Raw genomic sequence first — 144,179 nt, forward strand, 5'->3', positions numbered from 1 at the left:
CACCCAGCGCCTAAATACTAGGCCTCAAATTTATATCCCGCTAAATCTGTCGTTACCGCTGTCCTGTTGTGGATGGGCAAGTTATTTAGTGTCCGTCAAAGCACATTTTTTGTTCTGGGTTGAAATACAATTCCCAATTTAGCAATTTCATAATTTAGTGGTTTCTGCTATATCAGAGCTATTTGAAATCTATCCCTAAAAGGGTATATAATATTCAAGGTGCACATAGGGTCATTCAGAATAACTTCACACACACGCTACTGTGCATTTCCAAGTCTAATTCTGTCACTAAATCCATACCGGTCACCCAGCGCCTAAATACTAGGCCTCAAATTTATATCCCGCTAAATCTGTCGTTACCGCTGTCCTGTTGTGGATGGGCAAGTTATTTAGTGTCCGTCAAAGCACATTTTTTGTTCTGGGTTGAAATACAATTCCCAATTTAGCAATTTCATAATTTAGTGGTTTCTGCTATATCAGAGCTATTTGAAATCTATCCCTAAAAGGGTATATAATATTCAAGGTGCACATAGGGTCATTCAGAATAACTTCACACACACGCTACTGTGCATTTCCAAGTCTAATTCTGTCACTAAATCCATACCGGTCACCCAGCGCCTAAATACTAGGCCTCAAATTTATATCCCGCTAAATCTGTCGTTACCGCTGTCCTGTTGTGGATGGGCAAGTTATTTAGTGTCCGTCAAAGCACATTTTTTGTTCTGGGTTGAAATACAATTCCCAATTTAGCAATTTCATAATTTAGTGGTTTCTGCTATATCAGAGCTATTTGAAATCTATCCCTAAAAGGGTATATAATATTCAAGGTGCACATAGGGTCATTCAGAATAACTTCACACACACGCTACTGTGCATTTCCAAGTCTAATTCTGTCACTAAATCCATACCGGTCACCCAGCGCCTAAATACTAGGCCTCAAATTTATATCCCGCTAAATCTGTCGTTACCGCTGTCCTGTTGTGGATGGGCAAGTTATTTAGTGTCCGTCAAAGCACATTTTTTGTTCTGGGTTGAAATACAATTCCCAATTTAGCAATTTCATAATTTAGTGGTTTCTGCTATATCAGAGCTATTTGAAATCTATCCCTAAAAGGGTATATAATATTCAAGGTGCACATAGGGTCATTCAGAATAACTTCACACACACGCTACTGTGCATTTCCAAGTCTAATTCTGTCACTAAATCCATACCGGTCACCCAGCGCCTAAATACTAGGCCTCAAATTTATATCCCGCTAAATCTGTCGTTACCGCTGTCCTGTTGTGGATGGGCAAGTTATTTAGTGTCCGTCAAAGCACATTTTTTGTTCTGGGTTGAAATACAATTCCCAATTTAGCAATTTCATAATTTAGTGGTTTCTGCTATATCAGAGCTATTTGAAATCTATCCCTAAAAGGGTATATAATATTCAAGGTGCACATAGGGTCATTCAGAATAACTTCACACACACGCTACTGTGCATTTCCAAGTCTAATTCTGTCACTAAATCCATACCGGTCACCCAGCGCCTAAATACTAGGCCTCAAATTTATATCCCGCTAAATCTGTCGTTACCGCTGTCCTGTTGTGGATGGGCAAGTTATTTAGTGTCCGTCAAAGCACATTTTTTGTTCTGGGTTGAAATACAATTCCCAATTTAGCAATTTCATAATTTAGTGGTTTCTGCTATATCAGAGCTATTTGAAATCTATCCCTAAAAGGGTATATAATATTCAAGGTGCACATAGGGTCATTCAGAATAACTTCACACACACGCTACTGTGCATTTCCAAGTCTAATTCTGTCACTAAATCCATACCGGTCACCCAGCGCCTAAATACTAGGCCTCAAATTTATATCCCGCTAAATCTGTCGTTACCGCTGTCCTGTTGTGGATGGGCAAGTTATTTAGTGTCCGTCAAAGCACATTTTTTGTTCTGGGTTGAAATACAATTCCCAATTTAGCAATTTCATAATTTAGTGGTTTCTGCTATATCAGAGCTATTTGAAATCTATCCCTAAAAGGGTATATAATATTCAAGGTGCACATAGGGTCATTCAGAATAACTTCACACACACGCTACTGTGCATTTCCAAGTCTAATTCTGTCACTAAATCCATACCGGTCACCCAGCGCCTAAATACTAGGCCTCAAATTTATATCCCGCTAAATCTGTCGTTACCGCTGTCCTGTTGTGGATGGGCAAGTTATTTAGTGTCCGTCAAAGCACATTTTTTGTTCTGGGTTGAAATACAATTCCCAATTTAGCAATTTCATAATTTAGTGGTTTCTGCTATATCAGAGCTATTTGAAATCTATCCCTAAAAGGGTATATAATATTCAAGGTGCACATAGGGTCATTCAGAATAACTTCACACACACGCTACTGTGCATTTCCAAGTCTAATTCTGTCACTAAATCCATACCGGTCACCCAGCGCCTAAATACTAGGCCTCAAATTTATATCCCGCTAAATCTGTCGTTACCGCTGTCCTGTTGTGGATGGGCAAGTTATTTAGTGTCCGTCAAAGCACATTTTTTGTTCTGGGTTGAAATACAATTCCCAATTTAGCAATTTCATAATTTAGTGGTTTCTGCTATATCAGAGCTATTTGAAATCTATCCCTAAAAGGGTATATAATATTCAAGGTGCACATAGGGTCATTCAGAATAACTTCACACACACGCTACTGTGCATTTCCAAGTCTAATTCTGTCACTAAATCCATACCGGTCACCCAGCGCCTAAATACTAGGCCTCAAATTTATATCCCGCTAAATCTGTCGTTACCGCTGTCCTGTTGTGGATGGGCAAGTTATTTAGTGTCCGTCAAAGCACATTTTTTGTTCTGGGTTGAAATACAATTCCCAATTTAGCAATTTCATAATTTAGTGGTTTCTGCTATATCAGAGCTATTTGAAATCTATCCCTAAAAGGGTATATAATATTCAAGGTGCACATAGGGTCATTCAGAATAACTTCACACACACGCTACTGTGCATTTCCAAGTCTAATTCTGTCACTAAATCCATACCGGTCACCCAGCGCCTAAATACTAGGCCTCAAATTTATATCCCGCTAAATCTGTCGTTACCGCTGTCCTGTTGTGGATGGGCAAGTTATTTAGTGTCCGTCAAAGCACATTTTTTGTTCTGGGTTGAAATACAATTCCCAATTTAGCAATTTCATAATTTAGTGGTTTCTGCTATATCAGAGCTATTTGAAATCTATCCCTAAAAGGGTATATAATATTCAAGGTGCACATAGGGTCATTCAGAATAACTTCACACACACGCTACTGTGCATTTCCAAGTCTAATTCTGTCACTAAATCCATACCGGTCACCCAGCGCCTAAATACTAGGCCTCAAATTTATATCCCGCTAAATCTGTCGTTACCGCTGTCCTGTTGTGGATGGGCAAGTTATTTAGTGTCCGTCAAAGCACATTTTTTGTTCTGGGTTGAAATACAATTCCCAATTTAGCAATTTCATAATTTAGTGGTTTCTGCTATATCAGAGCTATTTGAAATCTATCCCTAAAAGGGTATATAATATTCAAGGTGCACATAGGGTCATTCAGAATAACTTCACACACACGCTACTGTGCATTTCCAAGTCTAATTCTGTCACTAAATCCATACCGGTCACCCAGCGCCTAAATACTAGGCCTCAAATTTATATCCCGCTAAATCTGTCGTTACCGCTGTCCTGTTGTGGCTGGGCAAGTTATTTAGTGTCCGTCAAAGCACATTTTTTGTTCTGGGTTGAAATACAATTCCCAATTTAGCAATTTCATAATTTAGTGGTTTCTGCTATATCAGAGCTATTTGAAATCTATCCCTAAAAGGGTATATAATATTCAAGGTGCACATAGGGTCATTCAGAATAACTTCACACACACGCTACTGTGCATTTCCAAGTCTAATTCTGTCACTAAATCCATACCGGTCACCCAGCGCCTAAATACTAGGCCTCAAATTTATATCCCGCTAAATCTGTCGTTACCGCTGTCCTGTTGTGGCTGGGCAAGTTATTTAGTGTCCGTCAAAGCACATTTTTTGTTCTGGGTTGAAATACAATTCCCAATTTAGCAATTTCATAATTTAGTGGTTTCTGCTATATCAGAGCTATTTGAAATCTATCCCTAAAAGGGTATATAATATTCAAGGTGCACATAGGGTCATTCAGAATAACTTCACACACACGCTACTGTGCATTTCCAAGTCTAATTCTGTCACTAAATCCATACCGGTCACCCAGCGCCTAAATACTAGGCCTCAAATTTATATCCCGCTAAATCTGTCGTTACCGCTGTCCTGTTGTGGATGGGCAAGTTATTTAGTGTCCGTCAAAGCACATTTTTTGTTCTGGGTTGAAATACAATTCCCAATTTAGCAATTTCATAATTTAGTGGTTTCTGCTATATCAGAGCTATTTGAAATCTATCCCTAAAAGGGTATATAATATTCAAGGTGCACATAGGGTCATTCAGAATAACTTCACACACACGCTACTGTGCATTTCCAAGTCTAATTCTGTCACTAAATCCATACCGGTCACCCAGCGCCTAAATACTAGGCCTCAAATTTATATCCCGCTAAATCTGTCGTTACCGCTGTCCTGTTGTGGATGGGCAAGTTATTTAGTGTCCGTCAAAGCACATTTTTTGTTCTGGGTTGAAATACAATTCCCAATTTAGCAATTTCATAATTTAGTGGTTTCTGCTATATCAGAGCTATTTGAAATCTATCCCTAAAAGGGTATATAATATTCAAGGTGCACATAGGGTCATTCAGAATAACTTCACACACACGCTACTGTGCATTTCCAAGTCTAATTCTGTCACTAAATCCATACCGGTCACCCAGCGCCTAAATACTAGGCCTCAAATTTATATCCCGCTAAATCTGTCGTTACCGCTGTCCTGTTGTGGATGGGCAAGTTATTTAGTGTCCGTCAAAGCACATTTTTTGTTCTGGGTTGAAATACAATTCCCAATTTAGCAATTTCATAATTTAGTGGTTTCTGCTATATCAGAGCTATTTGAAATCTATCCCTAAAAGGGTATATAATATTCAAGGTGCACATAGGGTCATTCAGAATAACTTCACACACACGCTACTGTGCATTTCCAAGTCTAATTCTGTCACTAAATCCATACCGGTCACCCAGCGCCTAAATACTAGGCCTCAAATTTATATCCCGCTAAATCTGTCGTTACCGCTGTCCTGTTGTGGATGGGCAAGTTATTTAGTGTCCGTCAAAGCACATTTTTTGTTCTGGGTTGAAATACAATTCCCAATTTAGCAATTTCATAATTTAGTGGTTTCTGCTATATCAGAGCTATTTGAAATCTATCCCTAAAAGGGTATATAATATTCAAGGTGCACATAGGGTCATTCAGAATAACTTCACACACACGCTACTGTGCATTTCCAAGTCTAATTCTGTCACTAAATCCATACCGGTCACCCAGCGCCTAAATACTAGGCCTCAAATTTATATCCCGCTAAATCTGTCGTTACCGCTGTCCTGTTGTGGCTGGGCAAGTTATTTAGTGTCCGTCAAAGCACATTTTTTGTTCTGGGTTGAAATACAATTCCCAATTTAGCAATTTCATAATTTAGTGGTTTCTGCTATATCAGAGCTATTTGAAATCTATCCCTAAAAGGGTATATAATATTCAAGGTGCACATAGGGTCATTCAGAATAACTTCACACACACGCTACTGTGCATTTCCAAGTCTAATTCTGTCACTAAATCCATACCGGTCACCCAGCGCCTAAATACTAGGCCTCAAATTTATATCCCGCTAAATCTGTCGTTACCGCTGTCCTGTTGTGGATGGGCAAGTTATTTAGTGTCCGTCAAAGCACATTTTTTGTTCTGGGTTGAAATACAATTCCCAATTTAGCAATTTCATAATTTAGTGGTTTCTGCTATATCAGAGCTATTTGAAATCTATCCCTAAAAGGGTATATAATATTCAAGGTGCACATAGGGTCATTCAGAATAACTTCACACACACGCTACTGTGCATTTCCAAGTCTAATTCTGTCACTAAATCCATACCGGTCACCCAGCGCCTAAATACTAGGCCTCAAATTTATATCCCGCTAAATCTGTCGTTACCGCTGTCCTGTTGTGGATGGGCAAGTTATTTAGTGTCCGTCAAAGCACATTTTTTGTTCTGGGTTGAAATACAATTCCCAATTTAGCAATTTCATAATTTAGTGGTTTCTGCTATATCAGAGCTATTTGAAATCTATCCCTAAAAGGGTATATAATATTCAAGGTGCACATAGGGTCATTCAGAATAACTTCACACACACGCTACTGTGCATTTCCAAGTCTAATTCTGTCACTAAATCCATACCGGTCACCCAGCGCCTAAATACTAGGCCTCAAATTTATATCCCGCTAAATCTGTCGTTACCGCTGTCCTGTTGTGGATGGGCAAGTTATTTAGTGTCCGTCAAAGCACATTTTTTGTTCTGGGTTGAAATACAATTCCCAATTTAGCAATTTCATAATTTAGTGGTTTCTGCTATATCAGAGCTATTTGAAATCTATCCCTAAAAGGGTATATAATATTCAAGGTGCACATAGGGTCATTCAGAATAACTTCACACACACGCTACTGTGCATTTCCAAGTCTAATTCTGTCACTAAATCCATACCGGTCACCCAGCGCCTAAATACTAGGCCTCAAATTTATATCCCGCTAAATCTGTCGTTACCGCTGTCCTGTTGTGGCTGGGCAAGTTATTTAGTGTCCGTCAAAGCACATTTTTTGTTCTGGGTTGAAATACAATTCCCAATTTAGCAATTTCATAATTTAGTGGTTTCTGCTATATCAGAGCTATTTGAAATCTATCCCTAAAAGGGTATATAATATTCAAGGTGCACATAGGGTCATTCAGAATAACTTCACACACACGCTACTGTGCATTTCCAAGTCTAATTCTGTCACTAAATCCATACCGGTCACCCAGCGCCTAAATACTAGGCCTCAAATTTATATCCCGCTAAATCTGTCGTTACCGCTGTCCTGTTGTGGATGGGCAAGTTATTTAGTGTCCGTCAAAGCACATTTTTTGTTCTGGGTTGAAATACAATTCCCAATTTAGCAATTTCATAATTTAGTGGTTTCTGCTATATCAGAGCTATTTGAAATCTATCCCTAAAAGGGTATATAATATTCAAGGTGCACATAGGGTCATTCAGAATAACTTCACACACACGCTACTGTGCATTTCCAAGTCTAATTCTGTCACTAAATCCATACCGGTCACCCAGCGCCTAAATACTAGGCCTCAAATTTATATCCCGCTAAATCTGTCGTTACCGCTGTCCTGTTGTGGCTGGGCAAGTTATTTAGTGTCCGTCAAAGCACATTTTTTGTTCTGGGTTGAAATACAATTCCCAATTTAGCAATTTCATAATTTAGTGGTTTCTGCTATATCAGAGCTATTTGAAATCTATCCCTAAAAGGGTATATAATATTCAAGGTGCACATAGGGTCATTCAGAATAACTTCACACACACGCTACTGTGCATTTCCAAGTCTAATTCTGTCACTAAATCCATACCGGTCACCCAGCGCCTAAATACTAGGCCTCAAATTTATATCCCGCTAAATCTGTCGTTACCGCTGTCCTGTTGTGGATGGGCAAGTTATTTAGTGTCCGTCAAAGCACATTTTTTGTTCTGGGTTGAAATACAATTCCCAATTTAGCAATTTCATAATTTAGTGGTTTCTGCTATATCAGAGCTATTTGAAATCTATCCCTAAAAGGGTATATAATATTCAAGGTGCACATAGGGTCATTCAGAATAACTTCACACACACGCTACTGTGCATTTCCAAGTCTAATTCTGTCACTAAATCCATACCGGTCACCCAGCGCCTAAATACTAGGCCTCAAATTTATATCCCGCTAAATCTGTCGTTACCGCTGTCCTGTTGTGGCTGGGCAAGTTATTTAGTGTCCGTCAAAGCACATTTTTTGTTCTGGGTTGAAATACAATTCCCAATTTAGCAATTTCATAATTTAGTGGTTTCTGCTATATCAGAGCTATTTGAAATCTATCCCTAAAAGGGTATATAATATTCAAGGTGCACATAGGGTCATTCAGAATAACTTCACACACACGCTACTGTGCATTTCCAAGTCTAATTCTGTCACTAAATCCATACCGGTCACCCAGCGCCTAAATACTAGGCCTCAAATTTATATCCCGCTAAATCTGTCGTTACCGCTGTCCTGTTGTGGATGGGCAAGTTATTTAGTGTCCGTCAAAGCACATTTTTTGTTCTGGGTTGAAATACAATTCCCAATTTAGCAATTTCATAATTTAGTGGTTTCTGCTATATCAGAGCTATTTGAAATCTATCCCTAAAAGGGTATATAATATTCAAGGTGCACATAGGGTCATTCAGAATAACTTCACACACACGCTACTGTGCATTTCCAAGTCTAATTCTGTCACTAAATCCATACCGGTCACCCAGCGCCTAAATACTAGGCCTCAAATTTATATCCCGCTAAATCTGTCGTTACCGCTGTCCTGTTGTGGATGGGCAAGTTATTTAGTGTCCGTCAAAGCACATTTTTTGTTCTGGGTTGAAATACAATTCCCAATTTAGCAATTTCATAATTTAGTGGTTTCTGCTATATCAGAGCTATTTGAAATCTATCCCTAAAAGGGTATATAATATTCAAGGTGCACATAGGGTCATTCAGAATAACTTCACACACACGCTACTGTGCATTTCCAAGTCTAATTCTGTCACTAAATCCATACCGGTCACCCAGCGCCTAAATACTAGGCCTCAAATTTATATCCCGCTAAATCTGTCGTTACCGCTGTCCTGTTGTGGATGGGCAAGTTATTTAGTGTCCGTCAAAGCACATTTTTTGTTCTGGGTTGAAATACAATTCCCAATTTAGCAATTTCATAATTTAGTGGTTTCTGCTATATCAGAGCTATTTGAAATCTATCCCTAAAAGGGTATATAATATTCAAGGTGCACATAGGGTCATTCAGAATAACTTCACACACACGCTACTGTGCATTTCCAAGTCTAATTCTGTCACTAAATCCATACCGGTCACCCAGCGCCTAAATACTAGGCCTCAAATTTATATCCCGCTAAATCTGTCGTTACCGCTGTCCTGTTGTGGATGGGCAAGTTATTTAGTGTCCGTCAAAGCACATTTTTTGTTCTGGGTTGAAATACAATTCCCAATTTAGCAATTTCATAATTTAGTGGTTTCTGCTATATCAGAGCTATTTGAAATCTATCCCTAAAAGGGTATATAATATTCAAGGTGCACATAGGGTCATTCAGAATAACTTCACACACACGCTACTGTGCATTTCCAAGTCTAATTCTGTCACTAAATCCATACCGGTCACCCAGCGCCTAAATACTAGGCCTCAAATTTATATCCCGCTAAATCTGTCGTTACCGCTGTCCTGTTGTGGATGGGCAAGTTATTTAGTGTCCGTCAAAGCACATTTTTTGTTCTGGGTTGAAATACAATTCCCAATTTAGCAATTTCATAATTTAGTGGTTTCTGCTATATCAGAGCTATTTGAAATCTATCCCTAAAAGGGTATATAATATTCAAGGTGCACATAGGGTCATTCAGAATAACTTCACACACACGCTACTGTGCATTTCCAAGTCTAATTCTGTCACTAAATCCATACCGGTCACCCAGCGCCTAAATACTAGGCCTCAAATTTATATCCCGCTAAATCTGTCGTTACCGCTGTCCTGTTGTGGATGGGCAAGTTATTTAGTGTCCGTCAAAGCACATTTTTTGTTCTGGGTTGAAATACAATTCCCAATTTAGCAATTTCATAATTTAGTGGTTTCTGCTATATCAGAGCTATTTGAAATCTATCCCTAAAAGGGTATATAATATTCAAGGTGCACATAGGGTCATTCAGAATAACTTCACACACACGCTACTGTGCATTTCCAAGTCTAATTCTGTCACTAAATCCATACCGGTCACCCAGCGCCTAAATACTAGGCCTCAAATTTATATCCCGCTAAATCTGTCGTTACCGCTGTCCTGTTGTGGATGGGCAAGTTATTTAGTGTCCGTCAAAGCACATTTTTTGTTCTGGGTTGAAATACAATTCCCAATTTAGCAATTTCATAATTTAGTGGTTTCTGCTATATCAGAGCTATTTGAAATCTATCCCTAAAAGGGTATATAATATTCAAGGTGCACATAGGGTCATTCAGAATAACTTCACACACACGCTACTGTGCATTTCCAAGTCTAATTCTGTCACTAAATCCATACCGGTCACCCAGCGCCTAAATACTAGGCCTCAAATTTATATCCCGCCTAAATCTGTCGTTACCGCTGTCCTGTTGTGGATGGGCAAGTTATTTAGTGTCCGTCAAAGCACATTTTTTGTTCTGGGTTGAAATACAATTCCCAATTTAGCAATTTCATAATTTAGTGGTTTCTGCTATATCAGAGCTATTTGAAATCTATCCCTAAAAGGGTATATAATATTCAAGGTGCACATAGGGTCATTCAGAATAACTTCACACACACGCTACTGTGCATTTCCAAGTCTAATTCTGTCACTAAATCCATACCGGTCACCCAGCGCCTAAATACTAGGCCTCAAATTTATATCCCGCTAAATCTGTCGTTACCGCTGTCCTGTTGTGGATGGGCAAGTTATTTAGTGTCCGTCAAAGCACATTTTTTGTTCTGGGTTGAAATACAATTCCCAATTTAGCAATTTCATAATTTAGTGGTTTCTGCTATATCAGAGCTATTTGAAATCTATCCCTAAAAGGGTATATAATATTCAAGGTGCACATAGGGTCATTCAGAATAACTTCACACACACGCTACTGTGCATTTCCAAGTCTAATTCTGTCACTAAATCCATACCGGTCACCCAGCGCCTAAATACTAGGCCTCAAATTTATATCCCGCTAAATCTGTCGTTACCGCTGTCCTGTTGTGGATGGGCAAGTTATTTAGTGTCCGTCAAAGCACATTTTTTGTTCTGGGTTGAAATACAATTCCCAATTTAGCAATTTCATAATTTAGTGGTTTCTGCTATATCAGAGCTATTTGAAATCTATCCCTAAAAGGGTATATAATATTCAAGGTGCACATAGGGTCATTCAGAATAACTTCACACACACGCTACTGTGCATTTCCAAGTCTAATTCTGTCACTAAATCCATACCGGTCACCCAGCGCCTAAATACTAGGCCTCAAATTTATATCCCGCTAAATCTGTCGTTACCGCTGTCCTGTTGTGGATGGGCAAGTTATTTAGTGTCCGTCAAAGCACATTTTTTGTTCTGGGTTGAAATACAATTCCCAATTTAGCAATTTCATAATTTAGTGGTTTCTGCTATATCAGAGCTATTTGAAATCTATCCCTAAAAGGGTATATAATATTCAAGGTGCACATAGGGTCATTCAGAATAACTTCACACACACGCTACTGTGCATTTCCAAGTCTAATTCTGTCACTAAATCCATACCGGTCACCCAGCGCCTAAATACTAGGCCTCAAATTTATATCCCGCTAAATCTGTCGTTACCGCTGTCCTGTTGTGGATGGGCAAGTTATTTAGTGTCCGTCAAAGCACATTTTTTGTTCTGGGTTGAAATACAATTCCCAATTTAGCAATTTCATAATTTAGTGGTTTCTGCTATATCAGAGCTATTTGAAATCTATCCCTAAAAGGGTATATAATATTCAAGGTGCACATAGGGTCATTCAGAATAACTTCACACACACGCTACTGTGCATTTCCAAGTCTAATTCTGTCACTAAATCCATACCGGTCACCCAGCGCCTAAATACTAGGCCTCAAATTTATATCCCGCTAAATCTGTCGTTACCGCTGTCCTGTTGTGGATGGGCAAGTTATTTAGTGTCCGTCAAAGCACATTTTTTGTTCTGGGTTGAAATACAATTCCCAATTTAGCAATTTCATAATTTAGTGGTTTCTGCTATATCAGAGCTATTTGAAATCTATCCCTAAAAGGGTATATAATATTCAAGGTGCACATAGGGTCATTCAGAATAACTTCACACACACGCTACTGTGCATTTCCAAGTCTAATTCTGTCACTAAATCCATACCGGTCACCCAGCGCCTAAATACTAGGCCTCAAATTTATATCCCGCTAAATCTGTCGTTACCGCTGTCCTGTTGTGGATGGGCAAGTTATTTAGTGTCCGTCAAAGCACATTTTTTGTTCTGGGTTGAAATACAATTCCCAATTTAGCAATTTCATAATTTAGTGGTTTCTGCTATATCAGAGCTATTTGAAATCTATCCCTAAAAGGGTATATAATATTCAAGGTGCACATAGGGTCATTCAGAATAACTTCACACACACGCTACTGTGCATTTCCAAGTCTAATTCTGTCACTAAATCCATACCGGTCACCCAGCGCCTAAATACTAGGCCTCAAATTTATATCCCGCCTAAATCTGTCGTTACCGCTGTCCTGTTGTGGATGGGCAAGTTATTTAGTGTCCGTCAAAGCACATTTTTTGTTCTGGGTTGAAATACAATTCCCAATTTAGCAATTTCATAATTTAGTGGTTTCTGCTATATCAGAGCTATTTGAAATCTATCCCTAAAAGGGTATATAATATTCAAGGTGCACATAGGGTCATTCAGAATAACTTCACACACACGCTACTGTGCATTTCCAAGTCTAATTCTGTCACTAAATCCATACCGGTCACCCAGCGCCTAAATACTAGGCCTCAAATTTATATCCCGCCTAAATCTGTCGTTACCGCTGTCCTGTTGTGGATGGGCAAGTTATTTAGTGTCCGTCAAAGCACATTTTTTGTTCTGGGTTGAAATACAATTCCCAATTTAGCAATTTCATAATTTAGTGGTTTCTGCTATATCAGAGCTATTTGAAATCTATCCCTAAAAGGGTATATAATATTCAAGGTGCACATAGGGTCATTCAGAATAACTTCACACACACGCTACTGTGCATTTCCAAGTCTAATTCTGTCACTAAATCCATACCGGTCACCCAGCGCCTAAATACTAGGCCTCAAATTTATATCCCGCCAAATCTGTCGTTACCGCTGTCCTGTTGTGGATGGGCAAGTTATTTAGTGTCCGTCAAAGCACATTTTTTGTTCTGGGTTGAAATACAATTCCCAATTTAGCAATTTCATAATTTAGTGGTTTCTGCTATATCAGAGCTATTTGAAATCTATCCCTAAAAGGGTATATAATATTCAAGGTGCACATAGGGTCATTCAGAATAACTTCACACACGCTACTGTGCATTTCCAAGTCTAATTCTGTCACTAAATCCATACCGGTCACCCAGCGCCTAAATACTAGGCCTCAAATTTATATCCCGCCAAATCTGTCGTTACCGCTGTCCTGTTGTGGATGGGCAAGTTATTTAGTGTCCGTCAAAGCACATTTTTTGTTCTGGGTTGAAATACAATTCCCAATTTAGCAATTTCATAATTTAGTGGTTTCTGCTATATCAGAGCTATTTGAAATCTATCCCTAAAAGGGTATATAATATTCAAGGTGCACATAGGGTCATTCAGAATAACTTCACACACACGCTACTGTGCATTTCCAAGTCTAATTCTGTCACTAAATCCATACCGGTCACCCAGCGCCTAAATACTAGGCCTCAAATTTATATCCCGCCAAATCTGTCGTTACCGCTGTCCTGTTGTGGATGGGCAAGTTATTTAGTGTCCGTCAAAGCACATTTTTTGTTCTGGGTTGAAATACAATTCCCAATTTAGCAATTTCATAATTTAGTGGTTTCTGCTATATCAGAGCTATTTGAAATCTATCCCTAAAAGGGTATATAATATTCAAGGTGCACATAGGGTCATTCAGAATAACTTCACACACACGCTACTGTGCATTTCCAAGTCTAATTCTGTCACTAAATCCATACCGGTCACCCAGCGCCTAAATACTAGGCCTCAAATTTATATCCCGCTGAATTTGAATACAATACATTGGGCCAAATAATATTTTTGTTGTTGTGGTGAACCATAACAATGAGGAAAACATCTAGTAAGGGACGCGGACGTGGACATGGTCGTGGTGGTGTTAGTGGACCCTCTGGTGCTGGGAGAGGACGTGGCCGTTCTGCCACATCCACACGTCCTAGTGTACCAACTACCTCAGGTCCCAGTAGCCGCCAGAATTAACAGCGATATATGGTGGGGCCCAATGCCGTTCTAAGGATGGTAAGGCCTGAGCAGGTACAGGCATTAGTCAATTGGGTGGCCGACAGTGGATCCAGCACGTTCACATTATCTCCCACCCAGTCTTCTGCAGAAAGCGCACAGATGGCGCCTGAAAACCAACCCCATCAGTCTGTCACATCACCCCCATGCATACCAGGGAAACTGTCTCAGCCTCAAGTTATGCAGCAGTCTCTTATGCTGTTTGAAGACTCCGCTGGCAGGGTTTCCCAAGGGCATCCACCTAGCCCTTCCCCAGCGGTGAAAGACATAGAATGCACTGACGCACAACCACTTATGTTTCCTGATGATGAGGACATGGGAATACCACCTCAGCATGTCTCTGATGATGACGAAACACAGGTGCCAACTGCTGCGTCTTTCTGCAGTGTGCAGACTGAACAGGAGGTCAGGGATCAAGACTGGGTGGAAGACGATGCAGGGGACGATGAGGTCCTAGACCCCACATGGAATGAAGGTCGTGCCACTGACTTTCACAGTTCGGAGGAAGAGGCAGTGGTGAGACCGAGCCAACAGCGTAGCAAAAGAGGGAGCAGTGGGCAAAAGCAGAACACCCGCCGCCAAGAGACTCCGCCTGCTACTGACCGCCGCCATCTGGGACCGAGCACCCCAAAGGCAGCTTCAAGGAGTTCCCTGGCATGGCACTTCTTCAAACAATGTGCTGACGACAAGACCCGAGTGGTTTGCACGCTGTGCCATCAGAGCCTGAAGCGAGGCATTAACGTTCTGAACCTGAGCACAACCTGCATGACCAGGCACCTGCATGCAAAGCATGAACTGCAGTGGAGTAAACACCTTAAAACCAAGGAAGTCACTCAGGCTCCCCCTGCTACCTCTTCTGCTGCTGCCGCCTCGGCCTCTTCCTCTGCCTCTGGAGGAACGTTGGCACCTGCCGCCCAGCAAACAGGGGATGTACCACCAACACCACCACCACCTCCGTCACCAAGCGTCTCAACCATGTCACACGGCAGCGTTCAGCTCTCCATCTCACAAACATTTGAGAGAAAGCGTAAATTCCCACCTAGCCACCCTCGATCCCTGGCCCTGAATGCCAGCATTTCTAAACTACTGGCCTATGAAATGCTGTCATTTAGGCTGGTGGACACAGACAGCTTCAAACAGCTCATGTCGCTTGCTGTCCCACAGTATGTTGTTCCCAGCCGCCACTACTTCTCCAAGAGAGCCGTGCCTTCCCTGCACAACCAAGTATCCGATAAAATCAAGTGTGCACTGCGCAACGCCATCTGTAGCAAGGTCCACCTAACCACAGATACGTGGACCAGTAAGCACGGCCAGGGACGCTATATCTCCCTAACTGCACACTGGGTAAATGTAGTGGCAGCTGGGCCCCAGGCGGAGAGCTGTTTAGCGCACGTCCTTCCGCCGCCAAGGATCGCAGGGCAACATTCTTTGCCTCCTGTTGCCACCTCCTCCTTCTCGGCTTCCTCCTCCTCTTCTTCCACCTGCTCATCCAGTCAGCCACACACCTTCACCACCAACTTCAGCACAGCCCGGGGTAAACGTCAGCAGGCCATTCTGAAACTCATATGTTTGGGGGACAGGCCCCACACCGCACAGGAGTTGTGGTGGGGTATAGAACAACAGACCGACGAGTGGTTGCTGCCGGTGAGCCTCAAGCCCGGCCTAGTGGTGTGTGATAATGGGCGAAATCTCGTTGCAGCTCTGGGACTAGCCAATTTGACGCACATCCCTTGCTTGGCGCATGTGCTGAATTTGGTGGTGCAGAAGTTCATTCACAACTACCCCGACATGTCAGAGCTGCTGCATAAAGTGTGGGCCGTCTGTTCGCGCTTCCGGCGTTCACATCCTGCTGCTGCTCGCCTGTCTGCGCTACAGCGTAACTTCGGCCTTCCCGCTCACCGCCTCATATGCGACGTGCCCACCAGGTGGAACTCCACCTTGCACATGCTGGACAGACTGTGCGAGCAGCAGCAGGCCATAGTGGAGTTTCAGCTGCAGCACGCACGGGTCAGTCGCACTACAGAACAGCACCACTTCACCACCAATGACTGGGCCTCCATGCGAGAACTGTGTGCCCTGTTGCGCTGTTTCGAGTACTCCACCAACATGGCCAGTGGCGATGACGCCGTTATCAGCGTTACAATACCACTTCTATGTCTCCTTGAGAAAACACTTAGGGCGATGATGGAAGAGGAGGTGGCCCAGGAGGAGGAGGTGGCCCAGGAGGAGGAGGAGGAGGAAGAGGGGTCATTTTTAGCACTTTCAGGCCAGTCTCTTCGAAGTGACTCAGAGGGAGGTTTTTGGCAACAGCAGAGGCCAGGTACAAATGTGGCCAGACAGGGCCCACTACTGGAGGACGAGGAGGACGAGGATGAGGTGGAGGAGGATGAGGATGAAGCATGGTCACAGCGGGGTGGCACCCAACGCAGCTCGGGTCCATCACTGGTGCATGGCTGGGGGGAAAGGCAGGACAATGACGATACGCCTCCCACAGAGGACAGCTTGTCCTTACCCCTGGGCAGCCTGGCACACATGAGCGACTACATGCTGCAGTGCCTGCGCAACGACAGCAGAATTGCCCACATTTTAACCTTAACCTTACTTCCTGCACTGGAGCGTGATAGGAAGATGCGCGAGTACAAGCGCACGTTGGTAGACGCGCTACTGAGAGCATTCCCAAATGTCACAGGGGAACAAGTGGAAGCCCAAGGCCAAGGCAGAGGAGGAGCAAGAGGTCGCCAAGGCAGCTGTGTCACGGCCAGCTCCTCTGAGGGCAGGGTTAGCATGGCAGAGATGTGGAAAACTTTTGTCAACACTATATTACCATTTACATGCTGCTGCTGTCTGTCCTGATGAGTTTGGCCAAGCTATGTGTAGGCCTTATACTACCCCATTGCCATTTACATGCTGTTGCTGTCTCTCCTGATTATTTTGGCTGATATGTGTAGGTTTTATACTACCCCATTACCATTTACATGCTGCTGCTGCTGTATGTCCTGATGAGTTTGGCCGAGATATGTGTACACCTTATACTACCCCGTTACCATTTACATGCTGCTGCTGCTGTCTGTCCTGATGAGTTTGGCCAAGCTATGTGCAGGCCTTATACTACCCTGTTACCATTCATATGTTGTTGCTGTCTGTCCTGATGATTTTGGCCAAGATATGTATAGGCTTTATACTACCCCTTTACCATTTACACGGTTCTGCTGCTGCTGTCTGTCCTGATGAGTTTGGCCAAGCTATGTGTAGGCTTTATACTACCACATTACCATTTACATGCTGCTGCTGTCGGTTCTGATGATTTTGGCTGAGCTATGTGTAGGCCTTATACTACCCCCTTACTATTTACATGCTGCTGCTGCTGCTGTATGTCCTGATGAGTTTGGCCAAGCTATGTGTAGGCCTTATACTACCCTGTTACCATTTACATGCTGCTGCTGTCTGTCCTGATGAGTTTGGCCGAGCTATGTGTAGACCTTATACTACTACGTTACCATTTACATGCTGCTGCTGTCTGTCCTGATGATTTTGGACCAGCTATGTGTAGGCCTTATACTACACCGTTACCATTTACCTGCTGCTGCTACTGTCTGTCCTGATACTGATGAGTTTGATGCTGGACTAAAGGGGCCTTACTGCAACCTTATCGTTCAAAATTACACAAAAACAAAACAATATTAAAAAATGGAAGCACATGTTACATCAGAAATTTTTATTTTATTTACAAACATGCCTCTATGGCAACTTTTTTAGTTGGTCATGAAGTTACAACAACTCCTGCATCCGTTTGAGGTGCAGCGCCTCCATCTTCCGCATCTGCTTGCACATACGCCTCCGTATCTCGTGCATGCCGGCTTCATGCTCCTGCTGTATCTGCCTCATTCAATTTTTAAGTAATCAGTAGGGATGAGCGAACTCGAACTGTATAGTTCGGGTTCGTACCGAATTTTGGGGTGTCCGTGACACGGACCCGAACCCGGACATTTTCGTAAAAGTCCGGGTTAGGGTTCGGTGTTCGTCGCTTTCTTCGCGCTTTTGTGACGCTTTCTTGGCGCTTTTTGAAAGGCTGCAAAGCAGCCAATCAACAAGCGTCATACTACTTGCCCCAAGAGGCCATCACAGCCATGCCTACTATTGGCATGGCTGTGATTGGCCAGAGCACCATGTGACCCAGCCTCTATTTAAGCTGGAGTCACATAGCGCCGCCCGTCACTCTGCTCTGATTAGCGTAGGGAGAGGTTGCGGCTGCGACAGTAGGGCGAGATTAGGCAGATTAACTCCTCCAAAGGACTTGATTAACTGATCGATCTGCAGCTGTGGATCATTGAGCTGCTGATCCTCAATTGCTCACTGTTTTTAGGCTGCCCAGACCGTTTGTCAGTCACATTTTTCTGGGGTGATCGGCGGCCATTTTGTGTCTTGTGGTGCGCCAGCACAAGCTGCGACCAAGTGCATTTAACCCTCAATGGTGTGGTTGTTTTTTGGCTAAAGCCTACATCAGGGTGAAGCTGTCACACCAAGTGCATTTAACCCTCAGTAGTGTGGTTGGTCAAGCTATCACACCAAGTGCATTTAACCAGCAATAGTCTGTTCATTTTTTGGCCATATACTAAATCAGGGGCAAGCTGCGCCCGTCACCAAGTGCATTTAACCCTCAGTAGTGTGGTTGGTCAAGCTGTGACACCAAGTGCATTTAACCAGCAATAGTCTGTTCATTTTTTGGCCATATACTACATCAGGGGCAAGCTGCGCCCATCACCAAGTGCATTTAACCAGCAATAGTGTGGTTATTTTTTGGCCATATCCCAGTCTAATTCTGTCACTAAATCCATACCGGTCACCCAGCGCCTAAATACTAGGCCTCAAATTTATATCCCGCTAAATCTCTCGTTACCGCTGTCCTGTTGTGGCTGGGAAAGTTATTTAGTGTCCGTCAAAGCACATTTTTTGTTCTGGGTTGAAATACAATTCCCAATTTAGCAATTAAAAAATTTAGTGGTTTCTGCTGTATCAGATCTATTTGAAATCTATCCCTAAAAGGGTATATAATATTCAAGGTGCACATAGGGTCATTCAGAATAACTTCACACACCCGCTACTGTGCATTTCCAAGTCTAATTCTGTCACTAAACCCATACCTGTCACCCAGCGCCTAAATACTAGGCCTCAAATTTATATCCAGCTAAATCTGTCCTTAGTGCTGTAGCTGGGCGAGTTATTTAGTGTCCGTTCAAGCACATTTCTTGTTCTGGGTTGAAATACAATTCCCAATTTAGCAATTTCATAACTTAGTGGTTTCTGCTATATCAGAGCTATTTGAAATCTATCCCTAAAAGGGTATATAATATTCAAGGTGCACATTGGGTCATTCAGAATAACTTCACACACACCCGCTACTGTGTATTTCCAAGTCTAATTCTGTCACTAAACCCATACCTGTCACCCAGCGCCTAAATACTAGGCCTCAAATTTATATCCTGCTAAATCTCTCGTTAGTGCTGTAGCTGGGCGAGTTATTTAGTGTCCGTTCAAGCACATTTCTTGTTCTGGGTTGAAATACAATTCCCAATTTAGCAATTTCATAATTTAGTGGTTTCTGCTATATCAGAGCTATTTGAAATCTATCCCTAAAAGGGTAGATCATATTGAAGGTGCACATAGGGACATTCAGAATAACTTCACACACACCCGCTACTGTGTATTTCCAAGTCTAATTCTGTCACTAAACCCATACCTGTCACCCAGCGCCTAAATACTAGGCCTCAAATTTATATCCAGCTAAATCTGTCCTTAGTGCTGTAGCTGGGCGAGTTATTTAGTGTCCGTTCAAGCACATTTCTTGTTCTGGGTTGAAATACAATTCCCAATTTAGCAATTTCATAATTTAGTGGTTTCTGCTATATCAGAGCTATTTGAAATCTATCCCTAAAAGGGTATATAATATTCAAGGTGCACATTGGGTCATTCAGAATAACTTCACACACACCCGCTACTGTGTATTTCCAAGTCTAATTCTGTCACTAAACCCATACCTGTCACCCAGCGCCTAAATACTAGGCCTCAAATTTATATCCTGCTAAATCTCTCGTTAGTGCTGTAGCTGGGCGAGTTATTTAGTGTCCGTTCAAGCACATTTCTTGTTCTGGGTTGAAATACAATTCCCAATTTAGCAATTTCATAATTTAGTGGTTTCTGCTATATCAGAGCTATTTGAAATCTATCCCTAAAAGGGTATATAATATTCAAGGTGCACATTGGGTCATTCAGAATAACTTCACACACACCCGCTACTGTGTATTTCCAAGTCTAATTCTGTCACTAAACCCATACCTGTCACCCAGCGCCTAAATACTAGGCCTCAAATTTATATCCTGCTAAATCTCTCGTTAACGCTGTCCTGTTGTGGCTGGGAAGTTATTTAGTGTCCGTCAAGCACATTTTTTGTTCTGGGTTGAAATACAATTCCCAATTTAGCAATTTCATAATTTAGTGGTTTCTGCTATATCAGAGCTATTTGAAATCTATCCCTAAAAGGGTATATAATATTCAAGGTGCACATTGGGTCATTCAGAATAACTTCACACACACCCGCTACTGTGTATTTCCAAGTCTAATTCTGTCACTAAACCCATACCTGTCACCCAGCGCCTAAATACTAGGCCTCAAATTTATATCCTGCTAAATCTCTCGTTAACGCTGTCCTGTTGTGGCTGGGAAAGTTATTTAGTGTCCGTCAAAGCACATTTTTGTTCTGGGTTGAAATACAATTCCCAATTTAGCAATTTCATAATTTAGTGGTTTCTGCTATATCAGAGCTATTTGAAATCTATCCCTAAAAGGGTATATAATATTCAAGGTGCACATTGGGTCATTCAGAATAACTTCACACACACCCGCTACTGTGTATTTCTAAGTCTAATTCTGTCACTAAACCCATACCTGTCACCCAGCGCCTAAATACTAGGCCTCAAATTTATATCCTGCTAAATCTCTCGTTAGTGCTGTAGCTGGGCGAGTTATTTAGTGTCCGTTCAAGCACATTTCTTGTTCTGGGTTGAAATACAATTCCCAATTTAGCAATTTCATAATTTAGTGGTTTCTGCTATATCAGAGCTATTTGAAATCTATCCCTAAAAGGGTATATCATATTCAAGGTGCACATAGGGTACATTCAGAATAACTTCACACACACCCGCTACTGTGTATTTCCAAGTCTAATTCTGTCACTAAACCCATACCTGTCACCCAGCGCCTAAATACTAGGCCTCAAATTTATATCCTGCTAAATCTGCTCGTTAGTGCTGTAGCTGGGCGAGTTATTTAGTGTCCGTTCAAGCACATTTCTTGTTCTGGGTTGAAATACAATTCCCAATTTAGCAATTTCATAATTTAGTGGTTTCTGCTATATCAGAGCTATTTGAAATCTATCCCTAAAAGGGTATATAATATTCAAGGTGCACATTGGGTCATTCAGAATAACTTCACACACACCCGCTACTGTGTATTTCCAAGTCTAATTCTGTCACTAAACCCATACCTGTCACCCAGCGCCTAAATACTAGGCCTCAAATTTATATCCTGCTAAATCTCTCGTTAGTGCTGTAGCTGGGCGAGTTATTTAGTGTCCGTTCAAGCACATTTCTTGTTCTGGGTTGAAATACAATTCCCAATTTAGCAATTTCATAATTTAGTGGTTTCTGCTATATCAGAGCTATTTGAAATCTATCCCTAAAAGGGTATATAATATTCAAGGTGCACATTGGGTCATTCAGAATAACTTCACACACACCCGCTACTGTGTATTTCCAAGTCTAATTCTGTCACTAAACCCATACCTGTCACCCAGCGCCTAAATACTAGGCCTCAAATTTATATCCTGCTAAATCTCTCGTTACGCTGTCCTGTGTGGCTGGGAAGTTATTTAGTGTCCGTTCAAGCACATTTCTTGTTCTGGGTTGAAATACAATTCCCAATTTAGCAATTTCATAATTTAGTGGTTTCTGCTATATCAGAGCTATTTGAAATCTATCCCTAAAAGGGTATATAATATTCAAGGTGCACATTGGGTCATTCAGAATAACTTCACACACACCCGCTACTGTGTATTTCTAAGTCTAATTCTGTCACTAAACCCATACCTGTCACCCAGCGCCTAAATACTAGGCCTCAAATTTATATCCTGCTAAATCTCTCGTTAGTGCTGTAGCTGGGCGAGTTATTTAGTGTCCGTTCAAGCACATTTCTTGTTCTGGGTTGAAATACAATTCCCAATTTAGCAATTTCATAATTTAGTGGTTTCTGCTATATCAGAGCTATTTGAAATCTATCCCTAAAAGGGTATATAATATTCAAGGTGCACATTGGGTCATTCAGAATAACTTCACACACACCCGCTACTGTGTATTTCCAAGTCTAATTCTGTCACTAAACCCATACCTGTCACCCAGCGCCTAAATACTAGGCCTCAAATTTATATCCTGCTAAATCTCTCGTTAGTGCTGTAGCTGGGCGAGTTATTTAGTGTCCGTTCAAGCACATTTCTTGTTCTGGGTTGAAATACAATTCCCAATTTAGCAATTTCATAATTTAGTGGTTTCTGCTATATCAGAGCTATTTGAAATCTATCCCTAAAAGGGTATATAATATTCAAGGTGCACATTGGGTCATTCAGAATAACTTCACACACACCCGCTACTGTGTATTTCTAAGTCTAATTCTGTCACTAAACCCATACCTGTCACCCAGCGCCTAAATACTAGGCCTCAAATTTATATCCTGCTAAATCTCTCGTTAGTGCTGTAGCTGGGCGAGTTATTTAGTGTCCGTTCAAGCACATTTCTTGTTCTGGGTTGAAATACAATTCCCAATTTAGCAATTTCATAATTTAGTGGTTTCTGCTATATCAGAGCTATTTGAAATCTATCCCTAAAAGGGTATATAATATTCAAGGTGCACATTGGGTCATTCAGAATAACTTCACACACACCCGCTACTGTGTATTTCCAAGTCTAATTCTGTCACTAAACCCATACCTGTCACCCAGCGCCTAAATACTAGGCCTCAAATTTATATCCTGCTAAATCTCTCGTTAACGCTGTCCTGTGTGGCTGGGAAGTTATTTAGTGTCCGTTCAAGCACATTTCTTGTTCTGGGTTGAAATACAATTCCCAATTTAGCAATTTCATAATTTAGTGGTTTCTGCTATATCAGAGCTATTTGAAATCTATCCCTAAAAGGGTATATAATATTCAAGGTGCACATTGGGTCATTCAGAATAACTTCACACACACCCGCTACTGTGTATTTCCAAGTCTAATTCTGTCACTAAACCCATACCTGTCACCCAGCGCCTAAATACTAGGCCTCAAATTTATATCCTGCTAAATCTCTCGTTAGTGCTGTAGCTGGGCGAGTTATTTAGTGTCCGTTCAAGCACATTTCTTGTTCTGGGTTGAAATACAATTCCCAATTTAGCAATTTCATAATTTAGTGGTTTCTGCTATATCAGAGCTATTTGAAATCTATCCCTAAAAGGGTATATAATATTCAAGGTGCACATTGGGTCATTCAGAATAACTTCACACACACACGCTTCTGTGCATTTCCAAGTCTAATTCTGTCACTAAATCCATACCGGTCACCCAGCGCCTAAATACTAGGCCTCAAATTTATATCCCGCTGAATTTGAATACAATACATTGGGCCAAATAATATATTTGTTGTTGTGGTGAACCATAACAATGAGAAAAACATCTAGTAAGGGACGCGGACGTGGACATGGTCGTGGTGGTGTTAGTGGACCCTCTGGTGCTGGGAGAGGACGTGGCCGTTCTGCCACATCCACACGTCCTAGTGTACCAACTACCTCAGGTCCCAGTAGCCGCCAGAATTTACAGCGATATATGGTGGGGCCCAATGCCGTTCTAAGGATGGTAAGGCCTGAGCAGGTACAGGCATTAGTCAATTGGGTGGCCGACAGTGGATCCAGCACGTTCACATTATCTCCCACCCAGTCTTCTGCAGAAAGCGCACAGATGGCGCCTGAAAACCAACCCCATCAGTCTGTCACATCACCCCCATGCATACCAGGGAAACTGTCTCAGCCTCAAGTTATGCAGCAGTCTCTTATGCTGTTTGAAGACTCCGCTGGCAGGGTTTCCCAAGGGCATCCACCTAGCCCTTCCCCAGCGGTGAAAGACATAGAATGCACTGACGCACAACCACTTATGTTTCCTGATGATGAGGACATGGGAATACCACCTCAGCATGTCTCTGATGATGACGAAACACAGGTGCCAACTGCTGCGTCTTTCTGCAGTGTGCAGACTGAACAGGAGGTCAGGGATCAAGACTGGGTGGAAGACGATGCAGGGGACGATGAGGTCCTAGACCCCACATGGAATGAAGGTCGTGCCACTGACTTTCACAGTTCGGAGGAAGAGGCAGTGGTGAGACCGAGCCAACAGCGTAGCAAAAGAGGGAGCAGTGGGCAAAAGCAGAACACCCGCCGCCAAGAGACTCCGCCTGCTACTGACCGCCGCCATCTGGGACCGAGCACCCCAAAGGCAGCTTCAAGGAGTTCCCTGGCATGGCACTTCTTCAAACAATGTGCTGACGACAAGACCCGAGTGGTTTGCACGCTGTGCCATCAGAGCCTGAAGCGAGGCATTAACGTTCTGAACCTGAGCACAACCTGCATGACCAGGCACCTGCATGCAAAGCATGAACTGCAGTGGAGTAAACACCTTAAAACCAAGGAAGTCACTCAGGCTCCCCCTGCTACCTCTTCTGCTGCTGCCGCCTCGGCCTATTCTGCTGCTGCCGCCTCGGCCTCTTCCTCCGCCTCTGGAGGAACGTTGGCACCTGCCGCCCAGCAAACAGGGGATGTACCACCAACACCACCACCACCACCTCCGTCACCAAGCGTCTCAACCATGTCACACGCCAGCGTTCAGCTCTCCATCTCACAAACATTTGATAGAAAGCGTAAATTCCCACCTAGCCACCCTCGATCCCTGGCCCTGAATGCCAGCATTTCTAAACTACTGGCCTATGAAATGCTGTCATTTAGGCTGGTGGACACAGACAGCTTCAAACAGCTCATGTCGCTTGCTGTCCCACAGTATGTTGTTCCCAGCCGGCACTACTTCTCCAAGAGAGCCGTGCCTTCCCTGCACAACCAAGTATCCCATAAAATCAAGTGTGCACTGCGCAACGCCATCTGTAGCAAGGTCCACCTAACCACAGATACGTGGACCAGTAAGCACGGCCAGGGACGCTATATCTCCCTAACTGCACACTGGGTAAATGTAGTGGCAGCTGGGCCCCAGGCGGAGAGCTGTTTGGCGCACGTCCTTCCGCCGCCAAGGATCGCAGGGCAACATTCTTTGCCTCCTGTTGCCACCTCCTCCTTCTCGGCTTCCTCCTCCTCTTCTTCCACCTGCTCATCCAGTCAGCCACACACCTTCACCACCAACTTCAGCACAGCCCGGGGTAAACGTCAGCAGGCCATTCTGAAACTCATATGTTTGGGGGACAGGCCCCACACCGCACAGGAGTTGTGGCGGGGTATTGAACAACAGACCGACGAGTGGTTGCTGCCGGTGAGCCTCAAGCCCGGCCTGGTGGTGTGTGATAATGGGCGAAATCTCGTTGCAGCTCTGGGACTAGCCAATTTGACGCACATCCCTTGCTTGGCGCATGTGCTGAATTTGGTGGTGCAGAAGTTCATTCACAACTACCCCGACATGTCAGAGCTGCTGCATAAAGTGCGGGCCGTCTGTTCGCGCTTCCGGCGTTCACATCCTGCTGCTGCTCGCCTGTCTGCGCTACAGCGTAACTTCGGCCTTCCCGCTCACCGCCTCATATGCGACGTGCCCACCAGGTGGAACTCCACCTTGCACATGCTGGACAGACTGTGCGAGCAGCAGCAGGCCATAGTGGAGTTTCAGCTGCAGCACGCACGGGTCAGTCGCACTACAGAACAGCACCACTTCACCACCAATGACTGGGCCTCCATGCGAGACCTGTGTGCCCTGTTGCGCTGTTTCGAGTACTCCACCAACATGGCCAGTGGCGATGACACCGTTATCAGCGTTACAATACCACTTCTATGTCTCCTTGAGAAAACACTTAGGGCGATGATGGAAGAGGAGGTGGCCCAGGAGGAGGAGGAGGAGGAGGAGGAGGAAGAGGGGTCATTTTTAGCACTTTCAGGCCAGTCTCTTCGAAGTGACTCAGAGGGAGGTTTTTGGCAACAGCAGAGGCCAGGTACAAATGTGGCCAGCCAGGGCCCACTACTGGAGGACGAGGAGGACGAGGATGAGGAGGAGGTGGAGGAGGATGAGGATGAAGCATGGTCACAGCGGGGTGGCACCCAACGCAGCTCGGGTCCATCACTGGTGCGTGGCTGGGGGGAAAGGCAGGACGATGACGATACGCCTCCCACAGAGGACAGCTTGTCCTTACCCCTGGGCAGCCTGGCACACATGAGCGACTACATGCTGCAGTGCCTGCGCAACGACAGCAGAGTTGCCCACATTTTAACCTGTGCGGACTACTGGGTTGCCACCCTGCTGGATCCACGCTACAAAGACAATGTGCCCACCTTACTTCCTGCACTGGAGCGTGATAGGAAGATGCGCGAGTACAAGCGCACGTTGGTAGACGCGCTACTGAGAGCATTCCCAAATGTCACAGGGGAACAAGTGGAAGCCCAAGGCCAAGGCAGAGGAGGAGCAAGAGGTCGCCAAGGCAGCTGTGTCACGGCCAGCTCCTCTGAGGGCAGGGTTAGCATGGCAGAGATGTGGAAAACTTTTGTCAACACGCCACAGCTAACTGCACCACCACCTGATACGCAACGTGTTAGCAGGAGGCAACATTTCACTAACATGGTGGAACAGTACGTGTGCACACCCCTCCACGTACTGACTGATGGTTCGGCCCCATTCAACTTCTGGGTCTCTAAATTGTCCACGTGGCCAGAGCTAGCCTTTTATGCCTTGGAGGTGCTGGCCTGCCCGGCAGCCAGCGTTTTGTCTGAACGTGTATTCAGCACGGCAGGGGGCGTCATTACAGACAAACGCAGCCGCCTGTCTACAGCCAATGTGGACAAGCTGACGTTCATAAAAATGAACCAGGCATGGATCCCACAGGACCTGTCCGTCCCTTGTCCAGATTAGACATTAACTACCTCCCCATAACCATATATTATTGGACTCCAGGGCACTTCCTCATTCAATCCTATTTTTATTTTCATTTTACCATTATATTGCGAGGCTACCCAAAGTTGAATGAACCTCTCCTCTGCCTGTGTGCTAGGCCTAAATATATGCCAATGGACTGTTGCAGTGGTGGCTGACGTGAAGCCTCATTCTCTGCTATGACATGCAGACTGATTCTCTGCTGACATGAAGCCAGATCGTCTGTTACGGGACCTCTCTGCTCTGCCTGTGTGCTAGGCCTAAATATATGCCAATGGACTGTTGCAGTGGTGGGTGACGTGAAGCCTCATTCTCTGCTATGACATGCAGACTGATTCTCTGCTGTCATGAAGCCAGATTGTCTGTTACGGGACCTCTCTGCTCTGCCTGTGTGCTAGGCCTAAATATATGCCAATGGACTGTTGCAGTGGTGGGTGACGTGAAGCCTCATTCTCTGCTATGACATGCAGACTGATTCTCTGCTGACATGAAGCCAGATTGTCTGTTACGGGACCTCTCTCCTCTGCCTGTGTGTGTGCTGGGCCTAAATATATGCCAATGGACTGTTGCAGTGGTGGCTGACGTGAAGCCTCATTCTCTGCTATGACATGCAGACTGATTCTCTGCTGACATGAAGCCAGATTCTCTGTTACGGGACCTCTCTCCTCTGCCTGTGTGTGTGCTGGGCCTAAATATATGCCAATGGACTGTTGCAGTGGTGGCTGACGTGAAGCCTCATTCTCTGCTATGACATGCAGACTGATTCTCTGCTGACATGAAGCCAGATTGTCTGTTACGGGACCTCTCTCCTCTGCCTGTGTGCTAGGCCTAAATATATGCCAATGGACTGTTGCAGTGGTGGCTGACGTGAAGCCTCATTCTCTGCTATGACATGCAGACTAATTCTCTGCTGACATGAAGCCAGATTGTCTGTTACGGGACCTCTCTCCTCTGCCTGGGTGCTGGGCCTAAATTTATGACAATGGACTGTTGCAGTGGTGGCTGACGTGAAGCCTGATTCTCTGCTATGACATGCAGACTGATTCTCTGCTGACATGAAGCCAGATCCTCTGTTACGGGACCTCTCTCCTCTGCCTGTGTGTGTGCTGGGCCTAAATATATGCCAATGGACTGTTGCAGTGGTGGCTGACGTGAAGCCTCATTCTCTGCTATGACATGCAGACTGATTCTCTGCTGACATGAAGCCAGATTCTCTGTTACGGGACCTCTCTCCTCTGCCTGTGTGTGTGCTGGGCCTAAATATATGCCAATGGACTGTTGCAGTGGTGGCTGACGTGAAGCCTCATTCTCTGCTATGACATGCAGACTAATTCTCTGCTGACATGAAGACAGATTCTCTGTTACGGGACCTCCCTCCTCTGCCTGGGTGCTGGGCCTAAATATATGCCAATGGACTGTTGCAGTGGTGGCTGACGTGAAGCCTCATTCTCTGCTATGACATGCAGACTAATTCTCTGCTGACATGAAGACAGATTCTCTGTTACGGGACCTCTCTCCTCTGCCTGGGTGCCGGGGCCTAAATATCTGAGAATGGACTGTTCCAGTGGTGGTTTCAAAGGAAAGGACCGGCACTTCGCTGATGTAGATCACAATGTAGATTTATTCAGTCACATATTCAAAATGGCATAGTGACGCGTTTCAGCACAGATGTGCTTTCATCAGACTGCATAAAACATCTTACACTCCAGCTATTTATACATAAATGAAACACAAAGGAACTGACATCATCAAAGAAGCTCCGCCTCCCTCATTAAATAAAATTCGCATATCAAATAATCGCAATGAAAAATTCGCATTGAAAAATTCGCAATTGAAAATTCGCAACTGAAAATTCGCAATTGAAAATTGAAAATTCGCAATTGAAAATTCGCAACTAAAAATTCGCAACTGAAAATTCGCAATTGAAAATTCGCAAAAAACATATCCACTCTATACTGGCGAAGATTTTCAGTCACATAGTCCATTCTTGCAGTGATTAATCACGCTGAAGAAAAAAAGAAATATATTTATCAGATTGCATAAGGCCGAATGCCTTATAGGAAGCAGGACACATTGTACTCACGATTGAGGCCCCTGGGCTCCATTGTCTGAAGACGATGGATCCAGTAAGCCTCCCTTTTCAATAACAATTTATTTCTGTCACCCCCTCGACGGGGTAATGATACACCTTCAATAATCTGATACCTCAACTGCGAGATGTTGTGTTTTTTATCATAAAAATGAAGGGGTATTGGGAGTAATAAATTCTGTTTACGGATAGTAGATTTGTGTTTACTTAGTCTGTCCTTCATTCTCATTGAGGTTTCCCCCACATATAGTAATCCACATGGACATTTAAGAATGTAAACCACAAATCTACTATCACAAGTGAACGTGCCCCTTATTGGAATATTTTCACCTGAGTGAGGGTGGGAGAAACATGAACCCTTTATAACGCTGGAACAATTGACACAGTTTAAACAAGGAAAAGTGCCCCGTCTAGGTGTAGATAAAGTACTCTGTCCTCTTTCTATTTTATTACTTCCCACATCCGCCCGGACTATTTTATCCCTAATATTTTCTGCCCGTTTATAGCATATCATGGGTGGCCTCTGGAACTCTCCTATCCGTGGATAGGACTTAGATAATATGTGCCAATGTTGATTAACAATAGTCCTAAGGCGCTGGGACCAGGGATGGTATTTAATCACTAAGGGGATCCTTGTTTCTTTCTTAGTTCTATCTGGTGGTGTAATCTCAGCTTTATTACGCTGTATTTTCAATAGATCAGGGGGGTAGCCTCGCTCTCTAAATTTATTGGTCATATCGTCTAATCTTGTTTGACACATATCCCTATCACTAACGATCCGTCTAACCCTCTGGTATTGCCGCCCTGCTTCTTACTAGAATTGTTCCAGTGGTGGGTGACGGGAAGCCAGATTCTCTGCTATGGAACCTCTCTCCAATTGATTTTGGTTAATTTTTATTTATTTAATTTTTATTTTAATTCATTTCCCTATCCACATTTGTTTGCAGGGGATTTACCTACATGTTGCTGCCTTTTGCAGCCCTCTAGCTCTTTCCTGGGCTGTTTTACAGCCTTTTTAGTGCCGAAAAGTTCGGGTCCCCATTGACTTCAATGGGGTTCGGGTTCGGGACGAAGTTCGGATCGGGTTCGGATCCCGAACCCGAACATTTCCGGGATGTTCGGCCGAACTTCTCGAACCCGAACATCCAGGTGTTCGCTCAACTCTAGTAATCAGTACTGTTAAGATAAAAAAAATATGAAAATTACTTGCAATTCAGATTAAATGGCATGGATACAGAATTATATTGCTATGTGCACATATTTACCCTCCTGGCTGGGGCTGGTGGCAACATCCTCCTTCTCTTCATCGCCATCAGGACCGGGGGGGGGGGGGAATCTGGCTGCTGGGAAGGTCCAGCCTCTACCACCTCCACCTCTTCGGCCACATCAGGTGGGGCTGGCGCCTCATGCTGCTGCTGCTGGGAGGGTCCGGCCTGCTCTCCCTCCTCCTCCTCGGCAGACAACACCACCACCTCCAGATCCTCTGTCGAAGGCCTGCAGCGGACAGAGGGAACAAGCATCCCTGTAATCACACAATGTTCCGAATTTAGGCATAACTCATAATAACAAATGCAAATTAAGTGTGGGATGTATCTAATGTAATGATGGACTGGCCTTTTACTGGAATACAGAATGATGATGGCAGTTTATGTATATATATACACACACACACACACACACATATATATATTTTAGCAAGAGATACAAAAGTAATGTAAGCATTGTACCTGGGCATATTCTGTCACGGATCTCTCTGATCCACTCCAAGTTCCTCCTCTTCAAATCTGACCATTTCTTTAATATGGCCATCCTAGGGTGCCTGCCGGTGAACTTCCTTAAGGGCTCGAAACGGATCTCCCTCACAATCCTCTGCTTCTCAGCCTGGACATGGGTCTTGTCATAGCCCCACTCCAACATGCGCTGCAGGATAAAGATGCAAGCATATAATCCCAAGTTTTTTTAATACAAGTATTGAAAATAATGTCCTCAACAAAACAAGTATTTAAGTCTTTGAAGGGGAAATATTAGATTTAATGTTACCGGTATCAAATTGTATTACAATTGTATGTGTGTGGGGTCTGAGGAATCGGATATTGGTTAGCTGAGCAAAGATGTACCTGTCTAGTGAAGTGACGGTACGGTATGGGGTGTAAAGCTGGTTCGCCTCCTCGTGGTGCACCCTGGGGAACTCTAAATGAACCTGCAAATACTGGCGGTAAGACAAAGAACGCTTCTCCTGAGTCCTGACCAACCGGACACAAACTCTAATCTATAGACTGTGTTTGTGTGTGTGTGTGTGTGGGGGGGTATATATACGGTAGTCAGCGGCAGGAAAATGGATGTGCAATGTGTATGTGAGAGATATTTATATGCTGTCCATACATACATGCTACAGACTGTGATGTCACAACAATACTTAGTGTACCAATCAGTAATATCTAATTATACCTGATAGAATGTGAAGTTGTATGTATTGAGAAAAAACATTTGCATCACAAGTGACAATATTTTATTACACTCTATCTAAATATAAAGTGATTTTTCTGATATAGTTTTAAATTAGAGGGGCAAAGGTTTAAAAGTAATATCAGGAAGTCTTACTTTACTGAGAGAGTAGTGGATGCATGGAATAGCCTTCCTGCAGAAGTGGTAGCTGCAAATACAGTGAAGGAGTTTAAGCATGCATGGGATAGGCATAAGGCCATCCTTCATATAAGATAGGGCCAAGGGCTATTCATAGTATTCAGTATATTGGGCAGACTAGATGGGCCAAATGGTTCTTATCTGCTGACACATTCTATGTTTCTCTGTGAAATGTAATCAAATACACTGCTGTAATGTCAAATTACTTGCAGTGATCAGGAGTTCTTCCTCACTGTCACGAAAATTGCTGCCAATCATGTTTTCCAGTCTCCTCAAACTTCGGGTAGTTTGAAAACAGTTGCTAAACTAGGCCACGCCCCTTTTTTGCATGCGCAGTAAGCAAATTTTACATTGCGCTTTTTGTATAAAAAAAAAATTATGAATGGGGATAGCGAATTTTGCGAATATATGACAAATATTCGCCAACATATTTGTGAAATATCGCAAATTCGAATATAGCCCCTGTCGCTCATCACTAATCCTAAATATCAGTGACATTCAGCTTAATTTTTTTCGCTGCTGGTGACAGCGACATTACCTGCACAACATCTTCTGCAAAACGTTTGCACATCCTAAATATCAGTGACATTCAGTTTCATTTTTTCGCCACTGGTGACAGCGACATTACCTGCGCTACATCTCCTGTATAATGTTTGCACATCCTAAATATCAGTGACATTCAGTTTAATATTTTCATCGCTGGTGACAGCGACATTACCTGCGCTACTTCTCCTGCATAACGTTTGCGCATCCTAAATATCTGTGACATTCAGTTTAATTTATTTGCACATACACTTACAAAACCTGCGCTACTGTACGTTTGACATACTTGCAAGCATATACACCATTTAATATGCACAAAGCGAGCAGTAAGGGACGGGGAAGTGGCCGTGCTGCTGATCATGCAAGCAGAGGGCGTGGTGAAACTGTGCCTGCTGCCAGAGCACAAGAAACACACTCATCCATGATACCTAGCTTCATGTCCCAGTTTGCAGGGTGGTGCAGGACACCACTCTCGAAGTCACACCAGTGCGACCAGGTGGTCAGTTGGATTGTAGCAGATAATGCTTCCAGTCGGTTAAGCACCATCCTGTCTTCCACAAAGTCCAGTCTCAGTAGCCAAGAGTCTGGTCAACAGAATCCTCACCCTGATCCTTCTTCCTCCAATGATGGAGAGTTTTGGCAAACAAGTGATCCCACATTTGGATAGTCCAAGGAGCACTTTTCATCGCCATTCCTTTATTTGGCCCTCTCGCCAAGCCCGCTTGAAGAGGGACATGAGGAGATCTTGTGCACTGATTCCCAAACTCTTGAGTATCCACAGTCAGAAAAAGATGACGGTGGGGAACGGCAATTTTCACGACGTGGATGATGATGATGAGACACAGTTGCCAATAAGTCAACCACAATTAGTGTCTCAAGAGGTTCATGATGAGGATGAGACACAGTTGTCAATAAGTTAGGTTCTTGTTAGGTCAACAACTCAGGAGGATGACCAGAGTGAGGAAGTGGAAGAGGAGGTGGTGGATGATGAACCTGGAAAGGTGGCAAGCAGAGCGAGCACAGCAGTACAGAGGGGGAGGGATATGCAGCACCGCACCAGGCCGGAAGAGGCAGTGGGGTGGCAAAAGGGCGAAGGTGGGCCACACCAAACAGGCCCACATTTGTTCCCCAGAGCACCCCCCTGTGGCAATCTCCCTTGCAAAGAGGTAGGTGTTCCGCAGTATGGCACTTTTTTGAGGAAAGTGCAGACAATAAAAGAATCATGTGCCGTATCAAAATGAGCAGGGGCGTGAACACTAGCAACCTTACCAGCATGATCCGCCACATGGCATCAAAGCACCCTAATAGGTGAACCGAACGCCTGGGTCCACAATCAGTGTCTGCAGGTCACACCACTGCCTCCTCTTTTCTGCGTGCTGGCCAATCCCCTGTCCAAGACGCAGGCCAGGATGCTTCCTGCCCTGCACCTGGACCTTCGCAAAGCACCATCATCTAGCACATCCACTTCTGTGTCCCAGCGCAGGAGTACAGATGTCCATACCCCAGGCCTTTAAACGAAAGCGCAAATACCCAGCCACCCACCGACCCACAGGCCATAGCACTAAATGTGCACCTTTCCAAATTCCTGGCCTTGGAAATGTTGCCATTTAGGCTTGTGGACACTGAGGCTTCCCGCACCATGATGGCGGTGTCCGTCCCTCGCTACTCAGTCCCCAGCCGCCACTATTTTCCCCGGTGTGCTGTCCCTGCCTTACACCAGCATGTGTCCTGCAACATCACCTGTGCCTTGACAAATGCAGTTATTGGGAAAGTCCACTTAACGACTGACACATGGACAAGTGCTTTTGGCGAGGGATGCTACATTTCCCTGACGGCACACTGGGTAAACGTTGTGGAGGCTGGGAGCGAGTCCTATCCTGGGATGGCATAGGTGCTACCGACGCCAAGGATTGCGGGCCCTACTTCCATCAGGATTTCCGCCACCATCTACATTAGTGGCTTCAACACCCCCTTCTCCTCTTTCACCTCCTCTTCCACTTCCATCTCTGAATTATCATCTTGCAGCACCAGTTAGCCATCAGTCAATAGCTGGAAGCAGATTAGCACTGCAGTGGGGAAGTGGCAACAGGCCGAGCTGAAACTAATTTGCTTAGGTGACAAACAGCACACCGCCGAAGAGCTCTCGCCACTCAACCTACAGTCAGGCATGGTTGTGTCTGATAATGGCCGTAACTTGGTGGTGGCTTTGGAGCTCGGCAAGCTCACACACATACCATGCCTAGCCCACGTGTTCAACTTAGTGGTTCAGCGGTTTCTCATATTTTACATATACCCATGCTGGGTGAGAGAAATATCTTGGCAAAAGACAACTTTTCAATTTTTTTTATACAAAGTTGGCATTTGACCAAGATATTTTTCTCACCCAGCATGGGTATATGTAAAATGACACCCCAAAACACATTCCCCAACTTCTCCTGAGTACGGCGATACCAGATGTGTGACACTTTTTTACAGCCAAGGTGGGCAAAGGGGCACATATTCCAAAGTGCACCTTTCGGATTTCACCGGTCATTTTTTACACATTTCGATTGCAAAGTTCTTCTCACACATTTGGGCCCCTAAATTGCCAGGGCAGTATAACTACGCCACAAGTGACCCCATTTTGGAAAGAAGACACCCCAAGGTATTCCGTGAGGGGCACGGCGAGTTCCTAGAATTTTTTATTTTTTGTCGCAAGTTAGTGGAATATGAGACTTTGTAAGGAAAAAAGAAAAAAAAAGAAAAATCATCATTTTCCGCTAACTTGTGACAAAAAATAAAAAATTCTAGGAACTCGCCGTGCCCCTCACGGAATACGTTGGGGTGTCTTCTTTCCAAAATGGGGTCACTTGTGGGGTAGTTATACTGCCCTGGCAATTTAGGGGCCCAAATGTGTAAGAAGTACCTTGCAATCAAAATCTGTAAAAAATGGCCTGTGAAATCCGAAAGGTGCACTTTGGAATATGTGCCCCTTTGCCCACCTTGGCTGCAAAAAAGTGTCACACATGTGGTATCGCCGTACTCAGGAGAAGTTGGGGAATGTGTTTTGGGGTGTCATTTTACATATAACCATGCTGGGTGAGAGAAATATCTTGGCAAAAGACAACTTTTCCCATTTTTTTATACAAAGTTGGCATTTGACCAAGATATTTTTCTCACCCAGCATGGGTATATGTAAAATGACACCCCAAAACACATTCCCCAACTTCTCCTGAGTACAGCGATACCACATGTGTGACACTTTTTTGCAGCCTAGATGCGCAAAGGGGCCAAAATTCCTTTTAGGAGGGCATTTTTAGACATTTGGATCCCAGACTTCTTCTCACACTTTCGGGCCCCTAAAAAGCCAGGGCAGTATAAATACCCCACATGTGACCCCACTTTGGAAAGAAGACACCCCAAGGTATTCAATGAGGGGCCTGGCGAGTTCCTAGAAATATTTTATTTTTTTGCATAAGTTAGCGGATATTGATTTTTTTTGTTTTTTTCTCACAAAGTCTCACTTTCCGCTAACTTAGGACAAAAATTTCAATCTTTCATGGACTCGCCATGCCCCTCACTGAATACCTTGGGGTGTCTTCTTTCCGAAATGGGGTCACATGTGGGGCATTTATACTGCCCTGGCTTTTTAGGGGCCCTAAAGCGTGAGAAGAAGTCTGGAATATAAATGTCTAAAAATGTTTATGCATTTGGATTCCGTGAGGGGTATGGTGAGATCATGTGAGATTTTATTTTTTGACACAAGTTAGTGGAATATGAGACTGAGTAAGAAAAAACAAACACAAAAACAAACAAAAAATTTCCGCTAACTTGTGCCAAAAAAATGTCTGAATGGAGCCTTACAGGGGGGTGATCAATGACAGGGGGGTGATCAATGACAGGGGGGTGATCACCCATATAGACTCCCTGATCACCCCCCTGTCATTGATCACCCCCCTGTAAGGCTCCATTCAGACATCCGTATGATTTTTACGGATACATGGATCGGATCTGCAAAACACATGCGGACGTCTGAATGGAGCCTTACAGGGGGGTTATCAATGACAGGGGGTGATCACCCCCCTGTCACTGATCACCCCCCCTGTAAGGCTCCATTCAGACGTCCGCATGATTTTTACGGATCCATGGATACATGGATCGGATCCGCAAAACACATGCGGACGTCTGAATGGAGCCTTACAGGGGGGTTATCAATGACAGGGTGTCACAACCAGACAGCTGAGAAGCTCTGACAGAGGCCTTTCAGAACCTCCTCCTTGAGTTTCTGTGTTGTGGTATTCAGCTCCTCCTCTCGTCAGCCTCTCTCAGCTGTCATGTGTTGGACTAATTGCTTCCCTTTAAATTCTTCCCCAGAAGGCTTTTCTGGGCGGCTTATACTTCTTCCTGGAGTGTGTGTGCACGCTGACTCTGTCCTCCTGTTTGCTTCAAAGCTAAGTGTTGTACCTTTTTCTGTTATTATCTGTTTGCTGGATCCCAGGTGACCCTGACTCCCTCCGTATCTTGTGTAGGGAGCCGGTGGTCGTGTCCCCTCATTATTGTAGGGTGCTCAGGGCTTTATAGTCAAGGTTCGTGGATATGCAAACCTCCACCATTCGGATCTTTGCATAGGCTGAGCAGCCAGGGAAAGTGCCAGGTCTTCTGCAGGGGTCTCCCTTGGTTCCTTAGTTTTTGGATCCAGCGAGTCGTTTATACATGTTGCTTTGCCTTGTTTCCTGTACACCGTCCGTGACATTATAAGCCGCCATAACCGTCTCAAGCATGGATCCGGTTTCACTTTTGGCTGAACGCTTCCAGGGTCTTTCATTGGAGGTAGCTGATCTCCGTAAGACTTTTTCTCAGCTTCAAGTGACCGGTTCAGCTTGCGTTCATGGAGTTTGTTCTGAGCCTAAGATCTCGCTCCCGGATACGTTCTCCGGGGGTAGTGAGAATTTTGTGCGTTTTAGAGAGGCTTGCAAACTCCATTTTCGCCTTCTTCCCCACTCCTCTGGTGATGAGGAACGGAGGGTGGGGATCATTATATCGCTGCTCAGAGGTAACTCTCAGTCCTGGGCCTTTTCGCTGCCGGAGGGGGCACGGCCTCTCCGTTCAGTGGATGAATTCTTTTTAGCCCTGGGTCAGATATATGATGATCCGGATCGTATTGCTCTGGCTGAGTCTAAACTACGTCTATTATGCCAGGGTAAACAATCCGCAGAAATATACTGCTCAGAATTTCGGAGATGGGCAGTTGATACTGGTTGGAATGATGCTGCGCTCCGAAGTCAATTTTGCCATGGTCTTTCAGAGGGATTGAAAGATGCATTTGCCTTTCATGAGAGGCCTATTTCTTTGGACTCTGCTATGTCTCAGGCCGTTCGTATTGACAGGCGTCTTAGAGAGAGAGGAGAGATGTCTCCTTCCTGTCATACGCAGTCCCAGGACAGTGCAGCGGTCCCGCTCTGTGCGCAGGGGTCTCAGTCGCCGTCAGCCCCTTCTGAGCAGGAGCCCATGCAGCTGGGGTTGATTGCTTCTGACAATAGAAGATTCAGCTCGCATGGGAGGGTTTGTTTTTGTTGTGGAGGTATAAATCATTTGGCAAATATTTGTCCCTCTAGGAGATTCAGGCAGTTTTCTGGGAGTAATAAAGAAACAAACAGGAAAAAATCTTTTAAAAATGTTCCGTCTGTTACTATTGGCAGGGTTGAGGCGGAAATTGAAGGTTTTCCATTTGCTTGTAGTTCCCGTTTTGTCCTGCCGGCTAGGGTGGCGCTAGAGAGCAAGAACATTTTTTGTGAGATTTTTGTGGATAGTGGAGCAGCGGTTAATCTCATTGATAATCAATTTGCGATAACTCATGGTTTCCAGGTGCGCACTTTGGGAAAGGATATTCCTGTTTTTGCTATCGATTCCGCTCCACTTTCTCAAAAATCATTAAAGGGCATAGTTCACAATATCCCTTTAATTGTGAGTGATGCTCATGTTGAGGATGTGTCATGTTTCGTCCTTAGCGGTTTACCCACCTCTCTGGTGTTGGGGCTGCCCTGGCTCACTAAGCATAACCCCACCATTGATTGGCAAGCGAGGCAAATAAATGGTTGGAGTGACTTTTGCAGAGAGAATTGCCTCATGACATCTGTTTCTGAGGTTGCTACTAAGACTGTACCATCTTTTCTCTCTGAATTTTCGGATGTCTTCTCTGAGAGTGGAGTTCAGGATTTGCCCCGCACAGGGAGTACGATTGCCCTATTAATCTCATCCCAGACGCCAAGCTGCCTAAATCTCGTTTATACAATCTTTCCCAACCTGAGAGGATCGCTATGCGTGCTTATATCTCTGAGAGTCTGAGAAAAGGACACATACGACCCTCGAAGTCACCTGTTGCAGCTGGTTTTTTCTTTGTTAAGAAAAAAGATGGTTCTTTAAGACCTTGTTTGGATTTCAGGGAGCTGAACAATATCACAATTCGTGACCCTTATCCGCTTCCTCTGATCCCGGACCTATTTAACCAGGTTGTTGGGGCTAAAGTCTTTTCCAAATTAGATTTAAGAGGGGCATACAACCTGGTCAGGGTCAGAGAAGGGGACGAATGGAAGACGGCCTTCAATACCCCTGAGGGCCATTTTGAAAATTTGGTTATGCCTTTTGGTTTGATGAATGCCCCAGCCGTTTTTCAGCATTTCGTGAACAGCATTTTTTATCATTTGATGGGAAAATTTGTATTGGTGTATTTAGATGACATTTTGATTTTTTTCTCCCGATTTCAAAACTCATAAGGAACATTTACGTCAGGTCTTGCTCATCCTGCGGGAGAATAAATTATATGCGAAACTGGAAAAATGTGTGTTTGCGGTTCCAGAGATTCAATTTCTGGGGTTTCTTCTCTCCGCTTCTGGTTTTCGCATGGACACCGAGAAGGTCCGCGCTGTGCTTGAGTGGGAGCTTCCTGAGAATCAAAAGGCACTGATGCGTTTTTTGGGCTTTGCCAATTATTACAGGAAGTTCATTTTGAATTATTCTTCTATTGTTAAACCACTCACTGATATGACCAGAAAGGGGGTAGATTTTTCTTCTTGGTCAGTAGAGGCGCGTAAGGCTTTTTCTGATATCAAGGAGAGTTTTGCTTCCGCTCCCATCTTGGTGCAACCTGATGTTTCTTTACCCTTCATAGTTGAGGTTGATGCTTCTGAGGTGGGTGTGGGGGCGGTCTTGTCTCAGGGTTCCTCTCCTGCCAAATGGCGACCGTGTGCCTTTTTCTCAAGAAAACTCTCCTCCGCAGAGAGAAATTACGATGTGGGAGATAGGGAATTGTTGGCCATCAAGTTGGCTTTTGAGGAATGGCGCCATTGGCTAGAGGGAGCCAGACACCCTATTACCGTATTTACTGACCATAAAAATCTGGCAACTTGGAGTCAGCCAAGCGTCTGAACCCGAGACAGGCCAGATGGTCGTTGTTCTTTTCTAGGTTTAATTTTGTTGTCACGTTCCGCCCTGGAGTTAAGAATGTGAAGGCAGATGCCCTGTCACGTTGTTTTCCGGGAGGCGGGAATTTTGAAGACCCGGGTCCCATTTTGGCTGAAGGTGTGGTGGTCTCTGCTCTTTTTCCTGAATTGGAGGCAGAGGTGCAGGCAGCCCAGTCAGAGGCTCCTGATCTTTGTCCTCCTGGGAGGTTGTTTGTGCCTCTCGCTTTAAGACACAAGATTTTTAAAGAACACCACGATACGGTCCTTGCTGGGCACCCGGGGGTAAGAGCCACACTGGATCTCATTGCTCGGAGATTCTGTTGGCCTGCGCTCCGTAAGTCGGTTGAGGGTTTTGTGGCAGCCTGCGAGACTTGCGCTCGTGCCAAAGTCCCTCATTCACGGCCATCAGGTCCTCTCCTTCCCTTACCCATTCCTTCCCGTCCTTGGACACATCTGTCCATGGACTTCATAACGGACCTGCCTCGTTCCTCGGGGAAGACTGTGATTCTGGTGGTGGTGGACCGTTTTAGCAAAATGGTGCATTTCATCCCTTTTCCTGGTTTGCCCAATGCTAAGACGCTGGCGCAGGCATTTGTTGATCACATTGTCAAATTGCACGGTATTCCTTCAGACATAGTCTCTGATAGGGGCACGCAGTTTGTTTCCAGATTCTGGAAGGCTTTCTGTTCTCGCTTGGGGGTTCGGTTGTCATTCTCTTCTGCTTTCCACCCGCAGTCGAATGGCCAGACAGAGCGCGTCAATCAGAATCTGGAGACATATCTGCGTTGTTTTGTGGCGGAGAATCAAGAGGATTGGTGTTCTTTTTTGTCCCTTGCTGAGTTTGCTTTAAATAACCGTCGTCAGGAGTCCTCTGATAAGTCACCATTTTTTGGTGCATATGGGTTTCATCCGCAGTTTGGGACTTTCTCGGGAGAGGGGTCTTCTGGTTTACCTGATGAGGACAGATTCTCCTCGTCTTTGTCATCTATTTGGCAAAAGATTCAAGATAATCTAAAGAGCATGAGTGAGAGATATAAGCGTGTGGCTGATAAGAGACGTGTGCTTGGTCCGGATCTGAATGTTGGTGATCTGGTGTGGTTGTCTACCAAGAATATCAAATTGAAGGTTCCCTCCTGGAAGTTGGGTCCTAGGTTTATTGGGCCTTACAAAATCCTGTCTGTCATCAATCCTGTTGCATACCGTCTTGATCTTCCTCAGACTTGGAAGATCCATAATGTTTTTCATAAGTCCTTATTGAAACCTTATGTTCAACCCATTGTACCCTCGCCTTTGCCTCCTCCTCCGATTATGGTTGATGGGAATCTTGAATTTCAGGCCTCTAGGATTGTGGATTCTCGTCTTGTCCGCGGTTCTCTTCAGTACCTTGTTCAGTGGGAGGGGTATGGTCCTGAGGAGAGGATGTGGGTCCCAGTGACGGACATTAAGGCCTCTCGTCTCATCAGGGCTTTCCATAGGTCCCATCCTGAAAAGGTGGGTTCTGAGTGTCCGGAGTCCACTCGTAGAGGGAGGGGTACTGTCACAACCAGACAGCTGAGAAGCTCTGACAGAGGCCTTTCAGAACCTCCTCCTTGAGTTTCTGTGTTGTGGTATTCAGCTCCTCCTCTCGTCAGCCTCTCTCAGCTGTCATGTGTTGGACTAATTGCTTCCCTTTAAATTCTTCCCCAGAAGGCTTTTCTGGGCGGCTTATACTTCTTCCTGGAGTGTGTGTGCACGCTGACTCTGTCCTCCTGTTTGCTTCAAAGCTAAGTGTTGTACCTTTTTCTGTTATTATCTGTTTGCTGGATCCCAGGTGACCCTGACTCCCTCCGTATCTTGTGTAGGGAGCCGGTGGTCGTGTCCCCTCATTATTGTAGGGTGCTCAGGGCTTTATAGTCAAGGTTCGTGGATATGCAAACCTCCACCATTCGGATCTTTGCATAGGCTGAGCAGCCAGGGAAAGTGCCAGGTCTTCTGCAGGGGTCTCCCTTGGTTCCTTAGTTTTTGGATCCAGCGAGTCGTTTATACATGTTGCTTTGCCTTGTTTCCTGTACACCGTCCGTGACACAGGGGGTGATCAGGGTGATCACCCCCCCTGTCACTGATCACCCCCCCTGTAAGGCTCCATTCAGACGTCCGCATGATTTTTACGGATCCATGGATACATGGATCGGATCCGCAAAACACATGCGGACGTCTGAATGGAGCCTTACAGGGGGGTGATCAATGACAGGGGGTGATCAGGGTGATCACCCCCCTGTCACTGATCACCCCCCCTGTAAGGCTCCATTCAGACGTCCGCATGATTTCTACGGATCCATGGATACATGGATCGGATCCACAAAACACATGCGGACGTCTGAATGGAGCCTTACAGGGGGGTGATCAATGACAGGGGGTGATCAGGGAGTGTATATGGGTGATCACCCCCTGTAAGGCTCCATTCAGACGTCCGCATGTGTTTTGCAGATCCGATCCATGTATCCATGGATCCGTAAAAATCATGCGGACGTCTGAATGGAGCCTTACAGGGGGATGATCAATGACAGGGGGTGATCAGGGAGTGTATATGGGTGATCACCCCCCTGTCATTGATCACCCCCCTGTAAGGCTCCATTCAGACGTCCGTATGATTTTTACGGATCCATGGATACATGGATCGGATCCGCAAAACACATGCGGACGTCTGAATGGAGCCTTACAGGGGGGTGATCAATGACAGGGGGGTGATCAATGACAGGGGGTGATCAGGGAGTGTATATGCGTGATCACCCGCCTGTCATTGATCACCCCCCTGTAAGGCTCCATTCAGACGTCCACATGTGTTTTGCGGATCCGATCCATGTATCCGTGGATCCGTAAAAATCATACGGACGTCTGAACGGAGCCTGACAGGGGGGTGATCAATGACAGGGGGGTGATCAGGGAGTTTATATGGGGTGATCATGGGTGATCAGGGGTTCATAAAGGGTTAATAAGTGACGGGGGGGGGGTGTAGTGTAGTGTAGTGTTTGGTGCGACTTTACTGACCTACCTGTGTCCTCTGGTGGTCGATCCTAACAAAAGGGACCACCAGAGGACCAGGTAGGAGGTATATTAGACGCTGTTATCAAAACATCGTCTAATATACCTGTTAGGGGTTAAAAAATTAGGATCTCCAGCCTGCCAGCGAGCGATCGCCGCTGGCATGCTGGAGATCCACTCGCTTACCTTCCGTTCCTGTGAGCGCGCGCGCCTGTGTGCGCGCGTTCACAGGAAATCTCGGCTCTCGCGGGAGGACGCGTATATGCGTCCACCCAGAAGAGCAGGGCCGCCGGCAGGACGCAATCCTGCGTACGGCGGTCCTGGAGTGGTTAATACTTGGGGGGTGCACTGCGTCACCAATGATAATTAACCTTTAATACAGATACAGGAGGCGGGTGTGGCAGAATCACATAGCCGGCACCCGACCTCTGACAGGGAGCTGCAATCAGCGTCAGTTAACCCCTCAGGTGCCACACCCACCTCCTGTATCTGTAAGAGAACCTTTCATGGGTCCAAACTTTATTAACTAAGTAGCAGGACATGTAGAGCAGCTCCCAGGGATCTCCCTGCACTTACTATTATATCTGGGCGCTGCTCGGTTCACCCGCTGTGGCCACCATTACCGTCTCCCGCGCTGTATGTTGCTAAGTAATAGCATAAGAACACCAGTGATCAGCTTCTCTCCCTAGGCGTTTCTTCTCCCTGACTGTAGCGCTGTCAAATCACTGCGCAGGCAGAAGGTGAGTTTTTTTTTCTCCCTGGCTGTGACGCTCAGCCCAGTTAATGGACAGCGCTACAGCCAGGGAGAAGAAACTCCTAGGGTTAGAAGCTGATGTCTCCTCCCTGGTGTTCCAATAGTAGTAATTATCATACAGCGCGGGAGAATGTAACGGGGGCCACAGTGGGCGAACGGAGCAAAATAATAGTAAGTGCAGGGAGATCCCTGGGCACCGCTCTACATGTCCTGCTACTTAGTTAATAAAGCCCGGTCCTCTGGTTAATTATCCCTCCCCTCCTCCACCCATTCTCTCCTCATTGGTTCATTAGTGACCGTAACTGGCCGGCATCACAGTTGGAAGAAAGGAACACTCTCCTTTGTTCCCGCTGTACAGCCACCATTTTCAAGGGTGTGTATGTGTAATAAAGAGTGTATTGGACTGCCAGTTCCTTGTAACTTTTGGCAGCCCTTTCTCTTAGTGCATAGGCTTTATGACTGTAGGAGTCCCACTATCAATTGTACTACAATGTGAATGAGGCCCTCCTTTATGTCATATACAGGTTGTATCAGAGTGCCTCATCCTTGTAATTTTTGGCAGCACTTGCACTTTATATGCAAGTAAATATACAGGAAAGAATGTTTCCTAACAATTTTTCCTCTAAAATTGATTTTATCTTCGGTTTTGTGCGTATTATTGTCAGTCTGCAAAAGTGGCATACTACTCGGACAACATCGTTTCCAGCAGCGACCTGGGAGTCCAAAATGCAACCAGACATCCTCCCCATGCTGTTCCCGAACCATTTCAGTGGTGTTTCCATCTATTTCTGACCTTTTCCTGTGAACCAGACACCCTCCCCTCTTCAGAGCAGGGGGTGCCTGGTTTAATGCTCGGGTTCTCCCATTGACTTCCATTGTGCTTGTGTGCTCTGTTGAGCACCCGAGCACATTGGAGCACGATCAATTTTTCCATCACATTATACACTGCTCATTTCCTTGGTTATGACCACCCTGCAATCCAATAGCAGTAGTTGTGCTTGTACACTATTGGAAAAAGCACTTCACCTACATGCACTCCCACGGTCCCTGCCACCAGAGATGCTAGCGCTTTTTCCTATAGTGTGCAAGCATGACCACCACTGATAGATTGCAGGTGGTCTACCCACCACCCATGATAACATGGCTACCCACGGCTCCATGAATGAAAATTTTAGCAAATTCTGGGGATGTGAAGGATGCTAAACACATGGGGGGAATTTATCATGCCTTCATTCAAGAATTCTGGCTGCAGCAAGTTGCAAAATGGTAGTTTTGCAACTTCTGGAGCTTCAGTTTTGAAATATAGGTGGGAAAGTAAATGTGGTTAGCTATGTTAACCACCTCCCGACCGCCTAACGCACCGATGCGTCCGGGAGGTGGTTGATTTGTTCCTCCTGGACGCATCGGCGCGTCATCTCGCGAGACGCGAGATTACGTCACAGCCGGCCCGCGCATGCGCATCGCGGGCCGGCATTTCGCAGCAGAGTATTTCATCAGCAACCTGCCGGCCACGATCATTGGCTGGCAGGTTGCTGATTTTCAAAAAAAACAATCAGCAGCCATTTAACCCATCATATTAGTAAATATGATGGGGTTATATGGCTGCTGTGCTCCTCTGCTCCTTCTTTTGGTCGGTTGGTTCCAGCAGAGGAGCAGAGGAGCACACATCACTGTGAGTACCCACTACACCACACTTAGCCCCCAGATCACCCCTATTAACCCTTTGATCACCCCCTTCTTGCCCCTGTCAATCACTAGTGAAAGGAAAAAAGTGATCAGTGCAAACTGTCACTTTTTTTTTTCACTGGTATTGACCGTTAGGTTTCAGTATAGTTTAGGTCCCTTGGTTAGGTAGTTTAGGGATCGGTTAGCGCCCAGCCCCCGCACCGCAGTCCGTTATTCGCTGATTAGCGTATCGCTAATCAGCATTTGTACTTTTATAGTATCTGCAAGTGATCAAAACTGATCACGGTCAGATCTATAATTGTATTAGTGTCACTTTAGTTCTCCCTCCACCCAAAACCACACGTGCGTTCGCCCACGCCCGCCCCACTGCAGTGACAAAAAAAATTATTTTTTTTGATCGCTGCACATTCACTTTACACGCACTGCGGCGATAAAAAAATCAGTTTTGATATTTTTTTTATCAACCGCAGCGGCCTCCGGTACTTCGCTATCCTCCCCTTTGTAAGACAGGCTTGCTTTTTTTTTCTTGGGTAGTCTCAGGGAATACCCCTAAATTTAGTTGCCCACATGTCAAACAGGGGGTATTCCTCTGAAGAGGCCTACAGGCTTCTGACCCAGTCGGATGAGGAGTGGGAACCCTCATCTGATGAATCCAGCGGTTCAGAATACGAACCTGTAGAAAGCAGTGGCTCTCTGACCCAAAGTTCGGACGAGGAGGTTGAGGTCCCTGATAGCAGCAGGCGTACCCGGCCCCGTGTAGCTAGACCGCAGGTTGCGCAGGATCCGCTTCAAGAGCAGCAGAGTGGGGCTGGTGCTGTCGGATTACGTGGTGAGGCATACACCAGCAGCCCAGCCCTTCCTGGACCTAGTACCAGCACTGCCGTAGAACATGGTGAAGTAGCGAGCACCAGAAGGGCAGTTGAAGCTGGTACGGTGGCACGTGCAGTAGTGACCCCGTCACAGCCACCACAAAGACGTGCCCGTAGAGCCCCTAGAATCCCAGAGGTGCTGGCAAACCCTGATTGGCAGTCCCCAACTTCAGCCTCACCTGTAGTTCCCCCTTTCACCGCCCAGTCTGGAGTTCGGGTTGAGACAGCTCAGATCGGTTCGGCCCTGGGATTTTTTGAGCTGTTCTTGACTGCGGAGCTCTTAGACTTAGTTGTGGCAGAGACAAACCGGTATGCCACACAATTTATAACCGCTAACCCGGGAAGCTTTTATGCCCAGCCTTTCCGGTGGAAACCAGTCCAAGTTTCCGAAATTAAAACTTTTTTGGGCCTCCTCCTCAACATGGGTCTAACTAAAAAGCATGAATTGCGGTCATATTGGTCCACGAACCCGATTCATCACATGCCCATGTTCTCTGCTGCTATGTCCAGGACACGATTTGAGACCATCCTGCGTTTCCTGCACTTTAGTGATAACAGCACCTCCCGTCCCAGAGGCCACCCTGCTTTTGACCGGCTCCACAAAATTCGGCCCCTCATAGACCATTTCAACCTGAAATTTGCAGATATGTATACCCCAGAGCAAAACATCTGCGTAGACGAGTCCCTTATACATTTTACCGGGCGCCTTGGCTTCAAACAATACATCCCAAGCAAGCGCGCCCGGTATGGGGTCAAATTGTATAAGCTCTGTGAAAGGGCCACAGGCTATACACACAAATTTCGTGTCTATGAGGGAAAATATCAGACCCTGGAGCCGGTTGGTTGCCCTGACTACCTGGGGAGCAGTGGGAAGATAGTCTGGGACTTGGTGTCACCCTTATTCGGCAAGGGGTACCATCTTTATGTGGACAATTTTTACACAAGTGTGGCCCTCTTTAGGCATTTGTTTCTAGAACGGATTGGCGCCTGTGGTACCGCGCGAACTAGTCGCGCGGGCTTCCCCCAATGGCTCGTTAGCACCCGTCTTGCAAGGGGGCAGAGGGCCGCACTGTGTAACGAAGAACTGCTCGCGGTGAAATGGAGAGACAAGCGTGACGTTTACATGCTCTCCTCCATTCACGCAGACACGACAATACAAATTGAGCGAGCAACCCGTGTCATTGAAAAGCCCCTCTCAGTCCACGACTATAACCTTCACATGGGAGGGGTGGACTTCAATGACCAGATGTTGTCTCCGTATTTAGTTTCCCGCAGAACCAGACGCTGGTATAAGAAGGTGTCTGTATATTTAATTCAATTGGCTCTGTACAATAGTTTTGTTCTCTACAGTAAGGCTGGGAGAACTGGATCCTTCCTCAAATTTCAGGAAGAGATCATCGAGAACCTCCTGTATCCAGGAGGTTCCGTGGCCCCATCCACCAGTGTAGTTAGCCGTCTACACGAGCGACATTTCCCCAATGTCGTTGCTGGTACCTCAACCCACCCGTCACCCCGAAAAAGATGTCGTGTCTGTAGCAGGAGTGGAATAAGGCGTGACACCCGCTATTTCTGTCCTGACTGTCCTGACCACCCTGCCCTATGCTTAGGGGAGTGTTTCCGGAAGTACCACACACAGGTACACCTAGCATAGGGATCATCTCACCAGGACAGGCACACAGGGCTATTAGGGCCCATTCACTCACAGCTGCTGCAAACGTCTCCTTTCACATGGGACAAAGTGCATAACGCACTTCGCCACATCTTTGGGCGATTTGCGCTTTGTAGATTGACCCATGGGGAAGGAGAGGTTTGTTCTATAAAGGTAAAAAAACAAAAAAAAAACACCAGTAAGCAAACACGTTACTGTTTAGTTCAAAAAGTTAAAGTTTACATGTTCTGTTCCAAAGTTAATAAAATTATTGCGTTGTGGCCTGGTTTTTTCTTTTTTTTCTTTTTTCACCTTCCAGGTGGACCAACCGATCTACTAGCTGCAGCACCGATGTGCATTCTGACAGAAGCATTGCGCTGCTGTCAGATTACACGCAAGTCGGTGTATGCGGCGCTGCAAGACGGGATTTTCTCCTCTGCAGTGACAGATACGTTTGCCAAGGCATACGAGCTGAGGAGGAGGCGGCGTTCCTATGCTTTGGCAAACACTTTGTATATATATAAAAAAAATAAAAAATCCCGGCAATGATTTATTCATCCACATCGATTGATGCGAATGGAGAAATCTGGTTTGCCAGGGCATACGAGCTAAGTGGGTATGGATGTAGGGCGGAGCTCCTATGTCCTGGCAGATGCCTTTCCCCTCCATTTTCTTTTTTTGGCAGAGATTTTTCATCCACATTGATCGATGCGAATGATGAAATCTGTGCCGTTCATTTTTTTCTTTCAGCCCAGAGGCTGAACGGAAAAAAAAATCTCATTACCTGTATGCTCAATATAAGGAGAATAGCAGAAACTCCTAATGCTGGCCATACATGTAATGATTGCGGAGACCCTCAAATGCCAGGGCAGTACAAACACCCCACAACTGACCCCATTTTGGAAAGAAGACACCCCAAGGTATTCACTGAGGAGCATATGGAGTCCATGAAAGATTTTAATTTTTGTCCTAAGTTAGCGGAAAGTGAGACTTTGTGAGAAAAAACAAAAAAAAATCAATTTCCGCTAACTTATAAGAAAAAAAAAAAAATTCTATGAACTTGCCAGGCCCCTCATTGGATACCTTGGGGTGTCTTCTTTCCAAAGTGGGGTCACATGTGTGGTATTTATACTGCCCTGGCTTTTTAGGGGCCTGTAACGGAACGCCTAGCACCCCGACCGGGTACCTCCTTCGATAGATGCTCCTAGTGCTTTCCGAGGACTCCAAGCACTCCACTTGACACCGTACACCCTGCAGACCCCACGAACCGCCGCAGCTTGGTTGGGGTCTCACCGTCCTCCACCCACGCTGGACCTACGACAAGGCTCCAGGCCCCAGTGGGTGAACCTCTCCTACAGCCAGAGAGCAGGAACAGCTCTTACAAGAGCTAGTAGTTATGCCAGGGGAGTATAGCAAATCTTCAGCGTATAGCAATCCCCCAGTTTTGATCAGTTATCCAAACACCAGTCTCAGCATGATGAAGGATAAAACAGGAACACTTTATTGAGGGCTACCCGCCCGTATTTATGCAGGTCCCCATCTGGTGGCCACGCCCTTAGGGGACCAGAATGGAGACTGCGACACAGGACAGATATGCAGAAATTCAGGATACACAGACACAACACATCCCCACAATGCATCATGGTTTCCTCCTCTCTGCCTGGCGACACCCGAGGAGCAATCCAATTATGTCTCAGGACAAAGGGAAAACACCAATACACACGTGGAGACAACAGGACAGGAATCACCACCCAAACACACAATGTCACACCCCCACAGCAAACACAGACATTTAACATATCCCCAGATAGCTCAAGTCTGAGTGCATATCATTAGGTGAATGGCACTCAGAATACACAAATACAATACTATTAGCTATCTGGGTGCCCTCACATAACATACAATTTAACCGAATGCATAATAACATAAAACACAATTCCAAAGACAGATTTAAGCTGTGCGGCCGGTCTGTTTTCTTTAAAGTTAGTATGGGCCATAATCCTGAGGCAAGAGGCTAGCAACCAGCCCCTCCAAAACACCGTGGCGAGGTTGGTTTCGTCACACATCTCCCCCTTCCAGGGAAGACTAACCAGATACCTGACCTCACGGTCAGTACCTGAGTTAGTCTGGCAGTCCAACCACAACCCCATACTGGACCTGTTGAATTTTGGGGCCTGGCTCTGTTCCGTATGTCCCCAGCTGTTGAGTGGGCATCTGCGACTCCTTGCTGCCTTGTGGTTCTCCAGCTTGGAGCTGTAGGTACTTGGTGGGCAGAGGCCGACTGCGCTCTGCCCAGATGCCAGCTCTTCCGCTGGGGTAGCCTGTGGGAAGTCCGGCTGTGGAGAAGAGGATGGGGGAGGGCAGAGGCCGACTGCGCTCTGCCCAGAGGCCAGCTCTTCCGCTGGGGTAGCCTGTGGGAAGTCCGGCTCTGGAGTAGAGGATAGGGGAGGGCAGAGGCCGACTGGGCTCTGCCCAGATGCCAGCTCTTCCGCTGGGATGGGATCAGGAAATCCTATCCCCAGGACCTTGTTGCAGATTGGCTGTGGAGAGGAGGAATCGCTTACCTCCTCCTCCAGGCATTCCTGCAGGGTTGGTGGGGGATCTGAACCGGCCGTCCAGTATCCTGGTAGGCCTGGTGCAGAGACCGCGGTCCCATCTGCACCATCGAAGTTAGGGGTGCTGTCCCCCTGTGGTTGGGGATAGAGACTGGTTGTCTCTTCTCTCTTTACAACACACTGCTGCTGGGGAGTCAGACCGACTGTCTCAACTCTCTGTAACGCTGCCTGGTGCTGGGTAGTGGGTGCGACAATCTCCACTCCTAGTAATGCTGGTTGCTGCAGGGACGGGGGACTGACAATCTCCTCTCCCTGTGATCCTGTCTGCCGCTGGGGAGAGAGACCGGTTGTCATCTCTCCCTGTAAGTTAAGCTGTCGATGGGAAGTCAGACCGACTGTCTGGACTCCAGGTAATGCTGGCTGTAGTTGGGGATCTGGGCCGGCTACCCAGCATCCCTGTAGGGCCGGTGGAGAGACTTCGGTCCCATCTCTACCTGCCGTCGGGACGACTTCTCAGAACCAGTCAATGAAGTTCCCTACTTTGGGAGTTGGTAGGGAAGCAGGGGGTATCGCCGGCAAGTCTTCCCAGTTGTAGGAGGGCAGATCTGGCTCTACTTGTCGAGTAGGTTGGGGATAAACAGAGCTGAGCAGGTGTTGGTAGGTCTGCTCCAGCTCCCACTCCCTTGTTACCAGGTGGATCATGTCTTTGCTCACCTCCCTTCCGTCAGCATAATCATGCATGCCCATCCGGTAGTCGTAGATGTCCCAAAACCTAGACTCCTCCGTGCTGCCAAGATCAATGTCCTCCTCCAAGGCATCCCATAGTAACCCAGGTCCATCATAATCCTCACCCTCGGGTCTGTCGTGCTCAGCCATCCAGGGGGAATGTTGAATGACATGCCACCTTAGGGCCTGGTAAGCGTCCTCTAGCCAAAGCTCCTTACATACCAGGTTCTGGAGCTCTGTTACCCAGTCATCCTGGGGCTGCTCTCCCAAGAGACCCATCCGCATCGCCACACGCTTTTGTAGCCGCTGCTCATAACTGGGGAGACTCTCACCTCGCCGCCGCTGGGCATCTTCCAGGGCATCATACCAGACTTCCTTTCTGTCTTCATCCCTCCAGTCCGGGTCATCATCCTCCTCGTAGTGGAACACTGTTCGAAGACTAGCCGATTCCATCCTGCTGTAGCCAGGGGCGCTGTACGGATACTAGCGTTGCCCTCAATATACTCCACGAACGGTGTCTCCGAGCTGCTTCTCCTCACACTAGGACGCCATCCCACTGCTTGCCACCAATGTAACGGATATCCTAGCACCCCGACCGGGTACCTCCGTCGATAGATGCTCCTAGTGCTTTCCGAGGACTCCAAGCACTCCACTTGACACCGTACACCCTGCAGACCCCACGAACCGCCGCAGCTTGGTTGGGGTCTCACCGTCCTCCACCCACGCTGGACCTACGACAAGGCTCCAGGCCCCAGTGGGTGAACCTCTCCTACAGCCAGAGAGCAGGAACAGCTCTTACAAGAGCTAGTAGTTATGCCAGGGGAGTATAGCAAATCTTCAGCGTATAGCAATCCCCCAGTTTTGATCAGTTATCCAAACACCAGTCTCAGCATGATGAAGGATAAAACAGGAACACTTTATTGAGGGCTACCCGCCCGTATTTATGCAGGTCCCCATCTGGTGGCCACAGCCCTTAGGGGACCAGAATGGAGACTGCGACACAGGACAGATATGCAGAAATTCAGGATACACAGACACAACACATCCCCACAATGCATCATGGTTTCCTCCTCTCTGCCTGGCGACACCCGAGGAGCAATCCAATTATGTCTCAGGACAAAGGGAAAACACCAATACACACGTGGAGACAACAGGACAGGAATCACCACCCAAACACACAATGTCACACCCCCACAGCAAACACAGACATTTAACATATCCCCAGATAGCTCAAGTCTGAGTGCATATCATTAGGTGAATGGCACTCAGAATACACGAATACAATACTATTAGCTATCTGGGTGCCCTCACATAACATACAATTTAACCGAACGCATAATAACATAAAACACAATTCCAAAGACAGATTTAAGCTGTGCGGCCGGTCTGTTTTCTTTAAAGTTAGTATGGGCCATAATCCTGAGGCAAGAGGCTAGCAACCAGCCCCCTCCAAAACACCGTGGCGAGGTTGGTTTCGTCACAGGGCCCTAAAGCGTGAGAAGAAGTCTGGGATCCAAATGTCTACAAATGCCCCCCTAAAAGGAATTTGGGCACCTTTGCGCATCTAGGCTGCAAAAAAGTGTGACACATCTGGTATCGCCGTACTCAGAAGAATTTGGGGAATGTGTTTTGGGGTGTCATTTTACATATACCCATGCTGGGTGAGATAAATATCTTGGTCAAATGCCAACTTTGTATAAAAAAATGGGAAAAGTTGTCTTTTGCCAAGATATTTCTCTCACCCAGCATGGGTATATGTACACATTCCCCAACTTCTCCTGAGTACGGCGATACCAGATGTGTCACACTTTTTTGATGCCAAGGTGGGCAAAGGGGCACATATTCCAAAGTTCACCTTTCGGATTTCGCAGGCCATTTTTTACACATTTTGATTGCAAAGTACTTCTCACACATATGGGCCCCTAAATTGCCAGGGCAGTATAACTACGCCACAAGTGACCCCATTTTAGAAAGAAGACACCCCAAGGTTTTTCGTGAGGGGCATGGCGAGTTCCTAGAATTTTTTATTTTTTGTCACAAGTTAGTGGAATATGAGACTTTGTAAGGAAAAAAGAGAAAAAAAAAATCATCATTTTCCGCTAACTTGTGGCAAAAAAAAAAAAATCTAGGAACTCGCAGTGCCCCTCACGGAATACCTTGGGGTGTCTTCTTTCCAAAATGGGGTCACTTGTGGCGTAGTTATACTGCCCTGGCAATTTAGGGGCCCAAATGTGTGAGAAGTACCTTGCAATCAAAATGTGTACAAAATTACCGGCGAAACCCGAAAGGTGCACTTTGGAATATGTGCCCCCTTGCCCACCTTGGCAGCAAAAAAGTGTGACACATCTGGTATCGCCGTACTCAGGAGAAGTTGGGGAATGTGTTTTGGGGTGTCATTTTACATATACCCATGCTGGGTGAGAAAAATATCTTGGTCAAATGCCAACTTTGTATAAAAAAATGGGAAAAGTTGTCTTTTGCCAAGATATTTCTCTCACCCAGCATGGGTATATGTAAAATGACACCCCAAAACACATTCCCCAACTTCTCCTGAGTACGGCGATACCAGATGTGTGACACTTTTTTGATGCCAAGGTGGGCAAAGGGGCACATATTCCAAAGTGCACCTTTCGGATTTCGCAGGCCATTTTTTACACCTTTCGGATTTCGCAGGCCATTTTTTACACATTTTGATTGCAAAGTACTTCTCACACATATGGGCCCCTAAATTGCCAGGGCAGTATAACTATGCCACAAGTGACCCCATTTTGGAAAGAAGACACCCCAAGGTATTCCGTGAGGGGCATGGCGAGTTCCTAGAATTTTTTATTTTTTGTCGCAAGTTAGTGGAATATGAGACTTTGTAAGGAAAAAAGAGAAAAAAAATAAAAATCATCATTTTCCGCTAACTTGTGACAAAAAAATAAATTCGAGGAACTCGCAGTGCCCCTCACGGAATACCTTGGGGTGTCTTCTTTCCAAAATGGGGTCACTTGTGTCGTAGTTATACTGCCCTGGCAATTTAGGGGCCCAAGTGTGTGAGAAGTACCTTGCAATCAAAATGTGTAAAAAATTACCGGCGAAACCCGAAAGGTGCACTTTGGAATATGTGCCCCTTTGCCCACCTTGGCAGCAAAAAAGTGTGACACATCTGGTATCGCCGTACTCAGGAGAAGTTGGGGAATGTGTTTTGGGGTGTCATTTTACATATACCCATGCTGGGTGAGAAAAATATCTTGGTCAAATGCCAACTTTGTATAAAAAAATGGGAAAAGTTGTCTTTTGCCAAGATATTTCTCTCACCCAGCATGGGTATATGTAAAATGACACCCCAAAACACATTTCCCAACTTCTCCTGAGTACGGCGATACCAGATGTGTGACACTTTTTTGATGCCAAGGTGGGCAAAGGGGCACATATTCCAAAGTGCACCTTTCGGATTTCACCGGTCATTTTTTTACAGATTTTGATTGCAAAGTACTTCTCACACATATGGGCCCCTAAATTGCCAGGGCAGTATAACTACGCCACAAGTGACCCCATTTTGGAAAGAAGACACCCCAAGGTATTCTGTGAGGGGCATGGTGAGTTCCTAGAATTTTTTATTTTTTGTCGCAAGTTAGTGGAATATGAGACTTTGTAAGAAAAAAAAAAAAAATCATCATCATTTTCCGCTAACTTGTGACAAAAAATAAAAAGTTCTATGAACTCACTATGCCCATCAGCGAATACCTTAAAAATCGTTACATTTTGATTAATAACAAAAAAAGTAAAAATGTCAGCAGCAATAAAATACCACCAAATGAAAGCTCCATTAGTGAGAAGAAAAGGAGGTAAAATTCATTTGGGTGGTAAGTAGAGTTGAGCGAACACCTGGATGTTCGGGTTCGAGAAGTTCGGCCGAACATCCCGGAAATGTTCGGGTTCGGGATCCGAACCCGATCCGAACTTCGTCCCGAACCCGAACCCCATTGAAGTCAATGGGGACCCGAACTTTTCGGCACTAAAAAGGCTGTAAAACAGCCCAGGAAAGAGCTAGAGGGCTGCAAAAGGCAGCAACATGTAGGTAAATCCCCTGCAAACAAATGTGGATAGGGAAATGAATTAAAATAAAAATTAAATAAATAAAAATTAACCAAAATCAATTGGAGAGAGGTTCCATAGCAGAGAATCTGGCTTCCCGTCACCCACCACTGGAACAGTCCATTCTCAGATATTTAGGCCCCGGCACCCAGGCAGAGGAGAGAGGTCCCGTAACAGAGAATCTGTCTTCATGTCAGCAGAGAATTAGTCTGCATGTCATAGCAGAGAATGAGGCTTCACGTCAGCCACCACTGCAACAGTCCATTGGCATATATTTAGGCCCAGCACCCAGGCAGAGGAGGGAGGTCCCGTAACAGAGAATCTGTCTTCATGTCAGCAGAGAATTAGTCTGCATGTCATAGCAGAGAATGAGGCTTCACGTCAGCCACCACTGCAACAGTCCATTGGCATATATTTAGGCCCAGCACACACACAGGCAGAGGAGAGAGGTCCCGTAACAGAGGATCTGGCTTCATGTCAGCAGAGAATCAGTCTGCATGTCATAGCAGAGAATCAGGCTTCACGTCAGCCACCACTGCAACAGTCCATTGTCATAAATTTAGGCCCAGCACCCAGGCAGAGGAGAGAGGTCCCGTAACAGACAATCTGGCTTCATGTCAGCAGAGAATTAGTCTGCATGTCATAGCAGAGAATGAGGCTTCACGTCAGCCACCACTGCAACAGTCCATTGGCATATATTTAGGCCTAGCACACAGGCAGAGGAGAGAGGTCCCGTAACAGACAATCTGGCTTCATGTCAGCAGAGAATCAGTCTGCATGTCATAGCAGAGAATGAGGCTTCACGTCACCCACCACTGCAACAGTCCATTGGCATATATTTAGGCCTAGCACACAGGCAGAGCAGAGAGGTCCCGTAACAGACAATCTGGCTTCATGACAGCAGAGAATCAGTCTGCATGTCATAGCAGAGAATGAGGCTTCACGTCACCCACCACTGCAACAGTCCATTGGCATATATTTAGGCCTAGCACACAGGCAGAGCAGAGAGGTCCCGTAACAGACGATCTGGCTTCATGTCAGCAGAGAATCAGTCTGCATGTCATAGCAGAGAATGAGGCTTCACGTCAGCCACCACTGCAACAGTCCATTGGCATATATTTAGGCCTAGCACACAGGCAGAGGAGAGAGGTCCCGTAACAGACAATCTGGCTTCATGTCAGCAGAGAATCAGTCTGCATGTCATAGCAGAGAATGAGGCTTCACGTCAGCCACCACTGCAACAGTCCATTGGCATATATTTAGGCCCAGCACCCAGGCAGAGGAGGGAGGTCCCGTAACAGACAATCTGGCTTCATGTCAGCAGAGAATCAGTCTGCATGTCATAGCAGAGAATGAGGCTTCACGTCACCCACCACTGCAACAGTCCATTGGCATATATTTAGGCCCAGCACCCAGGCAGAGGAGGGAGGTCCCGTAACAGAGAATCTGTCTTCATGTCAGCAGAGAATTAGTCTGCATGTCATAGCAGAGAATGAGGCTTCACGTCAGCCACCACTGCAACAGTCCATTGGCATATATTTAGGCCCAGCACACACACAGGCAGAGGAGAGAGGTCCCGTAACAGAGAATCTGTCTTCATGTCAGCAGAGAATTAGTCTGCATGTCATAGCAGAGAATGAGGCTTCACGTCAGCCACCACTGCAACAGTCCATTGGCATATATTTAGGCCCAGCACACACACAGGCAGAGGAGAGAGGTCCCGTAACAGACAATCTGGCTTCATGTCAGCAGAGAATTAGTCTGCATGTCATAGCAGAGAATGAGGCTTCACGTCAGCCACCACTGCAACAGTCCATTGGCATATATTTAGGCCCAGCACACACACAGGCAGAGGAGAGAGGTCCCGTAACAGAGAATCTGTCTTCATGTCAGCAGAGAATTAGTCTGCATGTCATAGCAGAGAATCAGGCTTCACGTCACCCACCACTGCAACAGTCCATTGGCATATATTTAGGCCCAGCACCCAGGCAGAGGAGGGAGGTCCCGTAACAGAGAATCTGTCTTCATGTCAGCAGAGAATTAGTCTGCATGTCATAGCAGAGAATGAGGCTTCACGTCAGCCACCACTGCAACAGTCCATTGGCATATATTTAGGCCCAGCACCCAGGCAGAGGAGGGAGGTCCCGTAACAGAGAATCTGTCTTCATGTCAGCAGAGAATTAGTCTGCATGTCATAGCAGAGAATGAGGCTTCACGTCAGCCACCACTGCAACAGTCCATTGGCATATATTTAGGCCCAGCACCCAGGCAGAGGAGGGAGGTCCCGTAACAGAGAATCTGTCTTCATGTCAGCAGAGAATTAGTCTGCATGTCATAGCAGAGAATGAGGCTTCACGTCAGCCACCACTGCAACAGTCCATTGGCATATATTTAGGCCCAGCACACACACAGGCAGAGGAGAGAGGTCCCGTAACAGACAATCTGGCTTCATGTCAGCAGAGAATTAGTCTGCATGTCATAGCAGAGAATGAGGCTTCACGTCAGCCACCACTGCAACAGTCCATTGGCATATATTTAGGCCCAGCACACACACAGGCAGAGGAGAGAGGTCCCGTAACAGAGAATCTGTCTTCATGTCAGCAGAGAATTAGTCTGCATGTCATAGCAGAGAATCAGGCTTCACGTCACCCACCACTGCAACAGTCCATTGGCATATATTTAGGCCCAGCACCCAGGCAGAGGAGGGAGGTCCCGTAACAGAGAATCTGTCTTCATGTCAGCAGAGAATTAGTCTGCATGTCATAGCAGAGAATGAGGCTTCACGTCACCCACCACTGCAACAGTCCATTGGCATATATTTAGGCCTAGCACACAGGCAGAGGAGAGGTTCATTCAACTTTGGGTAGCCTCGCAATATAATGGTAAAATGAAAATAAAAATAGGATTGAATGAGGAAGTGCCCTGGAGTCCAATAATATATGGTTATGGGGAGGTAGTTAATGTCTAATCTGGACAAGGGACGGACAGGTCCTGTGGGATCCATGCCTGGTTAATTTTTATGAACGTCAGCTTGTCCACATTGGCTGTAGACAGGCGGCTGCGTTTGTCTGTAATGACGCCCCCTGCCGTGCTGAATACACGTTCAGACAAAACGCTGGCTGCCGGGCAGGCCAGCACCTCCAAGGCATAAAAGGCTAGCTCTGGCCACGTGGACAATTTAGAGACCCAGAAGTTGAATGGGGCCGAACCATCAGTCAGTACGTGGAGGGGTGTGCACACGTACTGTTCCACCATGTTAGTGAAATGTTGCCTCCTGCTAACACGTTGCGTATCAGGTGGTGGTGCAGTTAGCTGTGGCGTGTTGACAAAAGTTTTCCACATCTCTGCCATGCTAACCCTGCCCTCAGAGGAGCTGGCCGTGACACAGCTGCCTTGGCGACCTCTTGCTCCTCCTCTGCCTTGGCCTTGGGCTTCCACTTGTTCCCCTGTGACATTTGGGAATGCTCTCAGTAGCGCGTCTACCAACGTGCGCTTGTACTCGCGCATCTTCCTATCACGCTCCAGTGCAGGAAGTAAGGTGGGCACATTGTCTTTGTAGCGTGGATCCAGCAGGGTGGCAACCCAGTAGTCCGCACAGGTTAAAATGTGGGCAACTCTGCTGTCGTTGCGCAGGCACTGCAGCATGTAGTCGCTCATGTGTGCCAGGCTGCCCAGGGGTAAGGACAAGCTGTCCTCTGTGGGAGGCGTATCGTCATCGTCCTGCCTTTCCCCCCAGCCACGCACCAGTGATGGACCCGAGCTGCGTTGGGTGCCACCCCGCTGTGACCATGCTTCATCCTCATCCTCCTCCACCTCCTCCTCATCCTCGTCCTCCTCGTCCTCCAGTAGTGGGCCCTGGCTGGCCACATTTGTACCTGGCCTCTGCTGTTGCCAAAAACCTCCCTCTGAGTCACTTCGAAGAGACTGGCCTGAAAGTGCTAAAAATGACCCCTCTTCCTCCTCCTCCTCCTCCTCCTGGGCCACCTCCTCTTCCATCATCGCCCTAAGTGTTTTCTCAAGGAGACATAGAAGTGGTATTGTAACGCTGATAACGGTGTCATCGCCACTGGCCATGTTGGTGGAGTACTCGAAACAGCGCAACAGGGCACACAGGTCTCGCATGGAGGCCCAGTCATTGGTGGTGAAGTGGTGCTGTTCTGTAGTGCGACTGACCCGTGCGTGCTGCAGCTGAAACTCCACTATGGCCTGCTGCTGCTCGCACAGTCTGTCCAGCATGTGCAAGGTGGAGTTCCACCTGGTGGGCACGTCGCATATGAGGCGGTGAGCGGGAAGGCCGAAGTTACGCTGTAGCGCAGACAGGCGAGCAACAGCAGGATGTGAACGCCGGAAGCGCGAACAGACGGCCCGCACTTTATGCAGCAGCTCTGACATGTCGGGGTAGTTGTGAATGAACTTCTGCACCACCAAATTCAGCACATGCGCCAAGCAAGGGATGTGCGTCAAATTGGCTAGTCCCAGAGCTGCAACGAGATTTCGCCCATTATCACACACCACCAGGCCGGGCTTGAGGCTCACCGGCAGCAACCACTCGTCGGTCTGTTGTTCTATACCCCGCCACAACTCCTGTGCGGTGTGGGGCCTGTCCCCCAAACATATGAGTTTCAGAATGGCCTGCTGACGTTTACCCCGGGCTGTGCTGAAGTTGGTGGTGAAGGTGTGTGGCTGACTGGATGAGCAGGTGGAAGAAGAGGAGGAGGAAGCCGAGAAGGAGGAGGTGGCAACAGGAGGCAAAGAATGTTGCCCTGCGATCCTTGGCGGCGGAAGGACGTGCGCCAAACAGCTCTCCGCCTGGGGCCCAGCTGCCACTACATTTACCCAGTGTGCAGTTAGGGAGATATAGCGTCCCTGGCCGTGCTTACTGGTCCACGTATCTGTGGTTAGGTGGACCTTGCCACAGATGGCGTTGCGCAGTGCACACTTGATTTTATCGGATACTTGGTTGTGCAGGGAAGGCACGGCTCTCTTGGAGAAGTAGTGCCGGCTGGGAACAACATACTGTGGGACAGCAAGCGACATGAGCTGTTTGAAGCTGTCTGTGTCCACCAGCCTAAATGACAGCATTTCATAGGCCAGTAGTTTAGAAATGCTGGCATTCAGGGCCAGGGATCGAGGGTGGCTAGGTGGGAATTTACGCTTTCTATCAAATGTTTGTGAGATGGAGAGCTGAACGCTGGCGTGTGACATGGTTGAGACGCTTGGTGACGGAGGTGGTGGTGGTGGTGTTGGTGGTACATCCCCTGTTTGCTGGGCGGCAGGTGCCAACGTTCCTCCAGAGGCGGAGGAAGAGGCCGAGGCGGCAGCAGCAGAATAGGCCGAGGCGGCAGCAGCAGAAGAGGTAGCAGGGGGAGCCTGAGTGACTTCCTTGGTTTTAAGGTGTTTACTCCACTGCAGTTCATGCTTTGCATGCAGGTGCCTGGTCATGCAGGTTGTGCTCAGGTTCAGAACGTTAATGCCTCGCTTCAGGCTCTGATGGCACAGCGTGCAAACCACTCGGGTCTTGTCGTCAGCACATTGTTTGAAGAAGTGCCATGCCAGGGAACTCCTTGAAGCTGCCTTTGGGGTGCTCGGTCCCAGATGGCGGCGGTCAGTAGCAGGCGGAGTCTCTTGGCGGCGGGTGTTCTGCTTTTGCCCACTGCTCCCTCTTTTGCTACGCTGTTGGCTCGGTCTCACCACTGCCTCTTCCTCCGAACTGTGAAAGTCAGTGGCACGACCTTCATTCCATGTGGGGTCTAGGACCTCATCGTCCCCTGCATCGTCTTCCACCCAGTCTTGATCCCTGACCTCCTGTTCAGTCTGCACACTGCAGAAAGACGCAGCAGTTGGCACCTGTGTTTCGTCATCATCAGAGACATGCTGAGGTGGTATTCCCATGTCCTCATCATCAGGAAACATAAGTGGTTGTGCGTCAGTGCATTCTATGTCTTTCACCGCTGGGGAAGGGCTAGGTGGATGCCCTTGGGAAACCCTGCCAGCGGAGTCTTCAAACAGCATAAGAGACTGCTGCATAACTTGAGGCTGAGACAGTTTCCCTGGTATGCATGGGGGTGATGTGACAGACTGATGGGGTTGGTTTTCAGGCGCCATCTGTGCGCTTTCTGCAGAAGACTGGGTGGGAGATAATGTGAACGTGCTGGATCCACTGTCGGCCACCCAATTGACTAATGCCTGTACCTGCTCAGGCCTTACCATCCTTAGAACGGCATTGGGCCCCACCATATATCGCTGTAAATTCTGGCGGCTACTGGGACCTGAGGTAGTTGGTACACTAGGACGTGTGGATGTGGCAGAACGGCCACGTCCTCTCCCAGCACCAGAGGGTCCACTAACACCACCACGACCATGTCCACGTCCGCGTCCCTTACTAGATGTTTTTCTCATTGTTATGGTTCACCACAACAACAAATATATTATTTGGCCCAATGTATTGTATTCAAATTCAGCGGGATATAAATTTGAGGCCTAGTATTTAGGCGCTGGGTGACCGGTATGGATTTAGTGACAGAATTAGACTTGGAAATGCACAGAAGCGTGTGTGTGAAGTTATTCTGAATGACCCTATGTGCACCTTCAATATGATCTACCCTTTTAGGGATAGATTTCAAATAGCTCTGATATAGCAGAAACGACTAAATTATGAAATTGCTAAATTGGGAATTGTATTTCAACCCAGAACAAAAAATGTGCTTTGACGGACACTAAATAACTTTCCCAGCCACAACAGGACAGCGGTAACGAGAGATTTAGCGGGATATAAATTTGAGGCCTAGTATTTAGGCGCTGGGTGACAGGTATGGGTTTAGTGACAGAATTAGATTTGGAAATGCACAGTAGCGGGTGTGTGAAGTTATTCTGAATGACCCTATGTGCACCTTGAATATTATATACCCTTTTAGGGATAGATTTCAAATAGCTCTGATATAGCAGAAACCACTAAATTATGAAATTGCTAAATTGGGAATTGTATTTCAACCCAGAACAAGAAATGTGCTTGAACGGACACTAAATAACTCGCCCAGCTACAGCACTAAGGACAGATTTAGCGGGATATAAATTTGAGGCCTAGTATTTAGGCGCTGGGTGACAGGTATGGGTTTAGTGCCAGAATTAGACTTGGAAATACACAGTAGCGGGTGTGTGTGAAGTTATTCTGAATGACCCAATGTGCACCTTGAATATTATATACCCTTTTAGGGATAGATTTCAAATAGCTCTGATATAGCAGAAACCACTAAATTATGAAATTGCTAAATTGGGAATTGTATTTCAACCCAGAACAAGAAATGTGCTTGAACGGACACTAAATAACTCGCCCAGCTACAGCACTAAGGACAGATTTAGCGGGATATAAATTTGAGGCCTAGTATTTAGGCGCTGGGTGACAGGTATGGGTTTAGTGCCAGAATTAGACTTGGAAATACACAGTAGCGGGTGTGTGTGAAGTTATTCTGAATGACCCAATGTGCACCTTGAATATTATATACCCTTTTAGGGATAGATTTCAAATAGCTCTGATATAGCAGAAACCACTAAATTATGAAATTGCTAAATTGGGAATTGTATTTCAACCCAGAACAAGAAATGTGCTTGAACGGACACTAAATAACTCGCCCAGCTACAGCACTAGGGACAGATTTAGCGGGATATAAATTTGAGGCCTAGTATTTAGGCGCTGGGTGACAGGTATGGGTTTAGTGCCAGAATTAGACTTGGAAATACACAGTAGCGGGTGTGTGTGAAGTTATTCTGAATGACCCAATGTGCACCTTGAATATTATATACCCTTTTAGGGATAGATTTCAAATAGCTCTGATATAGCAGAAACCACTAAATTATGAAATTGCTAAATTGGGAATTGTATTTCAACCCAGAACAAGAAATGTGCTTGAACGGACACTAAATAACTCGCCCAGCTACAGCACTAAGGACAGATTTAGCGGGATATAAATTTGAGGCCTAGTATTTAGGCGCTGGGTGACAGGTATGGGTTTAGTGCCAGAATTAGACTTGGAAATACACAGTAGCGGGTGTGTGTGAAGTTATTCTGAATGACCCAATGTGCACCTTGAATATTATATACCCTTTTAGGGATAGATTTCAAATAGCTCTGATATAGCAGAAACCACTAAATTATGAAATTGCTAAATTGGGAATTGTATTTCAACCCAGAACAAGAAATGTGCTTGAACGGACACTAAATAACTCGCCCAGCTACAGCACTAAGGACAGATTTAGCGGGATATAAATTTGAGGCCTAGTATTTAGGCGCTGGGTGACAGGTATGGGTTTAGTGCCAGAATTAGACTTGGAAATACACAGTAGCGGGTGTGTGTGAAGTTATTCTGAATGACCCAATGTGCACCTTGAATATTATATACCCTTTTAGGGATAGATTTCAAATAGCTCTGATATAGCAGAAACCACTAAATTATGAAATTGCTAAATTGGGAATTGTATTTCAACCCAGAACAAGAAATGTGCTTGAACGGACACTAAATAACTCGCCCAGCTACAGCACTAGGGACAGATTTAGCGGGATATAAATTTGAGGCCTAGTATTTAGGCGCTGGGTGACAGGTATGGGTTTAGTGCCAGAATTAGACTTGGAAATACACAGTAGCGGGTGTGTGTGAAGTTATTCTGAATGACCCAATGTGCACCTTGAATATTATATACCCTTTTAGGGATAGATTTCAAATAGCTCTGATATAGCAGAAACCACTAAATTATGAAATTGCTAAATTGGGAATTGTATTTCAACCCAGAACAAGAAATGTGCTTGAACGGACACTAAATAACTCGCCCAGCTACAGCACTAGGGACAGATTTAGCGGGATATAAATTTGAGGCCTAGTATTTAGGCGCTGGGTGACAGGTATGGGTTTAGTGCCAGAATTAGACTTGGAAATACACAGTAGCGGGTGTGTGTGAAGTTATTCTGAATGACCCAATGTGCACCTTGAATATTATATACCCTTTTAGGGATAGATTTCAAATAGCTCTGATATAGCAGAAACCACTAAATTATGAAATTGCTAAATTGGGAATTGTATTTCAACCCAGAACAAGAAATGTGCTTTAACGGACACTAAATAACTCGCCCAGCTACAGCACTAGGGACAGATTTAGCGGGATATAAATTTGAGGCCTAGTATTTAGGCGCTGAGGTGACAGGTATGGGTTTAGTGCCAGAATTAGACTTGGAAATACACAGTAGCGGGTGTGTGTGAAGTTATTCTGAATGACCCAATGTGCACCTTGAATATTATATACCCTTTTAGGGATAGATTTCAAATAGCTCTGATATAGCAGAAACCACTAAATTATGAAATTGCTAAATTGGGAATTGTATTTCAACCCAGAACAAGAAATGTGCTTGAACGGACACTAAATAACTCGCCCAGCTACAGCACTAGGGACAGATTTAGCGGGATATAAATTTGAGGCCTAGTATTTAGGCGCTGGGTGACAGGTATGGGTTTAGTGCCAGAATTAGACTTGGAAATACACAGTAGCGGGTGTGTGTGAAGTTATTCTGAATGACCCAATGTGCACCTTGAATATTATATACCCTTTTAGGGATAGATTTCAAATAGCTCTGATATAGCAGAAACCACTAAATTATGAAATTGCTAAATTGGGAATTGTATTTCAACCCAGAACAAGAAATGTGCTTGAACGGACACTAAATAACTCGCCCAGCTACAGCACTAGGGACAGATTTAGCGGGATATAAATTTGAGGCCTAGTATTTAGGCGCTGGGTGACAGGTATGGGTTTAGTGCCAGAATTAGACTTGGAAATACACAGTAGCGGGTGTGTGTGAAGTTATTCTGAATGACCCAATGTGCACCTTGAATATTATATACCCTTTTAGGGATAGATTTCAAATAGCTCTGATATAGCAGAAACCACTAAATTATGAAATTGCTAAATTGGGAATTGTATTTCAACCCAGAACAAGAAATGTGCTTGAACGGACACTAAATAACTCGCCCAGCTACAGCACTAGGGACAGATTTAGCGGGATATAAATTTGAGGCCTAGTATTTAGGCGCTGGGTGACAGGTATGGGTTTAGTGCCAGAATTAGACTTGGAAATACACAGTAGCGGGTGTGTGTGAAGTTATTCTGAATGACCCAATGTGCACCTTGAATATTATATACCCTTTTAGGGATAGATTTCAAATAGCTCTGATATAGCAGAAACCACTAAATTATGAAATTGCTAAATTGGGAATTGTATTTCAACCCAGAACAAGAAATGTGCTTGAACGGACACTAAATAACTCACCCAGCTACAGCACTAAGGACAGATTTAGCGGGATATAAATTTGAGGCCTAGTATTTAGGCGCTGGGTGACAGGTATGGGTTTAGTGCCAGAATTAGACTTGGAAATACACAGTAGCGGGTGTGTGTGAAGTTATTCTGAATGACCCAATGTGCACCTTGAATATTATATACCCTTTTAGGGATAGATTTCAAATAGCTCTGATATAGCAGAAACCACTAAATTATGAAATTGCTAAATTGGGAATTGTATTTCAACCCAGAACAAGAAATGTGCTTGAACGGACACTAAATAACTCGCCCAGCTACAGCACTAAGGACAGATTTAGCGGGATATAAATTTGAGGCCTAGTATTTAGGCGCTGGGTGACAGGTATGGGTTTAGTGCCAGAATTAGACTTGGAAATACACAGTAGCGGGTGTGTGTGAAGTTATTCTGAATGACCCAATGTGCACCTTGAATATTATATACCCTTTTAGGGATAGATTTCAAATAGCTCTGATATAGCAGAAACCACTAAATTATGAAATTGCTAAATTGGGAATTGTATTTCAACCCAGAACAAGAAATGTGCTTGAACGGACACTAAATAACTCGCCCAGCTACAGCACTAGGGACAGATTTAGCGGGATATAAATTTGAGGCCTAGTATTTAGGCGCTGGGTGACAGGTATGGGTTTAGTGCCAGAATTAGACTTGGAAATACACAGTAGCGGGTGTGTGTGAAGTTATTCTGAATGACCCAATGTGCACCTTGAATATTATATACCCTTTTAGGGATAGATTTCAAATAGCTCTGATATAGCAGAAACCACTAAATTATGAAATTGCTAAATTGGGAATTGTATTTCAACCCAGAACAAGAAATGTGCTTGAACGGACACTAAATAACTCGCCCAGCTACAGCACTAGGGACAGATTTAGCGGGATATAAATTTGAGGCCTAGTATTTAGGCGCTGGGTGACAGGTATGGGTTTAGTGCCAGAATTAGACTTGGAAATACACAGTAGCGGGTGTGTGTGAAGTTATTCTGAATGACCCAATGTGCACCTTGAATATTATATACCCTTTTAGGGATAGATTTCAAATAGCTCTGATATAGCAGAAACCACTAAATTATGAAATTGCTAAATTGGGAATTGTATTTCAACCCAGAACAAGAAATGTGCTTGAACGGACACTAAATAACTCGCCCAGCTACAGCACTAGGGACAGATTTAGCGGGATATAAATTTGAGGCCTAGTATTTAGGCGCTGGGTGACAGGTATGGGTTTAGTGCCAGAATTAGACTTGGAAATACACAGTAGCGGGTGTGTGTGAAGTTATTCTGAATGACCCAATGTGCACCTTGAATATTATATACCCTTTTAGGGATAGATTTCAAATAGCTCTGATATAGCAGAAACCACTAAATTATGAAATTGCTAAATTGGGAATTGTATTTCAACCCAGAACAAGAAATGTGCTTGAACGGACACTAAATAACTCGCCCAGCTACAGCACTAGGGACAGATTTAGCGGGATATAAATTTGAGGCCTAGTATTTAGGCGCTGGGTGACAGGTATGGGTTTAGTGCCAGAATTAGACTTGGAAATACACAGTAGCGGGTGTGTGTGAAGTTATTCTGAATGACCCAATGTGCACCTTGAATATTATATACCCTTTTAGGGATAGATTTCAAATAGCTCTGATATAGCAGAAACCACTAAATTATGAAATTGCTAAATTGGGAATTGTATTTCAACCCAGAACAAGAAATGTGCTTGAACGGACACTAAATAACTCGCCCAGCTACAGCACTAGGGACAGATTTAGCGGGATATAAATTTGAGGCCTAGTATTTAGGCGCTGGGTGACAGGTATGGGTTTAGTGCCAGAATTAGACTTGGAAATACACAGTAGCGGGTGTGTGTGAAGTTATTCTGAATGACCCAATGTGCACCTTGAATATTATATACCCTTTTAGGGATAGATTTCAAATAGCTCTGATATAGCAGAAACCACTAAATTATGAAATTGCTAAATTGGGAATTGTATTTCAACCCAGAACAAGAAATGTGCTTGAACGGACACTAAATAACTCGCCCAGCTACAGCACTAGGGACAGATTTAGCGGGATATAAATTTGAGGCCTAGTATTTAGGCGCTGGGTGACAGGTATGGGTTTAGTGCCAGAATTAGACTTGGAAATACACAGTAGCGGGTGTGTGTGAAGTTATTCTGAATGACCCAATGTGCACCTTGAATATTATATACCCTTTTAGGGATAGATTTCAAATAGCTCTGATATAGCAGAAACCACTAAATTATGAAATTGCTAAATTGGGAATTGTATTTCAACCCAGAACAAGAAATGTGCTTGAACGGACACTAAATAACTCGCCCAGCTACAGCACTAGGGACAGATTTAGCGGGATATAAATTTGAGGCCTAGTATTTAGGCGCTGGGTGACAGGTATGGGTTTAGTGCCAGAATTAGACTTGGAAATACACAGTAGCGGGTGTGTGTGAAGTTATTCTGAATGACCCAATGTGCACCTTGAATATTATATACCCTTTTAGGGATAGATTTCAAATAGCTCTGATATAGCAGAAACCACTAAATTATGAAATTGCTAAATTGGGAATTGTATTTCAACCCAGAACAAGAAATGTGCTTGAACGGACACTAAATAACTCGCCCAGCTACAGCACTAAGGACAGATTTAGCGGGATATAAATTTGAGGCCTAGTATTTAGGCGCTGGGTGACCGGTATGGATTTAGTGACAGAATTAGACTGGGATATGGCCAAAAAATAAACAGACTATTGCTGGTTAAATGCACTTGGTGTGACAGCTTCACCCTGATGTAGGCTTTAGCCAAAAAACAACCACACCATTGAGGGTTAAATGCACTTGGTGACAGGCGCAGCTTGCCCCTGATTTAGTATATGGCCAAAAAATGAACAGACTATTGCTGGTTAAATGCACTTGGTGTGACAGCTTCACCCTGATGTAGGCTTTAGCCAAAAAACAACCACACCATTGAGGGTTAAATGCACTTGGTGACAGGCGCAGCTTGCCCCTGATTTTGTATATGGCCAAAAAATGAACAGACTATTGCTGGTTAAATGCACTTGGTGTGACAGCTTCACCCTGATGTAGGCTTTAGCCAAAAAACAACCACACCATTGAGGGTTAAATGCACTTGGTCGCAGCTTGTGCTGGCGCACCACAAGACACAAAATGGCCGCCGATCACCCCAGAAAAATGTGACTGACAAACTGGTCTGGGCAGCCTAAAAACAGTGAGCAATTGAGGATCAGCAGCTCAATGATCCACAGCTGCAGATCGATCAGTTAATCAAGTCCTTTGGAGGAGTTAATCTGCCTAATCTCGCCCTACTGTCGCAGCCGCAACCTCTCCCTACGCTAATCAGAGCAGAGTGACGGGCGGCGCTATGTGACTCCAGCTTAAATAGAGGCCGGGTCACATGGTGCTCTGGCCAATCACAGCCATGCCAATAGTAGGCATGGCTGTGATGGCCTCTTGGGGCAAGTAGTATGACGCTTGTTGATTGGCTGCTTTGCAGCCTTTCAAAAAGCGCCAAGAAAGCGTCACAAAAGCGCGAAGAAAGCGACGAACACCGAACCCGAACCCGGACTTTTACGAAAATGTCCGGGTTCGGGTCCGTGTCACGGACACCCCAAAATTCGGTACGAACCCGAACTATACAGTTCGAGTTCGCTCATCCCTAGTGGTAAGTTGCATGACCGAGCGATAAACGGTGAAAGGAGTATAGTGCCGAAGTGTAAAAAGTGCTCTGGTCATGAAGGGGGTTTCAGCTAGCGGGGCTGAAGTGGTTAATGAGCTTCACTCTTCCACTGAGACTTTTGTTTAAAAAGTCCCCAAAAAGTCCTAATGTAACTCCGGTAGGAGAGTTGTAAGCCATATACCGGGGTGGGCTCCCCAGGATACAGCGAAGTCATGAACGAGTAAAGCAACTCTAACACCAGCTTTTGCAAAAACATAATTATACTAACACGTGATAATAAACACAACCACAAATGCTGAGAACATAAAAATAGGTGTACATACACCCAGCCCAAAGGCTGAGACCCCTGTGTTGCACAACACAGTGCCTCCTGATGGATGCCAGCGGAAATTTCTCGGTAGTTTTCCTACTGGCGGGCACAACTAAAACTGCGTTGCCATACCTATAATTACCTTGAAACAAACACGAACAATTGGTTGGGCGCTTAGTATGGGCTGGCCTGCGGTGCAACACAACAGTTCACAATCTTACCGTGCTCTATATTATTCCCCCTCCCATAACTAGTCTGTTAGCACATACCTGAATATTTCTCCTAAGCAAAACACAGAACTGGATAGAGTTTGTGGGGGTATTTATCAGCTCTCAAATGTGCAATATTCCCTTTAGTAATGGAGTCCTTGTAGTACAGTAGCAACACTTTAGGCCTGACACAAAGTAGAGACCCTAACTAGCTAACTACAGGCCTGGTCTAAGTCTCTAGGTGCCAAATTGCAGTGAGATGCGTGCACGATCTTACTGACCTGGTCTGCTCTTCATCCACTGATGTCTCTGAACCCAACAACCAGTCTCTCCAGCAAACATGAGGTCCCACAGGGTATGCAGCTTGTTCCTTAGCTCTTGTCAGCCCTGGAAACAGTTCTCCTTTCCCTGGACAGGATCTGGATCTTGTACAACATCAGCTCTAGAACCACACCTCTCATGAATATGGAAATAAATATGCAGTCAGTCAGCTGTGCCTAGGAAACAGCAGCATTTTGTGGGCAAACAGCAAAACATCAGTCCAGAACATTTAATTTAATCCACACACAAACATTGTTCAAACAGTGAGAGCTGTTTCTTAATCTCACAGAATGAAGTAGGAAAACTGGAGTAGCTTTTGTAGACAAAAGTGGTAGATTTATCAAACAACATTGAACATTTGATGAAAATGATATCAATGTAGACTCAAGAAAAAAATTACTTCAAATATTACTCTTGAGATAAATTGTAGCTATGATATCTCTACTTACACACAATTTTTTGTGTTTGATAATACATTCTATTTGCAACAAACTGGAGCTATGGGATCGAAAGTTTCCCCTTCTCTCTGATCTAGGTATCGTATGTGATGGCAAAACTGCAATTTGTGAACCATCTAAACCATAATAATTAGAATTTAAGATTTACAGCAGAGGTGCTAAAAATAAAATAGCTTTTTAGATCTTTTAGATTTCTTCATCTACTATAGTTTTGTGCTCACCAATGTCCAAATCCCTATTATCAGTGCCTATATCGTTAACACAAATAAAAGTATTTTTACAGTTAACATTCTAAAAAATCTATTTATATCAAATACAGTGCTGAAAAGTATAAAATGATGCATCGGAGAGAAAGATAAACCCTTGCATAATACCTTTAATTGATCATCAGATAGCACACATTAAGGTTTTTTCTGGATATTTGTTGTCTTTTGGTGTGCTTCATCCTCTCTTCTTTGTTGTTTTCTTGTTGCATCTTGGGGAGCAGAAAAAATTCTCCATAGAATCTTTGGATACCTCAAAGGATGTATCTGAGGTTTCTCCTTCATTAGAACCAAAGCTAACTCACAAAATCCTTCTGTCATATATATTATAATTTTTTATTTTTTTTACTTGACTTAGGTGTCTGGATTTGGTAGTTGGTAGTATAGGGAAGAATAATAGTATCACACATTGAAAGGCATAGTGTCATCTGTTACTAAAAAAAGCTATTTCTATAGGAATGTGATGGCTAACCTCCAGCACTCCAGCTGTGGTAAAACTACAACTCCTAAGATGCACACTTGCTTGGCTGTTAACAGAACTCCTATTTAAATCAATGGGTCATTCTGGGAGTTGTAGTTTCACCACAGCTGGAGTGCTGGAGGTTAGCCATCACTGCTATAGGAGAATTACATAGTTCTAGGATAAATGACAATGGGAAGTTGAGCAAGACAAAGTTACTAAACACTGTTAGATTGGTACTATACAGCGTCGACTCAACAGAGCAAACAAAAATGTTCCCTTGTTAGTTTTATGTACATAGTATAGTGTACAGTTTCAGAAAATAATAATAATATAATCTTTTTATTCATACTAATTTTTGAAAATGTGATTAATATCCCCCAAAATCACTGGCGATTGGTCAATATTTATTTCCTAGTATGTTTAATTCATATAAAAAAAGGAAGACATGGTCACATACTGTGGGTTGTTTCAATTGTGGGCATAGTATTTGTAAAACATCTGAACATCTTCAAATCACAAAGAACTTTACTTCACATTCGAATAAGTGCACTTACAATATCAGATCATATATCAATTGCAACACCACCTATACCTGATTTCTTATACAATAAATGCAAAAGGCGATGTATAAGGTGTATGACAGTAGCAAAACTGATAGTAGTAACCAGGGGCGTACATAGAAATCATTGGGCCCCATTGCAAGAATCTGAATTGGGCCCCCTAACCCCACCTACTACCTTGGCCCATCCCACCTCCTGCCCTGGCTCCTTCCCTGCCAACCCCCCATTTGCCAATAAAGAAATGTATACATGACCTACTGAGGACTCCAGGATAACGCAAACCGGACGGATCCGTTATGCAGGCCCTAGACTTCTTTTATGACAGAATAAATAATGGGATGCCTATAAAGCTTCCAATAAAGCATTCAGTTATGCATTCCGTCTCGGAATTGCATTATGGTCCGTGGTAACGGAATCCATAATGCAATTCACCTTTTACCACCAAACGAAGCGTGAACGAATTTTAAAATATGAAATTTGCTCCTCTCTAATTATGAACAGACTGGGGACGACTAATGCTGGCGGTTTTATTTGTGTTTTTGAGGTGACAGGTTCCCTTTAACAGCAAGCAGAGTTCATGTGGAGGGCGAGGAGGGGCACTGTCCTGAGTCCTCTATGAGCCTACAGTACCGCCACCCCCACAGGAACTCTGCTTGCTGCTGCCCTCAGAAAGTCCCATACATAAAGTTCTGGAACTGGAACGTTTTACACAGTCTCTATTAGCACTAGCGTAATTAGAAATGACTGGGCCCCACAGGAAATTTTTGAACGGGCCCCACAGGAAATTTTTGAATTGCCCCCCTCCCAGCTGTCCGGCACCTCTGACCAGCAGAGACACTTGACTTCCCTAATACAGTCCAATTATTGTCCAATAGACACGTCATGGAAATATAGAAAGTATACTGTACTAACCAGAAGACCTTTATTCTTACCTTTACTGTCAAAATATCATACTACAGTATACATACACTCACCTAAAGAATTTTTAGGAACACCTGTTCTATTTCTCATTAATGCGATTATCTAGTCAACCAATCACATGGCAGTTGCTTCAATGCATTTAGGGTTGTGGTCCTGGTCAAGACAATCTCCTGAACTCCAAACTGAATGTCAGAATGGGAAAGAAAGGTGATTTAAGCAATTTTGAGCGTGGCATGGTTGTTGGTGCCAGATGGGCCGGTCTGAATATTTCACAATCTGCTCAGTTACTGGAATTTTCACGCACAACCATTTCTAGGGTTTACAAAGAATGGTGTGAAAAGGGAAAAACATCCAGTATGCGGCAGTCCTGTGGGCTAAAATGCCTTGTTGATGCTAGAGGTCAGAGGAGAATGGGCCGACTGATTCAAGCTGATAGAAGAGCAACGTTGACTGAAATAACCACTCGTTACATCCGAGATATGCAGCAAAGCATTTGTGAAGCCACAACACGCACAACCTTGAGGCAGATGGGCTACAACAGCAGAAGACCCCACCGGGTACCACTCATCTCCACTACAAATAGGAAAAAGAGGCTACAATTTGCACGAGCTCACCAAAATTGGACTGTTGAAGACTGGAAAAATGTTGCCTGGTCTGATGAGTCTCGATTTCTGTTGAGACATTCAAATGGTAGAGTTCGAATTTGGCGTAAACAGAATAAGAACATGTATCCATCATGCCTTGTTACCACTTTGCAGGCTGGTGGTGGTGGTGTAATGGTGTGGGGGATGTTTTCTGAGCACACTTTAGGCCCCTTAGTGCCAATTAGCCATTGTTTAAATGCTACGGGCTACCTGAGCATTGTTTCTGACCATGTCCATCCCTTCATGACCACCATGTATCCATCCTCTGATGGCTACTTCCAGCAGGATAATGCACGTCACAAAGCTCGAATCATTTCAAATTGGTTTCTTGAACATGACAATGAGTTCACTGTACTAAAATGGCCCCCACAGTCAACAGATCTCAACCCAATAGAGCATCTTTGGGATGTGGTGGAACGGGAGCTTCGTGCCCTGGATGTGCATCCCTCAAATCTCCATCAACTGCAAGATGCTATCCTATCAATATGGGCCAACATTTCTAAAGAATGCTATCAGCACCTTGTTGAATCAATGCCACGTAGAATTAAGGCAGTTCTGAAGGCAAAAGGGTGTCCAACACCGTATTAGTATGGTGTTCCTAATAATTCTTTAGGTGAGTGTATATTTCCATTACTTGTCTTTTGGACGATAATTGGATTTTGGACTGTATTAGGGAAGAAGTCAAGTGTCTCTGCCGGTCAGTGGTGCCAAACAGCTGGGGGGGCCCATTCAAAAATTTTCTGGGGGCCCATTCAAATATTTCCTGTGGGGCCCACTGCCCAGTCATTTCTAGTTACGCCAGTGCTAAGAGAGACTGTTATTAGTACAGACATTTTTTTCATTAATGATCCCGGTTGTAAAGATAGTGGCTGGGGCAGTCCTACTGTGTGGCACAAAAAAAGTAGATTGTCCAGCTTCACCTCGCAGTGCGTATTTTATTAGGAAACGTGCTTTTAAGCACGTTTCCTAATAAAATACGCACTGCGAGGTGAAGCTGGACAATCTACTTTTTTTCGCTATTTCTCAGCCTTGGTTCCGGTTCTGTGTCCGTGCTCCTCGGTGGTGTATGTTGAGGTGAGCTCCAACTTGGTGTTTTTACGCCTACTGTGTGGCACAGGTCCGGACTGGCTGTGAGATAACGTTTTTGGGTGGCACTGGCGAGGCTGGCGGGCGGGCAGCACAACTCACTCTAAAGTTCTTCCATGCTGGGTGCGCGCCTGCTGCCTGCACTGGCTGGGCCAATCAGCAGCAGGATCTTTGCACACTGCTAATGCTGATTGGCCCAGTATGTGAAGCAGTGCAGGCGCAGCTGACGCACGAGCCGAGGGAGCGCGGCTGGGTCCTAGGGAGCGCACAGTCGATGAGAAGTCAGACAGAGGGGGGGGGGGCGTGTATTATCGGCAGCGCTGGGAGGCAATTATAAGTGGGCAGACCGCCTCTGAGCCTGCAGTGAGCGCAGTTGCAGGGGGCGGGCCTTCCGAGTGCTCCGGGCCCCCCTGGTGCCGCGGGCCCCATAGCAGTGGCGTACCCTGCCTCTATTGGCGGTACGCCACTGGTAGTAACATTTCAGCAGTTTTAAAATATCTATACATCTATAAAATGGTATACAATCATGTAGAGAAAGTTAATACAAAGAACTTGCTAATGTATTGTGATTGTCCATATTGCCTCCTTTGGTGGCTTGATTAATTTTTCCATCTCATTATATACAGCTTGTTTCCATGGTTATAACCCCCCTTGAATCCAGCAGTGGTGGCCATGCTTGGACACAATAGGAAAACACACCAGCTTCCCTGGTGGCCGGGACCGCAGGAACATTTACACACATGCAGCAGCTCTCATCCTGGCCACCTTGTATGTGCGCTGCAGCTGTGGCAGTAACCCCTGGAAAAAAGTAATTCTATGGAAAAATTAATCAAGCCAGAAAAGTAAGCAATATAGATGATAACAATACATTAGTAACTGTCTTGTATTAACTTTCACTACATGATAAATGCCATCTGCTGAAGTGAGACAACCCCTTAAAGATCTGTTATTGATCGAAATGTGTAACCAGCTTTTGTGGGATTGAATGTACATGTTATGTATGGATCATTATATGAAGCTGGAAAGAGTTATCTGGGATCTCAAGTAGTGCTGGCATTTCACATATGCTATGATTAAGATCTGTTATTGATTGAAACGCGTAAGCCGCTTTTATAGGAATGAACGTACGTGTTATGGATCATTAAATAAAGCTGTAAAGATTCACCTGGGATCTTTAGTAGTGCTAGCATTTCATCCATGTATTTGAAATATTGTCATAGATATCTGACATTTAAAAAAAAATGGGCTAAAATCCCTCTATGTATTCTTGTGGTGTGACGTTTCTTCCTAAAACATGTGGACAATCACAGAAAGAAATCTTTCCACTTTATGTAAATGCATGTTTCTTCCTGTCTGAACTTTACAGTATTCCATGATTAATAGCCTTCAAAGAACATAACACCTGGAATTTGTGTTTACCATCCATAATTCATAGAATATATCTTGCAAAACTTTTAAATTGTGCAGAAGTTCATATAATTTATTCAACCAACAGGAATGAAAGAAAGTCTTTTTCAAGAAGGTAGATTAAAAATAGCTTTTGGATGGTTGCATTAGTGATGCATTACTTATGAATCATAGAGTAAATCATCTAATAAGACACCATCACATAAATACCTCCAGTTTTTAAAATGCCCTTTGATACATTTGTACTTTCAATAGCTAATGAGCTAAAATAATATAACTCGTTATTAGCATCTCTGCTCTCCAGATACATCTTAGTAAAGAAATCTATCTAAAAAAATCAGTTATACTTATTTATTATGGATATAACAAATTATCTTTGGCATTTTTTTTTTTTTTTTTTTTGTGAGGTGGATTAAGAGAATGGGGTAGGCTTACCAAAAGTCCTATGTGTCAGATAAAGAGAGCTCGTCATCCTACTCACTTGTCTTAGTGATTACAAATTCTAATCCCTATGCAATAACAAATCTGGGGCTTTTTTTTTTTCTTAGAACTCTGAACTGTCTAATTTTTCTGTTAACCCTAAGCAATATTTGAAGATATATTTACAACTGAGCGTTACCATTCCTAATGTCAAATGAGTACATCCCTACATAGTCTGGCACTGTCAGCACTACTAGACAGTGTCAGCATGTGCAGGGTTACAATTCCCACTGCTAACACCCAGTCAATTTATTCATACCTTTCCAGGTACAAGAGTTCTAAGAAAATATGTTCCAGCATTGTTATTTCATTTCATGATGAATACATTTGCTAAGATAGGCATTTGAGAAATTTAGACAGGTTCTCTTTGAGACAAATAATCAACTTAGATCTTCTGCATTAATTATTAATAACCAAAGTAATCCTGGAAGAGCCCCTTTACTAGTTAACCAAAATAATGAAATAATGTTTCAGCAAAATCAATTGCCATGAAAATCATTTAGGAAAAGGACTTTTCACAAAAAGGAGCCTCTAGCACAGGGGCGCACAGACTTTTTAGTTCTGGGGGCCGCATTGTCACATCACACTATTTTAAGGGGCCGCACATGGTTCAAACGCTTGTAAATTATTATTTTTTTGGGACAACCAAAAGAACGTTTGCAGCTTTTTATTACATAACACAGGGCTTTTTAATATATACACTGAGCACAAATATAAACGCAACTCTTTCGATTTTGCTCCCATTTTGCATTAGCTGAACTCAAAGATCTGAAACTTTTTCTACATACACAAAAGACCCATTACTCTTGTTCACAGTATATTGTTCACAGATCTGTCTAAATCTGTGTTAGTGAGCACTTCTCCTTTACCGAGATAATCCATCCCACCTCACAGGTGTGGCCTATCACGGTGCTGATTAGACAGCATGAATATTGCACAGGTGTGCCTTAGACTGCCCACAAGAAAAGACCACTCTGAAATGTGCAGTTTGATCACACAGCACAATGCCACAGATGTCGCAACGTTTGAGGGAGCGTGCAATTGGCATGCTGACTGCAGGAATGTCTACCAGAGCTGTTCCCTTTGCAATGAATGTTCATTTCTCTACCATAAGCAGTCTCCAAAGGAGTTTCAGAGAATTTGGCAGTACATCCAACCGACCTCACAACCGCAGACCACGTGTAACCACACCAGCCCAGGACCTCCACATCCATGTTCACCTCCATGACCATGTCTGAGACCAGCCACCCGGACAGCTGCAGCAGCAATCAGTTTGCACAACCAAAGAATTTCTGCGCAAACTGTCAGAAACCGTCTCAAGGAAGCTCATCTGCATGCTCGTCGTCCTCACCGGGTCTGGACGTGACTGCAGTTCATAGTCGTAACCTAATTAAGTGGGCAAATGCTCACATTCGATGGCGGATGAGTCCCGGTTTTCATTGTTCAGAGCAGGTGGCAGACAGAGTGTGTGGCATCGTGTGGGTAAGCGGTTTGCATATGTCAACATTGTGGATCGAGTGGCCCATGGTTGCGGTGGGGTTATGGTATGGGCAGGCGTATTTTATGGACAACGAACACAGGTGCATTATATTGATGGCATTTTTAATGCACAGAGATACCGTGACGAGAGCCCATTGTTGTGCCATTCATTCACGACCATCAACTCATGTTGCAGCACGATAATGCACGGCCCCATATTCCAAGGATCTGTACACAATTCCTGGAATCTGAAAACATCCCAGTTCTTGCATGGCCAGCATACTCACTGGACATGTCACCCATTGAGCATGTTTGGGATGCTCTGGATTGGCATATATGACAGCGTGTTCCAGCAACTTCGCACAGCTATCAACAACCTGATCAACTTTATGTGACGGAGATGTGTTGTACTGCGTAAGGCAAATGGTGGCCACACCAGATACTTACAGATTTTCTGCCTCCCCCCCCCCCCCCCCCCCCAGTAAGGCAAAACTGTGCACATTTCAGAGTGCCCTTTTATTGTGGGCAGTCTAAGGCACACCTGTGCAATATTCATGCTGTCTAATCAGCACCTTGATATGCCACACCTGTGATGTGGGATGGATTATGTAATGGGTCTTTTGTGTACGTATAAAAAGTTTCAGATCTTCGAGTTCAGCTCATGCAAAATAGGAGCAAAACCAAAAGTGTTGCATTTAGATTTTTGCTCAGTGTATTTTTTTTGTTTTATTAGGGACAAACTGTACATTTTGTTTTTAAAAAGTCATTTTTATTCAAACTATAGCTCATTATTTAAATTTCAAACTATTATAATTAGTTCACTTTATGTTTTGGATCATTTCATTATACAATATGTATAGTTTCACATGAATGGGGTGATAATTGTTATGGTTTTGGTTGGTGCATTTTATTTTCCGGTTGTATTATGTCTTATATAGCCAAGACGGATCCGTCATGAGCTTCTTTGAAAGTCAATGGGGGATGGATCCTTTTTATATTGTGTCAGAGAAAATGGATCCGTCCCCGTTGACTTACATTGTCTGTCCGTCTCGCTCCGCATCCCAGGACGGACAGCAAAACACTGCAGGCAGCGTTTTGGTGTCCGCCTCCAAAGCGGAGTGGTGACTGAACAGAGGCAAACTGATGCATTCTGAGTGGATACTTTTCCATTCAGAATGCATTAGGACAAAACTGATCCATTTTGGACCGCCTGTGAGAGCCCATGACGGATCTCACAAACAGAAAGTAGCCTTATTTTTTTAAATATATTTATGCTACCAAAAGACCTTTGGGGGCACACAGATTTTTTTATTTTGCACATTTTCCTTTTTTTCCTTATATTTGTATTTTATTTATTTTTAAAATATATTTTTGCCAAACTTAAATGTATATTATTGGCATTTTATGTGATAGACCAACACAAAGTAGCAGTATGTGTGAGAAGAAAATTATACATTGTTTTAAAAAAAATTATAAATAATAATCTGGAAAGTGTGGCGTGCATTTATTTTCAGCCCAAGTCAATACTTTGTAGGACCACCTTTCTCTGCAAATACAGATAAAAGTCTTCTGGGGTATGTCTCCACCAGCTTTGCACATATAAAGACTGACATTTTTGCCTATTCTTCTTTGCAAAATACAGTATCTCAAGCCCAGACAGATTAGATGGAGAGAGTTTTTGAGCACCAGTAGCTCTGGCTGTATGTTTAAGGTCATTGTCCTGCTAGAAGGTGAACCTCCACCCCAGTCTCAAGTCTTTAGCAGCTTCGACCAGGTTTTCCTCTAGAATTTCCCTGTATTTTGCGCCATCCATCTTCTCATCAACTCTGACCAGCTTCCCTGTCCATGCTGAAGAAAAGAATCCCCACAGCATAATGCTGTGGGGATGGTGTGTTCAGGGTAACGTGCAGTGTTAGTCTACATTCACACGTTTTTTTAAAAGCCATGACACGTCCGATTTAAGACGGCCAGTGAATAATGGATGTCAACTAATAGAACATGTTCTATCTTGTCTGTTTTTCACTGAACGACTGGCCCCATACAATAAAATGGGTTAATTTTTAATGTCCGCTTCTCAGAAATACATCAGTGAAAAAAAGGTCTGTTAAAAACAGACATTATTTTCCCACTGTAGTAGTATAGTAGGACATGTCTTGTCAAACTCAAAGTGACAGGTGCCCCGCCCCTTTTCACACCATAACCCCTCCCAGAAACGCCCTAACCCCACCCAGATCCGCCCATTTCTCTCCCCTTGCCGTCCCAAACCACGCCTAAATACCTCCCACTTTGATATGATTTTCATATCATTTTATATGTCTTAATATAAATTTTATATCAAATAATAAGCTTTTCATATCACTTTATAAGTCCTTATCAAATGATACGTTTCTATTAACACTTTATATCCCATTTATAACATTTTGATACGGTTTTATACCACTTTTATATCATTTTGTGATTTGATATCACTGTGATATCATTTTGATATGACTTTTATATATTGGCATGCCCCGGGTATGTCCAAAAGACGTATACTACACGGCCAGGCGTCTTTTAATTATAATAGCATTGATAAAAAAGCTACAATGCCAATATTTAAATCATTTTGAAAAGTTTGATTAATTTAATTATAATAATATACCATGTAAATTAAAAGCGCTCTTATAACTGCAGCCTTTCATATACAGTTTACAGTGTATGTATTTCTATGAAAAGTAAGTTAAATTTACCTCCATTGTGTGTGTGTGTGGCTCTTATATATGAGTGTAATTTAACTCCCACCACACTGGACAACTGAGTCAACACACTAAATTTGAGTTAAAACCCTGAAATGCTACATTCCTGCTATACTACTTGGTAGTTCATTTTAACTCAAGAAGCGCAGCTGTCATGAGTACATTCTGTCAACTATTGTCACGGCTGGAGGTGGGGGAAACCCCCAGCCGTGCGGTGCCAGGAGATGGTAGGGTTACCACTTGGCCAAACAACACAGAATTAGGGAGCAGGTCACCTCCTGTTGCGTCCCTAACTCTGACCCTGTCTCCTACCTGCATGGGCCGACCTTGATGGTAGGAGGGCCCATACTCAGGAACCTCGGATCCCTGCTGACCCTCCGCAGATCCCTGACCTAGGAGCTGGGTGAGACGACCTCCTCCTCCTTGGCACGGAGGAGCAGGAGTCTCAATGGCCAAGCAACAAGGGGAAACAGAAAACACCTTATGGCAGTGACAGGCAAACGCAATCAACACAACACTCACCTGCCACAGAACAACACAACCAGGAACCCATGTGCAGGTGCTGTTTGTTCAGGACACCAACAATGACAGCACACACAGACATCACACAGGGACCCGGACCATAAGCTGCAATAACACAAAACCCCACACACACCTAGATAACACCGTGTAACAAAGATTTATGACCAGAAGGGAGGCCCCCACTGGTAGATGGTAATATACAGGAGGCTGCTCCAGCCATGCCTGGCTGAAAGCAACCTACTGAGCCAAGCCAGAGAACGAGGCTTTATAGGCCTAAGTGGCCACACCCACCGGTCAGAACACACCCAGTGACATCACACACACTGGGAAGAGAATTAACCCTTCCAGCGCCACAGGAAAGGGAAAACACCAACTAAAAGGGGAAATACACACAATACATAACACACACCAACACACTCACCTGTTACCGCCAGCAACGGCATGCGTGGCAACCATGTTCTGGGGAACAGCCAGCAGGCCGAGACCCTGCCACCACATGCACACAGCAACAGACGTTGCCGCGGACAACCGCAGGTGAAGGAAGGTGTCTCCGTGCATACAACACATGACCTAGTGCACCACAAACAGACAAAGGGAGTGCACATAAAACACGTTGCCAAGGGCAACCGCACGCATGCCTGTTATCCGCGGCAACCGCACCTGAGGCAAACCACTAAGTGCCCCCAGCTGCGGTTGACACAACACCAAAACCGCGGGTAACTGCATGCGGCTCCCAAGGAGTCACAACCATGACCAAGGGTCGTGACAACTATACAACCATTTATCATGCACTGTACATCCTGCAGGAAGCATACCGACACCTCTTGTTGCTAAATACATTTTCCCACAGGACCACAAGCGTACATTAGATTGAAACTGTGGGTTATGATCATAGCACAGGACGACAGCTGTTACCTGAAATTCATGGTCCATACATTCTAACATCAAACTTTTTATTTCCTACAAGATCCCACACATGAGTTTCAGGTCACAGCTGTGACAACCTGAGATTTGTTAATTTTTTCGGGATCTGTTTATAGCAGAGTTAACATAAAACTTTTGGTATCACTGCAACAGATGCGGCAAACACTATGCAGAATCTATCCATATTTTTATATCATCTTTTTTCAGGAAACAAAATGATTGTGATTGGCTGTATCACTACCAACACCTATTGCATATGCTAATGGTAATAAAAATGGCTTAATATAAATGTTATATCAAATAATAAGCTTTACATATCACTTTATAAGTCCTTATCAAATGATAAACTTTTATTAACACTTTATATCCAATTTATAACATTTTGATACAGTTTTATACCACTTTGATATCATTTTGTGATTTGATATCACTTTGATATCATTTTGATATGACTTTTATATATTGGCATGCCCGGGTATGTCCAAAAGACGTATACTACACGGCTGGGCGTCTTTTAATTATAATAGCAACGATAAAAAAATCAAGGATGACAAAATTTAAATCATTTAAAAAAGTTTTATAAATTTTTCTGTATTTACATGTCAACTTACATTTTTATCAACCACTTAGGGACCGACAAGTTTGTATGTAATTACAACAGCGTATACATAATTGTTTCATGCGCTTCGCTACAAAGGAGCGCACAACACGATAATTTTTTTTCTAAAATCATTCGTAAACATTTTTAATACACTTTCAAAATGTATTTCTTTAGCTATACAATGTAAAATATAGATGCAGTAATGTCCGCAGACTGAACTAACGACGTCCTGGATTTGTCTGTTTTGATACCTTATAGTCTTAACATTTTTGTATAAAATTTGTATAAATTCAGCAGGAAATAGCTCACTCGATGGTGATAATCCAGAACTATCAACAAATATAGATATGTCGTCAGGCTGTAATATAATTAAAATCTAGTGTCGTCCCCGTTTATACTAATTGTCCGTATTTACAATGTAGGCCGCCGGGCAGTCGATGATTTTATTTTTAGGTAATAAATCGCACGGAAATACACCTTTAAATATGCGACGGGCGTGAAAGTCGGTTTTAATAACACGTGTAATTTCGTAATTATTCATTTTTAATTCACAGTAGAAATAGAATAGGTATATTGTAGGTATATATCAACTGTATATCACTGAATAATTATCCTACTAAAACTTAACTTTTATATCGGTATTAGTTAAAATAAGTCCCACAAAATGATTGTAGATTACTGCATATGATAGATTAGGCTTATGCACAGATATATATAGAAAAATGCGGCACTGAATAAACAGATGAGAATACAATTTAGACTTTGTAGTCACCACTCACGGTTTGATGTACGATATTGTGGAGGTATTCTGTGCCAGGGCAAATGGACGTATTTGCGGCAGGATAGTCAGGTTGCATCCACGGTTGTTTCTTTATTCGCTGCAAATATAATCAAAAAAATCTTTGGTAACTGGCTCTCCTTGTACAGAGAGGGTAGGTTTGGGGGAGAGATATATCCCTAACCAACTATTTTAGCCCTGCCTGAAAGCGGAGAGGTCTCCCTCCTATATGCAGGAGAATCACCCCCTAAGGGAGCGACCCCACTTATCGGTGGCTAGCCCTGTTATTCTCACCCTGGAAAAAGTCTCTCAGTGCCTGCATAGCCAGATGCTGAATGCTAATCCCGACGCATTTCCTCTAGTAAAAAATATTACCAGATTCATCAGGGGATGTCAAAAAAAGATAGAGGTAAAGATAAAAATATGGCTCAATGGCCGTTAGCGCGATCACTCTGTCTAGATGACCCAACTGAATAATGCAGTCCAGAGTAGTGTCTATGACTAGCGCCCTAATATACCCAGTTTAATTGCTGTAAATTAGTTCAGATGGATACCTCATGTGATGTCCTCGACGTGCGTTCCACCATGTTGGTAACGGAACCGGAAGTACGTCATTTGGCACATGCACCGACGTATACTGGTATTCGGTGTGGAACGCAATGCGGAAGTGGTGTGTCCGCTGTGAAACGCAAGAGTCAGTGCCAGGCAGGAAGAGTGGCGTACATGCGCCGGAAATGACTATGTAGGCCGTGGAACGCATAGACATCATATCCATGCGTTCCAAACGGCTTTGGAGATACATCCAGAGTTGAGACGCATCATACTGCGCCTGCGCCATTGATCTAATCCACAATATATGCGATTGCCTAAGGACAGTTTATTAGTTAAATATGTAAAAAAGAAAAAAAGAAAATGTCTTTTGGGTTTAAACTTCGGTCTCTCAAGTCCATTTGAGATGTTACTAATTATGTTATATTTAAGATATGTTGAATGTGTTATTAGCAAACACAATAGGGATCTACCAACAGCCGGGTATATATAGTAAAGGGATTGGAGGTTGGGGTAGTGGGAAACAGTGGAAAGTAAAAGAAGGGTCATGGTATTATATAAACATAATTAATGATTTGTTCCATCAAAGATAATAAATTCCACTTGTATATAGATATATAATTTTAGACCTATCCCGGTCTGATATAATATTCTTTTTGCTCGGTCCATATTTATTTTATGATATCGATTAATCAGAAGTAATTAGATACAACGGGCTTTATATGAAGCATCCAAAGGACAATACTTCATTAAGGCCTAGTGGGCTCACTGTTTTTAATCTGTGAGTCCACTCTGCCTCTTTTTGCAATATTTTTCTGTTTAAATCTCCTCCTCTCGGGGATGGACATATAACCTCAATGACACAGAACTTTAATGATTTGGTATTACCGTCATGAAAGCTCTGTATATGTCTGGAAAGGGTAGTATCTCTTTTGTGTCTAATGTCTCCTAAGCGGTCCCCAATCCTTCTCCTAAATTCCCGCTTAGTCTTGCCGACATACTGAAGTTTACATGTGCATGTACACAAATATGATAACTTTCCCACCTTAACAGATTATTAGAGGCTGTTGGCTTTCTATTGGTTTTTGTAGTGATTGTACCATTATTCAAGGTAATGTAAAAATCTAAAAAGGCCAGACCTTGTTCATACACCTCTGATGTGAAATGCATGCTTATCTCATTTAGGTCAGCCAAAAAGTCAGAGAACAGTCTTCTGGAGCCGCTCCAGAATATCAGTATATCATTGATATAGCGGCCCCAGAAGACTATCCTCGACGTCCACGGACTCTCATCTGTAAATACCAGAGTATCCTCCCACCAGCCCGGGAAGAAATTAGCATAAGTGGGGGCACAAGCGCTCCCCATTGCTGTGCCCCTGAGCTGGTGGAAGAACTTGGAATTAAAAAGGAAGTAATTATGTCTTAGGATAAAATCCATGAGTTTAAGAACAAATTGGCTATGTGCGATAAACTGAGTTCCCCGACTTTTTAAAAAATTATTCACAGCACATAATCCCTTGTCATGAGGGATATTACTGTAGAGTGCTTCTATATCTATAGAGGCTATAAGGATACCGTCTTCAAGTTGTAGACCGTCAATCTTAGTTAATAGATCAGAGGTGTCTCTAATATATGATGGAAGTGCTGTGACATAACTCCTCAGAATTTTATCGATATAGATTTTGGTTTGGTATAAAAGGTGGCGGTCTGCGGGTGAGGCATTAACATGAATTTGATCTCATCGCTAGATATTACAATACCTTTGAATCCGCAGAAATTGTACCACAAAGAAGGATTTTTATAATCAAGCTAGAGACCTCAAGACCAGGTTTAATCAAAGAGGGTACCCAGACCACCCTTTACAAAAAGCTTTTAGGTCAGCCCTAAATACAGAGAGAATTGACCAACTGTCTCCAAAAATTATGAAATCAGAAATGGACCCCATCTTCTGCATAATAGGGACATTTGACACTTGTAACAGAGAGGTTAGAGACATCTTCCAAAAATACTGTGATATGCTCTTGCTGGACCTGGATATTCAGGATATTCTTCCCGTATGTCCTGCTATAACGTACAGAAGGGGGAGATCTCTGGGTGACAGATTTGTTCATAGTCATTATACACCAATTAAAAAATCTGGAACCTGGTTAGACAGAAAACCTCTAGGTAAATTTAAATGTGGATCCTGTATAGCTTGTCCACATATCTGTCAAACTAAGACTTTCACAAGTAATACTACCAACAAAACATATACTATCATGGATTTTGCTAACTGCAAAACAACAGGGGTAGTATATTTGTGTACATGCACATGTAAACTTCAGTATGTCGGCAAGACTAAGCGGGAATTTAGGAGAAGGATTGGGGACCGCTTAGGAGACATTAGACACAAAAGAGATACTACCCTTTCCAGACATATACAGAGCTTTAATGACGGTAATACCAAATCATTAAAGTTCTGTGTCATTGAGGTTATATGTCCATCCCCGAGAGGAGGAGATTTAAACAGAAAAATATTGCAAAAAGAGGCAGAGTGGACTCACAGATTAAAAACAGTGAGCCCACTAGGCCTTAATGAAGTATTGTCCTTTGGATGCTTCATATAAAGCCCGTTGTATCTAATTACTTCTGATTAATCGATATCATCAAATAAATATGGACCGAGCAAAAAGAATATTATATCAGACCGGGATAGGTCTAAAATTATATATCTATATACAAGTGGAATTTATTATCTTTGATGGAACAAATCATTAATTATGTTTATATAATACCATGACCCTTCTTTTACTTTCCACTGTTTCCCACTACCCCAACCTCGCAGCCCTTTACTATATATACCCGGCTGTTGGTAGATCCCTATTGTGTTTGCTAATAACACATTCAACATATCTTAAATATAACATAATTAGTAACATCTCAAATGGGACTTGAGAGACCGAAGTTTAAACACAAAAGACATTTTCTTTTTTTGCTTTTTTACATATTTAACTAATAAACTGTCCTTAGGCAATCGCATATATTGTGGATTAGATCGGTAGGCGCAGGTGCAGTATGATGCGTCTCAACTCTGGATGTATCTCCGAAGCCGTTTGGAACGCATGGATATGATGTCTATGTGTTCCACGGCCTACATAGTCATTTCCGGCGCATGTACGCCACTCTTCCTGCCTGGCACTGACTCTTGCGTTCCACAGCGGACACACCACTTCCGCATTGCGTTCCGCACCGAATACCTGTATACGTCGGCGCATGCGTCAAATGACGTACTTCCGGTTCCGTTACCAACATGGTGGAACACACGCCGAGGACATCACATGAGGTATCTATCTGAACTAATTTAGAGCAATTAAACTGGGTATATTAGGGCGCTAGTCATAGACACTACTCTGGACTGCATTATTCAGTTGGGTCATCTAGACAGAGTGATCGCGCTAACGGCCATTGAGCCATATTTTTATCTTTACCTCTATCTTTTTTTGACATCCCCTGATGAATCTGGTAATATTTTTTACTAGAGGAAACGCGTCGAGATTAACATTCAACATCTGGCTATGCAGGCACTGGGAGACTTTTTCCAGGGTGAGAATAACAGGGCTAGCCACCGATAAGTGGGGTCGCTCCCTTAGGGGGTGATTCTCCTGCATATAGGAGGGAGACCTCTCCGCTTTCAGGCAGGGCTAAAATAGTTGGTTAGGGATATATCTCTCCCCCAAACCTACCCTCTCTGTACAAGGAGAGCCAGTTACCAAAGATTTTTTTGATTATATTTGCAGCGAATAAAGAAACAACCGTGGATGCAACCTGACTATCCTGCCGCAAATACGTCCATTTGCCCTGGCACAGAATACCTCCACAATATCGTACATCAAACCGTGAGTGGTGACTACAAAGTCTAAATTGTATTCTCATCTGTTTATTCAGTGCCGCATTTTTCTATATATATCTGTGCATAAGCCTAATCTATCATATGCAGTCACCTACAATCATTTTGTGGGACTTATTTTAACTAATACCGATATGAAAGTTAAGTTTTAGTAGGATAATTATTCAATTATTCATTTTTATTGAAAATCATATAAAACTTCCCTTCTATTTTTTATTTCAATAATGTTTTCATGAACTGAATACACAATCATGTTAATAGTGTTTAGAATTCAGCTCTGAGATCTCCGCTTTTTACTAGCGAGAAATGACCGCCGGGTTCTTTATTCCGGTGATAAATGAAAAGCGAACAATGTGTAGCCGTTCAAAAATTCACGGCATCCTATGCTTTCCCGAAATATGCACGAGCGACATATATTCTCGAACCGCTGATTCATCTTGGAAATTACATTGAAATTGTTTTGCCTGTATCTGTTGCCCCGTCCAATTATAAGGCCGCATAATTCACATTATAGTGCTTGAAGCACAAAGGATTTCTTTGGCAATGACCTGAAAATGACTCGTTGTCCACAAACATTAGTATTACTGTTCCCGGTATGTTCCCCAGAAAAAGATTCTCGTGGTTACAAAGGTGACCAAAAAATTGCTTTTTTAGCACAGTTTGTATTAAAAAATGTTGACGGTGTTCATCTGAGTGGTTAGGTTATGTGATATTTTTATAGAACCTGTTGATACGGACGCGGTAATACCTAATATGTCTACTTTTCTTTTTTCCCTAGTTTTTAAATTTTTTACTTTATTTTGGGAAAAGGAAGCTTTATTTTTTTGTAAAACTTTATTTTTTTTTTACATTTTTTGACTTTATTATTTGTCCCACTCTGGGACTTCAACATTACAGGGTCTGATCCCTGTTTCAATGCAGCACAATATATCTGTATTGTGCTGTATTGAACTGTTAGTGTCTTACACTGTAAGACGCTAACAGTTGCCTAGGAGACCCAGCTTGGGGGCTGGGCCTCTTAGGCCTCCGTACATGCCGGGCCCCAAGCCTGGAAATGGTTTCGGGCTGCCATGGCAACCATCGAGTCCTGGAAAGCCAGCTCGGGGACCAGATGGATGAGGTGAGGGAGCGCAAACCTCCCATATACAGTGGTCAGCGCTGACAGACGCATATGAGGGGTTAATCCACCGGCAACGGCATTATCACCAATGCTGGTGGATGCAGCAGGGATCCGGCTTTCAGTAACAGCCGGATCTCTGCTGCTGATCGCGGCACCACATGCTGGGGGGAGGAAGGACCACAGTACGAGAGTGCTCGTCCTGGGGCACTAAGTACCAGCCCTTTAGAATAAGCATTCTTGTCCTGGGTCCTTAACGTGTTATTAAAGTAGTTAAATGACAGCAGAATAATATGTCAACTAAGACAATACTGTGCTGCATAAGAAAACTAAGACTTACTGACAGACTTGTGGATCTCCTAGTCCATTACCACGGAATGTAGAGAAAAAGAAATGGATTGTGTTATTGCATCTATATTTGCAAGTGTCAGCATCTATAATTGTTATAGTTTGAACTTGTAAGTCTGTTTTAATAAAGTATCTTTAAAGGTTTTGGACACCATTGCATTTTGTCATTGTTCAAGTTCACTTGCTTCTTAAAGGCAAATTAAGAAACGTTCTATATAGTTTCAATAAATATCTCCTAAATTTTATTTCTGCAGAGTGTGTCTAACTACTTCACTTAGTGGATGGTAGCTGCTGGATCTAACATTATTGTTTCTGATGGCTCTCTCGGCACCCTGTTTTCTCCCAGTGTTAGAGATAGCAGTAGAGTGGGGGAGAAGGTTGTAAACAGCAGATATGTGGGAAGAGGATCCAAGGAGGGCAGCTCACACAGGCTGTATAGATGGAGGAAAATACATACAGGCAGAAAAGTCTAAGAGGAGTTTTGAAATTGAATGTCATGGTGTCACAAATAGTAGGGATAAGTGCAGCCCTAAGCTCCACCCACACCACTATCCCTACCTAGTTGCACTGTCCGTCCTGACTGACGGTGTACAATTGGGCGGCGGCCCCTAGCTTAAGTACATACGGGGGCTTATAGGGAGGAACAAAAGTGGAGAAAACAAATAAGCTAGGACAGAACACACAGAACCAAATACAAAGCAAAACACAATACCAAGGTCAAAACTCGCTGAGGTCAGAACCAGGAGATTACTTCAGTACCAGGGGAAACACCAAAATCAACATCAAATACAAGCCGAGGTCAGGAGTCAGAAGGTCACACAGCACAAAGGGGTAACACAGGGTCAAGAGTCAAATTCAAGCCGATGTCGAGTTCACAAAGTCACACATGCAGGCAAATGCTAGTGAGGTTGAAAGACCAATCACAGGCAACCTGTGACCAGCAGGCTACCTGTTTAAATAGCAGGAACAAGTGAGTCACGTGACGTGGCCAGCGTCACGTGACCCAAGTCCAGCCCAAACCATGATGAGCTCTCAGTTCACACATCAGCTAGGAGGACGCCAGCCATGCTGAGGAGGCGTGCGTGGCCGGATCCTCCCTGCCCCCTTGTCTCCATGGAGATGAGGACGCCGGCCACGTCCTCGCTCCTGCACAGAGGCAGAATGCCGGCAGCGCAGGAAGGAGGAAGCATGTTGCCGGCTCCCAGTTACAGTACCCCCCCTTTCACGAGGAGCCACCGGACCCACAATCACAAAAGCAGTTTTTTCCTGTAGAATTAGATCTAATTTTCTCACCAACCTCGCAGCATGCATCCTTCTAGCTGGCACCCAAGACCTCAGGACCAAAACCCCTCCAATGGACCAAATATTGAAGAGAATTTCAGACCTTTCTAACATTAACAATCCTAAAAATTATTCTAGAAAAAATGGTCGGGGGCAATTACACAGATGCCGAGCTAGATGTCATCATCATTGTAAGTAATTAAACTTTATAGCACTGTAAAGTAGTATAACATGCTTATTATTTAAATTTATATGCTGCTAAAGTTATCCTAAATATTCATGATCTCGAACATTTTTTGTAATATTTTTTGTAATACATACAAATTGACATTTTATCTTGTTTGTGTAGATATACATGATTTGGGGCAATACGTATTGTTGTGACTCACAACAATACGTATTGCTCCAAATCATTAATATCTACTTAAACATGATAAAATATAAATTTGTATGTATTCCGAAAAATATTACAATTTTTTTTCGAGATCACAAATATTTAGGAAAACTTTATCTGACATCATACCACTATGTCTGTAGTATGTATGTATCCTACAGCGCATGTTGCAGAAGAGCTATGATAACACCCGTTCCCACGCTGACAAGCGACAGATAGTGAGGAGAATTGGGTAAGAGCTATGGAGGGAACATGATGGCCAGCACAATAGGTTGGCCATCGTTAAGAAATGGTCTGACCTGAAGCGGTGGAATTCTGATCAGATGCTTTAATATTTGCTTTTATAAATTATGAAAATGGTGTCATTATAGATGTTCCTGTTCCTTATGTCCACCACATGACTTCCAAAAAGGCTGTGATGGAGGTCTCTCTCCGTCGGAGGAGGAGCATCCTGGACCCTTTGGGCAGCAGAATGCCTCTACCCCACCTGAAGTGGGTCAATTGATGGAGGCTGAGGAGGCCAGAGCCTAACACCACCCTGCTTTACCACCCCCAGCCTCTCAGGAGGAGGACGAGGACAAGGAGGATGAGGTTGTGACAACCCCCCACCAGGAGGGTAAATATGTGCTGTTGGTGTTTTAACTCACTGTTCACACACACACACACACACATACAGAGGTGTCAGTTTAGTCTTCACCCCAGGCACATTTTATTCCAGCAAACAATAATAAACATGTGCAAGCTTTACCTTAAATCTTTCTTCAGCCCACACATATTGGATAACACAAAGTCACACACTTTCAGTTCAGTCCAAGCAGGGTACCAAAACAGTAGCATCTCAACACTCTTTACAATCTTTCAGAGATCAGGTTCCCCTCTCAGCTTGTTCAGCATTCAGATCGCCTGTCTACACTCTCCCCAGCCTTTTTAACCACACCTTTAAGAAAACCCCTGGATGGTACGGAAGTGACTTGTCCAACCCATTGTCTCTGGTCATGCCTAAAACACAGACCCAAATCTGATTTAATGATAACCTCACAGTAACCTAGTGTTACTGGCGTACTGATTCCCGGAAATGATCTCAATGAGGCATACATTCTCTTTGAGACATATCGACCATCCATGATTCTCCCATTTTGGCTACTACAGTGTACACAGCAATATTAATCTATAAAATGGTAGAAATGTTATTTAAAAAAACAAAAAACAGCAACGATTAAGGTGTAACAAACACTCCAGTAATATAAAACAGCAACACTATACACCAGTGGTTCTTAACCTGGGTTCGATCGAACCCCAGGGGTTCGGTGAGTCAGTCTCGCGGGTTCGGCTGCCGGCCCTGGGGGGCCGCTTTGATAGGTGGCTGCCACAAGACAGGAAAATATTTATTTCCTGTTACTCAGACGTGAGTAGAAGAGCCGTGCGAGCGCAATTATTTTGCTTCCGCCAGCGGCCGGATGTGAGCGGCATATGACGACATGACGTCATATCCGGCGGCTGCACGGCGGCGGATCTAGTGACTGCACAGCATGGTGGCGGCGGCGGCATCCTGTCCCTCCTGCACACAGACACCGGCATCACTGAGCTAAGCTGACCTGTTGTACTACAGGTAAGAGTTAAGGGGGTTGGAGGACCTATTGTGTATTGTATTTAAGGGGTCAGCATTGTATTGGAGGGGGGTTAGCAGTGTATTAGGGGAAGGGGGTTAGCAGTGTATTAGGCAAAGGAGGGATCATCAGTGTATTAGGGGAAGGGGGATCATCAGTGTATTAGATAGTGGAGAGGGGGGGGGGCAGTAGTATATTAGGCGCAGTGACTTATGGGGCTGACATAGATTTTTTTTTTCCAGGGCTGCTTTTTATCCCCAATCCGGCCCTGGAGGTCAAGACACACACCCGACTGTGTGAAAATCATGTTTTAATGGTTTTGTTCTTTGTTCTTTATGGTTTTGTTCTTTAATGGTTTTATTCACTTTGTGCACCTATGTATAAATACAGGTCCTTCTAAAAAACTTAGCATATTGTGATAAAGTTAATTATTTTCTGTAATGTACTGATAAACATTAGACTTTCATATATTTTAGATTCATTACACACCAATTGAAGTAGTTCAAGCCTTTTATTGTTTTAATATTGATGATTTTGGCATACAGCTCATGAAAACCCAAAATTCCTATCTAAAAAAATTAGCATATCATGAAAAGGTTCTCTAAACGAGCTATTAACCTAATCATCTGAATCAACTAATTAACTCTAAACACCTGCAAAAGATTCCTGAGGCTTTTAAAAACTCCCAGCCTGGTTCATTACTCAAAACCGCAATCATGGGTAAGACTGCCGACCTGACTGCTGTCCAGAAGGCCATCATTGACACCCTCAAGCAAGAGGGTAAGACACAGAAATAAATTTCTGAACGAATAGGCTGTTCCCAGAGTTCTGTATCAAGGCACCTCAGTGGGAAGTCTGTGGGAAGGAAAAAGTGTGGCAGAAAACGCTGCACAACGAGAAGAGGTGACCGGACCCTGAGGAAGATTGTGGAGAAGGACCGATTCCAGACCTTGGGGGACCTGCGGAAACAGTGGACTGAGTCTGGAGTAGAAACATCCAGAGCCACCGTGTACAGGCGTGTGCAGGAAATGGGCTACAGGTGCTGCATTCCCCAGGTCAAGCCACTTTTGAACCAGAAACAGCGGCAGAAGCGCCTGACCTGGGCTACAGAGAAGCAGCACTGGACTGTTGCATGTCATTCGGAAATCAAGGTGCCAGAGTCTGGAGGAAGACTGGGGAGAGGGAAATGCCAAAATGCCTGAAGTCCTGTGTCAAGTACCCACAGTCAGTGATGGTCTGGGGTGCCATGTCAGCTGCTGGTGTTGGTCCACTGTGTTTTATCAAGGGCAGAGTCAATGCAACTAGCTATCAGGAGATTTTGGAGCACTTCATGCTTCCATCTGCTGAAAAGCTTTATGGAGATGAAGATTTCATTTTTCAGCACGACCTGGCACATGCTCACAGTGCCAAAACCACTGGTAAATGGTTTACTGACCATGGTATTACTGTGCTCAATTGGCCTGCCAACTCTCCTGACCTGAACCCTATAGAGAATCTGTGGGATATTGGGAAGAGAAAGTTGAGAGACGCAAGACCCAACACTCTGGATGAGCTTAAGGCCGCTATCGAAGCATCCTGGGCCTCCATAACACCTCAGCAGTGCCACAGGCTGATTGCCTCCATGCCACGCCGCATTGAAGCAGTGATTTCTGCAAAAGGATTCCCGACCAAGTATTGAGTGCATAACTGAACATAATTATTTGAAGGTTGACTTTTTTTGTATTAAAAACACTTTTCTTTTATTGGTCGGATGAAATATGCTAATTTTTTTAGATAGGAAATTTGGGTTTTCATGAGCTGTATGCCAAAATCATCAATATTAAAACAATAAAAGGCTTGAACTACTTCAGTTGGTGTGTAATGAATCTAAAATATATGAAAGTCTAATGTTTATCAGTACATTACAGAAAATAATGAACTTTATCACAATATGCTAATTTTTTTAGAAGGACCTGTATATACCTATGTTTTGAATTTGAAAAAAATCATATTTAATTTTTCCAATTAAGAAGGGTTCGGTGAATGTGCATATGAAACTGGTGGTGTTCAGTACCTCCAACAAGGTTAAGAACCACTGCTATACACTAATAATTAAGCTACATAAAACCCATTAAATTAACTACTAAATAACAATAGATGCTAATGAACTATTCTGAAATAAACGACAATATAATGAATTGAGATGCAGCTGCTTTATACAATAGTCAGTCATTGGCTTTTAATCAGATCAGAAATTGTTATTATTTTTTGTTTAAACAGCACTAATACAAATGAAAAAATATATTAAAGATGCAGTGGGAGCACCGCCAAGATATCAAGGAGATTCGGGAGCATCTGAGAAAGCTGCGAGAGCTGAAACTTCAGTTTTCTCATAAAATCACAAACTTGGAGGAGAAACACAACAAGGCCGTGGAGGAGCTGTTAAACCTCCATGACCAAATGAAAGCTTTCCCCTAGTTTTATTGTAAAAATAATGTTTTATAATAATGTTAATTATTAATATAAAGTTTTTCTCTTTAAATTTTAACTTATTGTGTTTTTTTTTTCTAATATTGATATATTTATTTTTATTTAACCAATATGGTTACAGTATGGACCCTTTAGTGCAGCCCTAATTCATCATTATTATGCCATACAGCAGCCGCAGGTACATTGAAATTGTGTAGTATAAGTCCTTCACATAACTCTGAAGTATCAAGATAATAGCAGCAGTCATTAGTAAAGGTGGAGTATAAGGCCTACACATAACTTAGAAGAATCAGGATAATAGCAGCAGTCATTGGTAACGGTGCAGTATAATGCCTACAAAGAACTCTAAATGATCAGGATAATAGCAGCAGTCATTGGTAACGGTGTAGTATTAGGCCTACACAGAACTCTAAATGATCATGATAATAGCAGCAGTCGATGGTAATCATGTAGTTTAAGGCCTACACATAGCTATAAATAATCAGGATATTAGCAGCAGTCATTGGTAACAGTGTAGTATTAGGCCTACACATAACTATAAATGATCAGTATATTAGCAGCAGTCATTGGTAACGGTGGAGTATAAGGCCTACACATAACTCTGAAGGATCCGGATAATAGCAGCAGTCATTGGTAAAGGTGGCGTATTAGGCCTACACATAACTCAGCAGGAACAGACAGCAGCATGTTATTGTTTTGCAGTAGGAAAGTGTTCCCAAGAATGTGCCCCCGGCAGACGGGGTAAATAACTCTATAAAAATGATAGTACCCCGACAGCTACATGTTTGTGTTATCCCACGCATAAAAACTAAAATAATTTTCCAGAAAATATTATTGTTTTAATCTAATTTATTTGTTTAAGATTGAAAAGTCCAATATGAAATAGTCCTATATATCAGATAACATAAACCGAATACCCCATACATTTAAACAGAAATTGTGTGTTTATTCAACAGTAATTAACTTTTTGGTCAACACAATGAAACATTTCTCAAGTAATGACCAAAGTGAATTGTGTCAATTTCAAGGTTTAATACCAAATGTTTTGTATTTTTTACAGAAAAATATTATGTGCATCAACAAAAATTTTACATGCTTTTTATATTTTCTATAAATAAAAAATAATTGGAAAAAATAAGAACATTTCATACTATTATACATACAGTGAACAGATTAATAACTTCACTAACACTATGTGTATTAATAACATTAGCCTAATTCATCTGATTGATAAATTTTTGTAATATATTTTTTTTTTATAAAGTGTCATAACGAAAACAAATGTTACAATAAAAAAAATATAACTCATGGCCTAAGAACTAACCAGCATGGATCCGAGATAGCGTCCCGTCTTGATAATTGTGCATGTCGGAGCATAGCTTCTGCCTTACAGACATAAATATGTGATGCAATGAGTATAATTACTCTCCAAAGAAGATTATATAGTCCACAGTTTATACTACTAAGTTTAAAGTTGTGTTTATATAAAATTTGCATGTGCAAATTATCATTACATATTTGTCAATAAGTAACATATAAATATAAATCTTTATATCGATATATACATGTGGCAATAAGGCTCCATTCACAAAACCGGATTACCACACGGATGAGTATAATGCGAGTCACAGCCAACCATGTAAAGAGGTCAACATGGAAGTCAGGCATCCTTTCCAGGTCAACAGACAGCACATGTTTGAACCTAAGTCCATATGTAAAATAAAACCAAAGGTTCATCAATCAGTCCTGTACAATGTTAAATGCACAAGACCTTTTGACTAGAAATGCCACATGCAGTCCCCACCTTGCTACAGTGAGAACAACTGGGCCTCCGCAAACCCAACGTCAGCAAAATAATAAAATATTAAATAAATTAAATTAATATATTTATATTTTGTGAATGAAGCAGAACACTGCATGATTAAATATATATATATATATATATATATATATATATATATATATATTTCTATAAATATAAGTTTACAATTATTGACAATACATAATGAACATAGCACATGAGCAAATATCAGGGCCGGCTCCAGGTTCATGTGGGCCCTTGGGCGATAAATCCCAGTGGGCCCCCATGAGGCATTTTTTTACATTGACATGTCCCCCTGTGGCTCCCACACGGTATAATGACCCCCAGTGGCCCCTATACAGTATAATGACTACTAGTGGCCCTTCACACAGTATAATGACTACTAGTGGCCCTTCACACAGTATAATGAACGCCCAATTCCCCCCCCCCCCCCACTGTATAATGACCACCTGTGGCCCTGCATTCAGAATAATAACCCCCAGTCGCCCCCATTCAGAATAATGACCCCCAGTAGCCCCCACACTGGGGGAATACTGTATGGAGGGGGCTCTGGGGGTCATTATACTGAATGGAGGGTCATTGGTGATCATTATACTAAATGGGGGACACTGGGGGTCATTATACTATGTAAAGGGCCCTCACAGTATAATGACCCCACAGTGACCCTCCATTCAGAATAATGACCCCCAGTCGCCCCCACACTGGGGGTTATACTGTATGGAGGGGGCACGAGGGGTTATTATATTTAATGGGGGCTCTGGTGGTCATTATGCTAAATAGAGGGTCAATGGGGATCATTATACTAAATGGGGGGCACTGGGAGTCATTATACTGTGTAAGGGGCCCTCACAGTGTGATGAATGACCCCCCAGTGGCCCCCTCACATACCTATCATTGCTGGTGAGCAGGGGAGCCGGCGGTCCTGTCCATCACTAGCTGCAGCAGTGAGCCAGGCCTGGAGGAGAGAAGGAGATGTGCAGTGATGTAGCTAGAACTGATTGGGCCCCACAGCAAATTTTAGTACGCCCCCTCCCCCCCAATGTGTGTTCACATCACGTTTTTCCTATCGGTTTGATGTATACAAATGTGCAGCACTCCACCTTTTAGTATCCTGCAGAGTCAAGTAAAAAATGCATACGTTAACGTATATGTTTTTTTACAATGGAACTGTATGGTGAACGGACGCCACTGTACGGCATCAGTCTGAGGCATCTGTTAACGCATACATTTTTGGTATACATTAAATGGATGGCACAAATGGGATGTGAACCCAGCCCTAGTGTCAGAATAAGCCCCAGTACACAGCGGAGCAGCGTGGTGGAGAGGGGAGGCCGCCATGTACTGACAGAGCGCTGCCTGGTCCTGGTGGTCAGGGATCAGGACTGTGTTTCCTAAGGATCATTTTCTACTGGGAAATACAGGGTACAGTATAATACACTAGAATCTATATAATATAAAGATATTAGCCCTACCCCCAAATAATAATACAATTAGGGGGTCATTTATTATATAGAAATACGTCTATATTAGGCGTATTTCTGACACAGATTGTGGCACAAAGGTCCTTAACACCACAATCTGTATCTTTTCCCGCTCATGCCAGGTCTAAAAAAAGTGGTGTGGGCATGAAGGGGATACAGTTATGGCCATGCAGTTATTGGATACCAACGCCATATAGTGATAACACCGCCATACAATGATAAAACCACCATACAGTGACTGGATAAAAGGGTATAAGAGGGCACAGTACAGGGAATGACTATGGGCACTGCACAGGGTGTGGTAAGAGGGCACAATGCAGGGTATAAAGGGGCACAGTACGGGGTGGGGGGGCACAGTCACATGACCCTGTGACGTTAGAAGGTCCTTATGGTGAATGCTGTTCAAATGCCACCATAATGAGAGGCAGAGGAGTGAGACAGGGGCCCTGGATGGACAGGAGGGGTGGACACAGCAAGTAGGTTGAAGGGGCTCTGAGGGGGATTCATACAACAAGTAGTGGCAAGAGTTCTGTGCAGGGCAGCAATAGGAGATAGGAGGGTGAAACAGGAGCTCTGGATACATGAGGGAGGAAAGGAGACAGCAGGGGCCCCATGAGGATGAGCTAGGACAGGATATGTGTGGGGGGGGGGCAGGTGTCATGGAGACAAACTGCTTAATGAAACAGTAACACAACTAAATAGAATGAAGCAGCAGCAGATCGAAGATTCCCCCCCCTTCTGTCCCACAGACAAGAGACAGTCACAGTGCAGACTCACTCACAGACTGTCTTTACACTTCTCTGCTCCAGCTCCAGCCCTGCGGTCTCTCTCCTCAGGCAGCATGTGTCCTCTGTAGAGGGGGCGTGTTCTGAGTCTCTGCAGCTCAGAGGGCCCACCAAAGGGGTACTGCGTAAGTGAAATTACAGCAGTGATAGCTCCCATCTGTATTGATGGAAGTGCTCATAGCAGCTCAGTGGGCCCCCCCAGGAGCATTGGGCCCCGGCACTTGCCCGGGGATGCCGGGTTATGACACCGGCCCTGGCAAATATGAAACATGCCCACCAGTTTAAGAGAATTCAAATACTCTATACTTGAAAAAGTCGTATGGAGAAAAAGTGTTCCATGCTGGTTGTCTCTGCACGATCAGGACAGACAGCATCAACAGGTATTTGTTAACACTGACTGTACTAGAATGCTGACTCCTAACTTGGCAGAATAACGGCAAACAGTTGCAGTGCAATGCACTGCCTGTTCCCAAAAAAGTAAACCCCCCCCAAAAAAAAAATGTCCTAAGGTGTTAAGGTCTGGACTCTGTTGTGGGAAATCCATGTGTGAAAATGTTGTCTCATGTAGTGTTGATCACGAATATTCGAATTTCGAATTTTTAGCGCGAATATAGGTACTTTGAAAATTAGCGAATATTTCGAATATAGTTATATATTCGTAAATTCGAATATTCGATTTTTTTTTTTTTTTTTACCAGTACACATGATCCCTTCCTGCTTCTAGCTTGTGGGCAATATACTTGACTTTAGGAGTAGTAGTGTTTGCAAATTTTGCTCTATATTCGTTTTTTCGAATATTCGCTATATTGCTATATATTCTTGTTTTAAAAGTAAAAAAGTATGAGGGGCACACCTACAAATGGAAATCACATGGACAGCCAGCCAATACGTAGGTGTAACAATATATTTATTGACACCACACTATATAATATAAAAAAGATGAGGATCCTCAATTCTCACATAAATACATACACATATATTTGATTACATAGAATTGATAGGTAACTGTGTAATGTTTTAAAATAGACTCAATAGTATCAAGTTTGTCTGTGTATACAGACTATACAATGTTTCAGATGCGCAGAGATGGATGTGCACTACCTCTATTGAGATCTGAAAGTTCAGGCCGTAGTTAGTATTTGCATAGACAGTCTTGAACATAAATTGTCTTCACAGCATATGTGACATGGTCTGCTGCTAAACCGCACTGTGTAGCCGGTGTGTTGTCTACTGTTACCGCCCTGTGTAGCCAATAATTATAATTGCATGGACAGTCTTGGTTATAGGTTTCCTTCACAGCATATATCGCTTAAACTGCTGCTAAACCGTACTGTATGTAGACGCACTACTCACTGTTGTGACGCGATGCAATGACCGATCCCCCGTACTTGGCGTGGCGTCCCACGTGTTACAGCATCGGTAGTCTAGGTTCCGGTCCGTTCTTTTCAACAGGTGAGTAGGTTATTGAGACAGGATGAACACTGATTGAGACGCCGGGGTCAGAAGGAATCAGGACCCAATGTATAGTTCGGCGTTACTTGGTGTCTTTGATCCGAGACACTTAAAAGCTTGTGTTTCTTTCTGTCTGCTCTGTGAGAAAGCGCTTCCGGAAATTCCAAGATGGTGCGCAGGTTAATCGGCTGCGGTTATTTTCTTTACTCGAGACTTAGTACCAGACGCGTTTCGGAGTTGACAGTGACTCCTTCCTCAGTGGTCCACTATTGTCTAATAGTTGTAAGTTGAAAAATTTGCAATAAAAAAATCGAATCCAAAAATTCGCATATTACACAATCATTACCTTGAGGATTTTTCGAGGTAAAAAAAAATCGTGAATATTCGATGAATATTCTAAAAAATATTTGCAAAATATCGCGAATTTGAATATGACCCCTGCCGCTCATCACTAGTCTCATGCTCACTGAAACAATCCTTCACAAGGTGAGCACTATCAATCCTGTCATTCTAATCTTGGAGTATGCTTGTGCCATCAGGGAAGAAAAAAATCCATTGATGCAATAACCTGTTAATTTAGTTCAGGAAGTCTGCTGACCTCATTCTTGGAGTACATACAGTTGCTGAACCTAGACATGACCAACTGAAGCAACCCCAGATCATAGCACTGCCCCCACCGGCTTGTACAGTAGGCACTAGGCATGATGGGTGCATCACTTCATGTGCCTCTCTTCTTACCCTGATGCGCTCATCACTCTGGAATGGGGTAAATCTGGACTTATCAGACCACATGACCTTCTTTCATGCCTCCAGAGTTCTCCCTAGCAAATGGAAGCCTTTGTTATTGTTTGCCCCATTGATTATTGGTTTTCTTATGCCTACACAGCTGATCAGTCCAAATCCCTTGAGTTCCATTCGCATTGTGCGTGTGGTAATGCTTTTACTTTCACTATGACACATAGGCTTGTGTTTGTATCAAATTTCATTTCACCAAAGGTTGAAGTGATCGCCAAGCAGGATCACTCTCAATTTTATTTTCTGCTACATTTATTAAACTAATTTGATGGGTCCCCAGTGCACTGTCCTTCCAGTTTTTAATAATGTGTTCGACAGTTCTTAACCCAATTTTTGTAGTTTCTTCTATCTCATTAGATGTTTTCTCTGCTTGATGCATGCCAATGATTTGACCCTTCTCAAGCAGACTAACATATTTTCCACCACAAGAGATGTGTCTTGGTTCTTTAAGAAATGAGAAGCTACTTATTGCACCAGTCGGGGATAAATTAGTTGTTGCCAGCTGAAAGATAATCGCCCATGCAGTAATTTTCCAATCGGAGGCTCATACATATTTGATAAGTTACATCTAGTTGCCTTTTTTTGGGTTGGGAAAGGCAATGTAGTAACAATACAGTTTTAGGCTTACACATCTATGGACTCAACCAAGCAGTATCATGTCAGACAGCAGCATGTAAATGATAACGCTGTAGTATTAAGGACTCCAAATTTCTAGACTCAACTATGCAGGATCATTACAGAGCCATGTAGGTAAATGTTACCGCTGTAGTGTAAGGTCTGAACATAGATAGGACTAACTACGCTGATTAAGGACAGGCAACAGCAGCAGCACCTAGTAAAGGTAATAATGTACAATAATGCATAAAACAGAAATCAACATGATCATGACATGCAGCAGCAGGCTTATGGTAACTTTCGAGTATAAGGCCTACACATGTCTTGGCTCAACTCAGCAGGACAGGCAGCAGCAGGTATTGGTGTGTTAAAAGACCCATAGACAACTCAGCATGATCATGACAGGCAGCAGCAACAGCAGGCTTTTGGTAACGTTCAAGTATAAGGCTTACACATGTCTCGGCCCAACTCAGCAGGACAGGCAGCAGCAGAAGCTTCTAAATGTTAGCAGGAATGTGTTTCCAGGAATGTACCCCCAACAGACCTGGGCAACAACAAAACTAGACAAAGACACCTCTGACCACAGCAGGTTCTAAGTTTGCAGCAGGAATGTGTTCCCAGGACCCCCCACCAGACCTGGGCAACACCAAAATTTGAATAAAACTCATGTTACAGTAGTAGGTTCATTGTGTAAAGCAGGAGTATGATAACATGGATAGTGAATGGAAATTTTTTAGTTTAAATTATTTAAGGTAAAGCTATTTTACCTTCTGAAAGCACAATATAAACAAAAAAGAAATTCATTCCGACCACACCCTTCTGCTCTCAGTTTCCTTATCAAGCAGATCTAGTCTGTAGCAGAACACTGCGTTAACGCAGCCTGCCTCACCGTGTGCTGATTCCTCCGAGCCACAGGGCGGCAGGACTTTCAGGGTTTAGCAGCAGTTTTGTTGTCACCCTCTTCCAAAAAGCCTACAAACTACGGTCTGCTGTATGACAGTGTAGGTGCTCCCCTGTGCCTGTCAGACCCTCCCTGGTGAAGTCTGCTCCGGGCTGTGTGACACTACCCCCCATGTGTAGCCAAGCGTCACAGCTAAGGCCTTATTCGGCAGCATGAACTGCGATAGATAAACCAGGTTGCGTACTGGAGGCAGCCGCCGAGGACCCCACCAATAGCCTGGGACAGGGAACTAACCCCGGCGTCAGAACCAGGGGACATTTCCACACCCGGCCCAAGGCAAGCAAGTTCTGCACTGGCTTCTGGGCTCTGACTGGCAGAGGATGGCAGGGTGGTGCCAATGTCCTTAGCCCAGAGTGTGTGCAGCGCCGATCGTGTATGGGTGGGGCAAGCGTCGGTACACATGCCTCCTCACAGACAAAAAGAGGAGGACAGAGCAGCTGCTAAACCCTGCCAGTCCTGCAGCACTCTGGCTCGGAGGAATCAGCACACGGTGTGGCAGGTTAACGCAATGTTCTGCTACAGACTAGATGTGCCTGATAAGGAAACCGATAGCACACTGGGGCGGGTGGCATGTGGAGTGCTATGTGTGTGACAATTGTTATGTCAGAGATCTATTTACCAGTATGGTTTACGCATCGAGCACAGTGTACGGAGTTTACATCACACTGAAAGGTAGAATGTTATACGGCTAAAATAATTAATCACTTGAATAGAATCATGTAAATTTTAAAAACAATGTACTCTAGTTCACTTCTCATGTAATATTGATTGTTTATTATAATTTTTATTCAATAATTATATGTTGACTGTTATTTTAAAAAGAATGGCATTTAAAAAAAAAATTAAATACATTAATAAATTAGCAAATTAAAGTCTAAAAACATGATATATAACAAATAATCTTTAGAGAAAGTAGTTGTATCGACTACTTTCTCTAAAGATTATTTGTTATGTATCATGTTTTTAGACTTTAAGATTATTTGTTATATATCATGATTTTAGACTTTAATTTGCTAATTTATTAATGTATTTTAGAAAAAAGTTTTTAAATGCCAGTCTTTTTGAAATAACAGTCAACATATAATTATTGCATAAAAATTATAATGAACAATCAATGTTACATGAGAAGTGAACTAGAGCACATTGTTTTTTAAATTTACATGATTCTATTCAAGTGATTAATTATTTTAGCCATATAACATTCTACCTTTCAGTGTGATGTAAACTCCGTACACTGTGCTCGATGCGTAAACCATACTGGTAATTAGATCTCTGACATAACAATTGTCACACACATATCATACATACATACAAAACTTAATTTAATTAATCTAAATATACATGATTAAATATAAATAAATACATATATTACACTTCATAAACCAATTAATAATGAAATACATGATTGAAATAAATTTATAAATGTAAAAATATATAAATACATTACAACATATATAAATATAATAATTAATCATTAAATAAAAAAATAAATCATTACATACTAAAATTATATCACTAAAAACACAGTTTATTATTATTATTTTTCCTCTTTTTTTTTTTTTGCTTGCTATTTATTTATCTCCCGTCTTCCCTTGTAAATCCCTACCAAATATTTTTAGGGATTGATTAATGGAGATTAGATTAGAGAACGCTAAGGTGGTCACCCTTAGTTTTGAGGGGGTAGGGAGGGGGTGGGGGTAGCCGGGGGGGAAGGTGGCCCAAGTTAGGAGGTCTGCTGGAGACATATCTGTGGACTGTTGGAGGGGGAGGGGGGAGGGGAAAGGGGAAGGAATATGGTATGCTGCCTACCCGTTTTTTTTTTGTTTGTTTTTTTGTCGCCGTTGATTAATGGTTAAGATTATATCTTGGATTCTTAGGGGCCTTGGAGAGAGAGCTAAGAGACAGGAAGTGATGGACGCAATTTGGAGCTATCTCCCTGCAATAGTCTGCTTAGTTGAAACTCTTTTTTCAGAGACGGTGACCCCCCAAATGGGGGGCTGGGCAGCACAGATCTACCACTCAAAATTTAACAGTTACTCCAGGGGTGTATCAGTCTTGATACACCACGCAGTGGACTTTGTCCTGACTGACTCCTGGATAAATGATCAGGGAAGATTTGTTTTTCTCTATGGCAGACTTTGGGGTCAGCCATATATCCTTGCTTTTTTTTTTTACATACCTCCTCCATTCTCTATGCACCCCCTCAACTGCCGGTTGTCCTTTGGGGAACAGTGGCCAGCCTGTTGGTTGTTCTGACAGGTGACTTTAACAATGTGATGGATCCCAGTAGAGACAGGTTGACAGCAGATTCCAGCACAACTATTAGTGGGACTGAGACGCTGCTGCCACGATTCTGCCGGGAGACGGGTTTTGTGGATGTGTGGGAGTATATGGGGAGGGGAAAGAGTGTCTTTTCATGTGTTAGTAATGTAGGAAGGTCAATGTCCAGGATTGACCTGGCACTGACCAATAGAGATAATATTAGAAACATTAAACCCGTTAAATATGGATCAAGAACTCTCTCAGATCATTCTCCCCTTTCCTTAGAAATCTTGGTATGGTCAGGTCAGGCCAAATCAGATTTGCTATTCAGATTGAACCCATATTGGTTGGCTATAATGGATGACCATCAGCTTATTAAAAAACAGATAACCTCCTTTTGGGAGATGAATTACCCTTCAGCTGGTATTGGTTGTGTATGGGATACTTTGAAGGCCTATATGAGGGGGTTGCTTATCAGTAATATCTCTGCATTGAGAGGATCATTTAAGAGAAGAGAGAAGGAATTAACTAACTTAGTAGCTAGTAATATGGAGCAGTTTATCATCCAGAAGACGGAACAAAATAAAGAGAAAATGCAGAAAGCTAGTCAGGACCTCAAAAATTTTCTCCTTGATAAGGCCCACCATAGCTTGTTCTTTAAAGGACAAGTCAGGACGACCAGGTAGGCTCTTATCTAGGATAGTTAAGCAACAAGATAATAGGAGGAAGGAAACTACTAGCATTCGTGGGCCTGCTGGTAGGATCGTGCGAGATTTGGAGGGTATAGCTGAGGCCTTTTGGGAATACTTTGCCGCGGTCTATAGGGCGGCTTCTCCTGCGTGGGACTGCCTCGTGGACTGCATATCTGGATGGTCTTTCTTTTCTGTTCTGTCAGAAATCCAGAAGAGCCTCCTGGAAAGGGAGGTTACCATCCAGGAGATTCATTTGGCCCTTGGGTCAATATCAGGTAGTTCGTCCCCGGGGCTGGATGGCCTTCCGTATGAATTTAACAGGAAATATGGGGATATAGTCCTCCCGTATCTTTCAGAAGTATTTACAAAGGCGTTGCAGGGAGAGGGCTTTCCGACTTCCATGTATGAAGCACTGATAGTTCTAATTTAGAAAAAAGATAAGGATATGTTGGAGATGGCTGCTTCTAGACCTATTTCTTTACTTAACACCGATTTCAAGCTGCTCTCCAAGTGCTGGCCAATAGACTTTCCAAGGTGATCACATCGCTAATTCACCCAGACCAAAATGGGTTTATTCCTGGGAGGGGTACCCATTATAATTTACAGTCATGGCCAAAGGTTTTGAGAATGACAAAAATATTAGTTTTCGCAAAGTTTGCTGCTAAACTGCTTTTAGATCTTTGTTTCAGTAGTTTCTGTGATGTAGTGAAATATAATTACACGCACTTCATATGCTTCAAAGGCTTTTATCGACAATTACATGACTTTTATGCAAAGAGTCAGTATTTGCAGTGTTGGCCCTTTTTCAGGACCTCTGCAATTCGACTGGGCATGCTCTCAATCAACTTCTGGGCCAATTCCTGACTGATAGCAACCCATTCTTTCATAATCACTTCTTGGAGTTTGTCAGAATTAGTGGGTTTTTGTTTGTCCACCCGCCTCTTGAGGATTGACCACAAGTTCTCAATGGGATTAAGATCTGGGGAGTTTCCAGGCCATGGACCCAAAATGTTAACGTTTTGGTCCCCGAACCACTTAGTTATCACTTTTGCCTTATGGCACGGTGCTCCATCGTGCTGGAAAATGCATTGTTCTTCACCAAACTGTTGTTGGATCGTTGGAAGAAGTTTCTGTTGGAGGGTGTTTTGGTACCATTCTTTATTCATGGCTGTGTTTTGGGGCAAAATTGTGAGTGAGCCCACTCCCTTGGATGAGAAGCAACCCCACACATGAATGGTCTCAGGATGCTTTACTGTTGGCATGACACAGGACTGATGGTAGCGCTCACCTTTTCTTATCCGGACAAGCTTTTTTCCTGAAGAGGCTTCATTGGAGAATATGACTTTGCCCCAGTCCTCAGCAGTCCATTCACCATATTTTCAGCAGAAGATCAATCTGTCCCTGATGTTTTTTTTTGAGAGAATTGGCTTCTTTGCTGCCCTTCTTCACACCAGGCCATCTTCCAAAAGTCTTTGCCTCACTGTGCATGCAGATGCACTCACACCTGCCTACTACCATTCCTGAGCAAGCTCTGCACTGGTGGCACTCCGATCCCGCAGCTGAATCCTCTTTAGGAGACGATCCTGGCGCTTGCTGGACTTTATTGGATGCCCTGAAGTCTTCTTAACAAGAATTGAACCTCTTTCCTTGACGTTCTTGATGATCCTATAAATTGTTGATTGAGGTGCAATCTTAGTAGGCACAATATCCTTGCCTGAGAAGCCATTTTTATGCAACGCAATGATGGCTGCACGCGTTTCTTTGCAGGTCACCATGGTTAACAATGGAAGAACAATGATTTCAAGCATCACCCTCCTTTTAACAGGTCATGTCTGCCATTTTAACCCAATCAGCCTGACATAATGATCTCCAGCCTTGTGCTCGTCAACATTCTCACCTGAGTTAACAAGATGATTACTGAAATTATCTCAGCAGGTCCTTTAATGACAGCAATGAAATGCAGTGGAAAGTTTTTTTGGGGATTAAGTTAATTTTCATGGCAAAGAAGGACTTTGCAATTCATCTGATCACTCTTCATAACATTCTAGAGTATATGCAAATTGCTATTATAAAAACTTAAGCAGCAACTTTTCCAATTTCCAATATTTATGTAATTCTCAAAACTTTTGGCCACGACTGTACATCGTTTGTTTGCTAACAACCAATCCTCCGGGGGGACCGCCCGCTCGATCCTGTCGTTAGGGTCCATGAAGGCCTTTGACAGGGTCGAGTGGAGTTTCCTCTTGACGGTGATGGGAAGAATGGGATTTGGTCCAAGGTTTATAGCCATGGTCCGTCTGCTTTACAAATCCCCTTCAGCCAAGCTCAATTAATGGGACCTTGACCAGGAGTTTTATCTTGGAGAGAGGTACCCGCCAAGGATGTCCTCTCTCGCCACTCCTATTTAACATATACATTGAGCCTTTAGCTATAAAAATCAGACAAGACTCGGGCGTTCTTGGATTTGGGATTGAGGGAGATCGCGATCGGATTTCTTTATATGCAGACGATATTCTGTTCTTCATGCAACAGATCAATAATACCCTGCCAAAAGTTATGGAGATTGTAGTACTCCAGGTTTTCAACTGGTCCAAAACCACCCTCCTCCCTAAAGATAAGCTACAATGGTCAGTGGAGAATCCACCTCTGGACCTTGGGGTCGAGGATTCCATGAAGTACTTGGGGATAACTATCTCTGCTAATATCCATGACTATGTTCAACTTAATCTACTCCCGGTTATGATGAAGATTAGGTCTAAAATTAAAATATGGCATCGGTTTATCCTTTCGAGAGAAGACAGGGTCTCCTTGGTGAAAATGATCGTCCTTCCCTAACTGCTTTATGTTCTCCGAAACTCTCCGGTCTGGATCGAGGATAAATTCTTTAAACTGATAGAGAAGATGATTAATGATTTGCTATGGGGGAGAAAGTGGGTAAGGCTGAAACTTGATTACTTTATAATGCCACTGGAACGGGGGGCTTAAACCTCCCCATCTTCAGGGGATATTTTATTGCGTCTCAGCTATGCCTTTTTCATGAGAGGGAAACCAGCCCCCTATGTAAAAAATTTGTGGACCAATTTGGCTTTCATTACTTTTTTACTCTACTAGAGTTAGGATGTCTACTGAGTCTGAGGCAGGAGTTTAGAAGTTTTGCTAAGCTGGTTACCAAGGCCTGGACATTGATCAGGAGCTGGCTTTCTATTGCATCCTCACTGGTCTGCAACCCACTATGGTAAAATCAAAGACTTCCAATGCTTTGGGACCTTGACTCTCAGCAGTATTGGAGGGCTAAGAATAATCACTATATAGCACAAGTATTGGTGATGGTCAGATCCTCGCTTCTGAGGAGATTGCGCAGAAGGAAAACACAGGTGAAATAGTTTGGTTTAGATATTTTCAGTTACGATTGGCACTCTGTAGTACTGTGAATAAAACTTTATTACGTATAGATACGTCCAGTTTTCTGCACAGTCTAATAAAGAAAAAGAATTACGTAAAGGTTAAGATAGCTTACTGTTATAAACACTTAATTAGGGCACGTTTCTTGGATTGTCTCTTGCCTGGACAAAAGTCCTGGAGACTCACTGATTTTAACTTATCTTCTGAGGCTTGGGAAAATGTATTGAAGAATATGGGTTTAGTTTATTTTAGTTTTAACCACATAGTTGTTCAATTTAATATTATGCACAAGATATATGTAACTCCTGTGTGGCTTCAGAGGCGAGGATTACGAGATAACTGCACGTGTTGTGGGAGCCCAAATGCAGACTATCTTCATCTGTTTTGGGATTGCCCCCTTCTAGATGGATATTTGGGAGCAATACAAGAATTTCTTGCTCAAATATTACAGATGGAGCTCCCTCGCCAGCCTGAGCTGTGGATCCTCGGGGATCTGTCGGCTTTAAACTGCCAGAAGCCAAAACAATGCTTGTTGTTTTTGGCCTGTCTCCTGATCTCCAGGTCCCAGTTATCCCACCTCACTTTAACCAGTGCCTGAAACTAGTCAATAAAATCAAAGATTATGAGGCCATCGTGTATAGTCAGAGAGGCTTATGCGATAAATGGCTTAAGGTTTGGGCAGTATGGAATGGGTTAAGGAATAATTGGAAAAGATCTTAAGGTGACTTTTTCTGGTATTAGAAACAACTTTTTTTTTTTTTTTTTTCCCGGGGGTGGCAGCATTGTGGGGGGAGGGAGATGGATGGGGAGGGAGGTGGATGGGTGGGTGGGAAAGTATGCATTTTTTATTTTCTATTTTTGTAAGTGTTTCTTGAGATGAATAAAGAGAAAAAAACACTCAAAAATTCATAATTAAATATATAAATAAATAAGAAAATAAATAAATAATTAAAAACAGGAATACATATGATTAAAGATTTAAACAACAACTGATTTTTGAAGGGAGAGCCAAGGAGAGGGATGGACAAGGGACCCTTCAGCGCCCTGAACTGACAGTGGGGACCAAGAAGTCACTGGCGATCCAGGACACGGAGTCAGTGGACAGACGGGTCCGCTTGTCGGTGACCACCCCACCTGCCTCGCTGATTGTCTGCTCAGACAGTATGCTAAAGGGGGGGCAAGACAGTAACTCCAGCGCATACTGAGCGAGCTCACAGCAGGTGTCAAGCCTAGCAACACAGTACTCCATGGGGTCGTCAGTGCTCACACTGTCGGAAGCACCAACGGACCCCATGTAGTCTGCCACCATGTGGGCCAGCCGCTGGTGGTGACTGATGCTGTCCAAACTCCTGGAAGTCAACAATTTCTTCCTCCTCTTCATCCTGGGCCTTGTCCTGGTGGAGCATTGCTGCCTCTTCTTGCTCACCCAAGGCACTCTCCCCAGCCTCGAGCAGGCGATCTAGTGTCCTGTCCAGCAGGAACACTATGGGGAGCACGTCATTGAGGTCGACATGCTCCCTGCTGACCATCTTGGTTGCCTGCTCGAATGGTGCCAACATGTGGCAGACCTGATGTATCTGCCCCCACTCCGCATTAGTGATAGAGGGGAGTGGGTATGATGGCCCTGGAGTGCCTAGGTCCAGCAGGTATTCCCTCACCTCCCGTCACTGCTCCCACAACCTTTCCAGCATGTGGAGGGTGGCATTCACGCTGTCCACAATCAGCCTGTGAGGGGGCAGGCTGTTGTCCCGCTGCAGTTTGGACAGGGACTCTGTGGCGGTTGGAGAGCATCGGAAGTGGCTGGCAATCCTCCGTACCATTTGCACAATGTCACTCAACTTTGGGTATGTGCGTAGGAACTTCTGTACCACAAGGTTGAGGACATGTGCCAAGCAGGGTACGTGGGTAAGACTGACAGCATGGAGGGCAACGAGTAGGTTGCTGCCGTTGTCACAGTCAACCATACCTGCCTCTAACCTGCGGGGTGTCAATCACTTCTGGACCTGAGCCTGTAGTGCAGCCAGAACATCAGGTCCAGTGTGTCTCCGTTCCCCTAAGCTCACAAGCTGGAGCACGGCCTGGCAGCGGACGTGCCCCACACTTGCATAGCAATGGTGATGCTTGCTGGGGGCTCAGCAGCTGTGGAGACAGTGGCTTGCTGGAGAGCAGCAGTTCTCCCCTGGACACCCCGGGTGGCACCACAAACTCTGATGCCGCTGATCTCTCCCCGGTGCCTCGGAAGGACACCCAATAGGCAGTAAAGCTGATGGATCCATCCCTGCCCATGTTTGCTGGTCCAAGCATCCATTGTCAGATGCAACCTGTAGCTGACAGCATGATCCAGTGACAGGGATACATTCTGAACAAGGTGCTGGTGCAGGGCAGGGACGCCGGTCCTGGCAAAGTAATGGCGGCTGGGGACACCCCATCTGGGTTGGTCCTGCTCCAACAGCTTCATGAATGGAGTAGGCCGCTGTGCGTTTGAATGCGTCTGCAACAGAGGGCTGGAGGAGATAGAGTAGGGTGCAGTGGAGGCAGAAGTCTGGCTGCCGGTACCAGTACCTCTAGGAGAGGGAGCAGGGGAGTGGAAATGAATCGGTGGAAGGGGTTGGGGTGGCTGTGGTACAGTGGCAGGAGCTGCTGTCCCCTGCACACTGCTGGTGGCGCTGCTGCTGCGACCACCCTGTATCTGTTCTTATTCTCGCTAGTGGTTGACTCGCATGTGTTGGGTCAGGGCACTGGTACCCAGCCGAGCCACAGACCTCCCTCTCCTCACCCTGGCATGACACAGCTTACAAATGGCAAGTGTAACATCATCTGCTGCCAGGGTGAAGTAAGCCCAAACAGGCGACTTCCGCACCGACCTTCTGTCAGATGGGGTGGTGCTGGCTTGCGCCTGTTCAGGCTCAGTGTGCATAGGTTGAGCTGGCTGCTGCTGCTGCCTGCTCCCATTACCAGTAGAGCCCCTGACAATGGGCTCCCTGATGACCTGGTGCACCATGTGCCTCGGGTGCCTACCTTCATCGGTGCTGCTGTCACCTGACAAAGGAGGTGGCACCCATTCTACATCACCCTCCTCTTCATCCTCTATAATGTCAGACCCAGGGCCAACCAGTGGTGGACTGAGGGGAAAAACCTTTGCTGACGCATGGGTCTGACTAGGTGCAGGGGTTGTGTGGCTGACACCACCCACACCAGTTGGAAGGGATTTCACTGGGGTATTTACAGGCGTCACCACAGCCTCCTCATCCACTATCCCTTCCAAAAGGTCCTAGCTATCCAGAGGACTAAACTGCAATTCCACCTCCTGCATTGCCTCCCCCAAGATGTCCCTCTCACTGTCACTGTCTTCGAACATGAGCAGGGAACATTCTTGGGGGCTGGTCCTACAGGAGGCAGAGTGCTGCTGCTGCTGCAGGGAGCCGGGGCAGAGGACTCTGTGGCACTGGAATATGCCACGAGAGCCACCACAGCCTCTGCATCTTGCAAAGTAATGAGGCGGCTGCTATGCCCGAAAAATTCACGGATCAGGCGGACGCCCCTGACACCAGTGCCCGCATGTCCGTGGCTAGAAGAGCAGCCCTGTGCTGGCAGCAGTCCAGCACCGGAACCAACACCCCTAGTTCCCCTACCACAACCGCGGCTGCCTGCACGTCCCGGTAGACTCATGCTGTTTATATTGTTATATAATACGCCCCCAAAAATTGAATAAAAAGTGATTTTGGCAATACTTTATTGGGGAGGGGACAATGGGGGAAAAAGGAAATGAAATATACAAAAAAAAAAAATTATATGTAGAACTAAATTTAATTTTATTACACCAACTAAAGCGAGACAGACCCTAACTAACACAAGACACAGAAAACCTATTTTGTTGTTTTTTTAACAGACGCAAACACTAATACACAGAGACTAAAATACTTTTTTTCTTTTTGTTTTTTTTCAAAGACAATGAAAAAAACTATAGTAAACACAGAAAACCTAAGACTAAAACCTTTTTTTTGTTTTTGTTCTTTTTTCTAAGCAGACACCGACACACTAAAACACAGAGACAAAAAGATGTGCTTTTTTTAAAAAAAAATTCAAAAAGACTCAAAAAGAAAATTTATTAAACACAAAAAACCTAAGACTCTAATGCTTTTTTTTTTTAACAGACGCAGACACTAACTAAAACACAGACTAAAATATTAATTTTTTTTTTTTTTTTTTAAAGAGAATAAGAAAAACTACAGTAAACACAGAAAACCTAAGACTAAAAACTAGAGGTGGGACAAATCCAATTTTTTAATAATCCGAATCCGAAAAGGTTCTCGAATCTATCGAATCTTTCAAATCTCGAATCCTACGAATCCTGTACATAAGAATTGTTTGAACAGTGTAAGAAACAAAGTGATCCAAACACTTATGGGGGGGGGGGATCTGTGGATGACACTGCTATGGGGGGGATCTGTGGATGGCACTGTTATGGGGGGATCTGTGGATGGCACTGTTATGGGGGGATCTGTGGATGGCACTGTTATGGGGGATCTGTGGTGGGCACTGTTATGGGGGATCTGTGGTGGGCACTGTTATGGGGATTTGTGGATGGCACTGTTATGGAGCTCTGTGGATGACACTGTTATGGGGGATCTGTGGATGGCACTGTTATGGGGGTATCTATGAATGGCACTGTTAGGGAGATCTCTGGATGGCACTGTTATGGGGGATCTCTGGATGGCACTGTTATGGGGGATCTCTGGATGGCACTGTTATGGGGATTTGTGGATGGCACTGTTATGGGGGATCTCTGGATGGCACTGTTATGGGGGATCTCTGGATGGCACTGTTATGGGGGATCTCTGGATGGCACTGTTATGGGGGATCTCTGGATGGCACTGTTATGGGGGATCTCTGGATGGCACTGTTATGGGGATCTCTGGATGGCACTGTTATGGGGGATCTCTGGATGGCACTGTTATGGGGGATCTCTGGATGGCACTGTTATGGGGGGGATCTGTGGATAACACATATTTAGCACCTTATGCTATGTGCCATCCACAGATCCCCCCTATAACAGTTTCCCTGCAGTGTGAATGACCCCCATTACAGGGGCCGGGGGTCAGCATTTGGATTAGGAATGACAGCGGGGACCGGTGCAGTCCCTGTATTAAAATGCACCGGCCCCGCTCACTGTAGTATAATCTTATGATGTTAAGATATAATAATCCATCTGTATTACTTACATTACAACATTAAGTTCTGTAGCAGAGAGGAGGGAGAAGGCAGGCCAGGAGGACTCACTACATCACGCGCCCATGCTGCCTGCTTTATTCATAAAGTGGGCGGCGCAGGCACGTGACGTAGTGTGACGCGCCGCCCACCCGTCCTCCCGGCCTGCCTCCTCCTTCCTCTGCTACAGAACTTAATGTTGTAATGTAAGTAATACAGATGGATTATTATTTCTTAACAATGCAGGTTAGATCATTAGATTATACTACAGTGAGCGGGGCCAGTGCATTAGAATACAGGGACTGCACCGATCCCCGCTGTCATGGATTCGTCGGATTCGAATTTAGTAAATGAGGTCGGGATTCGAGTCTACGAATCCCTTGAGCCCAACAAGATTCAAGGGATCCGTGGATTTGACGGATTTGTCGTCCCACCTCTACAATTTTTTTTTTTTCTAAGCAGACACTAACTAAAACACAGAGACTAAAATACTTTTTTTTTCCTTATTTTTTTCAGAGGACGATAAAAACCAAACAAAACACGGAAAACCTAAGACTATAAAACGTTATTATTATTTTTTTTAATACACCTAAGACACAGAGACTAACTAAATACTAAAATACAGAGACTAAAAGACTATTTTAAATTAACAAAAAAACGAATAAAAAAAATTCCCTACACTATCCTATATCCCTTACTAACCTAAACTACACCCTGGCCTGAAAAATATAAGCTTTACTATTCCCTAACTGTAGCCCTAATACCTAACCTTAAATATCAAGCACTATCTATCTATCTATCTATATTATATATTACAGCTACCTATCGATACTAAATGACCTATACTAAACCCTGCACTGCACCCTATACACTATCTATATATTTCAGCTAACTAAATTAAACTATCTCTAATTCTCTAGGCCCTATAAGCTATAAAACTTCACTATTCCCTACCTAAGACTAACAAGCAGGATTATTGATAGTGGAAATCTGATTATTTTCTACTAAGCACAGCACCAGAATCACAATATAGCTCCTCTCTCTCAACTCATACGCCACAACATGGCTGCTGGGGAGTGTCTTCATTTATATAGTGAAGAGGTAGGCTAGTTTCCAATTGGTTGCTAGGGATGTTGCTTAGCTGGTACAAAAGCTTCTCATTGGCTATTCTAGTAAGGCCCCATGCACACGGCCGTTGTTCATGGCCGTGTGCGGTCCGTGGAACCGCGGCCTGGATCCCTCCTGAGAGCAGGAGCGCACGGCGTCACTGGTTGCTATGACGCCGTGCGCTCCCTGCTGCCGCCGCAATACAGTGATACACTGGTATGATCTATACCAGTGTATTACTGTACTGTGCCGGCAGCAGGGAGCGCACGGCGTCATAGCAACCAGTGACGCCGTGCGCTCCTGCTCTCAGGAGGGATCCAGGCCACGGTTCCACGGCCCGCACACGGCTGTGAAACACGGCCGTGTGCATGGGGCCTTAGGAGAAGGGAGGGATAATGAGTCACCTCAAGCGCAGTAGACAAAAAAGGAATATTCGTAAATTCCGAATATAGCGCAATATTCTACATATTCGACAATTCTACCAAGCCAACCCAATAGGAAAGTTGCTTGACACCCTTACGCAATTCAATTAACGTGCATATTTAATTGCTGATTGTTCGAATAATATAAACTATATTAAAGAATATTCTAATTCAGTACTGACTGAGATATTTTAGCCTTCTCACATTGGCCCACAAGTAATGGTCCATTACTGGTCTTTTTTTTAGTTTGTGGGACAATGTGAGAAGGCTAAGATACCTCAGTCAGTACTGAATTATAATATTCTTTAATATAGTTTATCTTATTTGAAAAATTGTCAATTAAATATGCGTGCTAATCGAATCGCGTAAGGGCGTAAAGCAACTTTCCTATTGGGTTGGCTTGCTAGAATTGCTGAATATGTAGAATATAGCGCTATATTTGTAATTTACGAATATAGCGCTATATTAGACATATTCGACAATTCTACCAAGCCAACCCAATAGGAAAGTTTCAACAAGAATCACATTTCACCCCCTATTTCTCTAATTCGACCGTGGACCAGTTGATAACTGGATTATGAGCTTGGAGCCAAGGTGGACCTAAAACTACCTCCACGGGTACATTTTTTAGAAGCAAAAAAAGAAGTACACTCCATATGACAGACCACCACACTCAAGGTTACTTCCCGAAGTACAATATTCTACTGTCCCGCCCACCAAAGGTGTGGAATCAATGGCAATATGAATAGGGTTAGCGATGAACAACATGGGCAGACCAAGGGAAAGAGCAAAGTTATGGTCAATAAAATTTGAGGCAGACTCAGAATCAACAAATGCTGCCTTCCCAAACCCTTTACTGGAGCCAAAAGAAATAACCACTGGTAACAACACTTTCTCTTTAACCACCTTGGGAAGTACCTTATCCTTCTGGGCATCTAGACATGAAGATCTCCTGGAAGTGAACTTTAGGACATTGCCGTAACCAATGATCCAATTCTCAGCAATAAAGCAGGCACCCTTTTGATGTCTCAGGTCTCTCCTGGTCATTCTGAGCTGCATGGGCTCCTCTGGATGATTCTCAACTTGGAGTCTTGAGGGTGAGGGTTCAGGTGTGAACACCACCAGTGGAGACATCAGCTGTTCTCTTTGTCTTTCCCTAAATCGTCAGTTCAGTCTGACAGCTAGAGTCATAGTCTGTTCTAAGGTGTTGGGGAGGTAGGGGTAATTGACCAACATATCTTTCACATTTTCAGAGAGTCCTAACCGGAACTGACATCTAAGTCCTGGATCATTCTACCCAGAGGAAATTCTTCATTTCCGAAAATTGGCGCAATATTCCTCCATGGGTCTTTCTCCCTGACTAAGGGACCTTAATTGACTCTCAGCAATGGCAAGCACACTTAAGGCCTGAAAAAAGGGCTCAACATTAGTTAGGCAAGGGGAATCCGTGTGGAGAGAGTAAGCCCATTCTTGTGGGTCTCCTTGCAACAAACTCTCCATTGTTCGGAAACCAAAAAGTGTGGGCGCAACCGAAAATACAGCTTACAGCTCTCTTTAAAAGTCAAAAAATGCTTCCTGTCCCCCGAAAAACGATCAAGCAGTTTGACATGAGGTTCAAGAGTCATAGCGGAGGAGGCTGCTACAGGTGGAGGCTGCCGCAATTCCTGCTGCTGTAACCTCTTTGCCAAATTCTGCACCATTTGGGTGAGACTATGTAAGGACTCGCATAGGGTCCATGGTATTAGGTATAGCCTGTGAATCTGTCACAAATGGTAGGGATAGGTGCAGCCCTAAGCTCCACCCACACCACTATCCCTACCTACTTGCACAGTCCACCCTGACTGACGGTGTACAACTTATAGGGGCTTATAGGGAGGAACAAAAGTGGACAAAACAACAAAGCTAGGACAGAACACACAAAACCGAATGCAAAGCAGAAGACAATACCAAGGTCAAAACTCGCCAAGGTCAGAACCAGGAGATTACGTCAGTACCAGGGGAAACACCAAAATCAATGTCAAATATAAGCCGAGGTCAGGAGTCAGGAGGTCACGCAGTACAAAGGGGTAACAAAGGATCAAGAGTCAAATTGAAGCCGAGGTCGAGTTCACAAAGTCACACATGCAGGCAAACGCTAGTGTGGTTGAAAGACCAATCACAGACAACCTTTGACCAGCAGGCTGCCTGTTTAAATAGCAGGAACAAGTGAGTAACGTGACGTTGCCGGCGTCACATGACCCAAGTCTAGCCCAAACCATTCATGATCAACGCTCAGTTCACACATCAGCTAGGAGGACGCCTCCATAGCGCGGCCGGGTCCTCCCCGCCCCCTGGTCTCCTTTGAGATGAGGACGCCGGCCACGTCCTCGCTCCTGGACAGAGGCGGGATACCGGTGGTGCAGAAAGGAGGAAGCGAGTCGCCGACTCCCCGTTACACATGGGGTCTGAAAATGAATGAAGGAATGAACACTGAAACTTTATGTTTTTTTTTTTACTCAGGGTAACCACTATCATATGTAAAAAATATATATATTTATTTTTTTCTATGTCAAAGGTGTCCATAGCCTTGAAAAAACAGTATAAAAGCACTACAGCAAAAGCTAAACAAACATCTTTTCAAGGTGACTAATAAAGATTAAATTCATGGTTCTTAATGTTCCAGCTAAATCATGTGCCTATCGAGGAAAGTGGGCTGTCATCCAAACCTACTTGCCCTTTTTTGTGTCACTGTTAATGCAAATGTAAAGAAATGAAATTTCACCATTTTACAGTTATCAAAGTTATTTTTCATTTAAACAATCTTAATTAGAATTTTACATGATACAATGCATCATTCTAAAAATAACACATGCATATAAAGTATATCTTATAGTCCCTCCATAGCCCTCCTTGTCCTGCTAGAGAGGGCAATAAAGGGCAATAAAGTCGCATTTCAATGAAAATAACTCAAAGTTAACGTAGGATAATCCAAACTAACCCCCACCAGCCTGTACATCCTTTTGAAATCATTCAACATTCCACTGTACACCGATTAAGCACAGAAATTGTTGCAGCATATACCATGTACTTTCTTAAGAACAGGCTGAGTAATATTACTTGGCATTACCACAACATGACACTTCAAGTCAGAATAAAAGTTTAACTTACCAGTTTGTGCAGTACCCCAGACCTTGGGGTATCTGCAAATGTTTTATTATATATTGTTATGTTATGTTTAGGCTGTGTATTTTTAGCAGAAGAGGTATGATTGGCAGGAACAGAGTAGAAGTGGGCTGGTCCTACTTCATGCCCGGAGGGGAAGTGTGAGTCCAGACAGAGTGGAGGTAGGAAGCACATGCCAGCTCTTACTCCTTGGGGCCATATCCAGCTTTCCTGTGAGTCCTTAATTCCAGGAAAACTGACAGAATTGAGGACACTGCTTCCTAAGGCCAAAAATAGTAGAGAGACCAGCAAGACTCTGTTTTAAAGACCCTGCTGCCGCTAAGGAAAAACAGTTCAGACACCCATCACCTAGAATAGCCACCGGGCCATACTTCAAGCATGTTTCACACAGTGGACATTGATACCCACAAGTGCTTGGAAGTACCATTAAATGGCCACACAATCAGCCACCATACCTCCTCATCTGGTGCCAGAAACTGTACTTTGTACTTAACACTGCTGGATGTGCCACAAGTTATATTTTGCACTAAGTAAAGAGAGATATACTTTTACTTCTGACCTGATTCTTTAAACCAACTTTCCACTGCACCAGTATGCAGGGAGCAACATCTTGAGGGAGTACACTGGGACACAACACCTCATCAGGGCCACTATCACCCCCATCCCCTCCACTGGCTCTTCAGGTGCTCGCTACATTTGCAAAAAATGCAGAGCTCATGGACCTACAGGCAGGTTTTGCATTTTGGCCAGAGTGTGTCTGGAGACTAAATTGTCCGATAGCCAGTCTGATGGTTTTATCACAGAACAGCTTTCTATAGTTGGCTATGTATTGTAAGCATAGAAGCTGCAGAAGTCAAATAGTACAATAGTTTTAATAAAATAAAATGGCTCCAATATTGTTCTTCCTGTCACCACTCCTGATATACCTGTTTTATTAGCTAAATACATTCCCTGTGTAATAACAATTCTGGAGCATCTATTCTTGACTCTACTTTGTGTTGCCCCTGTATTATATCAACTAGAAATTATGAATGACTTGCTGGCAGTCTTCAGTAAGGGTACAGAGGGAAGTTAACTAGTTGGGAGTGTGTCCCTGCATAGTCTGACTTCCACTGATCATTTATATAAAAAATTAGCAACGTTTTGAAAACTTTGATTCGGATGATTTGCCAATCAAGAAATTTGATTAGTTCTGAATTAATTTGTCACGGATCGCCATAAATCAGGTATACCGAGGCCCCTCTACCTAATCATATTCATACCACTTAGTGGCCCAATCTCAGTGTGAAGTCTTGGAACTTAAACTGCAGTAAGTTCATACTTAATCAATTCTGCAAGTACTGTGCCATCAGTATTATAGGCAGTTGCAATTTATCACCGTCTACATCACTGGGCAGGGCACCAAGATAAGCATGAGTGTAGAGGGTTCCCCCAGTCAGACCTTCGCGAGGACGGGCAGCGACCAACTGATTATACAGCAAGTGTTAACCCAGGGGTCCGTGCTGGCCCTGCTGCCCCTACCCGCTAGCACAGGCAAAGGGCTCCCTTTTTCCCTCCTGCTGCCATGCGCCGTACTGACAAGCACAGGCAGCAGGGAGCTTAACTGTTGCATCTGGGCTCCATGCCAGAGTTTACTTTCTGCTGGAGACCTGAACTGCTTGTTAGGGTGTGTCTCTCCTCACTTGTGAGGCAGCATGTACACGCCCTCTGTCTTACCAGCCTATGGCTGGATTGCAGGAAGTATTTAAAGGCGCTGCTGCCCCAGGAAGATGCCTGAGCAACTCATGGTCACTAACGTGTCTAAGTCTGTGTGTGAAGGTGTTTTAGAAGTTCTATTTTGCTGTGTACCGGACCCTGCTTTGGAATTATCATATTTTGCTTGTTTGCCGCCTGTCCGTGACCTTGGACTTCATTTATGGACCTTGCTTGATCGCTGCCTGTCCTGACTTTGGACTTCCTGACCATGTCCTTCCCCGCGGTGCTTGCATTGGTATCTCTGACCCCCTGGTCAGCTGCCACTGACTCGGGGACTACTTTGGAGTGGCACCTGGCAACTACTCTAATGGCCCAAGCCTATCCTCACCATCTAGTGAAGACCAGGTAGTTGCTTAGTCACGCCCCTCCAGAGTATTGCCAGTCACTGGTGCAGTGGGTCCACACCCACTTGTATAACAGCAAGTCTGTGCAGTAGTCCACTTTTGCATCCCTCTCAGATGGTCTTAAAAACTGCCCCCATTTTTGACCGGTAGTGAGGGTCTAACAATGTGGATACCCAGTAGTCAACCCTCTGTCGAATCCTAACAATGCAGCTGTCATTAAGCGCACAAGAAAGCATGCATATGGCCATTTGGGCAAGGGACTCGGAGGGCTTCCCCGCCTACATCTCCACTACATACTGCCACGGTCTGTAGGGGTCATCTGCCTCTTCTTTGTCATCGCCCTCCAGCCTCCTCATGCTCCTCCTGCTCTTCTCCTGATGCTTGGGCAGATAAACCACCTATATGTGAATAGAATGCCTGGGCGTTTATGTCCTCCTGCTCTTCATCCTCCTCAGGGCTCAGGTTGGCTTAAGATATAGGTGCCATGTCTTCTGTCCCCTCGACAATCAGATATGTCAGCATCCCATTCAGGATGTGAAGAATTGGAATGACTTCATTCATCCCATTGTTCTGCTGACAGAAAATAAAGTGGTTACTCAAAGGAACTGAGCAAATGGCACATGTCACGTATGAGCTGCCACTGGCTAACATGGACGTTACATGTTGCTCAGTTTGCCCAGGCTGACCAGGTGCAGAACCATGTGACAATGCCTAGCTTTGCATAGGTGATATGCTGAGGGACCACTGTAAACTGTTCATACATTGGAGAGTAAGGACAAGGTGGAGGATGAGGAGGCAGATGAGAACACTGATGCAGAAATCCCAGCATTACAACGTGGAGGCAGCATTGCCATCACCTGGCCAAGTTGCTGTCCGGAACCACATTTACCTAGTGGACTGTAAACAACATATATTGTCCTTGACCATAGTTGCTACTCCATAACAGATACCAAGAGGCCCAAGGACTGGACCACCTTCTGTACAACATACCTGTGCAGGGCTGGTACAGCTTTTTTGGAAAAGTAATGTCTCTCCACCTTGGCTGGGCACAAGCCATCAGTTCTCTGAAATGCGCAGAGTCAACTACATGGAAATTTGTGCTGGCCTGTAATTACTGACTGTCCTCACAAAGCATATCCTCACTGAAAAGCAGAGCAGAACCAGTGGCATACATTATTTAGCTAGCAGAAGGATCAGCAAAAGCAAGAGGCAGGTTCAAGACAGGTGAGGGCATAGAGGCAGTTCCTGGGCCATGCCAACTAAGCGTGGTGTCAGAGGAACCCAACTGGCTGTGTGTATCTGTTGTCACCTGAGATGATGTTGAAGAATGAGTAAACCATTCCAGTACAGCTGGATTGTTGGTCACAACACGACCGCTGGATGACAGTGGCAGCTCTGGTCTGTTTCTGCAGCTGCTGCTACCACCAACACTTCTGCTGGTACTTGTACCAACTACAGCTACATTTTTGCCACTGCCCATTCCTTTGGAGGGCTCAGGAAGCTGTCTGTTGGCCATAGGGTACAGTAACTGAATCAGTAATGTAGCAGATTAAGTATTACTGCGCAGCAGATGAACAAGCTAAATGTGCCGTGTATCAGACCACCTGTTGATACTAAGTCTGACACACATTAAGTCTATGTATAACAGAACAGATTACGTATGAATGGCGCAGAAGTTGAACAAGATAAACGCAGCAATATATTACACTGCTTGTTGAGACTAAGTCTGACACAGAGTAAGTCTATGTGTAACACCCCAGAGTTGTGTTACTACACTCCTCTAGGCCGCTACTATCTGTTAAGAGCCTGTATATTGTCATCCGATGTAATTTATATATTATCTTCACAAATGTGCATGTAAAACCATGTTAAACACAATTTTTACTGTAATTTTCCAGGTTCCCCAGCAGCAACTCCATTCCAGCTTAGCTTCCCCTCTGTGAGCGAAGTGGTCTGTTCTCACATCCTGCAGCATGGGTGGAGAAGCAAGTTAGAGTTAGCGTAGCCTCCCCCCTGCTAGGGGAAGGCTGTGTGATAGCATTCAGGAGAACACCTGCATAGGGAAGACAGCAAGGATCTTGTCTCGGCTGAGACCTGATCATATCCCCAGCCTGAGATTCTTAAGACTCAGCTGGATGAAGAAGCAGAAAGCTACCGACAACCTCCAAAGTTCTGGGAATAAAGCATCCCCTGAGAAACCATCTGAGAGATAAGTCCAGAGACCTAGGAGAAGCCATTCCTCCTCAGCTAGTCTGTCCCCATACAGCAGAAACTACAGAATAGGGGAGAAGATTAATTCCTGTCACAATTACAGAGCTACTAAGCAGACGACTTATCCTGCAAGCTCCGCAAGTTTAAAGCAGAAGCATTTATTCCTGCCAATGATTGCCAAAACCTGCTGGGACCAGAGACCAAAGCTGTATACTGCTTGGATACAAGTTATCTTCAATAAATAAACGTTTGAACTTCATCTAAAGGTCTGGACATCATTTCTGCTGAAAAATTCCTCTATTACTCCTACTATCACTGCACTCAAATTTATTGCAAGTGAGCCAGTAGCCAGGAGTCCAGCCGTACCCAGGTAGGAGACACCATAGACACAATTATCACCACCCTATAGAGACATTATAGGCCATTACACCACTCTGGCATTCCTAATTTGGGACGTGCGTTAACACCTTGGAAGGGCCCTGGGATAGTACCCTGAGCTCGCTTCAATTGATGTCACAAACAAATACAGATTATCCACCTGTATCCTGGCCCACTGCATAAGTGGCGTCAGCGTACCCGTTTCTGGTCACTGCATATGTATATCCGAACAGATTAAGTATCAATGGTGCAGCAGGTCAATGAGATGCACAGTGTGATTACACTCACCCTGCACTCTCCCTTCAGTCTCCCTATGCTCTCTCTACAGTCTCAAAAACTCTCTGCACTGTCCCTGCACTCTTCCTCTCCAATATTCTTTTTTTAACTGTTTGTAGCTACACTGTCCCTAGCGCATTCACGATTGTCACATCTCTATTAGAGTTGAGCGAACACCTGGATGTTCGGTTTCGAGAAGTTCGGCCGAACTTCCCGGAAATGTTCGGGTTCGGGATCCGAACCCGATCCGAACTTCGTCCCGAACCCGAACCCCATTGAAGTCAATGGGGACCCGAACTTTTCGGTACTAAAAAGGCTGTAAAACAGCCCAGGAAAGGGCTAGAGGGCTGCAAAAGGCAGCAACATGTAGGTAAATCCCCTGCAAACAAATGTGGATAGGGAAATAAATTAAAATAAAAATTAAATAAATAAAAATTAACCAAAATCAATTGGAGAGAGGTCCCATAGCAGAGAATCTGGCTTCACGTCACCCACCACTGGAACAGTCCATTCTCAGATATTTAGGCCCCGGCACCCAGGCAGAGGAGAGAGGTCCCGTAACAGAGAATCTGTCTTCATGTCAGCAGAGAATCAGTCTGCATGTCATAGCAGAGAATCAGGCTTCACGTCAGCCACCAATGCAACAGTCCATTGTCATAAATTTAGGCCCAGCACCCAGGCAGAGGAGAGAGGTCCCGTAACAGACAATCTGGCTTCATGTCAGCAGAGAATCAGTCTTCATATCATAGCAGAGAATCAGGCTTCACGTCACCCACCACTGTAAGAGTCCATTTTCATAAATTTAGGCCCAGCACCCAGGCAGAGGAGAGAGGTCCCGTAACAGACAATCTGGCTTCATGTCAGCAGAGAATCAGTCTGCATGTCATAGCAGAGAATCAGGCTTCACGTCAGCCACCACTGCAACAGTCCATTGTCATAAATTTAGGCCCAGCACCCAGGCAGAGGAGAGAGGTCCCGTAACAGACAATCTGGCTTCATGTCAGCAGAGAATCAGTCTTCATATCATAGCAGAGAATCAGGCTTCACGTCACCCACCACTGTAAGAGTCCATTTTCATAAATTTAGGCCCAGCACCCAGGCAGAGGAGAGAGGTCCCGTAACAGACAATCTGGCTTCATGTCAGCAGAGAATCAGTCTGCATGTCATAGCAGAGAATCAGGCTTCACGTCAGCCACCACTGCAACAGTCCATTGTCATAAATTTAGGCCCAGCACCCAGGCAGAGGAGAGAGGTCCCGTAACAGACAATCTGGCTTCATGTCAGCAGAGAATCAGTCTTCATATCATAGCAGAGAATCAGGCTTCACGTCAGCCACCAATGCAACAGTCCATTGTCAGATATTTAGGCCCAGCACCCAGGCAGAGGAGAGAGGTCCCGTAACAGACAATCAGGCTTCACGTCAGCCACCAGTGCAACAGTCCATTGGCATATATTTAGGCCCAGCACCCAGGCAGAGGACTTTTGTACCTGGCCTCTGCTGTTGCCAAAAACCTCCCTCTGAGTCACTTCGAAGAGACTGGCCTGAAAGTGCTAAAAATGACCCCTCTTCCTCCTCCTCCTCCTCCTCCTGGGCCACCTCCTCTTCCATCATCGCCCTAAGTGTTTTCTCAAGGAGACATAGAAGTGGTATTGTAACGCTGATAACGGCGTCATCGCCACTGGCCATGTTGGTGGAGTACTCGAAACAGCGCAACAGGGCACACAGGTCTCGCATGGAGGCCCAGTCATTGGTGGTGAAGTGGTGCTGTTCTGTAGTGCGACTGACCCGTGCGTGCTGCAGCTGAAACTCCACTATGGCCTGCTGCTGCTCGCACAGTCTGTCCAGCATGTGCAAGGTGGAGTTCCACCTGGTGGGCACGTCGCATATGAGGCGGTGAGCGGGAAGGCCGAAGTTACGCTGTAGCGCAGACAGGCGAGCAGCAGCAGGATGTGAACGCCGGAAGCGCGAACAGATGGCCCGCACTTTATGCAGCAGCTCTGACATGTCGGGGTAGTTGTGAATGAACTTCTGCACCACCAAATTCAGCACATGCGCCAAGCAAGGGATGTGCGTCAAACTGGCTAGTCCCAGAGCTGCAACGAGATTTCGCCCATTATCACACACCACCAGGCCGGGCTTGAGGCTCACCGGCAGCAACCACTCGTCGGTCTGTTGTTCTATACCCTGCCACAACTCCTGTGCGGTGTGGGGCCTGTCCCCCAAACATATGAGTTTCAGAATGGCCTGCTGACGTTTACCCCGGGCTGTGCTGAAGTTGGTGGTGAAGGTGTGTGGCTGACTAGATGAGCAGGTGGAAGAAGAGGAGGAGGAAGTCGAGTAGGAGGAGATGGCAACAGGAGGCAAAGAATGTTGCCCTGCGATCCTTGGCGGCGGAAGGACGTGCGCCAAACAGCTCTCCGCCTGGGGCCCAACTGCCACTACATTTACCCAGTGTGCAGTTAGGGAGATATAGCGTCCCTGGCCGTGCTTACTGGTCCACGTATCTGTGGTTAGGTGGACCTTGCCACAGATGGCGTTGCGCTGTGCACACTTGATTTTATCGGATACTTGGTTGTGCAGGGAAGGCACGGCTCTCTTGGAGAAGTAGTGCCGGCTGGGAACAACATACTGTGGGACAGCAAGCGACATGAGCTGTTTGAAGCTGTCTGTGTCCACCAGCCTAAATGACAGCATTTCATAGGCCAGTAGTTTAGAAATGCTGGCATTCAGGGCCAGGGATCGAGGGTGGCTAGGTGGGAATTTACGCTTTCTCTCAAATGTTTGTGAGATGGAGAGCTGAACGCTGCCGTGTGACATGGTTGAGACGCTTGGTGACGGAGGTGGTGGTGTTGGTGGTACATCTCCTGTTTGCTGGGCGGCAGGTGCCAACGTTCCTCCAGAGGCAGAGGAAGAGGCCGAGGCGGCAGCAGCAGAAGAGGTAGCAGGGGGAGCCTGAGTGACTTCCTTGGTTTTAAGGTGTTTACTCCACTGCAGTTCATGCTTTGCATGCAGGTGCCTGGTCATGCAGGTTGTGCTCAGGTTCAGAACGTTAATGCCTCGCTTCAGGCTCTGATGGCACAGCGTGCAAACCACTCGGGTCTTGTCGTCAGCACATTGTTTGAAGAAGTGCCATGCCAGGGAACTCCTTGAAGCTGCCTTTGGGGTGCTCGGTCCCAGATGGCGGCGGTCAGTAGCAGGCGGAGTCTCTTGGCGGTGGGTGTTCTGCTTTTGCCCACTGCTCCCTCTTTTGCTACGCTGTTGGCTCGGTCTCACCACTGCCTCTTCCTCCGAACTTTGAAAGTCAGTGGCACGACCTTCATTCCATGTGGGGTCTAGGACCTCATCGTCCCCTGCATCGTCTTCCACCCAGTCTTGATCCCTGACCTCCTGTTCAGTCTGCACACTGCAGAAAGACGCAGCAGTTGGCACCTGTGTTTCGTCATCATCAGAGACATGCTGAGGTGGTATTCCCATGTCCTCATCATCAGGAAACATAAGTGGTTGTGCGTCAGTGCATTCTATGTCTTTCACCGCTGGGGAAGGGCTAGGTGGATGCCCTTGGGAAACCCTGCCAGCGGAGTCTTCAAACAGCATAAGAGACTGCTGCATAACTTGAGGCTCAGACAGTTTCCCTGGTATGCATGGGGGTGATGTGACAGACTGATGGGCTTGGTTTTCAGGCGCCATCTGTGCGCTTTCTGCAGAAGACTGGGTGGGAGATAATGTGAACGTGCTGGATCCACTGTCGGCCACCCAATTGACTAATGCCTGTACCTGCTCAGGCCTTACCATCCTTAGAACGGCATTGGGCCCCACCATATATCGCTGTAAATTCTGGCGGCTACTGGGACCTGAGGTAGTTGGTACACTAGGACGTGTGGATGTGGCAGAACGGCCACGTCCTCTCCCAGCACCAGAGGGTCCACTAACACCACCACGACCATGTCCACGTCCGCGTCCCTTACTAGATGTTTTCCTCATTGTTATCGTTCACCACAACAACAAAAATATTATTTGGCCCAATGTATTGTATTCAAATTCAGCTGAATATAAATTTGAGGCCTAGTATTTAGGCGCTGGGTGACCGGTATAGATTTACTGACAGAATTAGACTTGGAAATGCACAGTAGCGTGTGTGTGAAGTTATTCTGAATGACCCTATGTGCACCTTGAATATTATATACCCTTTTAGGGATAGATTTCAAATAGCTCTGATACAGCAGAAACCACTAAATTATGAAATTGCTAAATTGGGAATTGTATTTCAACCCAGAACAAAAAATGTGCTTTGACGGACACTAAATAACTTGCCCAGCCAGAACAGTACAGCGGTAAAGACAGATTTAGCGGGATATAAATTTGAGGCCTAGTATTTAGGCGCTGGGTGACCGGTATGGATTTACTGACAGAATTAGACTTGGAAATGCACAGTAGCGTGCGTGTGAAGTTATTCTGAATGACCCTATGTGCACCTTGAATATTATATACCCTTTTAGGGATAGATTTCAAATAGCTCTGATATAGCAGAAACCACTAAATTAGGAAATTGCTAAATTGGGAATTGTTTTTCAACCCAGAACAAAAAATGTGCTTTGACGGACACTAAATAACTTGCCCAGCCAGAACAGTACAGCGGTAACGACAGATTTAGCGGGATATAAATTTGAGGCCTAGTATTTAGGCGCTGGGTGACCGGTATGGATTTACTGACAGAATTAGACTTGGAAATGCACAGTAGCATGTGTGTGAAGTTATTCTGAATGACCCTATGTGCACCTTGAATATTATATACCCTTTTAGGGATAGATTTCAAATAGCTCTGATACAGCAGAAACCACTAAATTAGGAAATTGCTAAATTGGGAATTGTATTTCAACCCAGAACAAAAAATGTGCTTTGACGGACACTAAATAACTTGCCCAGCCAGAACAGTACAGCGGTAACGACAGATTTAGCAGGATATAAATTTGAGGCCTAGTATTTAGGCGCTGGGTGACCGGTATGGACTTACTGACAGAATTAGACTGGGATATGGCCAAAAAATAACCACACTATTGCTGGTTAAATGCACTTGGTGTGACAGCTTGACCAACCACACTACTGAGGGTTAAATGCACTTGGTGACAGGCGCAGCTTGCCCCTGATGTAGTATATGGCCAAAAAATGAACAGACTATTGCTGGTTAAATGCACTTGGTGTGACAGCTTGACCAACCACACTACTGAGGGTTAAATGCACTTGGTGACGGGCGCAGCTTGCCCCTGATGTAGTATATGGCCAAAAAATAAACAGACTATTGCTGGTTAAATGCACTTGGTGTGACAGCTTCACCCTGATGTAGGCTTTAGCCAAAAAACAACCACACCATTGAGGGTTAAATGCACTTGGTGACAGGCGCAGCTTGCCCCTGATGTAGTATATGGCCAAAAAATAAACAGACTATTGCTGGTTAAATGCACTTGGTGTGACAGCTTCACCCTGATGTAGGCTTTAGCCAAAAAACAACCACACCATTGAGGGTTAAATGCACTTGGTGACAGGCGCAGCTTGCCCCTGATGTAGTATATGGCCAAAAAATAAACAGACTATTGCTGGTTAAATGCACTTGGTGTGACAGCTTCACCCTGATGTAGGCTTTAGCCAAAAAACAACCACACCATTGAGGGTTAAATGCACTTGGTCGCAGCTTGTGCTGGCGCACCACAAGACACAAAATGGCCGCCGATCACCCCAGAAAAAAGTGACTGACAAACGGTCTGGGCAGCCTAAAAACAGTGAGCAATTGAATTTCAGCAGCTCAATGATCCACAGCTGCAGATCGATCGATTAATCAAGTCCTTTGGAGGAGTTAATCTGCCTAATCTCGCCCTACTGTCGCAGCCGCAACCTCTCCCTACGCTAATCAGAGCAGAGTGACGGGCGGCGCTATGTGACTCCAGCTTAAATAGAGGCTGGGTCACATGGTGCTCTGGCCAATCACAGCCATGCCAATAGTAGGCATGGCTGTGACGGCCTCTTGGGGCAAGTAGTATGACGCTTGTTGATTGGCTGCTTTGCAGCCTTTCAAAAAGCGCCAAGAAAGCGTCACAAAAGCGCCAAGAAAGCGACGAACACCGAACCCGAACCCAGACTTTTACGAAAATGTCCGGGTTCGGGTCCGTGTCACGGACACCCCAAAATTCGGTACGAACCCGAACTATACAGTTCGGGTTCGCTCATCCCTAATCTCTATCTAAGTTCAGCTCACAGTAAAATGGCGGAGACCATGCAGGATGAGGGTTTTATTTTCTTAAACCTTAAATCGAATTCCACTTCGGATGCTTCGATTTGCTCTACACTAAAGAATATGAGTGCAGAAAAGGGAGACAAGAAGAAGGGGGAATAGAGCACATGTTACTGTACAGCTGCACAGATTTTGCATAAGCAGAGGGAGATTCTGAGCTGCAGGGCCATGCTGTTGCATTGCTTAAAGGGAACCTGTCACCTCCCAAAACCATCCCAAGCCGCCAGCAGTATCTGCGTGTAGCGAGCAGTGTATTTCTGATGATGTCTTTCTTCCTGAATGCAGATACAGCAAAACTACTGAAAACTACTGTTTTATCCCCTGCCCGACGCGCTTCTCCACACATACTTGAAGCAAGGAGGCAGCGGCCTCCTTGCTTCAAGTCACGGTAACCATGCCCCCTTCCCTGCCCCTTCACTGTGACTGCTACACTGCTATACTGCTGGTGGCATAGTAGCGGAATCCAAATCAATCACTGATAACACCTCCCCTGTGTACATCTATTAGTGACTGACAGCTATCTCTGTATACACACTCAGGGGTGCGCCAACAGGTCTGGACCTTCCCTAGAAGCAGTCTTTTTTTTTTTCAGTTAGGGCCACACCGCCAATTAGGGGATGCGATCGCCTAGAGCGGCGCGGCCCTGGATCTAAGTGGGGGCATCGGCAGGGCAGTAGAAGTGGAGATGAACACTTCTCTATATTCATCTGTATCGCCGTCCTCACGACAGCGATACAGATGGATGCTGCAGCGGGGAAGGTGAAAGGTGTCTCCATTCCCCATTCCTCTGATAGGATGCAGGCACTAGTGTCTGCAGCCTATCAGACGCCAGCTCAGGCTGTGAGATCATTATCTGTAATGACCGGCAACACGCACAGGGAGGAAAAAGGGAAAGTCCTGCTCAAGGGAGAGGGTAAGGTGGTGACCCCTAACTCTCCTTGCGGCTGGCACCTGACTGCCCTGACGTCCCTAGATGGGTTCCTCACCCGTGCGGCGATCACGTGCCTAAACCCTGGCTTTCCCTGAAATGAACCCTAGATAATGAACGGGCCGGTGGGATCGCTAGTCCTCACCACTGACACTAAGAGGAAAAACACCAGGGAGAGGACAGACAATACAGACAAACACATAAACCCAGTGTCACGAGGGTGTCAAGAGCCACGTCTGACTCCGTTATACCCGGGGTCAGGAAGTCGCAGCGGGTGGCTGCGCGCTCTATGTCTAAAGATCACGGTGTTTCTTAGTGTTTGTTTTCTGTGTTTGCCTTGCTATCCTTTTTGTCTCACTCAGGGATCCGTAGCTTCTCCTCCTCAGCTGTTTCTTGTCTGCCACTCCCAAACTCCTTATATTCTCCTCTCACACTTCTCTTGTTGCCAGTTATAGAGCTTCCTGCCTGGACATCTATGCTGACCCACTGGAGCTGAGAATCTGGTTGTTGTTCCAGAGTGCTACCCTCCGGATCCCTGTTGGGCTTTTGTTGTCTCCTGTTGTTGCCCACCTGGGATTATATGTTTAGTTTGTATTGTCTGTCCTCCCCTTGGTGTTTTCCTTTAGAGCTAGTGGTGCGGACTAGTGTTCCCACCGCCCTGTTCACTATCTAGGGCTCATCCTAGGGAAAGCCAGGGTTTTAGGCACGTGATCGGCGTACGGGTGAGGAACCCGTCTAGGTACGTCAGGGCAGCCAGGTGCCAGCCGCAAGGTGAGTCAGGGGTCACCACCTTCCCTCTCACTAGGGCAGGGCCTCCCTCTTTTCCTCCCTCCGTGTCCCGTATGACATGTGACAGTTACGCCGATCGTGATACCCAGGTGGGTGACCACAGCAGACCACAAAGGTCCAACAGGGATCCGGAGGGAAACGTTCTAAAGCAACAATCAGAGAACGCAGCAACACAGCTCCAGTGGGTCAGAATAGATGTCCAGGCAGGAAGCTCTATATCTGGCAACCAGAAAAGTGTGAGAGGGGAATATAAGGAGGATTGGGAGTGCTGGACAAGGAACAGCTGAGAGAAGGAGCTACTACGGATCCCTGAGTGAGCCAAAAGGGTTTGCAAAGCAAACCCAGAAAGCTACAATAAGGAAACATCCCTATCTTACATAGAGCGTGCAGCGAACCGCTGCGACCTCCTGACCCCGGGTACAATGGAGTCAGGCGTGGCTCTTGACACCCTCGTGACATTATCATTGTGCTGCCTGAGCCGGGCAGCATAGAGCACAGGACACAGGACGGCAGAGGCCTGCATCACATCGCTGACAGCCACATGGAGGTAAGTATTAGAGTTTAGATTTTTTTTGTTGTTGGTACAATACAAGATAGAAGAACTATGGGGGGCATCTAGGGGCAGTAAGAAGTGGCATTTTTTTACTGTCACATTATGGGGGGCACTATGGGAGAGAGAAGCATTATGGGGCCATCTGGTGGCACTAAAGAGGCCTTTTTTACTGACACATTATAGGAGGCACTATGGGAGAGAGGAGCACTATGGGGGCATCTGGTGGCACTAAAGGGACATTTTTTTATAGCAAATTATAGGGGGCTCTATGGAAGCATATGCTGGGGGCACTAAGAAGGGGTATTTATACTGGCACATTATGGGGGCACTATGGGCATCTACAGGGGGCACTATATAGGGGCATTTTATACTGGGACATGTTATGGGGGGAACTATGGAGAAGAGTGAAAGATGAGCACTATGGGGTCATCAACCGGAGGCACTATATAGGAGCATTTTATACTGGCACATTATGGAGCACTATGAGGAAGGGGGAGAGGAGCACTATGGGGGCATTTACTGGGGGCACTATATAGGGGTATTTTATACTGACATACATTATGGGGGCACTATAGGGACATTAGCTCAACTGCGGGCACTAAGAGGGCGTATCTTTTGTACTGGAACACAGAAGGGAGGCATTTTTGTACTAGTTCACATAATTAGGGCACACAGACACACATTTTAGGGGGCATTGTAGTACATTCTACTGTCACATTATAAGTAGAATTATTACTACTAGGGGGCATTATGCTGAGCTTTACTACTACTGGGGGCTATGGGGAACATGATTACTAGTATGGGCACTATGGGGGCATTATTAGTACTAAGTGTGCTCTGGCAGATAATTATTTATATTACTTTGGTTGACACCCTGGCACAGTATAAGCTTACCACAATTATTTTTTGGGGACATTATGTTTAAACTATTAGTGTATGAAACACTGTTTGCTGGGTACAGTTTTTTTTTTTTAGAGCATTGTGTGCCAATAATTATTGAAGGGGGTACTATCTGTGTGCCAATAGTATTTTCAGGGGGACTGTTTCTGCAGTGTAGTATTGGGGAGCACGGTATTTAGGGTGGCAAGATGGGGTGTTCAGAAGATGGAGGATGATGGGAAAAATGGGAAACTAATGTCTGTTTGTCAATCTTTGCAGAGACGAGAGATGGCTGAAAAATCATCATGGCGTTATGGCCTTAATGGAGAAGATGAGGAAAGAGAAAGTCTACATCAAAGGTGATATAACTAAATGTAAGAGGTATGTGGCACTATGTAGGAGAGGAGATGCTCTAACTGCTCCCCCTGCCATTTTCAGAAGGAGGATTTATAGTTGGGCAGCTATAAGCATGGTAGGAGCTGCAAATGGGGCAGGGGACTTCAGCCTGGTGAGAACGGCCCAGGAGGGCAGCAGGCCACGGGCGGGTCATGGATGTTGGGGGGAACCACAGGCCGCGAGCAGGATCTGGTGAGGAAGGAGAGGGGAGGAGCTTCCTGGCTATAGCCTGCTGTTGTAACATAGTAACATAGTACATAAGGCTGAAAAAAGACATTTGTCCATCCAGTTCGGCCTGTTATCCTGCAAGTTGATCCAGAGGATGGCAAAAAAAACTCTGTGAGGTAGAAGCCAATTTTCCCCACTATAAGGGAATAAAAAATTCCTTCCCGACTCCAATCAGGCAATCAGAATAACTCCCTGGATCAACGACCCCTCTCTAGTAGCTATAGCCTGTAATATTATTACGCTCCAGAAATACATCCAGGCCCCTCTTGAATTCCTTTATTGTACTCACCATCACCACCTCCTCAGGCAGAGAGTTCCATAGTCTCCCTGCTCTTACCGTAAAGAATCCTTTTCTATGTTTGTGTACAAACCTTCTTTCCTCCAGACGCAGAGGATGTCCCCTCGTCAGAGTCACAGTCCTGGGGATAAATAGATAATGGGAGAGATCTCTGTACTGACCCCTGATATATTTATACATTTTAATTAGATCTCCCCTCAGTCGTCTTTTTTCTAAAGTGAATAACCGTAATTTTGATAATCTTTCAGGGTACTGTAGTTGCCCCATTCCAGTTATTACTTTAGTTGCCCTCCTCTGGACTTTCTCCAGCTCTGCTATGTCTGCCTTGTTTACAGGAGCCCAGAACTGTACACAGTACTCCATGTGTGGTCTCACTAGCGATTTGTAAAGTGGTAGGACTATGTTCTTATCACGGGCATCTATGCCCCTTCTGATGCAACCCATTATCTTATTGGCCTTGGCATCAGCTGCCTGACACTGTTTTTTGCAGCTTAGTTTGCTGTTGTATTAAAATTCCTAGATCCTTTTCCATGTCAGTGTTACCGAGTGTTTTACCATTTAGTATGTACGGGTGACTTGCATTATTCCTTCCCATGTGCATAACTTTACATTTGTCTGTGTTAAACCTCATCTGCCACTTATCTGCCCAAGCCTCCAGTCTATCCAGATCCCTCTGTAGTAGTATACTGTCCTCATCAGTGTAAATTACTTTACACAGTTTAGTGTCATCTGCGAAAATTGATACTTTACTATGCAAGCCTTCTACAAGATCATTAATAAATATATTGAAGAGAATAGGGTCAAATACTGACCCCTGAGGTACCCCACTAGTGACAGTGACCCAATCTGAGTGTGTACCACTAATAACCACCCTGTTTTTTATCCCTCAGCCAGTCACTTACCCACATACAGACGTTTTCTCCCAGTCTGAGAATTCTCATTTTATATACTAACCTTTTATATGGTACAGTGTCAAATGCTTTGGAGAAGTCCAGGTATACGACATCCATTGATTTGCCGCTGTCAAGTCTAGAACTTACCTCCTCATAGAAACTGATTAAATTAGTTTGGCATGACCGATCCCTCACGAAGCCATGCTGATATGGCGTTATTTGCTTATTTCCATTGAGATGCTCTATTTGTCTATTGAATAAATGTAAAGCAGGCAGTGAGGCCAGGGCAGGCCCTCTGTATGATGTGTAGCTCCTCCACCACTCCTCTTCGGGACTGGGAGGGAGGAAGTGAAGCTGCAACAGCTCCTGCCACGAAGCTACGTCGTGGGCAGTGTGTGAAACAGAACTGGATGGTGAGTCCTGTCATAGGGAGGGAAAAATAATAGTATGAGTACAATAGCTTTATATTGGGGCCCTGAGTATTAAGTACAGTGTGTCCATGTAGGAAGAGGGTGAGACTCTTACCTTCATCCTCAAAAATATAATTTCAGCTATATGATGTTTGTTGAGAGTTGCCTATTATATGTAAGACGGGCTTACAAGCATAGTTCAGCCTAGTGGTGCATTATACTCTCAAATACATAATCCTCTCAAAATGTGGTTCTATAATGCCCACTGTGGGGGTGTAGTTTTTTAACAGATTAGTAACTTTATCTTTCTATTATGACTAGAGACCTGAGGCTTATACCTCTAGTTGAAATGTTGTGAAGTCCAAAGGCAATATATGTGCATTACCTTCACAAAACCAATATGGCTGCTAAACCCTCAAAAGAGCTGCTTTCTTTATGGATGGAAGACTGAAGCAGAGTCCTACTTAGACCCCAACTACTAGGCTATATTTCTCCTCACAGTAAGCAGAAGTAAGTAAGCAGAAGTAAGCAGCTCTCCAGGTTCCTGCGGATCTGCTTACTTCTCACTCTCCAGCTCACAAATAACTTAGGAAAGAAGCTGAACCCAGGGGGCTGAGCCTGACACTATCGGATAACCACAAAATACTACAAGTTAACCTTTAACGTACAGGCCACAAATTAAAAAAAATTGTAGAATACTGTTACCAAACTATTGGAGCCTAATTGAAGTCTAGGGAAACTAGGTACCAGTAGCGTTCCTTCAAAGGAGGCAGATCACGCAACCACTATGGAGCCAACGGGAGAAGAGGGTTCTCAGCTGAACTGATTCTTCTTTTCCCCTACAAGAAAACGCAGAATTTTATGTAGGAGCCACTAGGGGGCGCTCAATGCACAGAGATTTTTTTCAGCTTCCAATCCAGCAAATGGTAACTGTATAAATTCCTATGCACTGAGCTACCATGGTAGTGGCTGCAAACAGGCCTGTTGTTACCCTAGGTGTTAGTGGTGAGGAGGACCAGTGTTCCCACCGCCCTACTTACTACCTAGGGCTTTTTTCAGGATAAACTAGGGACAAGCCACGTGATCGGCGTATGGGTTAGCAGCCCGTGTAGAGACGTCATGGCAATTAGGTGCCAGTGCTAGGTGAGTTAGGGGTCACCACTCATCCCTCTCCCTAGTGAAAGGGTACTCTCCTTCCCTCCCCTCTGCGCCGCACATCTGTTAACTGCCATATCAGACGTGATATTATATCTGGCCCTTATTTTGAAAAAAATTAATACATTTCCACTATGGATCCTATTGCTGCTTTGGCGGAGGTTTATTGTTCCAAGTTTCAAAGGTGGGCCACGGATACTCGATGGAATGACCCGGCTCTCAGGGGCCAGTTTTGCCAGAGTTTGTCAGAAAAATTAAAAGAAGCGCTTGCGCTGTATGAGACTCCTATATCTCTTGAGGCCGCTATCTATAAGAATTGATAGACACCTTAGGGATAGGCTAAGGAGTTCTTGTCCTCTAGAGACTTTTCTTAGGCAGGAGTCTGTTTGTTCTGACTCAGTAGAACCTATGCAACTAGCGGGAGCCACTCATCAGGTTGGTCCTCCTGGGGCTCACCATAAGTCTGATGTTTGTTTTTCTGTGGTCAGAGGGGTCATTTCATTGGAGCTTGTCCATCTGTACCAAAAAAGACCCCAGGTTGTGCAGAGGATGACAACCTGGGTGTATATATCTCTTCCCTACGAATGTCTCAGTTTGTTTTGCCAGCTATGGTAGTCTCAGGTAATAAAACTGAGATGATCTCTGTTTTTTTGGACAGTGGGGCTGGGGTTAATATGGTGGATGCCCGATTCGCACGGACTCTGGGTTTTTCTTTTAGTCCTTTACCTAGATCTACCCCCATATTCACTATCGACTCTGCTCCTCTTACTCAGGGGAACGTAACACATATTGTGCATAACATACATCTTCGGGTGGGGGCCCTCTATAATGAGTTTATTTCTCGCTATGTCCTTGAAGGTCTACCTACTCCTATGGTATTAGGTCTTCCCTGGTTGGTTGCTCACAATCCTGTTGTTGATTGGCAGGCCAGGGAGATATTGGAGTGGAATGAGCATTGTAGGGACAATTGCTTAAAGGGGTTGTTCAATTTCAAGAACCCCCGCACACACACATGTGCTGGGCCCCTCAGGGCTGGGGGGGTGGCAGCCAATGGCAGGCGGGGATGGGATAAGCCTCCCTAGTGTCACCTAAGACACTAGGGAGGCTTGTCCCCACCTGCCAATGGCTGCTCCCCCCCCCCTCCCCGACACAGAAGCAGCAGCGGTGCGGGGACCAGGAGCGGCACTGAGAGTGGAAAGTGGGGTAAATATATTACCGGTGAGGGGCCCAGCACATGTGTGGGGGGGGGGGTTCTTGAAATTGGATAACCCCTTTAACTAGCAGTTTTTCAGCCACCTCTATTACAACCTTACCAGCATTGTGTCCGACTTTGAAGATGTTTTTTCTTAGAAGGGTCGTCAGGAGTTACCACCCCATCATTCGTATGATTGCCCGGTAGAGATGGCCTTGCCATTCGCCCGGCGGTCGTTTTGTGGTAAACTTGGCTTGTTCGCGGTTCGCCGAACATGTGAACATATGCCGATGTTTGCCAGCACCATATTCTTTGCGTTGTGCAGAACTTTGACCCATGACACATCCATCAGGTGGGACAGGACAGCCAATTGAGACATTTCAGCACATGGACACACCCCCTACCTTATAAATAAACCCGATCTGGCAGCCATTTTACATTCAGTTTTTTAGCCAGTGTAGGGAGAGGTTGCTGTGTGGACTGGTATAGGTGTGCTATCGATAGGTGTGACCAGTGGCGTAACTAGAGTGTTATGGGCCCCAGTGCAAACTTTGGATCGGGGCCCCCCCCCCCCCCCATTTATACAAAGAAGCGGCAGAATTTCTTACTAAGGGCTCTTTCCCGTGCGGCTAGTCCGCTGCGTGAATGAGAGCCAAGCCCCATTCCGGACAGCAGAGACAGCTCCGTGCCTCTCTGTGACCTTTTTACTACAAAATCACAATGAGATAAAGTTGTCACCGTGATTTTGTAGCAAAACGATCACAGAGAGGCAAAGAGCATTATCAATCATGTTACTACTCAGTGTCTCTGCTGTCCGGAGCGGGGCTTGGCTTTCTTTCACACAGCAGTTTAGCCACACGGGATCCGCTCGTGTTAAAGAGCCCTAAGCCCAATGCATGGCTACACTCACCCAGTCCTAATAAAATCTGGTCCTACCTCATCCAGGGTGTCTCTGGCGTCGGCGTGATGTTCGCTGGATCCAGAACAAGGTTCCTGTGGTGATAGAGAAAAAAAGAATAATCACATAAGGAAGGGATGGTGACTGCCCCTATGAAACTACCAGCAGGGGGCGCTGTGCTGGCCTGGTAGACTGAGCTATGCCAATGTATAGCAGGGTAATTTAGGACATTTCCCCTAAGTGCAACCACACAGTACTAATGTCTACATTGTGGCCCCTCACAGTACTAATGCCCACCTTGTGGCCTTTCACAGTAATTAAGCCCACCTTGTGGTCCCTTCACAAAAGTTATGTCCTTATTGTGGCCCCTCACAGCAGTTATGCCTACCTTTGTTCCTGTCACAGTAGTTATGCCCAGATATGTGTCCCTCACAGTAGTTATGCCAAATATGTGCCCCCTAACAGTAGTTATGCCAAATATGTGCCCCCTCACGGTATTTATGCCAGATATGTGCCCCCTCAAAGTAGTTATGCCCAGATAAGTTCCCCCTCACAGTGGATATGCCCAGATATGTGCCCGCTCACAGGGGTTTGCCCAGATATGTGCCCGCTCACAGTGGTTATGCCCAGATATGTGCCCCTCACAGTGGATATGGCCAGATATGTTACCCCTCACAGTAGTTATGCCAGATTATGTGCCCCTCACAGTAGTTATGACCAGATATGTGCCCCCCTACAGTGGTTATGCCAGATTATGTGCCCCTCACATTAAATATGCCCACATATGTGCCCCTCACAGTGGTTATGCTAGATTATGTGCCCCCCTCACAGTAGTTGATATATGTGCCCCCTCATAGTTATGCCTTTATATGTGCCCCCCTCACAGTAGTTATGACATATTAGGTGCCCCCTCAGTAGAGATGCCCACTTTTGTGCCCCCTCACTCTAGTTGTGCCCATCAACCCCCTTCCCCTTTGCCCCCAGTCTGCAGTGTTAGGAAAAGAAAATAAAAAAACACATACTTACCCTCTTCCCTGGTGTTGCGCTGCCACACTCACATGGCACTGCTGGCTGTGCTGAAGGCAGTTTCCCGGGCCTTCAGAGCTCCTCCCACAGCCAGCAGCGCGATGTGCGGCCAGCAGAGGGAGCTCTAGGGCTCCTGCTTCACTGATGATCTGGATACAGCCTGGCAGTGACAAGAAATGCCGGGCGGACTGTATGTGAGTGAGTGAGTGCGCGCGTCCCCCCTCTTCCTCCTCCCCCCCTCTGCGCAAACCTCCCCCACCTTGCTTCATATTAAACATGTAATGGAGCGCCCTGATGGGGGCCCGGCATTGTCACTGTACTTCATGCTGGGCCCCGTCACAGCGCTTCATTACATGTTAGTACAGCGGGCCCCTCCCCCCGCCGGGCCCGGTCGCAGTCGCACTCCCTGCGACCGCGATCGTTACGCCCCTGGGTGTGACATACTGAGGGGTGTGATATACTTATAATATACTTTCTAACATAGAAAGTATATTATAGTGCATTTGTATTGTGTAGCAGTTGTGTGCGGTTCTGCTGCGATACTGCAGCTATATAGAGGGACAAACGCTATTGGAATAACTAATTGCAACTGGTGTGATATACCTGTTGCCCCCCCAAAAAACTGATTGAGGGGTGTGATATACCTATAATATACCTTCTCTTGTGAGTAGCTTGTATGAATTCTCCTGGATTCTAATACAGCGGCTAAAGCCATGGGAGTGGGACAGGATGAAAGATTTTTCAGGGTCCGAGAGGCGTATGGAGAGCTCCCTTTCCCAAGAGTCAAGAAAGTGTAGCTCAGGAGGGGAGGTCGAGAGCAATTCTTTATATATGGTAGACAGCGGTTAAGGGAGTTTACGTGTGTCTGAAAGCCGTTTGTCCAACCATGAGGGGGACCTCGCTGCAGTCGGGGGTGGTAGTTTAAGCAGTTTAATATCTTCCCGTAGGGCAAATACCTGAAGAAAAGGGTCTTTTTTTATTCTAGGGTCACCGAAGACTAGTTCCCAATACAGGCTCCCATCTGGAGTCTGGATCACACTTAAGGGAATATTAGCCAGGAGGGGCCAAATGCCCGAAGGCGCCTTTGCATCCGAGTGTATGTGAAACTGCAGGGAGGAGAGTGGGGTGCATGGGTTAGGGTATGTCAAAACCTTGGTTTTGTACTGTCTGGCCCATTCTACTAACAAGCTCTTCCATAGAGGTGAGAAGGAGGAGCCACCTAGTGAGCAAGGGGATAAACCCCACAAGATCCATATCATTTTGGTATCAAGCAAAGAGCGATCTATAAGGCATATAAGGAGCATTATATATGTTATTGAGAAGAGACAGACCCCTGAATAATTGAAAGGCTGCATAATAGGAGCGCATGTCAGGCAGACCAAATCCGCCAAATCTCTTCTCTCTGGTCAGCACAGAGTAGGCAATTCTGGAGGGTCTATTCCCCCACAAAAAGAGCGAGAAGGCTCGACGAACGTCGGTAAAAAATGAGTGCGGCAACCATATGGGCAAAACTTGCAATAAGTACAGGAATTTAGGGGCTATAAAAGTCTTAAGGTAGCTCCTCCTTCCACACCAGGAGAGAAATGGGAGTTTAATGGATTGTAGGTGTTTCCTAACCGAAGAGAGTAAGGGGGCATAATTAAGGGTAAACAGGTCCTTTGCATGGACAGGGACATGAACCCCTAGAAATACTATGGCTTTTGTAGCCCATTGAAAGGGGGTTGTACTCTGAAGGGCGATCATTACCGAATCCGGACAGGTGACATTGAGGGCCATTGACTTGCTATAATTGATTTTGAAGTTTGAGACAAAACCAAACTCTTCAAAAAGGAACAAGAGCCTGGGGAAAGATGTTTCAGGGTTGGACGTCATTATTAGGAGGTCATCAGCAAATGCGGCTGTCAAGTGGGTCTGAGAGTTGATGGTAAGGCCCCTAATAGCAGGGTCCTGCCGGATCTTACAGAGCAAAGTCTCCATAACTATTACAAATAAAGATGGTGAGAGGGGACACCCCTGCCTCGTACCATTAGAGATGGCAAAGGAGGGGGATAGCGTACCATTTATTTTGAGTCTGGCAGGCGGGGCTGAGTACAGAGTGAGGATCGTGGATATGAACGAATCTGGGAAACCAAACCTCGACAGGGCCTGCGACATATAGTGCCAACCGACCCTGTCGAAGGCCTTCTCCGCATCCGTGCTCAACAAGGCCAGAGGCGTGGATGAGCTTCTCGCCCAGTCCATGAGATGGAGCAGGCGTATTGTGTTTTCACAGCCCTGTCTACCACGCACAAATCCCACCTGCTCGCTATCAATAAGATCCGGCAGGATCAGCTGAATTCGCTGAGCTAATATTTTGGCCCACCACTTGACATCCGCATTTAGCAGAGAGATAGGGTGGTAGCTTCCGCATTGCAGGGGGTCTTTATTTTCTTTGTGGATTATAGTCATGTGAGCTTCTAACGTCTGAGGGGGCAGGGAACCACCGGATAGGAGAAAGTTGCAGAGTGTCCGGAAACAGGGGGATAGAATATCTCTAAAGGTTTTATAATATGCTATGGGGAGACCGTCTGGACCTGGGCTTTTCCCTGAAGGAATGGAGGATAGGACTTTATCAATCTCCTCTACCGATACTGGGGCCACCAGTTGAGAAGCCTGGAGGGGGCTGATGGAAGGCAATTGGAGGGAAGATAGAAACTCATCTGTGGCTTGCTCAATAGAACCAGAGCCAGGACGATTGGGAGTGGGCAAGTTATAAAGATCGGCATAAAATGCACAGAAAGCTTTAGCTATGTCATGGGTCGATTTGTGCTTGTTGCCCTTAGCGTCTATAATGGCGGGAATGAAGGAATCCACATGACGCTGCTTAGCCATGGCAGACATCAATCTATTCCCTTTGTCCCCATGAGCATAGGCTTTGAACTTGGAGCGCAGGATAAGTTCTGCAGATTTGGCATTAAGCAAGTTTTTCAATTCCGTCCTGGTCTCTGTTAATTCAGCTGCCACAGAGTTATATGGGACAACAGGTCGTCCACCGCCTTGGAGCGCATCTTTTTAATATGGGAACCCAAGGATATTAGTTCACCCCTGACCACTGCTTTATGGGCTTCCCATAGGATGGAGGGAGAAGGGGGGGATCCCCCGCAGCATTAAGGGAAAAGAATTCTGACAGGACCCTAGAGATCCTGGAGGCATTAGTAGGGTCAGCGATCAAGGTGTCATTAAGACGCCACAGCCGTCCTCTTTTGGGGAAGGCGGTCATAGATACCCAGAGAAAAACAGGGGCGTGGTCAGATAGCGTGATGCTACCTATCTTGGTGTCAACTACCTGAGCGACATGGGGGGAGGACAGGAATATGTAATCCAACCTGTGGAAAGAGGTTTTAGCAGTGGAATAAAACGTATAATCCCGACCAGAGGGATGTAAAGTGCGCCAAACATCTATAACATGCAATTTCTTCAGCGCTGTCTTCAGTTTGTGGGATAACTCAGATCTCTGGGAGGACGAGTCAAGAACTGGTTCCATGGTCACGTTAAAATCACCACCTAATATGAGCATTCCTTCGCTAAAGGCCAACAATTGAGCAAGGGTCTGAACGAGCCAGGGGATCTGACCCCTATTAGGGGCATAAATGTTAGCCAAGGTGACAGGTGTGTCAGCGATGTGTCCCTTCACAAACAAGAAGCGACCTTCCATATCAGTG

The sequence above is a fragment of the Bufo gargarizans genome, chromosome 1 (genome assembly GCF_014858855.1).
Source record: "Bufo gargarizans isolate SCDJY-AF-19 chromosome 1, ASM1485885v1, whole genome shotgun sequence".
Lineage (NCBI taxonomy): Eukaryota > Metazoa > Chordata > Amphibia > Anura > Bufonidae > Bufo > Bufo gargarizans.